At 42.8% G+C, this 113,539-nt stretch overlaps 11 protein-coding genes and 1 non-coding gene across 20 annotated transcripts in view; 9 read left to right on the top strand and 3 right to left on the bottom strand.

Annotated features, from left to right (window-relative positions):
• The first annotated feature begins 2,562 nt into the window (after nt 1–2,562).
• Nucleotides 2,563–15,938, top strand: castor2 (cytosolic arginine sensor for mTORC1 subunit 2). The gene is made up of 9 exons (XM_030792886.1): nt 2,563–2,723; nt 7,385–7,455; nt 8,534–8,727; nt 12,659–12,791; nt 13,922–14,045; nt 14,320–14,430; nt 15,052–15,134; nt 15,325–15,419; nt 15,771–15,938. The coding sequence occupies exons 1-9, from the start codon at nt 2,611–2,613 to the stop codon at nt 15,852–15,854; spliced, it is 1,008 nt and encodes a 335-aa protein (XP_030648746.1). The 5' UTR covers nt 2,563–2,610; the 3' UTR covers nt 15,855–15,938.
• Nucleotides 15,939–18,685: 2,747 nt separating this feature from the next.
• Nucleotides 18,686–25,304, bottom strand: rcc1l (RCC1 like). Its single transcript, XM_030792524.1, has 12 exons — nt 25,118–25,304; nt 24,311–24,604; nt 23,897–24,026; nt 23,359–23,487; nt 22,801–22,867; nt 21,748–21,799; nt 21,303–21,387; nt 20,813–20,994; nt 20,634–20,721; nt 19,985–20,158; nt 19,692–19,777; nt 18,686–19,475 (listed from the first exon to the last, which is right to left on the bottom strand). The coding sequence occupies exons 2-12, from the start codon at nt 24,590–24,592 to the stop codon at nt 19,398–19,400; spliced, it is 1,353 nt and encodes a 450-aa protein (XP_030648384.1). The 5' UTR covers nt 24,593–24,604; nt 25,118–25,304; the 3' UTR covers nt 18,686–19,397.
• Nucleotides 25,305–25,931: 627 nt separating this feature from the next.
• On the bottom strand, nt 25,932–31,608 carry ncf1 (neutrophil cytosolic factor 1). Of its 4 annotated transcripts, none has more exons than XM_030792528.1 (11): nt 31,524–31,608; nt 31,060–31,140; nt 30,724–30,799; nt 28,982–29,147; nt 28,797–28,855; nt 28,482–28,604; nt 28,109–28,216; nt 27,851–27,968; nt 27,512–27,622; nt 26,790–26,997; nt 25,932–26,161 (listed from the first exon to the last, which is right to left on the bottom strand). In XM_030792528.1, the coding sequence occupies exons 1-11, from the start codon at nt 31,593–31,595 to the stop codon at nt 26,057–26,059; spliced, it is 1,227 nt and encodes a 408-aa protein (XP_030648388.1). In that variant the 5' UTR covers nt 31,596–31,608; the 3' UTR covers nt 25,932–26,056. The 4 variants fall into 4 exon arrangements, with proteins under 4 accessions (XP_030648388.1, XP_030648385.1, XP_030648387.1 ...); XM_030792525.1 differs by having other exon boundaries at nt 25,932–26,211; nt 26,819–26,997; XM_030792527.1 differs by having other exon boundaries at nt 25,932–26,193; nt 26,819–26,997.
• trnag-gcc (transfer RNA glycine (anticodon GCC)) lies at nt 29,659–29,729 on the top strand. The gene has a single exon. It is a non-coding gene; the product is annotated as a tRNA-Gly (tRNA).
• A 3,552-nt stretch (nt 31,609–35,160) lies between the features above and the next one.
• On the top strand, nt 35,161–36,821 carry polr2j (RNA polymerase II subunit J). 2 transcript variants are annotated; one of them, XM_030792531.1, is made up of 4 exons: nt 35,161–35,257; nt 35,627–35,716; nt 35,846–36,020; nt 36,378–36,821. In XM_030792531.1, the coding sequence occupies exons 1-4, from the start codon at nt 35,205–35,207 to the stop codon at nt 36,411–36,413; spliced, it is 354 nt and encodes a 117-aa protein (XP_030648391.1). In that variant the 5' UTR covers nt 35,161–35,204; the 3' UTR covers nt 36,414–36,821. The 2 variants fall into 2 exon arrangements, with proteins under 2 accessions (XP_030648391.1, XP_030648392.1); XM_030792532.1 differs by lacking the exon at nt 35,627–35,716.
• A 220-nt stretch (nt 36,822–37,041) lies between these two features.
• Nucleotides 37,042–38,225, top strand: alkbh4 (alkB homolog 4, lysine demthylase). The gene is made up of 3 exons (XM_030792530.1): nt 37,042–37,158; nt 37,288–37,479; nt 37,707–38,225. Exons 1-3 carry the CDS (start codon nt 37,042–37,044, stop codon nt 38,223–38,225), a joined length of 828 nt encoding a protein of 275 aa, XP_030648390.1.
• Nucleotides 38,226–39,502: 1,277 nt separating this feature from the next.
• Nucleotides 39,503–46,777, top strand: lrwd1 (leucine-rich repeats and WD repeat domain containing 1). Its single transcript, XM_030792965.1, has 14 exons — nt 39,503–39,582; nt 40,254–40,488; nt 40,651–40,770; nt 41,303–41,398; nt 41,599–42,105; nt 42,469–42,586; nt 43,038–43,144; nt 43,540–43,747; nt 43,991–44,063; nt 44,234–44,374; nt 44,793–44,896; nt 45,459–45,617; nt 46,074–46,183; nt 46,628–46,777. Exons 1-14 carry the CDS (start codon nt 39,503–39,505, stop codon nt 46,775–46,777), a joined length of 2,208 nt encoding a protein of 735 aa, XP_030648825.1.
• Nucleotides 46,778–48,130: 1,353 nt separating this feature from the next.
• Nucleotides 48,131–63,829, top strand: bckdk (branched chain ketoacid dehydrogenase kinase). Of its 2 annotated transcripts, XM_030792757.1 has the most exons (11): nt 48,131–48,524; nt 50,365–50,433; nt 50,859–50,969; nt 53,516–53,563; nt 54,201–54,320; nt 54,624–54,722; nt 55,879–55,952; nt 57,759–57,887; nt 60,413–60,502; nt 61,503–61,658; nt 62,523–63,829. In XM_030792757.1, exons 1-11 carry the CDS (start codon nt 48,285–48,287, stop codon nt 62,665–62,667), a joined length of 1,281 nt encoding a protein of 426 aa, XP_030648617.1. In that variant the 5' UTR covers nt 48,131–48,284; the 3' UTR covers nt 62,668–63,829. The 2 variants fall into 2 exon arrangements, with proteins under 2 accessions (XP_030648617.1, XP_030648618.1); XM_030792758.1 differs by lacking the exons at nt 60,413–60,502; nt 62,523–63,829 and having other exon boundaries at nt 61,503–61,662.
• Nucleotides 63,830–65,356: 1,527 nt separating this feature from the next.
• Nucleotides 65,357–67,984, top strand: orai2 (ORAI calcium release-activated calcium modulator 2). Its single transcript, XM_030792777.1, has 4 exons — nt 65,357–65,438; nt 66,423–66,466; nt 66,739–66,974; nt 67,397–67,984. Exons 2-4 carry the CDS (start codon nt 66,430–66,432, stop codon nt 67,982–67,984), a joined length of 861 nt encoding a protein of 286 aa, XP_030648637.1. The 5' UTR covers nt 65,357–65,438; nt 66,423–66,429.
• Nucleotides 67,985–72,576: 4,592 nt separating this feature from the next.
• Nucleotides 72,577–74,545, bottom strand: pex12 (peroxisomal biogenesis factor 12). The gene is made up of 3 exons (XM_030792776.1): nt 74,262–74,545; nt 73,488–74,026; nt 72,577–73,142 (listed from the first exon to the last, which is right to left on the bottom strand). The coding sequence occupies exons 1-3, from the start codon at nt 74,382–74,384 to the stop codon at nt 72,752–72,754; spliced, it is 1,053 nt and encodes a 350-aa protein (XP_030648636.1). The 5' UTR covers nt 74,385–74,545; the 3' UTR covers nt 72,577–72,751.
• A 1,167-nt stretch (nt 74,546–75,712) lies between these two features.
• On the top strand, nt 75,713–106,173 carry ap2b1 (adaptor related protein complex 2 subunit beta 1). 4 transcript variants are annotated; one of them, XM_030792433.1, is made up of 21 exons: nt 75,713–75,749; nt 75,956–76,061; nt 76,523–76,658; nt 77,113–77,358; nt 77,532–77,722; nt 78,483–78,704; nt 79,080–79,200; nt 81,067–81,162; nt 81,408–81,523; nt 81,891–82,056; nt 83,133–83,231; nt 84,514–84,773; nt 85,532–85,724; nt 90,716–90,757; nt 91,466–91,612; nt 93,087–93,232; nt 93,517–93,646; nt 96,908–96,992; nt 97,157–97,243; nt 102,568–102,722; nt 106,078–106,173. In XM_030792433.1, the coding sequence occupies exons 1-21, from the start codon at nt 75,713–75,715 to the stop codon at nt 106,150–106,152; spliced, it is 2,856 nt and encodes a 951-aa protein (XP_030648293.1). In that variant the 3' UTR covers nt 106,153–106,173. The 4 variants fall into 4 exon arrangements, with proteins under 4 accessions (XP_030648293.1, XP_030648294.1, XP_030648296.1 ...); XM_030792434.1 differs by having other exon boundaries at nt 90,716–90,761; nt 91,494–91,612; XM_030792436.1 differs by lacking the exon at nt 90,716–90,757 and having other exon boundaries at nt 93,150–93,232.
• A 6,541-nt stretch (nt 106,174–112,714) lies between these two features.
• Nucleotides 112,715–113,539, top strand: part of rasl10b (RAS like family 10 member B) — a 6,206-nt gene continuing 5,381 nt past the window's right edge. Inside the window, exon 1 of the mRNA XM_030793109.1 lies at nt 112,715–113,002. Within this exon, the coding sequence (XP_030648969.1) occupies nt 112,715–113,002 (288 nt within the window). The remainder of the gene's footprint in view (nt 113,003–113,539) is intronic.

The following is a 113,539-nucleotide window of genomic DNA, read 5'->3' as shown; positions in this document are numbered from 1 at the left end:
TTTCTTATCTTTTCCTCATCTATTTGTGATCCATTGTGGCTTATCTATTAAGGGTTTTTTTTGTGTAAGGAGGGGTGATTTCCTCGCATAATGCCCAAATATTACTAATCATCCACCATCTGTGTTTCCTTTCTACACAAAACCGAGCACATTTCAAAGCTATCCTCGGTTCTTCGTGCTAAATGCACGAGAAAGGCTTTAGATGTAATCTCATTGGGAAAGGGTTGGGCTTTCTCAGCCGTCTGGTTCTTTGTATTCTCTCTTAAACTCACTGAATATGGTTACGAGAAATGCACGCATCATGCCCTCAGTGATGAAACAGTGGAAAGTTCAGTAGGATCTTTTTTTTTTTTTTTCTCAAACATTCTAGGAACTTGAGTGTCTGGATCCCGCTGTGGTGGGTTTACTGTCCTGTCCCAGATCATGTCTGGTCTCATGGCTATGGATTGATAAACATCATTGATTTTTACTCTCTATGTTAGCAGACCCACATAAATAATTCAAGGAAGTCAAGACTTTACCGCGACTGTCGGCTGTGTCTCTTTCAATTTTCTCTGTCCAAACAAATAATGATCAACATTTTTTTTTTTTTTTTTAGAGTTTAGACCAGAACGTACAAAATATCTGTACGCTATTTCATTCTATTGGTGTCATAATGGAGAAACATCACAAAGGCTGTTTTCTTCCAAACTCAGTGGACAAAAGTAGTGTCCTAAAGATCTGTCATAGCAGGCCGTAAACGCTCTTCGGTGGCCTGTTTACAGCTCCGTCGGGGGCGAAACCAAGAGGATTACTTGATGTTTGCCCACAATTTATATCGACATTAAATGAAGTCGCAGCGTTAGATAGTAATCTGACATGAGGGGAGGACCGGTGAGAATCAATCATCTCTGCCTTGCTTTATATCCTCTGATGAGTGCACCTAATCTAAGTTAACGCACGCCAGTTGCTCTGTCGATGAAGGAGATGAAAATGTAATCAGTCGGCCTGTTGAAGTAGGATTGTAAAAAGGGGGAGGGGGGAAAAACATCTGAAGATAACTGTCCTTTAAGGACACAACAATGCAGGATTCAGTCCCTTCAGACAGAGCTCCTGGGTTCTTATCACTGCTGCAGACAAAGAATGCTTGTTTTATGACAGCTTGAAGCATGGGCCCTGGTTACCACTTGACAATACTTGTGAATTATTAAACTGCCTTTTTTTATATGTATATATATATATTATTATTCTTCTTTAGGCAAAACTTGATGACCATGAATAGCTGACGCTGGGTGACAGCTTTGTGTAAGTTTATAATGTTGATAGTGTGAGATGGTATAGTTCGTTTTAGATTCGATTAGATTTTGGCCAATGTAAAAACAAAATGGTTTCTCATGGCTATAATTTGCAGATGCACTGTCTTATCTGTCCTGTAATGCCTTACCAAAAGGGCCATGTGGGCGTACAGAGATGTGCTGTCATTAAGGTAGGCATAACCGCAAGCTCGATTCTCAACGTTAGGGTGCGAACGCAAATCCTACCTGTGTTTACCGCTCTTTCAAAAGTCGTTGCATTTTGCGTGGTATCGGTTTGACATCAGTATTAACCGGTTTAAACATTACCTTGCACTAACAACGGGGGGGGGGGGGGGTCAACAAATAGCAAAGCTTAGGAAGTATCGACCATAATAGCTTTAAGCGTTGGCAATGCAATTGGACAGAGGACCGTTCATCGCGACCCCCTTTTTTTTGTTTCAAATAAAGTTCTTAGACATAAATACAGAAATTTTAGGGTGGGGCGGGTGTCTTACAGAGTAATTTTGGATGAAATTATAACTGTTTAGTTTGAGCCATTTCACTGTTTTCTGAGTTTTCAAACTGTAATCCGATTATGACAAAGACTGTGCAACACACTGAACAAATGCACCATCAGATATTGTGATGTCATTGTGGTATTTACAGTGATTGTGTCAGCAAATAGCCATTACTGTCAGTGCTGACATCGTCAACAGCCACTCATTATTTCTTCAGACTCAGCAGAGGATATTTTCCCTAGAATATGGGGGGGGGGGGGGGGGGGGGGGGGGTGGAAGAAAGAAAGAAAAACTTAAAAGCATTCTCCAATATCACATACGGGTGAAGTTTTATATTATTTTTATTCTGAGACATAATAAAGAGGTTCCTACCCCCTATTGCATTTTCACTGACCCTTCCGACTGTGAACTCAGAAGTCCCACATGAGACAGAACTGCAGTTCCCATCGTGCCATTCGCGCTGAATTAGACCCGCCCCCCTTTTTGAGTGGCAAGTTGTTTGTTTCACTGTTACCAGCTGCTGGACCATTCCAATCCCTGTCGGAGTGGAAACACGGGGGCCGACAGTCCTCTTTTTTCTCCCTTCCCGTTTACCTCGTTGTGCTTTCTTTTATTTCACCCCACTTCACTCTCTTTCTCTCTTTTTCCCCGTTGGATAACTTTTCCTTTTCTCTCCTCTCCACTCCGCTCCGTTTTAAGGTTTTAACAAGCTCTCAATAGATCTAGTTATTTATTTATTTATTTATTTATTGTTTTTTAAACAATCAGAATATACATTTATATGTTTTAGATGTATCACAAATGAGAAGACGCAAAAAATGGAGTTGCATATTTTAGAACACAGCTTGAAAGTAGCGAGTATAGCAAAAGAGGGTATCCAGATTTGCACTCACGGATTAATCAAACTAGCTTTCCTGCCCTCTAAAACAAGGTAAGTAGCTTTATGTACATGAACATTGCAAGTTTGCAGTCTCACAATAATGTAAAAATGGTCGTGGTGCATTCTTATGTTAAGATGTATTTAAAGTATTGCACGAATACACTGGCAACTAAATACGTGTTGTGTCAAGCAGTTCTGATTTGATCTAACTCAGCTCTCCGTTTCCTTTTCGTTTAAGGCAAATATTTTTTCATGATGCAAGTGAAAAGAGGTGTTTAACATCCACTGACATTTCTGATCATCAAGCGTCATATACACCTTTAATATTTTGTAGCTCATTCGACGGTTAAAAAAGGGGTGTGTGTACGTGTTTACAGCTCTGTCGAGTTGTTATTCCCTTGTACAACCGTGAAAATACGTGGTGGTGGTTGTATCTTTAAATTAAACTTGAACCGGCGGCGTGAAACGTTTTACGTAGCCCATGATGCTGAATAAACCTCACGATGTTGCAACCATCATAACCAACGTTTTTGACATGGCGAAGAGCAAGTTTTTACACTTCCCAAATGTAGGCTTCTTTATTGTCAAAATCCTGTCAACATTGTGACCTTTTTTGTGTTAATTTCAGAGAGTAGTGATGCTACATGAAAGCCTGACGTTTCTAGTACTGCAGCAAGTGGAATAGTACTGGGTAGATGACTCTAGCAGATGACTTCTCTGACAAAGGAGGGAGATCCATTTCTTTAAAAATATTTTGCATCAAACTGCAACATTCGCTTTTACATTTTTACCTAGTTTTAAACATTACTGTTGTACCGTCATAAGTATCTTGTCGGTAGGGTCGTCAGTTCACTGTGAATTCTCTTTCTCTGCAGGTTGTTAAGCAAAATGCATCAACCGTAGCAGGAGGTATATCCACCTGAATTAAATGTTACCTGTTCTTACTGACACTCGCTCCTGGGGGAATGACTAAAGGAGAGAGTTCTTTGAGGGTCCTTCGGTCTGTCCATTCGTTATGTTGTAACCCTCCTGTCATGTTTGCCCAGACTCGGTCCCATGGACCATCCTCTCTCTCGTGCTTTTATTGAGCTCGAGCTGGTGTGTAATGAACCCACGGCAAAGATTATAAAGTAAAGAAAGAACACAGATAAAAGTCATTTCTTGGAAATTTGCTCCACGTAACGCTAACTGGCTTGTGTACAACATGCCTTGGAATTATTATCATCATTATTATATTTTATTGCAGCTTTTGGACTCCGTTCCCCTTTTGTGTCCGATATAAGTCGGGTATTCTGCTTAGATTGCAATGCTAAATTATACATGCTTCATCATCCACAAGCAAACTATATAACATTCATGTAATATAACATTTATTATTATTAAGTGTCAGTTAACTTACTTGAGGTCTGTACAATGTCAAGAATAGTAACCGGGCAGAAATGTAATACTGTGCCTCTTGCTGGATTTATTCCAGATATTTCCTAGAACTATTTTTTTTTTAATCAAGGATGTGTCTGCTTGTGTTTTACCATCAGATATCTATAAAACATCTATAAAAGGTGACCTCATCTTTCCATACTGGGGAGAAAAACATATCAGATGAGAATCGTCAGGATGAATTTTGAATCCTGATCTCTGTGTGGGAAGCACTCTTAAGTACCGTTGTAATGGGAACAAGATGTCGCATCTTAATTTGTGATTTTAATGTTGTGTCTTGTAAGGAAAAATAAGCTCTTTAAACAAAGCTACCCACGGGGAAAGTCTTCTCTTTTTTTTTTTTTTACAGTCTTTTCTTTGGCTGAAAGTAACTTGTGGTTTGCAGCTCGCTGTGAACATTGCGTCTTCAGGCCATTCCATTGTGTGTTCGGCGACTTGCGCTCTTGCTCGCTGGACGAGAGAATCGGTTTTCAATGCTTCCTTTGGCTTCCAGCTCACTCACTGTGATGTGGAAATCTTACATTAGGCCCGTTGTCTGAGTTGGCCTCCGTACTGCTGCCGGTGCATTCGGCTAAGCACTGTGTTGTTTTGCTGAAGATCTTGGAGTGTATTTTTCACTGTATACCCCCCCCCCCCCCCCCACACACACACACACACTCACACACACTTACCTCCCACCCCCATATATTGGAAGTTGTTTTTTTTTTTCTGTGTTAATAACTTGGCTTACCTATTCAGCAGCGTTGTGTCAAGTGTCCCATGCTCATGTAGAATTTGAACAATGGTGGGAAGAAAAAAAAAAACACAAAACTTGTGAACAGAACATAGGGGGAGGTGTGGCCAAAGCTGCTTACTGTTTAAAATGTTGTTGACTGTCTTCTCTCTGGTTTTTGCTAGCTGACTGTTCAGCTTACACGGTGGAAGGAAAAGTCAGCTTTGTCACACAGACTCAAAACTCTGGCCCTAATTACAAGATACATGCACAGAGGCAGAGGAAATGTATCGTTAACATAGCATACATATACACACACACCACACACATACATATATGTACACAAATGTGAATGAAATAGATAGATAGATAGATAGATAGATAGATAGATAGATAGATACTGTATATATATATATATATATATATATATAGATAGATAGATAGATAGATAGATATGCTGTGAACTTAACCCCTTCATTTGTAACATTAATTCTTTATTATCTTATTTTAGCTTATTTTATCTTTGTGTTTAAAGGGAGTGTGTGTGGATGATCATACAATCAGTCTAGATTTTAGGAACAGTGGGCCTACAATAATGTTTGATCTAGTCCCTTTTCTCTCTCTCTCTCTCTCTCTCTCTCTCTCTCTCTCTCTCTCTTCTCCACAAAGGCAGCCTCAGGTGTGTCACTCTGTCCATGTCCTGCTCCCTTTCATGGTGATGTGAAGTGAAGAGTAGTCAAATCAGATTGCTTTGGGGGGGGGCAGTCCAGTCATGTTGTTTGCTGCTCATTTTCATCATGTGCTAGTCGCCCCAAGGTTGGTTTTTTAGGAGGGAAAGCTTCGACTGGGAGGATTAACTATCTGACAGTAAAATTTAAAAAAAACATGTAATGATTTTGCATCGATAGAGGATTTCATGTTTTATCGGTTTAGGCTCTTTTTTTTTTTCTTCTGTGAAGTCAATAAAGAAGCCGTTTAAAGAATTTTATCTTGCATGTTAAAATGTGATCAGCTGTCGTCTCTCCCCCGAGTGGTTTTAGTAGCGGCTGCTGGGAACACATTACTGTGCAGATTTGAAGCCATGGCTCAGGATGAGTCACTGCTGGTTAAAAAATCCAGTCTCTGGATTTGAGGCTCATATGCTCAAAACAATTCAATCAGCAAATCAGGATTGTTGGTTTCTTTCTTTCTTTTTCTATTTTTTTTTTCCCCCCCTCTCTCCTTTCTTCCCCTCCCGAATTCCCTCCGATGACCTCTGTATTTAAGAAAAGCTGTGTTGATACCTCTATACAAAAACTACTGGTGAGAATTTGACGTTTTCTCACAGTTGCTGGATTGAAGAAGGGATTTATGGGTAGTTGCGAAATGTCGCTGCACGAATAAGTTTTCAATTTTCTTCTTCTTTTCCTCTGTATTTTTTTTTTACTCTTCTTGCACGACTGTTGCTCTTTCGCACTCCTCTTAGAGAGATACCTTTCATCAGGGGTGTAAATTGTCAACAAGAGGTTCTCTTTGATCCCTCTTTGATTTTCGTCCAATGGCACAGACCCACAGCTTGCCCCAAACAGCTAGCTAAACATTTCAAGAGAATTCCCCCCCCCCGCGTCGTCAACGGAGACGTGACTTTCCCCGAAGTCGACGTGTAGCCTAGACTCCCCTCAGAAGTAAAGTGATAGGAGCATTGGGCAGGGGGATGCTGTAAATAAGAACTTCTCTCTTGGACCGAATCTTTGGGTGGGTTCACGTTTTACGAGCAGCATAAAACAACCCCCGACAGCAGCTGCCCTGCGTCTCATGGGCGGCAGATATGGGGGGGTGGAGGGGTGGGGTGGTATACATCTCAGACGGTTTGCATAGAGCATTGTATGAAATGAATATATTCCAAAGACCAGCCCCTCCAGTATTGCAGCCAGCCCCGGCGGCTGTTTGTATAACCGCTTTGTGTAACCAGTTGTCATCTGAGGCCAAGCTCATACAGTAGACAGGGAGCCCTAAAAGTGCCTGGTTCTCTGTGTGGATTCTCCCGGAGAGTTTTATTTCAGTCTTTGTCTTTTTTTTAATGTTCTCGTGATGACTAACGACACAGCCCAGTCAAATGGCAGAAATATTTTTCAGTTCTGGGCAGAGGCTAAAGATTTTTTGGGGGGACGAGGGGGTTGGGTGATTCTCTGACTCTCTCTCTCTATCCACCTGTGTGTGTGTGTGTGTGTGTGTGTAATCAGTATGTAGATGGTATTATACCTAGGGTGACATGTGTTCTCTGATCTGTGTGAGGGGAACAGCATGAAGTGATGAATACTGAACCCTCTCAGGTCCACTGGCTGTTCTCTCTCTCTCTCTCTCTATCTCACTCTCTCTCTCTCTCTCTCTCCCTCTCCCTCTTTCTCTCTCTCCCTCTCCCTCTCTCTCTCTCTTTCTCTTTCTCTCTGAAGCTGCAGCATCACAAGGTTGTACAGACCATGGTTGTCACTTATACATATACATTTTTTTCCAGCTGCAGATAAGTTGTGTCCTTGTCATTTCTACAAATATAACCCCCCCTCCCCCTTTCTCCTCTCTCCAGGTGTAAGTTCTTCAGTTTGACTGAAACCCCAGAGGACTACACAATCATTGTGGATGAGGATGGCTTTAAAGGTAAGTATTTGGTTACTCTTTTACAAAACTTTAAAATAGTTGCAGGTTACCCTAGCGAGGCGAGGTTAGGTCATGTAAAATATCACTGATTCTCTCTAATATCTTGTATCTTGACTTTCTGCCAATGTTTGACCACATATTGCTACATCAGGTCTCTCTTTTCCATTATGGGTTAACAGAGGGCAGGCTGTCAGTGGTTTGGTTTTGTGGTTGAGCGAGTGAATTCATATCATTACTCACTGGTTGCCAAGGTGACCCTCATTGGTCACCATGGATACTAGAAGCTCTGTGTTGCGAAACAGGCGGGGGTATTATTGGTTTACAAAAAAAAAAAAAAAAAGTTTTGATGTTTAAAATTGTCAGAGGCCTCTTTAGCGGTTGGAGTTTTCTATAGTTACATTTTTTTGTTGTTCTTGTTGTTGTTGTTGTTTTTTTATCAACCTTGGTCACTCTCCTGACTTTTTGTATTATTGTAGAAAGGGTTTCAGATTTGGGAACTCAGCTGTTTCATGTAAAACCATGTGATAATTACACATCCCTTTTTTTCTCCCCACCCCAAATTTAACATCTTGTCCTTGGATGTTAGCAAATCTACATGTGAAACCATAGCTGTAATGTAGCTGTCAGACTGTACCTCAGGTGTAACCTTTTGGTTTTTCTTCACTTGTACAGCCTGAAAGCAAAACGAAACAACAACAACAACAAAAAAAAACACTTCATGAAAAAAGTTTTCCCTCTGTCTTCTGTCTGTGACTAATGTTGAGAGAAAGACAGTCATCATCGTTGACATACTCTTTTTATGAAGTCAGTAAACCAGACAGGTTTGTATTGACCCTCCCTGGGAGATTAATGGCAGTTTTCAGCATACTGTCAACCCTATCAGCGGCTTTACAAATCAAACAGCTGGCAGAAAACGAAGGGAATTTTGGAACAAACTGTCCCGCGAATGATCTTATTGACTGTGCTGTGTGTTAGAACGCCTGACTTTTCCAAACTCAGTCACACCCCAATTGACATCCATCTCTCTTTACTCTTTAATCATTTTTTTCCTTCTCTTTCTTTCTCTCTCTCTCCTTAGAGCTGCCCAAGTCAGAATATCTCAGCGTTGCAGATGCCACCTGGTTGGCTCTCAACGTGGTGTCGGGGGGCGGAAGTGCCACCAGTTCTCAACCAATCGGAGTGACGAAAATCGCCAAATCTGTGATTGCCCCCTTGGCAGACCATAACATCTCCGTATTCATGCTGTCCACCTACCAAACCGACTTCATACTGGTGAGTCACAGCAGAACCACCCAGACTGGGTGTCGTGTTTGTCACATGCCTCCGAGGCGTTACCGGTAACTGTACTTGAGTCTAAGCCGTATGACAGCGAGGCTTCGACGCTCCACTGTTATCTCGATGGGTCACATGACCCAGACATCGCACAGTCGTAGTCAAGGTTCATCAGGTTCTTACACAGCGATCAGAAGCACCGATCATAAAGAGCAAAGCTTTTTTTTTTTTTTAGCATAGGTGCTGAACTTTTTTGACTTTTGAACCTTTTGTGTTTTGTTTTTGTTTCTACTTGTTGTTCTTGGTGGTGGTTTGTTTTCTTATCTATTCCACAGGGATGTTTTGACTGAATATGATAAATATGCATGGTCTTGATTAGCAATACGATTTGCACAATCAAAAAGGAACTTACTGTCCTCAGTATTCAAAACCGAAGCACTTTGTTGTTATATATTCATGAGGGATTTGATGGAAATATGACACAGACAGAGAGCTTGATGGATGTTTTTGTCTGTTGTGTGGAAAACTCTATTTAAAGAGCATGACTGCCTTTTTACTTAAAATACCAACCCAAACTTGATTTGCACCAGGGTTTTTTTTTTTCTTCTTCTTCTTTCCGCAGCCAACCCTTTGAAAAGAAAAGCTAAAACTGAATATGTTCTTTTTTTTTCTGTGCACGACGGGAGGCCCTCTCTGCAGGCACCTGCACTCAAATACATTTGTTTTTATTATCCTGATTAAGATTATGTGCAATGTCTGCACACACACAACTTTAAAACTATGATTGATCTCTAGTGCAATCAGAGTTACTGATTAACGATAGCAGAATATTTTTATCTTTTATTTTTTCGGGCCGCTCATATTCATAGTCATGCTTTGTACTTCACTGTATGATTAACTAGGAAAGGACGCGTGTCTAAAGGTACGAACGGTACAGTGTTGTTTTTTGAAGTGAAAGTTGCTCTTAGAGCACGTACCCCTTGAGCAGACCTGAGTATTATACGGCCCGCGGGCCGGAACCGGCCCTCGTAACGGTTCTGCCTGGCCCGGGAGGTCTGAGACAAACCACACCATTTTGCTTATGAAACTAAAAAAAAAAAAAAAAAAAAAAAAAAAACCAAACCAAATGACCTAAATTGGCTTTTATTTTGAAACGCTCGTGTGTCGTGCGTGTGCATGCCTCCTTCCTGTCCCAGCTGACATTGAGGTGAGTGATGTTTGAAACGGACTGGAAGTCACAGTGGCATCTGCCAAGGCACGTCAGGTTGTGTGAGCGTACAGGGATTCGCATTTCGTTAGCGCAACGCAGTCGACGGAGGTACGATATGAAGTCGCCCGCTACGCAAAAATGAGAGCTAAAAACGCGAAAGGGTGATGCTGAATGTAGTGTGTTTAATAAGTCATGGACTGCTAAGCATTTTTTCACTGAGGTTGGCAGTAAAGCTGTGTGGTTAGTTTGCAATGAACACGTGGCTATATTCAAAGATTACAACTTGAGCCGTCACTTCGAGACCAAACGTGTGGGGAAAAATACAGAAATCTATTATCAGAAGATGAGAGGGTGGGTTGTGTCCATTGAAAGCTGATTAGTGTAGTGTGTGGCTTTGTTCCACGGAACAGTAAATCAAACCATTTTAATAAGATGCTGTTTGGAGTGATTTTGTAACACACGTAACACATGCTGAAGAATAAGTGTACAGTGTGTTTCCTGCAGTTTAATCTAGTGATGAAATTAAGAGTTTACGGCACGGCAAAATGTGTTTGGCCCCCAGGCAACAATCTGGGTTTGTCATGTGCCCCCCTCCCCCCGGGAAAAACAATTGCCCACCCCTGCCCTTGAGGATAGGTAGGTTCGGAGGGTAAAAATGTGAGGCTAAGGACAAGAAAAGAGACAGGGTTATGTCATCTTGGGTGTTTTGCCCTCTCTCTCACTCCACTCACACAGTCTGCTCCTTTCTCATATTAATTTTTTAAAATGATGACTCTTAACTGTCTAGCCTTGTGCTCACACCGTCGCGTTTCTCCGGTCAGCGATGTAAGAATCTCACAGACAGGAACCTACACAGTCAGGCCCCCCCACCCACCGCCTGTTTATAAAAAAAAAAAAAAAATGTGAAGCCATGGGTAATCTGGGGGGGTTAGTTATGTAAAGAGGATCAGGCCTGGATCAACCTCTTGCTGGAATTTGTGGTAACATTTCACGACACCGTACATGTTCCAGACCAGCTGCACCAAACCATAGAGAAATCACAGGGCTCGAAAAGAAAGGGAGAAAACGACCAAGCCTCCGAAAGCTTAGCTCCCTGAGTCGGGCCACAGGAAGGGCAGACATGGATTTCACCCCTTTCTGTCTCTCTCTCTCTCTCTCTGTCTCTCATATCCTCATCTGCTTTGCACGAATACAAGGGCTTGGCACAAAATGCTGAATCCAAGGTGGTTTCAGAAGAGAGGCCTAAATAAACCTCTGTGTCTGACTCAAGCAGCCTAAAGGAGATTGCTGCCTGCTTTTCACTGGGTTTTTTTCTCCTTTTTTTTTTTTTTTTTGTCTCTAAAAAATCCTGCTCTGACGTATATTGAAAGCACACTGACACAAGATTGTGCTCAGGGAACAAGCTTGGTGAAGCACATAAATACCCTCCGCCCCAGACATGGTTGAGTCATGTATTGTTTGTGCGCTCTTTTGGTTGAGGTGGGTTTTTTGGGGGGGGGGGGGGGGGGTTTCAGATTGTTACATAGGGGTTTGTGTCATTCCGTGCTTTCTTACCCAAAAAAAGATGTAATAATTAGTTTACGTTAGTATTATAGTTAGATAAAGCCCCTGAGGGTACTGTTTTGCAATAAAGCTGGGGGTTTTTTTTTCTTTCTTTGCGTGTTCATTAAGTCTCTCACGGAGAAAGCACCTCGATATGGCTACCCTTGAGTTGGGTTTTGTTTTGATCAGGATGTGCCGTGAGTCAGGACTCTCTCTCTTTCTCTCTCTCTCTCTCTGGGCCCCTCCTTTTGAATTTCAATTGAATTGTTTGTTTAAGACGGCCTCATTATTTGTTTGCGTTATAATATATTCTGAAGTTGTTAGCAGTATTTTTGAAATGCAAATTTTCTCTTAGTTTCTGATGTGATTAAATCAGCCAGTTTCAGTTATTTGCATCCAGAGAGGAGCAGAGAGGCGTAGAGAGGGAATGTGGTTTAGTCACACCTCCTCCTGGCTCTCCTCAAACCCAGCTGCACCAAGAAGTTGTGCTGTCTCTTCAGGAGTTGACTGAAAATATGTCTAGAATACATAAACACTAAACGAGACCAGAAATGGTACCTAAATGTTCAGTAAAGAATGTGACGTGTTTGTGCGATGCAAACGGTAAATATTCTGTTGTCCCGCGTATATGGCTGGGTTCTCCCTGACTAGGAACGCTCATTAGTCTTTATGAGGCTGTGCATTTTAATGTCTTGATTTTGTTAAATGTAATAATTGTATGACAGCTATATCCAGTACTGTTTCAGTCCACATTTGTTCGTACTATTTATGTGTATATTTATGTTCATAAGGTTCTTTCACTGAGTAATGCCTTTATGTTGTCAAGCGCACATTTCCTCGCAATTTGATATGCCTCTGGTTCCTGGGTACAAATAAGAGCCAAACCTCACTTGTACACTGAATAACAAGTTCAAAGTACAGACTTAGTACAGTTTTTATGGGATTTTGATCATTGTCCAGTAACACACAGTCAACACAATTTTATTTATCTGCTGTTTAATCTACAAACAGTCGATTAGCTGGCAAATACATCAGTGCAGCATAAATTAATTAATTTCCGTTCTTGAGGAGCTCACCACGCTTCTTTCCTTCCTGTTGCTGCTAACACATTGTTTACAACCTCATTTTTGGCCGAAAAGGACGGTGATTCACGGTTAATCTGTGTTGCTCTGTGTTTAGGTTCGCGAGAGAGACCTGCCCATGGTCATGCACACCCTCTCCTCCGAGTTTACCCTACTGAGAGTGGTCAACGGCGAGGCGGTCGCTGCCAACACCACGGGGGTCACCAACGGCTTCATCAAACCAAAACTCGGTGTGCATTTCTCTGCCGCTCTATTGAATTACCGATCTATTCCCCTGAAAAGGCTTGTTTACTCGAATCAGGTTGTCATAAAAAAAAAAAAAAAAAAAACCCCAGCTGATTAATTTGAAGCATCTCGCCTTTCCCAGCTCGTATGTCCAACCGTTTTTTTTTTTTTACGGCTCTGGGGTAAAAGTTTGGCCGTTACGTTGAGCGATCAGTCTCCCCAGGCCGCTCGACATTGCGGATATTATTGGGAAAGGTCTCAAGGACGCGCGTTCATCCTCGTACGTCATCTCGTCACTTATGTTTAGACCGTCTCCCCCGAACATAATCTGAAACCTCGATTTGATATACCGCCAAGAAAAGATATGACTGTCATTCGTCTCTCCCATCATTTCGTAGAATCTCCGTTCCTGTTTACTAGAGCTGTAGCTTATGCGTGGTACTATAAAGGAATGTCCTGTTGATTGGCACCACACTTCTGTTTGTGGATTTGGTTTACACATAGAAAATCATTCTTATACCATTTTCAATCTGTTCCATGCTAATATTAGCAATAAAATAGACCATTTAAGGCGAACTAGAGCCGTACGACTGGACTGTGTTAACGCTTGGAATAGACCAGAGAGTTACATATGTACCTCTTCAACGTCAGACGGATGTAATAGCCATAATAAACAAAATCGCTGCAGCGTTTCCCAACTCTAGCCCCGAGGAGCTGTCTGGCAACATATATATATATATTTTTTTCATCCTATCTCAGCACTAACACACCTGATTCAACAAAGTGCATTAGTGCTGATTCAGCAAGTGGTTGGTGTCTAGCAACCAAGGTGAATCAGGTGTGTTGGTGCTTGGCTACTGCTAAAAAGAAAAAAAATTCCTGTTCACTGAGTCCTTGAAACTTAATCTTAAGGAACAGTGGGGTAAAAAGCAAAAACAAAAGGAAAAAAAAAAAGGTTGTTTAGAAATAGAAAAAAAATGTGCATTTATACCCTATTCATGAACATTTTTAAGGTTCTAAGGGACTAAAAAAAAGATGTATATTCATCTCTAAGAAGCTGATAATCATTCTTTTTGTTTTGTTTTTTTATTGTTTTTTTTTTGTTTTTGTTTTGTTTTTTTCTGGTACCCCTCAGTTCCCCGGCCCATCATTCACCCACTGTTTAGCCCCAGTAACATGTTCTGTGTGACGAGCCTGGATCCAGACACCCTCCCCTCTGTGGCCACTCTCCTTATGGATGTGATGTTCTACTCGGGCGGGTAAGAGTTCTTCCTCTCCTCGCCCCCTCCTTCTGTTTCACATATGGTCATCACCAATAGCCATCTGCTATCCCTATTAGTACACTGATAAGTGTTTCTGAGGTCATCTAGCGTAGGAGTGAATTAGAGACAGAGAGGAGACAGCATTATCACATTGCTCTGGTCTCGCTCTTTTATGACGTGTAGAACTGCCCAAGACTCTTTGCTGCAGACAGACAGACAAACCGTTTCGAGTGTTATGGTGATAACGAATCACGCCGGTTTTACGTTCCAGGGTGAAAGAGTCGGGGGCGTCGAGCGAAGATTCCGGTCACATCCGGTTCTTTTCGTTCTCTCTCATCGAAGGCTACATCTCTTTGGTAATGGATGAGCAAACAACTCGAAGGTGAGCTTTTACTAGCCTGTAGCAGGCCTACTAGCCTGTCCAAACCCAGTCATCCGTACCACTGTGTCATCAATAGTAGTGAATAGGAGGCCTTAGATATATGAAACATGCTGTATGTCTAAGATAGAATGGTGCTTGCTAACCAGTAGGATCAGTAGCAGTAATGACCGTTTCTTTACTCTATTAAAATATATTTTTACCAAATGTTATGGCCCCCCACCCCCCCCCCCCCCCCCCCCCCCCCCCCCCCCCCCCCCCATTACACTCTCACCTTAAAACATCTCCTCATTTGGTGAGGATTTCAAACATCCAATTTGCTGTAGTAGCTGTGTTTTAATGTAATAATTAGCATGTGCAGAGTAAATAGTTTGTTTAATTCAAACTTTGGCCTGATAACTGCAGTTGCTCCCAGCTGTTAGCATCTTAAACCCCGTCTACCACATTTCCACGGCTACCCGATTTAAAGTTAGACCACACTAATGAAAAAAAAAAAAATCATGACCCTGTCTTTGAGAGGTGAAATAATGGGATAGAAATAGATTTTGCAACTCTGGTGCTTTAAAAAAAAAAAAGCGATGATATTCATATATTCAGTGTTTGCTTTTGTTTGTTCTCCTGCAGGTTTCCCAACAATGTACTTTTCACCAGCGCATCAGGGGAGCTTTGGAAAATGGTCCGCATTGGAGGGCAGCCCTTAGGATTCGGTAAGTTTATTTTTAAATGTATATGTGTGTGTGTGTGTGTGTGTGTGTATAAGTGTCTAAAATGTCTATTTATACATGTGTCATAATATAAAAGTTGTCATTAGATGACATGGAGGGATCCAGCCCCAAATGCTGTTGCTTCAAGATTTGAAAGTGGAAACATTTATTCTTTTGTTCTGGTTTTTATCAGATGAATGTGGCATTGTGGCACAGATATCAGAACCTTTGGCAACTGCCGACATTCCCGCCTATTACATCAGCACCTTCAAGTTCGACCATGCTCTGGTGAGTACGCCTCCTACGGCAACCTCACACTGACCTCTCGAAACAAAGAAAAACCCGCACACGTCTGGAAGAAAGATCACGGCAGTAATGCCATCCTTTACAGCGAATCAAATTTTTAAACCGTATTCAACGATTCAGTCAAGAGTGTCATTCAACGTCAGTGACACCTACGTCAAGCACCAAGATGTTTAAAATTCACGTATGAACTGTGCTTCATACAGCAGCGTTTGACTGACTTCTTTGAAGCTTTAACTTGTGAAGCAACTGACGGAACTCAGCGCTGTTGTTGTCTTTTTTTTTTGTTTTGTTTTGTTTTTTTGTTTTGTTTTTTGTTTTTTTCCCCCTGCTCAGGTTCCTGAGGAGAACATACAGAGCGTGATTGGCGCCTTGAGGACCAATGAGGGCACAGGACAGCGAGAAGAAGAAGCCGTGTGACAGGGCAGGACTGGAGTGGCACGTCCTCGATAACATATTGATTTCACGTCAAACTCTTAAAAGTGCCAAGAGCTTAGCGGCGGACTGCTGTCGGTGGGGGCGGGTCGGGGCGGGGCGGGGCGGAGCGGGGTGGACCGGACTGGGGAAGGGGACGGTTACTGAAGAGGTGGGGGGGGGGAAAGAAAAATTGGGGTGAGCTGGGGGGAAGAAGAGGGGGCGGGGTGTGTGTGTGTTTTTTTTTGTGTGTGTGTGAGGGTGGGATTGGTGTGGAGTTGGGGGTTTTGGAGCGGGAGGGGGGGGGGGGGGGGGGGGCTGCTTCAGTTCCACACTCAGCAGTACCCCCCCACCCCCCACCCCCTTTGAAACGTCTACGTCAACACCCGCCTCCCCACTCACAACGTCCCACTCTTATACACAAGCACAGCCACCTCTACAGGGACCCTAAGCTTGTGTGACTGCAGTGTTTTTCCTTCTCCTCACTTGCTCCCTCTCTCGCTCTCTCTCTCTCTCTCTCTCTCTCTCTCTCTCTAGATCCACTCCCTCCCCCTCACACCATTTTACCATGGCAACCAGGCCTGCTAAGGCCTGCTCCTGGTTGTTTTGTTTTTTTTGACATCAGCTCCCGAGATGTTTCGAATAACCATTTATGTATTAAATGCAAAATTCTCCTTGTGGAGGGCAGAGAATGTACATCATGGCAAATTGTTTATCAAGACATTTATTTTGTTTTTTGTTTTTTTTTGTTTTTTTTTGTTTTATTTGCCTATCCCTTCCCTAGGTTAATTTTCTCTTTACGGTGCCAAGACACTTTAGACCTAAACAGACTCCTTGTCTAGAACTTAACTTGCTGTTTGCGGCTGAAGGTGATATTTCTGAAGTTGTTGGCATGGGGACTGTGAAGTTCAGTGACATGGTTTGGTCACAAATTCAAAGTTTATCAGAGACATTTTTAACGCGTGTGTAGGATGAAAATAATCTTCATTGTGTGTTGTTGTTGTTTTTGTTTGTTTGTTTTTTCCTCTCACTTTGCATTTGTTTGCATTTCACTGCCAAGCGGCTGAATTTTGATGCATAAGTAGTTGTTGATGTTGTTCTTGTTGTTGTTGTTTTCTGAAGTACAATCAACAGTTTCTGTATTTCGGGCTGAGTTGGCAATGAATTTTTGAGCAGACTGTCGACAGAATGGAATGCGAACTCTCACAGCTGACATAATACATAGTATTTTGATAGTGTTAAATTGCATCTCAATTCAAAAAACAAAAAAAAAAACAAAAAAATTCAGCGTTCACTCTTTCTCACACATACACACAAAATGGATTGTGCAATTTACTGTATTCTACGTGTTTCATGCACCTCCTGGTGAGTTCTCCATTTTGGTTTTTTTTTTCCCCCTCCTTTTATTTCACCAGTACATCTATGTCTAGTGTTTTGTAATCGAAGAAAGTGGTGCCACACTATGCTTAGCTTCTTACCAGTCCATTTACCACTACTTGCCACTTTTTTGAACGCGTTGAAAAGCTAGTTTTTCTAGCTTTCGGAAGAGGAGAAGAGGCAGGAGACAGTCGTGTGATTGAATGTTTAGTCGCGGTCAGGTGTATCAGACACTGGCGTTGATTTTAGGCCTCTCAGACCCCCTCTGCTCTGCACTTTACTAAAGATCTGTCCTGAGATCTGTCCTGATGTGAAAATGGGGAAATGTGTTTACCCCCCCCCCCCCTCCCCTCCTTACTTTCTCTCTTTCTTTCTTTGTCTCTTTCTTTCTTTCTTCCTTTTTTTTTTTTTTTTTGAGGAATCTCTTTAAAACGAGACTCTTTTTTTTTTTTTTTTTTGTTGGTCTTAAAAAAAAGCGTGGTTGGGTATTGCTTTCCACAAGTTTTCTTCTTCTGTTAGCTTTGATTAGCAGAAAAAAAAAACAACATGTATCAGTGTTAAAAAAAAAAAAAAAAGGGTGACATTTCTTGACGATTAAAAACGTTAAAAAGCTTTTTGGGTTTTTTTTTTTTTTTTCTCCAGCTTGTAGTGTGTTTGGCTGTAACAGTCCTGTGTTCTGTTCCTCACTGCTCCTGTTTTGTAACCAAATTTAATTTCCTTCGAGCATCGAAGGCCCCCGGAAATGAAAGGTCCGGGGGATTTTCACAAGAGGTCTGTGTAGATCAACACAACTTGTGTCGTTTTTAAATCATATCTGTATCTCACAGAAAAATGATCATGTTCTGAGATCTTTGTGCAGCCTCCAAATGTGAAAATGATCCGTTTCGGGGGTTGTTTTTTTTTTTTTTTTTTTTGTCTGCATAAAATTATGTGAACCGATTGTATTCGCTGCAAGAATCCGTTTTTGTTTTTTGTTTTTTTCTGAGTAGTTGAGAAGAAGGCAGTCTCTCGGAGGGATTATGTTTACCTTATGTTTTTCTCTTCATAATCTCTTTTTTGGATTTTGGCTATACATCTATTTAGAAAACATCTGCTTCTCTTTTTGCTCAAAAACCATGAAAAGATGTTTGTTGGTAAAACAGTCACGTGGAAAGAGCGTTCATGATCTTGGCAGGTTAGAAAAGCTTACACTTTCGTCTTTTGGGATCCCTCAACCCTTATTGCGTTTTGGGTTTTTTTTTTTTTCCTGGAAGAATGTATCTTGCTTTTTAAATGGTACGGTAATCTTATATAAGGTTCACAGAGAGACTTTGTTACAAATAAAGCATGCACTCTATTCTGATTAAAGTTGGAACTTAACTAACATCAAATACTATTTTTTGCATCAAACTATCCAGGTGTCCCGACACCTCACGTCGATCAAGTGACGCGCAAAACGCCTCTTTTTGGTTTTTAAAATCCTGTTGATGTTTTTAATAAGTAACCAGCATTTGTAACTCAGATAAATCTTCATATAGACTTTACAGCGCTTTCACAGGGAAAAAAAAAAAACGAAGGAAAACATCATGGGAATTTACATTGGGAAAGATGTCAAGTTTCCTTTGCTTATAGGCAGCGATACCACGTGTGTTTCAGTTTCTGTCAGCACCTACATCCCCTGAGTGGATAATAAACCCCTTGGCTGTGCGCTGCAGCAGCGGGGGGGAATCGGATGAGCGGTTTTCAGCCACGCTGCCAGAGAGAGCCGAGGTCAAAAAAGGTTAACTCGGTATCACATGCGTCGAATTCAGTGAGTTCTTTTCTTGCTTGTGCAAAAAAAAAAAAAAAAATTGATTGTCCTCATAAAACATGCAGGTCGTGAATAGGACATCCGTTTCACCTCGGAGAGCGTTTTGAGCCGAAATGGAGAGACAAAAGGGCAGACGAGGCGTCGCACGCAAACCCTGCGTCACATGGGCTGTGCCCTAGGCGTGCTTACTGTGTGTGTGTGTGTGTGTGTGTGTGGCTCCATCCAATAGGAAGCTGTCTAGGGTGTCCACAGACCCCAAACTACTGGAATACACAGAGTCCCAGGGACCTGGACCAGTGTAGGATCTGGAGTCACCGGGAGCAGTCGCTGACAGGTAAGGTTAGGACAGGAGAGTCGTTTTGGTTCTGGTTTTGATTGATGTTTTATATCAAGGACTTGACCAGCGCCACCATGTGGTCAACACCACAAGCCACATCCACCACGTGACCTGGCACCGTCACCTACAACACACACAAAAAAAAGAAAACGACTCAGCCTTAAAAAAAAAAAAAAAAAAAACAGTTTTAATTCTCCGTTTGCTATAAATGGTATTATTTTAACAATAGCAGTTTGACTGAACTTTAGCGGTGCTACTTTTCACGTTTAACTATCAGGGGGTTAAACAAAAAAAAGGTTCAACGTGTTTTAAAGCAATGAAAGATCGTTCGTTCACCCACCCGCCATGGAAAGTACTGGTCATCTCGTTTCCCGATGCCAAGACAACCTCTCACATTCTTTCCCCACACAAACAGCTCTCCCCGATCTGTAAAAGCCATAAGTAACATGTCGTCAGTTACCTCTAAAACCACAAAATACAACAGCCATTTTATCAGCGGTACATATCTAAAGTGTCCACGTGACATGTGATCAGATTCACCTGAAGTCATGGACTTAAGCTTGAAGAATAGTCCTCTTTACCTCGGACCATGGCCTCTAAACCAGGGAGTACCAAGCGTAATTCTTCATTTACCTGTAATGGCTGCAAAGTGGTTGAGTCCACAGTGGATGCGAGACACCTTCACCGTGGGGTTAAACTCTGACCTCCCGAACAGAGTGGCGGGGACCCTCTCAGGTCGCTCAGATTCGGACAAATTCGGACCTTTTCCAAGAATACCATAACCCCAAACAAAAACTTCTCCTCTGTCTACACAGGAAAAAAAAACCAAAAAAACACTTGTTTATTACGCTCTTCAGTTTATGTTGTTCCCCTGGAGTGTTGATATACTGAAGAATTTCTAGCGTAGAGATCAATGCAGGATAGCAGTCCAACTCACAACAATAGACCACAGAGAGCAATGAAATACGCATCCAACACTTTTGATATGCGTACAAACAGAATTAAGATCCACATATCGATTCATCCGCAAAGCTGGCAACAGCGTAACTTCACAAACTTATTGGATGAACACCCCTGACATTGTTTAAAGCTTTGAAGTAGTAACCATGACGACGGCATTGATTTTGATGTCTAGACAACTTTTAAAAAGTTGGCTCTGGCCGCGGTTTCAGAACGCGATTTGCAAACACAACGGACTATTCTCGCCATGGAAACCGAGTATGTAAATGAGAGTACATGGAGCTTATGGTGAGAGAGAAAACAAGGCCAAGTTTGGACTTACCGTTGAGGACGGCTACCTGCGTACCACCGCAAGCAGCCTGCGTCACCTTGCCTACCCCCTCCAGTGGGAGCTGACGTGGAGAGCTAATCTACAGAGCGGAGAGAACGAAAAGCTCAATTCAAATGTCACTTCCTCTCCCTTTTGATGTCATTTCCTCTGCCTTTCTTTTTCATACTTGCCTGTGTCGATTCCGTAACAGAAGCTAGCTGGAGGTATTCTGAGTTGCCCCAACCGAAAAGGTGGCCGTCACTGGACACGGCGAGGCTGCAGTCTCCGTACGTGGTCACCTGCTGCACTTTGACCCCTGCCAGGTCACCCCCGACCGCCATTGGGCAGGAGGCCATGTTATGGTGCCCGAGACCTGAGGGAAACACAGAGTTTCCCATAAAGCCACTGAGGGTCAAAGTTATTTGCTTGCTTATGTACAGTAACTAAAGATGTGAACTTGGCCTTAAGACAACTGGTCTTAAAAGCTTCCCTCTTTCTCTCTCCAGGCATAATGTTAGCCTGATTGTTTGGACAAGCACTGTGTACTTTATCTTCAAGAGCAAGAGAACTGACATGTGGGACACAGAGAGAGAGAGAGACAGAGAGCGAGAGAGACAGAGAGAGAGAGAGAGAGAGACAGAGAGAGAGAGACAAGAGACAGAAAGAGGTGACAGCACTAACCTGTCTGTCCATCTGCCCCCCACCCACAGGCATACACTGTGCCTGTCTCTGTGAGAAACAGACTGTGGTCCTGCCCACAGGCCACCTAGAGGACAGGAGTGGCATTACAGGAAATGAGACCCTCCGAACAGTACCGTTAACAGAGAGTAAGCAGGAACACACATAAAAGCATGGGCAAGGTTAACACAACATCAGCATCCCAAAGGTACTCTCACTGCTTCCAGTGACATTACAGACAATAATATCTACAAAAAAGGTTTGCCAATTTTCAAACCAATATACTTATGCAACATTGAATGCATGAATGAATACAGTAAATGCTATATTGCTCTATAAGATGCAATGTTCTGCAATTCTGCAATGTTCTGCAAGTCAGAGCCGCAGTACTGGTCTTAAACACAGCCGTCAATAACGCTCACATAGCGGTTGCCATGACGCCACCCACCTGAGTGACGCGGCTGTCAAACCCTTCGATCTTATGGATGATGTGGCTCCCGCTGCCAGGGAGAGACAAGCAGGGGACAGTTATCAGTCATCCATGAATGCATCTCTCCCCAACAGCCATTTCAAACTTCCACACATTGCAAGACAGAGCAGCATAACACAACAGCTCAAACACTAGAACAAGGCCAAACACTACAAACAGCCAATGAGAAGAGAGTATTTCGCCCAGAGAATTGAACATATTGTATCATGTCCTCTTCACGTTGACTGAAATACTGAAAATCTTAAGTTACAAATACACTGTATTTAAAGTTACAGATGCTGTAATTATGCATATAATTGCGTGTTCATTTTTGATTTTTTAAAAAGATAAGGTCACCAACCATCCCCTTTTTTTAAAGATTAGGACATGTTAATGATTGCAGAATTTCTACTGTGTAGTTAATAATTAAATCGTTATTTTGCAGAGGAATAAAAGAGGCTTTGATACACAACTGAAACATACCACAGAGCAAATTTACAACTTTCTTTGATTATGTAAGCATTGTTTATAGATCTAAAACATGATTCGTTTGCATTACCGATAGTGTCTGTGTTAGAGAAGCTTTGAAGAAAAAAGAAAAAAAAAGAAACATTGCACAAACTAATGACTACCATAAATCAAGCTCAACACATATTCAGATACAGATCTGGTCCCGCTTGTCACATCGGTGCTGCAATATCTGGGACAAGCAGAAGATACCATTTCACCGTAATCTGGAAACACTGACATTCCAACAGGATTACAGGTCATAACGAGATAAAGCATATTCCAAATGAAGCCGTTTCGATGACATACAGAAATATAGCTCTGCCTTGTAAGAGCTTTAACTAACGCCAGTCGACGCTGATTTTCCGTATGAGTCAAACGCATGACTCAGGTATTACTCAGGCAAGTGTAATTGTTCCAAAGAGGTCCCATTTTACTTTAGTTCAGTGAAGCTTATGTTAACCCAGAGACCATGTGTGCTGTCATGTACTGAAAGGGAATCAGTTTTAATGTAGATTAACATACCTGTAGATCTCATCCTCTATAATCTTCCTCCCACACTGACCATAAGAATTATTGCCCATACTGAACACTGGAGGATTAACAGAGAATGGAGACAATATAAACAGACAGGTTTCCATAGGAACACTGGATTTTAGCAGTCTGATAGTGTGACTGTAGCCCAATGGGACAAAATGACACTGTGAAGGTATATTCTAGTTTAAATATTTTGTTTTGATATCAAATTCAAAACTTCGGACCATATAAAATGAGAATGCGGTGAAAATGTTGCTGGCCAGTGACAATTCTAATATTATTTTTCTTGGCTCGATGTTCTAAGCATGAAAAGACAAAAAAAAGCTGATTAAGACAAAAACATTGCCAACATAGTGCAACAATACTGTTTGTACAATATCACCAACATACTGTACAAACAGTATTGTTGCACTATCACGTTAATTTATATATTGATTTATTTTGACAGATAAGCATAATTAACTTTGTAAAATACCCTTCATATCCGCAACACAGATTAGAGGCTTTATGTGAATTTGAAAGCTCTTCTCTGATAAGATTGGCTACCTCCTTCTGCGTCCGTGAGCACCAGCGAGTGAGCCCGACCACATGACACTTGGATTACCTGCGTCTCCTGGGGCTTAGCCAATGGGAGCGCCACAGGGGAAGGTTCCAGAACATAATCATAGCTCTTATCTGCATACACAGAAAACAGAACAGACAATGAGTCCATTTACCACTGTAGTCTGGTTATAGAATGAGATCAGCGCTTTTGGTAGGTCATCAGACAAGTGATCTGTACAAAGTGGTCAGAAAGTTGGTGCTTGGGTGTAAACAAACAAACAAACCAACAAACCAGAGGGTAAATGAGAAACCAGTTCAACTCATAAACGGGCTGTTTGAAAAGCTAACGCGCTTTCCCTGCAGTAACTGCTTTAGTGCGAAGTGGCTTCGCACGAGACGAAAGTCCACATTTGTCAACAAGATCAGTGTATCAGATCTTGGTTCCTTAATATTTTCTTTCTCTATGTTGTTGTTGTTGTTGTTGTTGACACACTGAACCAGCTAACAGACTCTCGCGAAGCGAACGAGGGAAGACGCTCACTGCGGTCATGCTGGGTGCGTTGAAAACCCAACTGGGAATCTTTATTGAGGCCCATTCCCCATACTTTAGTCAGGTCTCGTGTCTTAGAGGCCAGAAGTGTAAAGCCATACCCACACGCTGCTGAGGTTATCTGTCAAAAAAAAAAGAAAAAGAAGAAAAACAAGAGGAAGAGGAAGAAGAAAAGAGTGTGTGGAGAGAGAGAAAATGAATGCACTGTGCACAAACAACCTTTTCGTTTGATTTCCATAAAATGTTGATTCCGTCCGTGTACCAAAGAATAATCCCTGTCACAATTTCACCAAAGTTCCTTTATATGTTCAGAGATGCCTTAGCACTGATTATGACAAACATTAAACTGCAATAAGACCCTACTTATGTGTATCAGTCGCTTGTAAGCGAGGCTGTGGGTGTTACCTTCTGTTCAGTATCCAACCGATAGGGCGTGAGTTGGTATTTTCTCGGTTTTTTCCTACCGCTGTCAGGAACCACAAAGCTGGGGATCCCTAAGGCTCCAGTATAGCTGAAGCCCCAGACAAAGACTTTCTCAGTGGGCTTTTTATGTTGACCCACATACTGAAACACCGGGCCGTCTTCTTTTCGCTCTCTTTTCCTCGGCGCGCTGCTAGGTGTCGTGTATCCACGGCAACCCAAAAGGAATCTCTGTCGCCCACAGAGACGCAAACTGGCCAGTGCCATTGGATCGATCACCTGATTAGGAGAAATGACCACGTGAACTGAGGTTTAAAAATCTTTGATATTGGGAAGAGATGATGCATTTGATGAAACAAAAAGCCACAAGATCCACTGCACCAAATATCACACACATTTCTATTATATAATTTATATGAATGACACCAAGTGCTGACTGAGTTTGTATTCTGCTGAATTTGTAGCTGAAGCACTCGGAGTCGCGGCATCTCCACACTGCGTTCCTTTTAAATGTATTCCAAGTAGGCTATCTAACTTCTACTTTTAGCAAAGGGAGTTAAGTGTCCGGACTGTAATATGTCTCTATTCGTCCAACTTGCGTAGTTAAAGAAAACACCAGTGGTAAACATCACAATATATTCAAATATTTAGGAAGATATATAATCCATCCGGAAGCATAGCCGGTTACTATGTGCGATCGGTTTTCAAAAACAAGTACAAATAGCCCCTAACCTCGTACGAGACATCGAGGGGTAAACGCGTTGGTTGTCTTAATTATCTTTTGCTACTCACCTTTGGTGCTTCAACGTAACAGGTAAACGGTCATTCATAACCCGAGTTATGACATGTAATGCTTATCCCATGTAAACTATAATTCATTTCAGTTGTTCATTTCAGTTCATTTAAACCGTTACAGTCACATCGGACAAACCCACATTTGACAGAAACAGTGATCTCAAACATGTTCGTCATGGAGGCAGCCATGACAGTAACCCCTTTCTAACCTGTAACCTCTAACCTCTAATGTGAAAGAGCCAAAGTCCACCAGAGGGCGCTCGCACCTCACGTGTGATTCTTTTTTGTGGCTGAGATCCTAAATATCGTTGGGTCTGTGGTTTGATTATTTTAGATCTGGTATGTGTCATTTATATTTGAACTTCTGCTTCTGCTGCCTAAGCTTCTTCTTTCTACTATAAAAGTTGTTAAAGATATACAATGCAACATACCGGCGCCGCTATTTAAGCAAAGTTATTCATAAACACTTCTAATAGAGATGCAGCAAGTATCAGTAAACTGTTTATGTCTTATATCTTTATTTTCAAGAAAAATATGAGGATGGCTTGAAGTAGATTGAAAGAAAAAATAGCTTATCAGTACAACTCAGCAAATATTCTCCACATTGCCTTATCAGCATTAGTAGGTTAGGATAAAACACAGTGTATTGAAACTATGCTAGCAATACATTACATTAACGTTAAATGGGAGAAATACATACATGAAGAGGACAGATAGTTTCTACATTGCCCACACTTGTGTAACAACTTCAATGAAGCACGACTGTTAAGATTTGAGGTATATGTACCCAGGAGTTCCTCAATAAATGTTGTGCTCTCTGTGTACGATTCTATATTGTGACAGAGAGCACAACTTTAATACTGTTTCCATTGCAGTTTAAATGACACCAGCGTACAGCGTTAATGCCCGATATGGTCCGAGCGATGATCGTTCCATTCAGCTGGAGTTTCGGATGCTGATCTTCCTCCGCGTGTTCTCTGTGCAGCGTTCCATGATCAGTTCGGGGCTAGGTCGAGGGGGAATGATTGGTGTTGTCTCCTTCTTTTTGAGATCATCGTTGGGACTGGTTGGTTCTGGTTTTGGGGCATTTTCTACACATACGCACACACACACACACACACACACACACACACACACACACACACACACACACACACTAATTTAATAAAAGACAAATCTGGTCTGTCTATGAATGATCAGAGAGCTGTGTGTCACTGGTCTTTACAGATCATGTCACAGTTCTGTAGTGTACCATCTACATGTGCTTTGCTTCATTTTATATGAGGTTTAATGGACATACACTGCTAGGCTTACAGCTTCATCCAAAAAAGTACCCATCTATCTATCTATCCATCTATCTATCTATCTATCTATCTGTCTGTCTGTCTGTCTGTCTGTCTGTCTGTCTGTCTGTCTGTTGGTCGCACTAGTCCAATTCAGTTTTCTGTGCTCTGTTTCCTTTTGATCTTGATGTGTTTGCCACTAATCTTATTTTATGGGCTGAGGGGAAACAAAATCTAAGGATTTCAGATGATGTTTGACTGGTATTGTTTGAATGCATTCAATCGTATGAGAGTGAGGTTCTCAGAATTTTAGGTAAAAAAGGTTCAAAAGGTAAAGGAGCTGATTAAGAGTACCGAGTCACGCCCAGCCGTTCAAACTGTTTAACTGGATTTTCACTCTGGTCTGTCAACGTACCTCCGTTGGTCTTCCTCTCTCGCAGAGGGGACAAACCGGGCGTCCTGGAGTTTTTCTTTAGCTGAGAAACCGGTCTCCCTCGATCCTGCAAGAAACGGCGACTGTTCCTGCGATAGGTATCCTGACTGATTCTCTGACGGCCTTTGGCGTGGATGCTCTGGGCGTTACGTATGGTGCTTCTGTTAAAGAGAGGTTCCCAGCGTTGAAAAATGGACAGAACCTTATGACTGCTTTCCCTAACATCATGTTCAGTTTGCTTTAAAAATATTTTTGTTGTCTTTGTTTTTTTTTTGTATATCTTTATTGTCTGTTGATATTCCTGAGTGTGTTATCTATGAGGGAAGAGGTATGTTAGAGAAAAGTTCCTTTTTTTCAGGGCATAAAAAAAAAAACCCCGCTTGAAATATATGCCACAAGAGCTAAAAGAGGAAGCAACATTTGTTTTCATTTGCGTTTGTTACAGAAACTGTAAATACCTGAATTTCCAGCTTTGCTGTTACCGATAAATGAAATATTTTAAAAACTTATGGTAATGAGGAGCATTACGAGGAGCATTATTCCTACGTGTACGTGTTAAGGAACATATATTAATATGTTAATCTCACATTAATACATGAATCTTTCATTTCTAGGAAAAGGCTAGATATCCATTCTGTGAATGTGACATGTGTGCAGTGAAGGAGGCAGTCCCACCTCCTTGGTGGTGGAGTCTTCCTCCGCATGATGTTCTCCTCATCCACCTCCCTTTTCTCCCCTGTTTTATGGAGGAACATTGACGGGAAATAGCCAGTCTCCTCCCCTTTTCTGTCACGCAGAAACAACAGGCCTCTTATTTTAAATGGTACATTTTCCTAGTCTCATATTTTTTTAATTTTTCATTTTCATTTTCATATTTTCCGCTCATATTGACACCCGTTTGAAAAATAGATGCGACCTATTGCAGGACTTTTGCAATTTAAAATTTAAAGTCTGCATCTTACTTTAAAATGCTACAGAAGTTTAAACCGAAATGAAGAAATTGTAACGGCATACCTGACCACCCACCAACCGTCTAGGAGTTTATGAATGACTTCGATGGTTTCTCCTGCTTCAAGCGTCATCTCATCCTTCTCTACAGCTGTGTATGCTTTAATTGTTTTGTAGAGCTCTCCTGTAAGTCAGCAGAACCATCTTCAGTGAGAATGACTGGGTTAACATTAGCATCCTGTTGTTCAGCACTGACATACTGTACAGAAGTTCGGTGGTTCCCGGACTAACTGAACTCGGTAAGGAAAGGAAAGGAAAGCCAACCTGCATAGTTCGGCTCAGGTTCCTCGGCTTCATTGGGATCATCCAATGGTTCCAGGTATGCAGCTGGAGCCCAGCCTCTGTGGTTCTCACACTGACAGAACCACCATCCTAGGATGAGATTAAGACTGTTTTAACACACACAGCACACTCTCTCTCTACCTCTCTCTCTGTCTATTGCACACCCTCACACACACACACACAAAGAGTTAGCTAGCTGTCCTTCACCTGTCTCTGTGTAGAATAAGACTCCTAACAATATTCCCTTTCAGTAGGTGTGACATCGCTAGCTAAAGGCTGAATGGTTTCGGTAACTTTTCAGGATCCTTTCACACAACCTTGAAAGAACCTAAAAACCAGACCTAGCCGAACTCACCATTTTGGCTCTTCTCCACAATGTCCACCAAGTCTCCAGCTTTTAAATTGAGCTCGTATTTTGAGCTTTTGGTATAGTCAGCAATCGCTCTATAACTCTCCAGCATAATTGGACCAGTGATATCTGTGCGGAAAGAAAAAATGATTGAATGAGGGAAAACCCGGCTTAGATAGTTTAAAAAAACAGTTTGGAAAAAAAAAACAGAGGCAAAATGGATGGAGTGCACTTAAATTTCCAGATCACATATAGTAAAAGTAAAAGCGATCGCTTTTACTTTTACTATATGTGATCTGGAAATTTAACAATTTAACCTACCTGTTGTGATTCCTCTTGCCTTATCCTTAGACATAACGTAGGTTTCATTTCTTTTGAATCTGTAAAAACAAAAAATGTTGCACAAATGTCGATATACTCACAAGTCAGAGTAATTAATTCGAAGTAACAGAGTCCTGCGATAAATTCATTGTCACAAAGGCACAGCCTGAAATAATTTGACTCACGGATGAGGTGCGGGCGGATTCTCATCCTCGGGTCGGACTTTGAAGAAATTGCGGACCAGCAGGCAGCGGGAAATCTTTGTCGGCAGGTTCAGGAGGGAGCGGATGTACTCCGCGAGAGTACTTTGTCTGGTCTCTGTCGTTTTGTGGTTATCCAACCATTTTGGAGCTGGAAAGAATTTATCGGAAATAGGCAAGTCTTTTCAAAGATGTTCAGCTTCTTGTGAAGTGTTCCTAGTATTTATCTATTCGCGTTGTCATTATCAAGATACAGTTTCTACGTTGTTACAAAGGTTATATTGCTTTTGCACACTGCCGCATACAAAAACCAGTTGGTTACCTTTCATGCTTCTTTTTCACGTTAAATAGATTTTTTCATTCTACAGTGCGATTACCCTACGTTCGCCAAAAACTGCTTCATAGAGCGAACCCCTAATAACACAGAGGGCGTTGCAGTGTCCGTGTCAAGACTCAATCAGTGGTTAATAGTAAGCGCTCCTCTAGTGGCTTCCGTGAATGTATGCATAACTGTGCACACTGACTGCTGAGTTCCATAAACATTCACCAGGTTGATGCACATTAAGTGCAGATAGCATCAATATTTTTCAATTTTAGCCAACGTCAACAGTTACGGTTTGTATATACGTTTTTTTTTTTTTTTTCTGTACATTGTTATATAAGCATTGGTGGTTCAGTGGTAGAATTCTCGCCTGCCACGCGGGAGGCCCGGGTTCGATTCCCGGCCAATGCAAGTGTTTAAAGGTTAGAGAACTGGGCTTGTGGTTGGGTTGCCGGTTCAATTCTCTGGTCCAACATGGTTGTGCGCCTTTGAGCAAGACATTTAATCCCAATGCTCCCCGGGCACAAGGAATGCTGCTCCTGCATCTTGTGTGTGTGTTTGCTATTGGTGTGTTGAATGGGTTAAATGCAGAGGACAAATTTACAGTTCACAGCGTGTGTGTGTGTGCAATCAGGGAAACCTAAAACCCATATTGCACAGCTCGTGCCATGGTGCAGAGTTAACTTCTCTTATACGGTTGAACACCCGAACAATGGCTGAGAGTCAGTTTACGCTGAAAACTGGAAAGTCACGGAAAGTCCGTGAGTAAAAAAAAAATTGGTATGGGTTTTTGCTTGGGCAACTGCACCCAGACTTCAAATTTACATTTTCCCCATATCAGCGGGTTTTAGGGAAGTGAGAGCGGTTAAAAAATGCATTTGGAAATCCACAAACTACGAAACTGCACGTGGGCTATGTTCTGTGGTGTGTACAGTCCGAGCCTTGAGATGTCTGTTTGCTTTTATAGGTTCCTCTGCAGTGAAAGTCAAATGAAATATCAAAAGGCCTACAATATTTCTAAAAAAGAAAAAGAAAAAGAAAGAAATAAGGAAGTGCTTAAGTAGCGCTAGTGTACTTACCCTAATGGAAAGCATCTGTGTTTCGACAAAAAAAAAAAAAAAGTTCAAATTTGTCTCGCCTAATATGCACCAGGTGTTTCCTTAAGTGTCAAATTTAGATCTAAACTTTCTCGTTCTTGCTTTTACTTCAAGTCTGAAACACAGAATGGAGCGGGGTTTTTTTTTTTTTTTTTACTTAAATATGCTTATGCATGTGAGTGGTGTTTTGTTTGTTTAGTTTAGTTTAGTTTTGTCGTATTTATTTGTTCATCCAGACAGCGCCTAGAAATTTTAATGTTTGTTATCAGCGTAATCACAAGAAGTTCAAAACAGGAATTCTGTTGTACCTGGTAGAGAAGGAATGATTCTGTCTTTGGCGTCGATCTCCCCCGCCTCAATGGGAAACATCTCTTTCAAGGTTTTCTGCAACCAAAATATGGAACAAGTAAGTGACAGGGAACAATTTTGTTCCAAATATAAAATCAACAGTTGTGGGGAACAACAATCAATATAACAGAGCATTGTTCTTCCAATTATGTGTAATCTATTTCTTTTCTAACGTTTTAAGATATGTTCACAGCAAATGTAAACAGGTCCAGTGTATGACTTTAAGTGCGGGAAAGAAATAGTGAAGCTTTTGTTATAATTCAGCTGCATGCAGAGAGTAACAGCAAAGGATTTACATGGAAAGCGTGGATCTCAGGGTATTTCCTGTAGATCAGTTTCTCTGACTGGTCACTCCATTTCACTAGGAACATGTACACCTGTACACCCACACACACACACACACACAGAGAGAGAGAGAGAGAGAGAGAGAGAGAGAGAGTGTGCTTATTGTTGTGCACAACCTGACAATTTGCTATGTTACCAGTTAGTTCATGGTCATTTTTTTTAAATGTTTCAAGAATATAAACTGAAACCTTAGATTACATTCTCATGAACATGATTTAAATGCATCATCTGACAATTCATTACTATTCATTTACTGAGATTTGATCTGTTATGTATTGACATTTATCAACAGCATTTTCCTCCTTACATTTCAAGTAACCATTTCACATTTCATAAAATTATGATTGTAGCTATTTTTCTCCTGAAGAACACTGTTTATTCTGTGCATTATCCTACACAGGAATGTTATACTCACATAGTGCTGGCTTGGATAGAATCGTTTCTCAAATCCCAACAGTTCCACGTGTCGCACATAGATTTCAGTCATCCTGCCAAGTGGAAAGGTGCTCCAAAGCTGTGAGAATGTGTTCGAACAAGAGACACGAGAATTTTATATCATTCGTCTACTTTCAGGAAATGCGAGAGAAGGAGGAGGGGTTCAAGCCTGGAAACTTCTCCACTTCCACTATGGCAATAACATTACTAAAGTTCACTGTTTTTTCACGACTGAAACATAATGATAGATTATATACTAATGTGCACTAAATAACGTGAGGGGGGGGGGGGGGGGAGCATTTTCTGAATCTCTGCTGCCTTTTGGGCAGTATGCTCTGAGATTAGTTTGTGATGTTTGTCTGGGTGTGTGGATGGGTTTGTGAAATGACGCACTGTAATATTGTTAATACTATTTCTGGCTCTGTTCTGGTGTCTAACACCATTTTCATGCATGAACTAACTGCTAAAATAACCTAAGGCTAGTGCAACCTCTAAAGTTTAAAATATAAAAACAAAAACTTTTATCTGACAGATAAACAGTACTGAGAGAATATTCATCCTGAGACGGTTTGGAGATACGTCTAAACCAGCACGTCTCACTCTGTCTCAGTTCTTTGAGCACCGTTTCTTTACGGTAAAACAGAAGGAAGATGAAGCAAGTAGCATCGCAAATGATTACATATGCATCTGGCTGCGTAATCCATTTGCTTTTTTTTTTTTTTTTTTAGCCAAGGTGGCATATCCTAAACGATCTTGACTACTGCTAATTGTAGCGTAGCGGTGTTATTACAGAAATGTTACGTAAAGATGACGAACATTTATATGAGGAAAGCGATTCTGTTGTTGTTGTTGTTGTTGTGCTGTTTTTGCGTTTTGTTTTTTTGTTGTTGTTGTTGTTTCTTTTGGTATTATGACTAAAGTCTTACTGTAACACACAGCCTTCAGAATACAGAGAAAAGGGAGGGGTAGGCCTTTGCGATGGATCCAGATGACTATTAATATGACAGTCAGTAGTCACAGACAATAATACTGTCTTACGTAGTGTCTTGTACTGAGGGAAGTTAATTTATGACTCCAAGATTCTATGACAAATACCATGAAAGTTGCAGTGTAGGAGAAACTGACAGTCTACCTTTATAAATACTGATCCCTTTCCCAAGCACAGTGACACTGTGTTTGACACTGCTCTTGAATCATTATCTCTTAAATCATTATAACTCATAAACCAACATTATGAGTAAGGATCAGTAATCATTTTGTTACTGAGAATGTGTCTTTAAGGTTGCAACATTTGCCTTCTGGGAAAACAGAACTTCAGTTTAGAACAAATTAAAATCAAAGGCTTGAAAGAGCAGCAGCTTTGTAAAGGCTTTAACAAAATGAAAGAAAAACAAAAAACGAAAAAGAAAAAAAAAAAAAAAACCCACGGATGTGTCCAACGTTGTTTTACTGAATTACACTTTTGCTGAAGTCCCCCTTCTCCTTGAAGATAGTAATCATAACATTTTGACATGGGGTAAAAAAATTGGCATTATTCTAAGGGACAAAAACTTCCCTTGTTGTCATACTGTGACCTCTTCAGCTTTTTTTCCCCCTGAACCACAGAGGGGGGGCTTTCGCAATACCCATTTCAAAAGGGGTTGTGTCCTCAAATTAAGTTCTGCAATGTGCAAAGAGGAACACACACACACACACACACACACACAAGAGACACAAAACAACCTGACTGGATGATGTAGTGATAATGGAGTGAAATGCAGCGATATCTGCTGATTGATACTTGATTGTGTGATAAGTGATTGCTGGTACAGAACTTGATGAACGTTTTTCAAGAATAGCCAGAAATATGTGCCATTGCTCAAAAGCAAAAAAACGACTCATGTTATCAATTTCCTGCGCTTAAAAACTGATTTTGACGAGTATATAATGTCGTTTGCGACCACTGTAGAGTTACAGTTATAGTTACATAGTTATAAACAGTCAATCTTACTTATACAACTACTTATGTATGTATGTATGTATGTGTGTGTGTGTGTGTGTATACATATACACACACATATATACATACATACATATATATACACACACACACACACACACATATAGATATATTCGGGTGTTTAAGTGCATGTTTATTTTGATGAAGCCTTGTTCACACCCACAGTTTCGTCTGCTTGTCCTTATTGTGTCACTGTTTTTGTTTGACTCATATGAGTGAAACACTGTTAATCAAATGGAATCACATGAGCACAGGTCATTTGAGAAAGAATTTTAAAAGCAAAAACATTCGTAGGAATCTGGGGGGCTGGGTGTTGAGTCGTTTTGCCTCCCATAATGTTACGGGAGTTAACAAACATATTCACCGTTTTCACAATAAAAGCTTTTCTTGTAATGTATTTGAAATGGTTTGTACATTGTATTCTCATATTTCGTATCAAGAAACAAACTTATCCTACTCACAACATTGTCTAATAATCTATTTGCTTGAAAACATTCCCTTTAACATTGCCATCTTTATGAGTAAACAATGCTATTAGTTACCAAAAATAAACTGATCAAATCACGCTTTAAACTACCACCCCAACTTACACCATAGCATGCAGTATGTAAGGTGGAAAGTGTTGCCATGTTCCTACGGAAAAAACTAAGTTCACAAAACTGTGGTTCACATCGCGAAATCTGTCAGTACAGCGGGACGAGCGAGTGGGTAGGCGATAAGTGGGTAATGAGATTTCGCAAGAAGTCTGCCCTTATGATGTGGCGGACTTGGGACACCCACATGCTGAAAGAGAGCAGAACCGCTTCCTCAGTGCGAGGTCAAAAATTCACGCACACACTTAAAAGGCTTTATCAGCATTCAAAGCGATCGCTAGCAACTCTTTTCTATTTTGACAACTAGTAACGAAAGATTCATCACTGTCACATATTATTCTGATTAAGTTTCACGTTTGACAAGTTTAACACGATTGGTATGTGTGACACCACCCCAGCTGACAAGGTATTAGTGCGATAGGATGACACTGATACTTCTAACTCCTATTTTAAAATCATCATCATCATCATCATCATAGTAGTAATATTAATAAATCTTTCTGAGGACCAGTGCTGCTGGTGTAAGTTAAACAGGTTGAAACAGAATCTAACTGGTTTGCATTTAAACTAGAATTTGATTTGAATGGATAACACGATAAGCCTTAGTTATGTGTTTACTACATACACTTACTACTCCACTGACTACTAATTTGGAAGTGTTGCCCTGCATGGAAGAGTCTGAGACCACAGAACATCATCATCAGCAGAATCGTCATCATGTTCATTAAGTTGTTTGAAGGACGTTTTTCAAACCTGCGACATTCACAAGGAAGAGGGCGCTTGAAACTGTCAGTTTCGCATATCATCAGTTTCAATGAGGTTTGTCGTTTCATAAATTCACCATAAAGCGCCGCAGCGAAAACACGATTCCTCTTTGCCCCCACCCCCCACCCCCCATCCTCCTCCCTCCTCATCTCAGTGCTCATTAGTGACTCCTTGTGGCTTGTTGCTTACACTGACGTTTTACAACCATTTTGATACAAACGTCTGGCGTGCAGTGCGCAGTCTCGTAGCACTGGGAACTGGTCCGATAGACAGCAAACTGCTCGTGCTATAGCTAGTCGCAAAAATGAACGCGCCTCCAGCCTTTGAGTCGTTTTTGTTGTTCGAGGGAGAGAAAAAGTAAGTCTAATTATCTGTATATGCCATAAAGTGTGTAAGCTGGTGATTTTCTGTGATGACTGTAACTTGATTAGTACGTTTATTGCGCATGGTACGAAGTTTGCTAGTTAGCTAGCTAGCAGTTATCTTGCATGTAGTTTGTCTCAAACAGCTTCACAGATTCTTCACAGTTGGCTCACCAGCAGTCTTACCTTAAATTCGTTGGTATGCAAAAAATAGATATTTTGGCTACGTGTGCGGGTATACATCTGTTCTTAACTGCACACCATTAACCAAATTGTTGCATTTACGGGTCTCTCATTGAAGTTAACAAGGTAAACACCGGTTGGTACGTTAACTGTGAGTTGCTATGTCTCTTCGTTGTTTTAGAATCACAATTATAAAGGACACCAAGGTACCCAATGCCTGTTTATTTACGTTGAACAAGGAGGACCACACTCTGGGCAACATCATTAGATCGTGAGTACAGCCGTCTACATCTGGCTGGATATACTGATGGTTTACTTTACGTTTAGGACCACAAATGACCACACTTTAATCCTTGTACCTTAAACAGTTATGTTCTCTTCACTTTCTTTCTCTCTTTAGACAACTGCTTAAAGACCCGCAGGTGCTCTTTGCTGGCTACAAGGTTCCTCATCCGCTGGAACATAAAGTTGTCATTCGCGTCCAGACGACACCAGACTACAGTCCTCAGGAGGCTTTCACCAATGCCATCACTGATCTCATCAGTGAGCTCTCCTTATTGGAGGAAAGATTTAGGGTCAGTTAAAACAAACAAACAAAAAAAAAAAATTCTGTGCTATAAATACTCGGAAACCTGTTTTTATATACTTGTCTGTCCATCTGTTCATGCATGCCCCTATTATAATGTCTTATTAGTTGGTTAATTGGTTCATTTGTGTGTTCTTGTCACAGTGGAGAGGTTTCTGAAAATATAGAACAGGGTTCATTGTAATATACATACAGGCCACTGTCTTATTACTGACTGATTAACCCACAGAGTGTTTAACAGTTTAACAGACCACAGTGTCTGCTTTTGTAGACAGTAATAGCTGACAGTGATCCATGCTTTGTTGATTTATATGTTGCTAATAATAAGGTTATAATTTTGTTTCAGGTTGCAATCAAGGACAAGCAGGAAGGAATTGAGTGATGAAGTCAAAACTGTTGGCAGCCACTGGCACTCACAGAATCTCATAATGGACTCAGTAAATTTCACCTCTTTAATAGGACTCCTCTATGTGATATGTGAACAATATTGTTCCTCACTGAAGTGGTATTGTCATCATTCAAAACATCCCTGACCAACTGAACAGCGTCACTGTACTCAAACTTAAAGGACAGTAACTGAATAAGGTTTTCCTTTCTTCATCCTCTTAAGACATGAACATACTGTACATGGTGCATATTTGATACTATGTGAAATCGGGATTTTACTTCCAAACACAGTGTTCGGGACATATTTTGACCTAGCCCAAATCTGAAAAAGCGCAATGATTTTTTTTTATGGATTATTATTTCACTGAAATGTGATGGATATATTGCGTTATTGTTGTAAATGTATGTGTCAGGCCATGGTCTCAGGCATACCATTATTATTTGTTTGTCTTTAATTAATAAACTAAGCTGTTTTGTAAAATATGTGTCTCGAAGTTTTTTAGAGATTCCGCAAGAGCGGGCCAATGAACCAAACCATGCACGTTTATTTTTCACACAAGCGGAACCTGTTGGTATACTCGTTGTTTCTGAGGGGACTGCGTTGAGTGTAGAGCGCTATCTGGATGGCTGCTACTGAGGATAAAACTCCAGCAGTTTGTGGCTGTAAAGGAATCAGAACATGTCTGATCTGCGAGCAACAGAATGTTAAAAAGCAGTCAGTCATCGCAAACAACGAGCAGGTATGACTTCTTTGATTAAAACTTTATTGTCGCTTTGTTAACTTTGTCTTTCCTCATCCTTAACCGGTCTACTCGAGTCTCTCTGTGTTGCAGGCGTGAAGTTCAAAGATATTTTATATGTTTTTTCAGATTCAGTGCGATTTTACATACGACCCGTTGTCAAAACTAGCTGTCCGAAATAAACACGGTGTCCAAGAATATCTTCCCTTACCCGGAATACGTATATGGGAGAATTTTGTCACGGAAGATGAGGAGAAAGACTTGGTCACTGAGATGGACCGAAACATGTGGAGAGATTCCCAGTCGGGTAGACGGAAACAGGTATGTAACTAAGAGTCAAAAGAAGTTAAAAGTGCTAAGTAGGTCACTCAAATGAACTGACTGATTCTAGGGAGAGTTCTGAGTGCATGTCATTTCGGATCTTACTTGGTTCGATGTATAAGACGAGCAGATGGTTCTGCCTGCTGACAGGCGGAGACCAGTTTTCTGTTAAACCACCACCGAAGCCAATCCAATAAGAAAACATTAAGACCATTTTGTTATTTCAGGATTTTGGACCAAAGGTGAACTTCAAAAAGCGACGTGTTCGTCTAGGAGGCTTCAGTGGTCTTCCAGCCATCAGCCGTAAACTGGTGGAGAGAATGAAAGAAGAGCCGCTGTTAGCGGGATTTCAACCGGTAGAGCAGTGTAATCTGGACTACAGCCCAGAGAGAGGCTCAGCTATCGACCCCCACCTAGACGACAGCTGGCTATGGGGTGAACATTTAGTCACTGTGAACTTGTTATCTAGCACTGTCCTAACTATGAGTCTGGATGAGGGAACGGGAGAACCGGACAAGGAGGAGGTGAGAGTTGCCGTGCATTTGCCGCGCAGGTGTCTAGTCGTTCTCTATGGGGAGGCGCGTCATCGGTGGAAACACGCCATTCATAGAAAGGACATTCACAGCCGGAGAGTATGCAGTACCTTCAGAGAACTTTCCGCGGAATTTCTACCGGGCGGGGTGCAGGAAAAACTCGGTTCTGAGTTATTGGACATAGCCTTGAGCTTTAAAGGAGTTCCCTTATAAAAAAAAAATTCTGAGCAACTACATCTTCTACTTCGCATGAAATGCCCCCCCCCCCCCAAAGCCATCTCTGCCTACACATTGTCTATTTATGAAGAAAGTGATACGAGACAGAAGACACACGTGCATGTTTGTTTGTAAACAACCATAGAATGCATTATTTTTTAATTATCGTTGGTTTTTTCATGTTTCAGCATTGGAATACGAAGTCTTTGTTTATGTTCTAAATGTTCCATCTCTGTGTCAGTCGACATTTTATCAAATGGGTTTAAACCTGTAATTACAGAGACCCAAGAAGACATAGATATAATCTCCAACAACACGTTGACTGTGCATCTCACAGTAAACATCACTCAATAAACATCTTTGATTTTACCCTGTGTTCAGATTTATTTTCTTTTGAAAAATGAACAATAAGGCCCATTTGGACTCTTAAACGTCCGACCGTATTTGAAAAAGTTCTTTTTTTGCCCCACACAATATGGCGGAACGGAAATACCACAGTCTGCTGCTAAAGGTCAAAGGTTTATTCGTAATTTCCCGGGAAAAAATACATGCTTGAATTTTACATCAGTGTGAGTACTAATTAAATACTTTATCGTTTAAGGTTCCCATAGAATGTGTCCTTGTAAAATCGTTTATATTATCTGCTCACTAATGCGACCCTTCGAATATTTTACTCGATTTATGTGCTATCCATCTTAACTAACTTGTAGACGTGAATCGGTTTCGATGTCCTCGCTACTCGGGAGAAGTCAGTGTTAACTGTTGGAATGCTTTGCATTTATTCGAGTCAGAGGCAGGGCTGACCTTATGTTCTCTATTTTCGCATCTCTGTTTTCGCGAAAAGAAGCAGGTTTAAAATGCACTAGCTTTTTAAAGAATTTTTGCCTTAAACGTCAGATGTGAACTGCATGTCCACTACATCTATGATAGATGACTGCAGTTTTTACGTTGGTCGTACTGGTATAAGCACAAAGGCAATACATTTCTGATCTTCATATCAGCGGTCTGCCCCGTCAGTGCCTCTCAGATGGTGTTAATCGGTGCTGTTAACACCCGGCACATTTCCATGAAAACAACACCGCAGGGTTTCCTCTACCACACTACGAAGTGACGAAGATTTCTCGCTGAAACCACTTAATACAATGAGACAAAACCATAGTGACTGCATACAAGCTCACGAGCCATGCCCTTTTAGCACGCATATAAAATGATGGTTAAAAGCGGCTTTCCTCATTTTGCTGTTTCCCCTCCGCTCTTCCTCTCGCAGAGCCACGATGCAGAAAATAACACAGAAAGTCCTGTTCGAGAGAGGGACTCCTGAAACCAGTAAACTGGACCAGATCAAGACTCTGAAGTAAGTTTTAAGATAGCGATAGCAGTTCAGTGCTAATGACAGAGGCCTTTAATATCCTTGTTTTAACGCCATAATACTGATGAATTGCCCACCAAGTGTAACGTTTTGACCTTCAAAATGCTGAGGTTGGCGATACATTAATGATGCATATTATAATGTTAAAAGTCCTGTGTAAAAGCCCGTTTTCTGCATATCCTCAGACTGTGTTTATGGTTGGCTTGCTGGCGCTACGTATTGCCACTACCAAATTGTACACACCAGCGATTTCGTTATTCGCAGTGTTGACACTAAAAGTAGAGCTGGAATTAGGCAAGGTTTATCTCATAACGTGTGCAAATTTCAAATAACATTAGAGAAGGTCCCTTGAACAGTACATAAATGTGTCATATATATATATATATCTACGATATTACGATATATATGACACATTTATGTACTGTTCAAGGGAACTTATCTAATGTTATTTATACATATATATATATATGTGTGTGTGTGTGTGTGTGTATACATACATATATACTTTTGTCTTTCTCCTCACTCTTTATGAAAAAGAGTATATTGTGGATACAAATTCACTTCTGTATAAATGTACATTACCTCGTATTCATCCTTAATGAAATGTAGCATCAGATCCAGTGATTATGCCTAACACAGTACGCTCTCTGTGCAAGTCTCTCGCAGATGGAGCTGAAGAGCACGGATCTGCCCGTCTCCCTGCTGTCTCGGCTCTGCCGTCTGGAACGGCTGGACCTGTCTGGAAACAGGCTGCAGGAGCTCCCGCGGGGTTTGACCCTGCCCTGTCTCAGAGTGCTAGACTGCTCTAACAACGACATGGAGGATGTGACATCGCTCCAAGACCTGGGCAGCCTAGAGGAGCTACGGTTAGAGGACAACCTGTACCTTACAGTAAGATGCAGCCTTCACTAAAGCTCTGTGAATGTGCAAGCTCCACTGCAAACACTGTGTTGCTGAATAATCACTATTTGATAGGTTATGTGACTGGGCCTGTTGGCCCACTTATAGTCCACTCTCTAATTTTCCTTCCAATTTGGGTTTTTTTTTTTGCAGGTTAATGATGAACACAAGGCGATGTTTCTTCTGCCCAACCTGAGGATTTTTAACGGCAAAGATGTCAGCGCAACGGCTCGTCACATTCGCTATGTCAGCAGTGAGATTCTCCGGAAACGGGTAAGGAATCCGGTCTCCTCAAGGAATCTCTGTCGCCCCAACTCCTCTAAGGTTAACTGTGTTTAAATGAACCGTTTTTGTGTGTGCGTGCGTGCGTGTGTGTGTCTTTTTTTTTTTTTTAGGTGATTGGGTTGTGGGAGAAGGATTTCACTCTTCCTCAGCCTGTAACGGCAGAAAGCCTGGTGGCAGTTGAGAAAAAATTTGTGAGCACCGCTTGCTTTCAAGTCAAATATGGTCCTAGCTCTCTGAGTGACTACACAAAATGGAGGGTATGTGTGACTTCATTTAAATAACTTCATACATGTCCATTTGGTCCGTTCTGAGTTACAGAAATACGGCTGAAATACTTTTATTTTTGCTGAACCAAAAATCTGTCCTCAGTCTCATATGCGCCTCAGTCCAGTGTTGGATTTTTGTCTCGTCTGTTTTTATTGCCTGTAATTTATAGGATTTGATGTTTTTGTTTTTTGTTGTCGTTGTTTTTTTATTGGTTTGTTTGTTTATATATTTGTTTTTTGGGGGTGGGGATCAGGTGGAGATGATTGCGAAAGAACACCTCCGATCCTTGACTGGATCCGGTGAAAAACAGAGAGAAGCGGAAACCCTTGCTGGATCTAAAGAGAATGGGGTAAGACTGTTCGGCAGCGTTGAACCTGAATTATATCCGTCTAAAAAAAAGAGGAGAAAAAAAAAGGATAAGAAAACCCGGGGTTATCTGGTTAAAGAGAAGAGGGTAGACATATTTATATTCCATGTTCTTTGGCTTTCCTTTGTTTTTCATAATTCATCTGGAACTTTAGAGACCATTAAACATCTGTTTTGACTCAGGCGGAGAACACTCCTGCCAAGAGGAAGAGTTGTGATTTGGGAACTGACGGCAACGCGGGAGGTTCCGTGAAAAGAGCAAAAACGAACGGAGAAGCCGTAGCAGAAGCGAGCCCGCGAAAATCGAATCGCTTAGCTAATGCGGCCGTGCCGGAGGCTAGCCCCCGAAAATCCAGTCGCCTGCAGGGCACCCCTCAGAAGGTTTCCCAGACGACACCCAGCCCCCGAAAAGCACTTAGGATGAACGATGCACCTACTGCCGAGGACAGCCCACGGAAATCGAGCCGTCTTCAGGGTACGCCGCAGAAAAACGGACATGTTGCCGCTAGCCCTAGAAAGGTCCCCAAGAGTCAAAGCATTTCCAACGGGAAGCCAATAGCTGGAGAGGAGAGTCAGTCAAAAAAACCGAGAGATCACTCAACATCACAGCAGGGGAGGCAGACAAGGACCCCCACCAAGACAGGGACCTCTGCACATCAGGAGACTGATATCAAGTCTGATGTACCTAAGGTAATGTGATATATTTAGTGAAACACAGCTTAAATATAATTAAAACTGTGTAAAGAAAGTCCTTTAAATATGCTCTCTGAGGGTTGTTAATGAATCGTTACCAGATCGATTAACGTATATCAGATCGATTAAGAGTATATCAGAGAACAGTGACGGTCACTTACCATGGTAGCACAATTACCATGTTGTTCATCACAGTTACCATGGTTACTTAGGCACGTGAATATACATTAACTTCAACGCCACACCCAAAGAAAGAAAGACGGTTTCACTCCTCGCCCGGCGCTTTGCGAATTGCGACAATGGCTCGTCACAGAATCGTTGGCTCGTCGTTAACAGTATCATCCCTCCTCTGTCTCCCAGGAGCCAGCGTGTCTGCGACCAATCCACGTCCTGCAGTGCCACAGTAAAGACGACAGTCCAGAGGACTTCCGCACCCAGCTGTGGGCCTGTGCGTTTGAGCCTTCGCAGGACAATAGAGGTGAGTCCATCACCATGTCCCCGGATAATTATTAAAGAGACTGTACTGTATCTATCTTTACTGTATGTGCTGTACTGTATTTATCTTCATATATATATCATGTTTACTAAGATAGAGGAAGACAGGAGCTTACAAAACACGTTTAAGCGTTGACAAACCTTTCAGTTATTTGTTCCGCAACGTCTATTTTCATTGCATTTTGGTATCGCAAACCCATGGATTTCACTTGTCGTCACGTCTATATTCAAAAAACTGTCTCGTCGCTTGTAGTTCCAGCCGGGTGTTTCACCAGACTGTGATTTTTTTACATAACAAATACTGTTGCAAATTCTAACCCACATTTGCTGTTTCGTTTGAACTCTCATAGTGAAGGTAGCCATGGGGCTGAATGTGATTATTTGTGCATAACTATTGCTGTGACATACATGCTTTCTCTCCTTTTCTGTATTAGATGCCAGTGGCTGGACCCATACAGTAGCAACCTGTGGAGGTGATTCTGTGTGTGTGATAGACTGTGAAACAGGGCGTGTACTTAAGAAATACAAAGTCCCTGGTGAGGTAAGTACCTCTGCTCTCTGCTATTTACTACCATCTTCCTCCACCAGGGGGCAGCAAGGTGACATATTATGGCCAGTTACTGCCCTTGTTCTTGGCTGACTGAGGGCACTGATCAGTGCTCTGGGTCTTATCACAACCCTTTACTTTTGTTAAGTTATCATCAAAACTGAGCCAAGGACATATCATAAAGTCATTCAGAACACTTTTTATTAAAATGCACATAGTTCCAAGGGCAGTTCTCAATACCCTTACCTACCCTTACCTACCTACCTCAATACCCTTACCTCCCAGGCAAACTTCAGCACATAATCTGATATTGAGCCTGATTCTGATTAACCCTTTAAATCGTTTTTGTTTTTTGTTTATTGTTTTTTACCCTCTGTCCTGTCAAACAGGAGTTCTTCTCTGTGGCCTGGTCCACAGTGATGATGTCACGTGAGGTCGGGGGTCTTCGCCCCTGTAGCATTTTGGCAGCGGCGGGGAAGAGGGGCGTGGTGAAGCTAATCCACCCCAGGGCTAACCTGGCGTACGGAGAGTTCCGCGCCAGCCGGCGTGCAGTCTCCATCCTGCGCTTCAGCCCACGGCGGGCGAGCTTCCTCTTCAGTAAGTGTGTGTGAGAGAGAGAGAGTTCACTGTCCCAACAGTAACTACGAGACTGAAAAAAACACACCATTTGATTCTTTACACATAGCGAGTGTATAATATACATTGTTTATAAATATATCCAAACAGATTCAGGTCTTGCATTTTCAAATTACTTACGGCGCTTTGGTTAGTGGCTCCTGGTTATACAGGTTTAGCAGAGTTTCCTGTTTGAAGAGGATTAACCTGTATTTGTCCCCGTAGCTGGAGCCTATGATAATAAAGTGATTATGTGGGACATTGGTGGAGTGGACCGTGACTATAACTTCAAAGTGAGGTGAGTCATTGTTGTTATTTGCCTATTTATTTAATATTCTGTTTGTGCGTACAATTTTGAACATTTGTCTTCGGCATGTTGAACCAGACCTAAAAACTCAGTCACGAGCTGACTTGAGTTTGGCATCGTTATGAATAATAATATTGATTTTTTTTTTTTTCTGCTCTCAGTCAGCTGCTCGTCCTGGAGACGAGCTCCACTCCTCTACAGCTGTGTCTGCCTCCATCCTCTCCAGACACACACCTCATGACCGCCTGCGAAGACGGCCTGTACTGCTTCGACACTCAGCTAAGCAAAAACACACAGAAGAAGTGAGCAGTCTTTTTTATTCTCTCTCTCTTTTTCTCTCTCTTTTTTTTTCCTACATTTAACTGCTCGACCTCAGATGTCCTGTGTCTGTGGAAAAAGTCGTTGCGGTTAAAACATCGGCGCTTAAGGTTTTTTACTGCACATCAGCAGTGGAGAAGCTGGATTGGCAGATTTGTTCAGCTGCCTTCCTGTGCGGAGCCCAGTTTTTCCAGACTGTGTTTGGCCCTCTAATTGTCAGTCTGTTTCCTTTTCCTTGGCTACTGACAGACGCAAATAACTGACCGCTTACAAACGTCAGGCAGATTCGCATAAGAGTCGTCTCAATTAACATGCCTCGTTATAAAGAGTTCTTACCCCGAACGACAGCATGGAAGTAGAGAGGGTGAAAAAAAATATATGTTTTGTCATCTTGTTGCTAAGGGCCGAGAAGATGGAGATTGTATTTCCTGTTTACAAGAAGAAGGACAAGACCGGCGACTACCGCACTATAGATGGACTGGGTTTCCTGTCAGATGACATAGTGGGTAAGTTGTACGTCTGCCTTGTTCCGAGGAATAAACAAACTCTTATAGCCGCCTGCCTTATCTCAGTCTCTCATTGGTCAAGTTAAAGAAAAAAGTGACAACTGGTTTACTTTTGTGTCAGATAATGCTTTGTTATGGAAAAAACTGGTACTGGCCTTGTTTTAAATTCAGTCACAATTTAATAGCACTTTGACTGACTCAGGAACAGTGTCTCAGGAAATGAATTGAAGAGCCAACAGAAAGGTCATGATTTGTGTTTTTTTTTTTCGTGGCTGTCTACTTTCACTGTTTTGACAGTGTGTTATGTTTAGTGACCCCCTTAGGGTAGTTTCTCATTCGAATGTGTTTTAATGTAAGACTAAATATTTAGCTGTCTTTGTGCGTAGTGCGGGGAAGACACTGTCCTGAATGTAGATTATGACGTGCACTGGGACAGGCTGTTCCTTCTCTCTCTCTCTCTCTCTCTTAATGTACAACTTAACCTTTATTCTCCACCTCTTTTTTCCACCCTCTCTTTTCTTTCTTCATCTTTTCCATCCCTTCTCTTCCTTCATGTTCTCAGCATCTAAAAGTCACATGCAAGGATCCATCTACCTGTGGAGCTGGAATCGGACATGGGCATCGCGCCCGGGCAAGAAGAGGGAGGTGCCCGCTGTTATCTTGGCAGAACTGCAATGGGCCAGCACAGACATTCCCTACCTGTCTCTGAGCACCTGCCCAGGTGAGTCACATCCACTGTGACGGTTTAATTAGGAGCCTGTGCAAGAAAGGGTTTTTGTTGTGTCGATTGCAGGTTTTGGTTTGGTTCCAGTGCTTATGTCCTGAATAGTAACTTTGTTTATAATATCAGATTGTCTTTGAGTTTTTTGAGTACTCTTTGACTCCTTGAATTTTTTGCTGACGTGTAAACTGCATGTTCAACCTGTGAGAGTTAAGGATAGAGATAGAGGCAAATGACCCATTGACCAAATGGCAACTGTTTTTTTTAATAGTTTTTTTTTAAAGTTTTACTGAAACATACATATTAAAATGATTATCTTAACCCCATCCACTCTTTGTGCTCAGATGCTTATCAGGAATTGTTTGACGCCTCATGTCATTTTTTTAAGTAAACAAAAACATTGATCTGATTATGAACAGGCCGGTGCTGAACTGCGATTTCATCGTCCTTTTTCAGATTACGGTTATGTGGTATGTGGCGATGAGAAGGGGAGACTGTGGACATACCACATCACAGAGAGTATGAAGTCCAAATTTAAGAGTGGAAAAGTAATACCCGCTACTGAGGTACAGTAATGAACCTTGTCTGAGACTGTAGTGCCTACTGCTTTTTAAGAATTATTCCTCCTTATCATTTATGAATGTTAATCACTTATTACACCAGTCATGCCCAAAAGCGATAACATGGCCTTTGATTATAGTATTCCAGACAGCATGACCAAATCACAGGTTGTTTTACTGGTTAGCCCTGGTGAAAGCAGTTGCTTATCTCAGAGAGATAAGTGAATCAGACCTATTACTGAATGTATTTTAGCAATGTGCACTAAGAAATGGATAGGGAGTTATAATAATAGTTATACCGTTGAAGCTTTGCCAGAAGATGGCACCCTCTCTTTATGCGGCTTTTTAACCATGAAGGCTTAGCTAACGGCTAACAGGCATTCTTAAAATATCTTTTTTTTTTTTAAAATACTTCTACCATGTAATGTTATCTCATCTCTTCTTTTGCAGGTCTTGGAATGGCCATCCCCTGTTAGAACTGGAATGAGCCCAATAGAAGGGCCTTCCATCAACAACGTTGCCATGGATCCAGAACTCCGCTATCTGGTTGCCCTTAGTGACAAGAACATGGCTGTGATTTGGAGGAGAGAGGACGTCTAAGCAGCGATAGCCTCTGTTCTACACCTCATCTTGCGATGCAAGTGGTCTTAGTGTCTGTATCAGTTCTTCTCTAATACTACACCACAGAGCCTTTAAAGGGAGATGATGTCATTGCTGCACTGAGAACAGTTACCTCACATTACGTGGCTCACATAAATCATTTAAATGAGGCTAGATGTCTAACATTTGTTTAAAAGAAAAGAAAATCTCTCTCTCTCTGTTACTTTACAAATATGTACATTTTTTTTGTCCACGTATCATGTGGAGTGGCACAGGCGTTCCATTTTGAATATTATTTTCCTTTTTAGATATTCGTGTTCCAAGAAAAGGGACAGTAACAAAAATGTGTATTGGAAAATCAGTTGATTACTTTTGGAAATCCAGTTGGGAAATTTTTGTCCCAGCGGGAGATCAGGAGAACCCATACCATTGTGTCTTCATATTTCATGACTGCACGTATTAACATTTCGGCTTTTTGGCGAACTTTCACCTACTTTCAGCATTACAGTACAGAAATGAACTGCGAAAACAAGAGACATGGTTGATTGACATGCAAATGCTGAAACTTCAGTTGGATATGTGTGTTTTTATCAAAACAAAGAATATATTGTGTTTTGCCTGATGTGAAAATGTCAGCTCTTAAATGCTGAGAGCTCTTTGTTTTATTTTTGCTTTTTGTCCTTTTTCCCCTAAAAATCTACTGTTTTTATGGATTAATGTTGGCAATGTGAATTTGTAAAAAGCTTTCCAATTGTAAAACAAAAAAGTGATATTGTCTATGTTAGGGAAAGGCGCTAGTAAGTGACTACTAACGACGTTCTTTATAAATGCACGTGATGAATTAAAACATCTTTCGGGCATCAGTGTTCGTCTGTTTCGTTCGTCCCACATAGCACGCAGGTGGTGTCTGCAGACACAGTCGCGCAATCCATGTGAAGCCTTGAACCGCTGCATTTCTGCATGTAGAAGTGGAACGTGAGCGAGAAGGACAATGAACGCCACATACGTTGTATGAGAGGACAGATCTTTACATTACATATAGTAGAAGTTTCAGGAAGTTTCATAAAGACCGTCTCTGTCCATGTTCGAAGTACACGAACTAAAATTCAAAAGTCTATGGGAAGACGTGGTCAGAGTACACAATGTTCTATTTGTCACGTACTGTTTCATACATTGTTCACTGTATAAAAACGCTCTGTGACTCCACTATTGGTTGGAACAGTCTGATGAGAGGAGTGGTTACCGACTTGTCCCGCCTCTGTGGTTCGCCATTGGTTAATTCGTTAAGTCGTTTGATATAGAGCTTCTCGCAGTGGCTTTCTAACTATAAAGGCAGACCTTGTGTTTGTGTGCGTAGCTATGTGGTACTGCTAAGGTACGTGCCTTTGTGCACGAAGTAGCAGAAATTTAGATGGCGTTGTGGACAGAAATTTAACTTGAAAAGTGAAGAACTGGATTTCCGTTCGGTTAGTAACGTCAATAACGTTGATTCGACAGAACAACGAAAATGCGACGAAGAGTGACCAGCGGTGCCCTGGAGATGTTGGGTTGTGGTCCTAGGATGAGCAGGCTCTTGATGGCCCCCACTACGAAGATAGTGGGTCCCATGTCTGCCTTGGAAAATGGCACCAGCGAAAGGTTTCGGTCTACGTCCTCGATTTCAAGCTATTCCGAACTGGCTCGAGAGAGATCTAAAACCGTTACCTCGTTTTACAACCAGTCGGCAATTGATGCATCTGCCGAAAAGGTATTGTTGAGTATGAAGTGCCATTTCTCTGCTATACCGAATGATGAACAAAGCTGTTTTCGTCAGATTGCGGTAGTAAAAATCGTATCTCCTTATACATAAATGACAGTGAAGCAGCCAGTGAGATATAGTCCCATTTCATTTGGGATTTGTGGAAATGTGGACTTGCCAGCTCCTGAGTTAGCCAGTGCTGTCACGCTCTCTCATAGTAGTGCCCTTAGCTAGTGCCAGCTCGTTGCACAAATCCCCTTCGATAGTTCGATAGTGTAACCAGCAACACTAGCTTTGTCCTAAAGAGTGTTATGGCCAAATAGAGAAATAGCTCTTGATTTGGTTTTCATACTTAATGTGAAACACATTTCGCTTAGTAATAGGCTAAATGGTAACTACGTTGATGTTTTCATTAGCAAGCATTTATGGGGGGTCGCAGGTAAAGCCTCCACCTAATTCATTTTATATCGACCTATTTTCCTCTCACAGTAGTGTTTGTATAATGTGTCAACAATCTTCTGAGAGCAGAGGTTAAACACATGCTTGGGTCAAATCAAGGTCAGCTGAGTGCAGTATGCTTTATGTTGTAATGAAACATACATCAATGTGTTCTGTAATCAGTATAAAAATGATTGGTCGCGAAATTTATGACCAAATTATTTTACCCCACTCTCAGTTCCAGTTGCATTCGTAACGACTGCGTTTGCAGGTGGATTATTCTGTCAATTATCGCTGGATACTAGATTTTACGTTTTCCTGATTAGATAAAAGTCAAATGTGTGACAATAACCTGAGCTACGCTATATGGTTTAAGAGGTAGTAAACTGCTGCCCTGCATTTCTTGTGTCTCACCAACTGTGTGTGTCCTATCCTTATGTAACCTGGCCTACATTCAACGGCTTCCAGGATCTGAGGTACAAATGACCTCAGTTTGCTATTAGAGATCTGACGCTGGGTTTAGTAACCAATTTGGCTTCGTAACTGGACTACGACTGTTCTTTTTGTGAACTTCTGTGAAGAACTTTATCTCAGAATGTACCACAACGTCTCTCTGAACTAAAAGATATTACACCATTTTACCTTACTGGTTATAACAGTTGAGTGTGATCCTGGTGTGTACTGGTCCTGATCAATGTCCCTCCCGTAAGACATTATCCTGACTCAGTGGGAAGGCCCCTGTTGTTAGGAAAAACATCGTCTCTAAATTACCCGCAGCGACAGCTGGGTCAGTTAACATTTAAACAGATGTCTGTTTAGTTATCAGTAACGCATTTAACATATTTTACAGAGTTCGGTTTAAAACATCCTAATACACCACAACATTATTCCTCGTCATAACGGGGGGGGGGGGTATTTGAGAAAGCGGGTTTAGTGAAAACGCGGAGTTAATTAATTCAGAGAAAGTAGTAAACGTCCTTATAGAAGAGCCCCTCGGCTTCATTCTCCTAGCAAAACAAAGCCAAAGGGCTCTTCTACTAGGAGGTTTTCTACTTTCTCTGAATGAACTAACTCAGTTTTCACTAAACCCGCTTTCTCAAATAGCTCCCAATATTGGCTTCAGGGCAGGCTTGTGGCCTGCTTTAATTGTATTGACTTTTCTGTGTTTAGCCTTTTTGGCTTGGTTGTTGTCTGTCTGTCTAAAGATAAAGATCACTAGGGAAGATGCCCTTTGTCTAGATTAAGATTGTAGGAGGGTTATTAAGGTTTTAGCAGGTGGGGGAGGGAGAGGGGGCCAGGCAGCCATATTGGTCTTGCAGTAAAGAGTGGTAACAGCAAACTGTCCTATCATTAAGTCGGTAATTTAGAAACACGTAGAGACATGTCAGTAATACTCATGTTCTGTCCACAGGCGTCTGTCCGACTCACCCCAGCCACCATGCTGTACGCAGGGAAGTCTCCAGACGGTCAGCATATCCTGGTAATTATGTCCATTAATGGTTTTTACAGCAGATACACAAATATGCACGCACAGAAACTGCCTATGTCAGTCATCCATAATATCATGTCTGGCTTTCTGTTTACTCATTGTACAAGCTGTTAATCAGTCAACGGCTGACAGAAAAGCACTGTCGTTTTACTGTCCTCATGATAACAAATATACAAGTGTAGACAGTAGTTAATGCTCTGTCTCGTATCCGGTTACACAGTACAAGTGATAATTGGTATATGTTCCTGTTTTAACTTGATTCAGTTAGCTCTTTCTTTTTGTGCATGATTTAATCTTTAAGCTCATGTAGTTACTCATGTGTTCGTCGTTACCCACTGTTCTTCAGCACCATATTTTCCGCACTGTTCGAGCATAAGGTGAAATGTCTCTAATTTGGTTTATTTGTATAATCACAGAGTAGTGCCAAGTACCTACACAAAGAGCTGCCAGTGCGTATAGCCCACCGGATCAAGGGCTTCCGCAGTTTACCTTTCATCATCGGCTGCAACCCCACCATTCTGCAAGTGGTGAGTCGCGTCGCCTTTCACCATTATATCCTCAAACTCCCTCCTCATTCAGCTTCTCATGGCCTGGCTTAGTTTCCCACCCTTTGATAATCAAGGCTAGCTGTCTTGACTAGAATCTTCTGGCAAGTGCTAGAGAGTTCTAGAATCTCTGGCAGAGATTCCAAAAGGCCATTAGGACAACGACCTAGATGAGATCAACCTTTTCGATTAATCTCATTGTACGGGAAAGCAAATCCTTTGCGAACACTTTTAGCTTTTGTGTGTACGATTCTCTCTCCTTTTTTTCTTTTTCACCTGGAAAGGCGTTGGCAATCCTTAAAAGATCTGATGAACTCATGTCGTGAACTGGGTTTTAGTCACTGGGCGTTTCATACAGATGACTATACTTAATATGATTCTTAAGTATTAGAGATATCATGGTGGGACACGTAACACTGCTGTTACTTGCCTGGCACCTCAAGGGCTGTCACATGACCCTTCATTGAATTACACCAGCTGAGTTTAACAGGCTTCATATCAGTAAAAAAAAGAAGTTCTTAATAAAGACCCCACCAATACTCAGGCATGATTGACATCTGTATTCTGCCAAATGAAAGAAACATTTGGGTAATTGAGTGATGTGAATTATCTTGGGTGTAGGTGATTTCTCACCGGTGAGGTATGCTTCATGGGTTTATAGGCAATATAAAAAGTCCCATCATGCCTTGAGGCTCGTGTAAAAAAAAAAAAAAAATGCTGCTATAGCCCAGATCCTGTTGGTAATGTTGCTGTAGCTACAGGAAAAATGTCTCATTGATTTGATTGAATGTGTCACATTTGGCTGGAGCTGCAGTCCAAAACACTGCTCAGTGTGCTGTTGTACCATTTGGAAACATTAGTAAAGGTGATGTTGCCATATAAAGCTGTAGCCAACTGCCTGAAAACACAAACCCTTTGACCACAATGTCCATCATTAGTTTGTGAATGGAAGCAAAATAGACCTAATTGGTTGACTGTAAATATTAATCTAGGATATGATCAGGCAGTTTTTTCAAGAGCAGCCCATTGATGACTAGAGATTAATGCTGCAGTCAGCTTTCCATGCGTAAAAATTTCATTGTAGGTAAAAGCGCATGTTTCTTAGTACAGTGGTGCTAAGAACACAAACAATTCCTAATGATGGAACTTTTTTGTCAGGAATGATGTTGCAGCCATGTAATAACAATGTTCCAGACAGTTGTGGAATCAGTATCAAGCTCATCAAAATACCTTACTGTATTTTGTATACCACTAGCGCTGGCCAACAGATGGAATGGAAGAACTTTGAAAGGATTCTAGAATCCTCGTCTATAGGATCTTAGAGTACAAAGACTGCATTACAACATGCCCCAAGTATGCCTGTTTCAATACACATATGGTTTCTTTACACACACTCCAGCATTAAGTTTGCACAACTGCCATAAATTTCCAGCCTAAAGCATGAGGAGCTGCTCTTCTGTTTGGTTCTTGGTCTCAGACTGGAGTGTAATCCTGCCCTCATTTAGCACCCTGGCCATGTGATGATGTGGGCCCCCCCCGCCTCTCTACTTTGCTGAGGGCAGCTTTTGTGAAAATTGGTCCAAACTAGAGTTTTTGATCAGAGCAATTAAACGCGGGAATACTTCATTGAATCCACCACAATAAGAACCCACAAAAGAGCAGAATGAAGAGGGGCCATGGGAAACTTTAGACGAGGGTTTTTTTTTTATTGTTGTTGTTGGTGTTTTGTTTTGTCCACCCAGTTCTAATGTACAGTCAGAGGCAAGGTCTTGAGACTGAAGCTCCTCCCCCCTCCTTTGTCACACCCCTCCTCTGGTTCCATGATTCGTCCGTACCTCTTCCCTCCGTGTGAACTTTTACCTACATCTGCCCTCTGCGCTGGCTCCATGTGAAAGAGGATCTGGAACACAGCTCTGCTCTGTACTGTGTTTTTTTTGTGCTTTTTTTTCACTCCCTCTTTTGTCCATTCCAAGTAGAAGAGCAAGTGAACTCGACCGGTGCGGCCAGGCCAGCCAGTAGGGAGCCCCCCCCCGCTTACATTTTAGAAATGTTGTTTACAAGACTACATATCACCACATATGGGTTACTGAGATGATTGTGCAAAGTGACAGATTTCCACTTCTTCAAACTGTGGTGTTGTTGTTGTTGTTGTTGTTGTTGTTGTTATTAAAGGTATTATGACTTATTTGAATCTTAAAATACAGCATGCAGCATGAGCGAGTCGTTGGTCCTATATATGTAGTGTCAGGAAATTAAGTAGCACTGAAATCTCTAACGTGTTATTTTTGATGCCTTTCCTCTTTCCCCAGTTGTGAATTCCTGGAAACTCTAAAGAATAGTAACCATGAACAGAATGGTAGTTATTTAGGGGCCAGGAACAGGGGAACTCAGGGGGTAGGGAGTGTTTGGAGGTGGGGGTTCAAAACTTCTGGGTCCTTTAGCCTGACCTCTATTTACTGGAAGTCTTCCAACACGAATTCTAACCAGTATCCCATGCCCCCCCCCCCCCTTCTCTCTCTCTCCCACAGCACGAGCTGTATATACGGGCCTACCATATGCTGAGTGATTTCCCCGCGGTGAGTAAGACAAACCCAACTAAACAGGAACACGGGACCAGAGCTTAAGTCACACACGCTCACTTATCTGAAAGAGCTTCCATAATGCCAGGAATCAGTGACTGTCTCTCTGTAATGAGAGAGGCCCACACAGTACTGCTGTGTCAGACTTGACAGTGTGACAGGGCAGCCCTGGGCGTAGCCTCCCGGACTAGCCAGTTTCCTGTGTTGATCATACAAAATGTTGGCTCACAAAGGGAAGTGGGTTTTTTTTTATCTGACTCTGTGAAAGTTACTTACTGTCAACGCATGCGTTATTGAAACTAATAAAAAAAAAATACTGAGGGATTATGAAATGAGTTATTGTGAAGCAAACAGGGAAAATGGTGTCACGGTCAAATCTCGACCAAATCTGTTGCAATTTTTGAAAGACCACAGTATTAAGCTTTATGTAACTTCATATCAGGTTATAGTTAGTTGCATTTTCAATTCCATTGTAATCCAAACTTAAGACTACTGATTCTCTCAGTTATCTCCAGATTTCTAAATCACATTTGTACATGGCATTTGCTGAACACGCCAGCACTGATCTTCACTGATCTTCACTGATCTTCGTGGATGTTCGTTGTCTTTTGTCTCTCCTCTGTATTCTCCTCAGATCAAAGACCAGGAGACGGAGGCTCGGTACAGTAAGCTGATCCAGCAGCTCCTAGACGACCACAAAGACGTGGTGACCATGCTGGCCGAGGGCTTCAGAGAATGTCGCAAACATATTCAGGTAAAGTGTGCAAAGAATCACTGCAGTTTTTTCCTCTGTTGAACCGCCCTGCTGTTCCCCCACTAATACTTACCGGTAATTCTGAATAAGACAGGCGGTGTGTATCTGAAACTACAGCGATAAGCTGGGTAGTACATTTTGTTTTAATCTCTGTGTTATAAATCTGTGCTGAATAATCTTATTGACGGTGTTTTATTTGTTTATTTTTCCAGTACCGCTGCTTGTACTGTGTCTTTTGTGTTGGAATCTGTCGGCACTAATATTGCCTTTGTTTTTCTTTTGCTTGGGTTTTTTTTTTGGTAGGACGAAGGCCTAGTTCGTAACTTCTTGGACACGACGTTGACCTCGCGTTTGGGAATTCGTATGTTGGCCACGCACCACCTCGCCCTGCACGAAGAAAATGTACGAGTCTCTTACTCTCTTCGTGTTACCAAATTGGTGTTTGTTTTAGCTGTTCACACATCTAACATACCTTTTACTCTCTTATCCTAAATTACTGTAGTTCAGAAAGGAGAACTATGTAGACAGGGCAGCTCTTTGTCTTTGCGATGAAATATCGTGACACTCCTTTTGAAGATGACAGGGTTATCTCGACACGTTCTTCAATACAGAGCATGTGTAAATGGTCCTGTCGTTCATCTGAGGTCCAACACCAGTGCTCTCCACAGTTCATTGTACTATAAAACACATAAAGACAATTTTAGACCTATCCATAATGGGGAAACTGACACACGCCGGGTCTCTGTCTCCCTCTAAACATGTGGCCCACACTGGTTCTCCGCACTAGAACTGAGTGACGTAAGGAGCTGGAATGGAAGGCCAAGTGGGCCAGAGATGTTTAGTAATGACCCAGTTATATAGTCTAAATATACCCAGTCTGGGCAGACAGTGTTCCGAAGCATGACTCGGGGAGTTCGCCAGGACACACATAGACGTCGGTCTTCTCATATCACCATTGAACCGTTAGATGATTCACAAGTATGACCGTGCAAACCGCATCTCCCCTCGTATCTGGGGCCCACGGTTGAGTTTTTAACATAAATAAGCAAAAGACGTGGACTGGAAATTATTTGGGAGGTGGTTTTTGAAATGTTCAAAGGCAAGATTATCTCAGTTATTCCAGTGGTTATGCTAAGTTTCCATTGGAAAGCCCATGAATACTTTCGATGGGTTTCCAGTCAGTGGGTGGTTTGGCTTTGCTGAGGTGAATGAAACGTGCCAGACATAAGTGGCATCATGTCAACCTGCCAGTGACGACAGTGTCACTGGGCAAGAGAACCATTCTGTAACCAGTGAAATGACTCATGTTAATGATTCTCACTGGATTAAATAATCTGTTTCTGTCCCTGCTGTCTGAGTCTGAAGTCTGGTAGTATATTTACAACTGTTATGAGGAATTTAATACATACATGTTAGGAAAATATTTGGATTAGAGATCACTCACTATGGGCTTTGAATGTGTGTGCCTGCGTGTGTTCGTGTGAGAGGGTGAGTGACTGTGTATCAGTTACTGCTGCAAAATCTTGACTAATCTCTGAAATCCTTGGTTCTGTTGCAGCCTGACTTTGTGGGCATCATTTGTCGACGTCTTTCTCCAAAAAAGATCATTGAAAAATGGGTAGATTTTGCTCGGTGAGTGTCTGTCTCTGTCTCTCTCTCTCTCTTTCTCTTTCTCTCTCTCTGCTCTTTGTATATCTGCAAATAGAGAGACCTTATTTACCTGTAGAATGGACGGTCTGTTTACTCCTGTATTTCTGATCTAAGGTGTTTTCTTGCCGTTTCCATTGTGTCACATGAAACCTTTTTTTGTTCTCCCATCAGCTTGTTTGATCAGAATTAAAGAGGCGCGACATTACGTATGCACTCGGTGCTCAGATACCACACCACGTTCCCTGAGGCTTACGTTCCTGAAACGCACACACTCAAAAGACAGCAGTCGTAAAGAAATATGAGTGACAGCAGACATTCCCAAACACCTGACTCATCCAGTAGTGAAAGTGTTTACAAATGAGGGATTTAGTTTCTGACCAAAACGGTTGTGTGCTTGATGTGTTTTCATATTTTTACAACCACAAATCTCGGTATAGTTAGAAAAGTTTTCTCTCACCTGGGAGAGAATGACACGCAAACCATCTGAAAACATCAGATCTGACGTTTTACAAGTTTGAGTTTTTTTCTTTTTGTGATTTACAGACTTGTTTTTGTTTTTGACTTGACCCCTGAAACCTCTGGTGATTACGTTACAATCTGTACTGGAGCAGAGAACATAAACATGAAGAGGATGTACCTTTTTTTTTTTTTTTAATTCAATCTCTGAAAGCTGATTGACTAGTCAGGCTTCATAGTAACTCAGCCAGCCAATCAGAGCGCAGCATGTGAGCATATATTCAAATCAGCAAGAGACCAAAAAAAAAAAAAAAAGGGAAGAATTGCTGGGGTCTTAAGTCAGCTGATTTTGAACGGGGCTGTGTACTGCTGTAGTGTTTTATTTAACACAGTCATATTATCTAAAAAAAAAAAAAACCCAAAAAAACAACCCAAAACAATGGAAACAGATTCATTCACAGTCGTAGTCACAGGTTTAGTCATGTTCTTTGCTTACTTTTTGCAAAACGCAAAGAGGAAAAGTACAGTAATGTCGCAAGACTGTTGTGTTTGGATACAGCACAGACTTTCAGCACAAATGCACCCACTGCTTGCTTTTCTTGCTAAGGCTCTTAAGGAATGTGCAGCTGCCTGGTTCAAGTTTCCTCATCAGATACATAGAGAAAGAAAAGAGAGAGAGAGAGAGCATTGAGTTTTCCAGTTTTTCTTCTTGCCTCACTGAGTCTCAGAGTGGAGAGATGTGAATGCACTTGGAACAATAGCTCTGAAACAGGTCGTCTGTAAGATCCGTAGCGCTTGGTGTCTGAGTCAGCATCTGTCATTCATACACGTTCAGCAGTGTGATTAAAGTCCAAAGCCTGCCCCCTCCCTCGGTCTCTGCGGGGCCGGACCGCGGGAGCACGTTAGCTCCGGCTGAGTGGGTTCCTATTGATGAAATTTACAAGCACTTTAAAATATTTAGGCCGTTTTTGTGATGCTTTTTGGGAACCGTATGAGAGGAAGTCGTCAATTCCTGTTTTGAATTGTTTATTGCCCGGAGTCAATAAATCAGCAAACAATTGTGATAAAAGCACCACACACACACACACGGGTCACTTTGTGCTCTAAGATCTCTGTTTTAGGCTTAATATTTTCAGTGGAGAACTCATCTCTCATGTTAACGTACCAGTGATTATAGAGGACACTTCACTGTATAGCATATAGTAGGTCAGTGGGTCACATGGAGCCTTTTTATGTAAGACTTGGAGGCCGCCCTACAGGCATGGCATGCACACGCGTGTTTTTGTGTTCACACTTTTTTTTTTCTTCTCTCTCTCTGTCTGACCCTCTCAGGCGGCTCTGTGAGCACCAGTACGGCAACTCCCCGCGGGTTCGCATCAACGGCCACGTGGCCGCCCGATTTCCCTTCATCCCCCTACCTCTGGACTACATCCTGCCTGAGCTGCTGAAGAACGCCATGAGGTAAAACCACCAACATCATTCATCTGATGGGATACATCAACTGTTTTTATTACCTACCACTGAAACTCATCCCACTTGGTGTTTAAACTATGCGGTCATAAGTAATGTACTAGGTTTAAAAAGTTGTCACAAAGCTGCTTGCTGTGTCGGGATCACGAACATGACGTCTAGGCAAGGTTAAAAAAAAAAAAAAAGGTTCACTTGATCCACTTCAGACGAACTCTCACTTGGAAAGACTTTGAGTGCTCTTGGCTGGTATTAGCAACTGCTGTATTATTATTATTATAACTGATGTGTGCCCTCACACCCACATACCACCTCTGTGTAACATGACCCTGAATATCTCCGTGTCACGGGGAACTTGTCATCGTGCGCCGTGAAATTTTATTGCGTGCATCTCGGGGGTGAACATAATAGGCAGCAATGAAAGGCCGGGACAAAACGGTCATTAAGACGCCCTGCGCAAACACATTATGCAACAGGGCGAAAAGCTGGAGTTCGATTTTTGGCCCGCTCTGTGTTTTGCGACGATAGTTGGTAGGCCCTTTGGACGCGCATACGCTTTAATTGGCCCTTTAGTTAGCGAGAGGCGAGACAGAGAACATGAGTGTGAATTGGTTTCTGTGAAATAAATTGAACGCAACAGACACGGAGCTGCAACTATTATGAAATCTGCGTCCAGCGTGGCGTGAACAACGAAGCTTTGATTTTTATGTTGTTGTTGTTGTTGCATAACCTCGCGCCATATTCTCACGTAGTTCCAACGTGTTCAACTTGCGCCGGTCGCGTTTGGATAATAATATTTGGCTTTAACGAGTCGCCCTGCTCTGTCAAAGATTGCAGTCGGCCGTGTTCTTTGTTTGTAATTGCTGGATCCGTGCTCAGGTTATGAAAACAGAAAGAGAGACAGTTCACAGTGACCCCGTATATAGTGCCGCTCTGTGATTTTTTTTCTTTTCTTTTCTCCCCCCCCCCCCCTTAAAGTATTTAGCTCGGTCGGAATTGGGTCAAACGGCTGTTGCAGCTGAATCGTTCTGGCTTCCTGCCAAATGCTCTGGAGCCAGCACGTACAGCCAAGATATTGTGTATATGATCAACAGTCAAGCTGGCCTTACCAGTCTGTACCTGAACTTGCTATGACTATCAGTGAACCAAACTTAAATAACGCAAGTCACTGCAAGTTCAAATTTGGTCCTGTGATTTACTGAGCTGTATATGCAAAACTCTCCGTATTGTGTTTAATTTGAAATAAATTATGCAAAAAAAAAAAAAAGTAGTGCTTTGTCAGCAAGGTCAACTGTTGAGAGTCAGTTTGGAGATTTGTTCCCTGCGAGATCAAGTTTGAGTTGTGTTACTTCTGAGTCAGGGTTTTTTTTTTTTTTTTTTTCCTTTGTTTGTTTTTTTTTTAAACTGTAAGCCATTTCTACTGCTTGTGCCACTCCTTCTGTTTTTAAGACCAAATTGTTATTTCAGTCATTTAATCTGATTAGCAAACTGATGGTTGTGGTACAGAGAACTGAGGAGTCAGGTTCATGGATCCATCACTAGGAGGTGTAACTGCATAGCTGGAGGTTGAGGTTCCATTCATGGGTTTGTTCAGGTTGTGAACTGAGTCTAAGGAACCTCAAGATTAGCGTGTGACTCACACAGCTCAACTTGCTATTGTTAGTGTTGTTGTAGTTGATATTACCTCCAGCAAATTATGGTTACGGAAAAAAAAGTTTCATGTATTGAAGCAAGCTATTGGTACTAATTTTTTTTTTTTTTTTTAAATTCCTTCGATTCTGGTTACTCATCTGGGAGTCCTTGAGACGCCCTCTGTTCCTTGGTACTGACTCATCGTGGTCTGTGGTGGGTTTTGGCAGAGAGCGGCCTGACTCCCTCTCTTGTCTTTGTCTTGAGGCAGAACGGCGTGTTCTTGGCCAACGGCCACGGCTCATTATGGGATGCTTGGCCAGGCGTTCCTTCAGGGACTGAAGAGTTTGGGTGACTGTTATAAACGCAGTCGCTCCTCTCACTGACTCTCCAGCTCTGGCTCACAGCTCTGATACAAACTCCTCAGGCTGTCGGGAATATGGGAAAGTTCTGATTGGGCACCGTTAAGCCTTCCGGAACGTTCTCGGAAGTTCCTCGCGCTCATTTGAGAGAAAAATGCTCTTCCTTTATTCTATAAAAAAATAAAGTTTTTGATGTTGGGAGCACTGGCAAAGACTTGTTGAACATTCCCGTGTTTGAGCGTTTGTTCAGTCTGCATAGAGAACAGAGAGGTCACTCATGATCATTGTCTGTATTTAATGACAGGTGTAGTTTTATGTTTCTCACATTAGAAGTTTTGAATTGTTTTCCAACATCAGTGTCTGGACCACATGGGCCCAAATGTCATGTTGGCCTTCAACAGAACCTTCTGAATTTTGACATACTGAGTGTTAACTATACAAAACCCTTTCTTAATGTTAGTTTCAGGGTAAAAAGGGGGGGGGGGGGGTCAGTTCCTGGATCTAAAACACCACCTGTTTCTTCTCTAGGGCCACCATGGAGAGCCACCTGGACACGCCCTACAATGTGCCCGACGTGGTGGTCACCATCGCCAACAACGACACAGACTTCGTCATCAGGTGAGGGTGTTACTCCACCGGCGACAGAACTACAAATCACCATGGCAACCCTAAGGAACACACTTGAAGTATTAGAACATTTAGAGGTTGTGCTTAGGTCATTTTTTTTTTTTTTTGAGGAAATCCGGCTGTCTGTCGGTGTGGATGGGCAAGTAGGTTGGTTACCGTGGGAACAGGACCCAGTACTATCGACTCAGCAGGCTAAAACTATAAAAGGCTTGTTTGCACAAAGCAAATTTACACACACTCAAAATGTTTGCCCTTTTCTGAACAACTTCTCATATTAGCAGCGTTTGTACCCTGCAGGACACTGTATGTGTTTGCATTTTCAAAGGCATTTAGAAGGATTGGTAGGAGAACGTTCCAGATTAGAAACCTGGTTTGGACTCTTATCAGCCCAACAGTGAACTAAACCCTCCAGCTCTTTATGTCTTTGTTTCAGGGTTTTTGTTTTTTTTTACAGAACATTCAAATGAATTTTCACGAAAGGCTTGAAACATACGGCTAGTAGGTGACGTGGTCTTTGTTTAACTTGTCGTTTGGGAACGGAGAGTCCTACCAAAAATGGTAATCTTGCACAGTACAAGAGCTCTAGTATTAAAATGCATTTGGAGTATTAGAGGGTGACCCCTAATGACAAGCTGACACAGTACTTGCTGTGAAACATAGTCTTTGTTAAGAGACATTAAGTCAAACCCAACATGAAGCTCTATTGGAACTGAGTGGACTTGGGACAAAGTCTTTAGACCAAAAGCCATCATTTCTACGAGCCTTTCAGATAACTTTAATCTGAATTGATTCAGCACGTCAGCAACATGAACACAAAAGCTCACAGTCTTTACTCTTTCAAAGTCTGAAAGAGCAATTTACTGCAATACATGTTCTTTCGAATCTGCATGAGGTATTTCCAGTCTCACCTACTTCAGAATGACCTAGTTATATCACCATGGTAACGTATGGTGGATTTTTTTTTTTTTTTTTTTTTTTCTCCCCGCTTTAGGATCTCAGATCGTGGAGGAGGAATCCCTCACAGCATTCTGGAAAAGGTGATGGATTATCACTTCAGCACAGCCGAGGAGAGCGCCCAGAACCCTCGCATGAGTAACCTCTTCAACAACATTACCAACAGTGGCAATCAGTCTGGACCCATGCATGGGTGAGAGGAGCTTCACCAAGGTTTCATGTGACTACAAACCTGGAGAAATTAATATACCAAATATAAAAATGATTTTCCCAGCATCATGTCCATCACTGATACTGAATCAAAATTTAGTTCCTACTAAGTTCCCCAGAGTCATCAGAATCCTTCAAAACATTAATGATTGGAATACACATGAAGGGAATGCTACTTGTAGTGGTGGTACTAGTAAACTGTTAATAGTGTAAAAGTCTTTTTCATCTGGAATCAGCGTGGCTTCTTTTGTGTTCCGCTTTCGTTCATTCACCCCTTTTCCAGGGTTTTTTTTTTTTGCTGATCCTTCATTCTTTGCACAATGTTTGTTTGTTTGTTTGTTTGTTTTTTCACCCCAAACAGTTGTTTTGGGGTTTTTTTTACTGTCACTCGTCATATGCACTGTGTCCTTTCACTACGATTATTTAAAGCGGAGCAGTAGTCACATGATCAGACCACCATCTGGAATGCTGCAATCCACACTCTCTCCCCACTCAGTCAGCCAGTTTGACCAGTTCAATCTGGACATGGCGGGTTTGCACACTGGGACGCCACCTGCTCCCAAGCCTGCAGGCCTTCACAAATGACACCGAGATTAGAAAGTGCTGATTGTTATCTGGATGCAGTAATGTCATACAGTAATCTATATCCAGACTATGAATATAGTAATTTGGCATAATTGGACAGACTTTATCTGAGACAAACCTGCCAGAATCTAAACTTCACTCTGTACTTAAAAATAAAGAAAAAACCTCCTACACTGTGAGTTTCAGATGTTCTCTGCTAAGGCTCTGTTTTTTGTTTTTTTTTGTTTTTTTTTTTTGTTCATTCGGTCTCTTGGTTCCGCAGGTTCGGCTTCGGGTTGCCCACCTCACGGGCGTACGCCGAATACCTGGGCGGGTCTCTGTCCCTCCAGTCCATGCAGGGCATCGGCACGGACGTCTACCTGCGCCTGCGTCACATCGACGGCAAGGGAGAGAGCTTCAGAGTGTGACGGGGCACGCCTTTCCCCGCAGGCCTGATGGGTCCGTCGCCGCGCCGGCCTATCAGAGCGCAGAAAACGAAAGGGGGTCGAAGGTGAACGGAAGCCAGCGAGCTCCCAATTGCGCTTCTCATGTCTACCCGGCTCCCCATCTTTTCACACTGCCTCAGTTTATGATGATACAGCCCCCCCCGCCCCCCCTCCTCTTTTATACCCCGCTCCGAGCATTCATTTCGGCTGGCTCACGAAGGTGTCAATCAAACGTGCTATCTGAAAAACAAAGATGTTTCCTGGACAGTGTTTCATAGGTATAGCTAATGATGTTCACTGTGCTTAAAAAGAGAAAAAAAAAAAAGAACTTCAGCCTTAACAGGGATTGGATGATGCCGTCATCGATACGTGTTTAATAAAAACATCAGAGAACCTCAGAGACTGAAGATGTTACTGAAAGAGAAGATCTGCTCTTTACACTCCATTGGTCGTGGGAGAGAGGACGTTCTGGTGTTAGTCCAATCAGAGCTCTGCGTTTTCCTTCTCCAAAATGGCCTCTTCTCGGGTTGCCTTAGGATTATGAGCAGAATTGTTTGAACTCTTTTTTTTTTTTAAGGCTTGGAACCCTCGCTTAACTTCATGTTAACTACCGAACTGACTGAGTTGACCACTGGGCAGAGATCAGAGACCTTTTAAAAAGAACTGCTGATGCAGGTTGAGATGTTAGCTGCCTTATGAGAGGGGGAAAAAAAAACCACTGTTTCAGAAGATGGTCCTCTTCATTTATCTCTGTCCACTGGTCTGTTTTGACAGCTGACATGTTTATCACAGAAATCTGATTTCAAAAGAAATGACTTCTTTGCTTGGCAGTCTTTTCAGCTTCTCTCAATACACAATACCAAGTATTGTTTTGGTTTTTTTTCCTTTTTCTCTTCTGTATGTCGAGTCCTCATTTCTCCACAAAAAAAAAAAAGTGTTCAAGGTCAAATTAAAGTAACGTTAACCTTTTTAAATGGAAAGACCTGAGTAAATTGTTAGCAGTGGTGTTGGTTTTTGGTTTGGTTCACGTCACATTCCATTTAGATAAATGTCATGGAATTGCATTTGCAGACTCTGACAGAACCTCCTATGTGGAAATTCATTAATAATGTTCCTCCCACACCTTTGCCAGTCTTTTTTTTTTTTTTAAGTTTCAACTGCTGATTTGATTGAATTAGCAAGTAGTGGAAGCAGCTGGGCTCTGTCACACATTAATACAAATACATTAATGCATTGACAGGCAGACCAAGTAACAGACTTTGTAGTTGGTTTGTGTCAGTGAAGGTTTTTCTTTGTTTGTTTGTTTTTTTCTTTTTAATAATATAAAATTTGAAATATAATGCAGTGCAGAAGAGGTAGTGAAATGTTTTTTGTGTGTATGTGTGTGTGTTTTTGTTTTGCGTTGATGGCATCTACAGGAAGACCCAAGGACTGGAGATTTGTTACACAAGTTTGCCCCCTGCTGGTTAAATAAGAGTACTAAATTTTAATCTAGCAGAGATAAATATTTAAGAGATTTATGAAGTTATGACATTAGTAAAGTGGCACAACCGGTGTCTGTATGTTATGGAATGTTGGAGAAAGTTTGGTTTTAATGCAAGTTCCTTTGTTAATTTTTGGCCAAATAATGACATTACCTGTCCTGAATGATACTGTGCCTAGGATCATTTTTGTGGACTTCTGTTTGTTTTTCATTGGTGCCAAGACGTGCAAAGTTTCTTGGGCATTATAAAACTCTGGACGAGAGTCAATGTTATAACGGTGGTTTATTTATTACGAGGCGAACGATTTGGAGTTCTGCAAATAACATACTCTTCCACACAACAAGGCCATGTTAGGACTACGCCGTAAGTTGGATAAATCAACACTAAATGCACATCAGCCAAGACCAATTTTTACGGCAGTAAAAATGGTAGATAGTCAACATTGCGGTTTTAATGATGTTACTTAACAGGAATTTGATTTTCTAAGTGGAAGCCTTAACGAAATTAAACCCAGTGAGTCATCGATTTGGAAAAATTGGTATAGAATGGCCGTTAAGATTGGTTTTGAAGTTTTCTCAGTCAGTTTAGATTACCAGTACTCAGCATGTTACAAATGGTATATTACACTGCACAGAGGGAGGGTCCGTGTTACTCGAATATGTGGCGGATTTCCAAGCATCTTGACCCTTACATTTGAGAGCACAGACTTGCTCATGCTTATGGAGGGGAGAGACACGAGGTGGTGTATCAAACGCAGTCATCCAAGACAACATGCGCTACATGTCTGGAAAGAACACGAAAGAGGGAGAGAAGACAGCAACCTGCTAGCCAAAAGGGTACGTTTTCTCCTCTCCATACATCCCGTATCTGTGCTGTCAAAAGGCAGTTTTCTTGGCTGTCTCCCTCGAGAGTCGTACAATAATTTGTATGAAATGTAGACTGCGTGATGAAGAGTATAGTGGCGTTTGAGTGACATACAGTGGATCGCGTCTTGTGTCATCGCAAACGAAGGGCATACAAAGAGAAAGGAGAGCAGTATGGGCATTATCCTGCCACCTACGTAGCAATGAAAATCTTTAAACGCAGCTGTCACACCCTCGTCACGTGACCTACAGCGATCACTAAAGAGGAGGTGGGAAAGGAAACAAAATATTGCAGCCGATTCGAATGGTTGGATGTCTGCCTGTCGGGGCTAGAATAAATTTTGCTACAAAGCAGTTTGTGCTGTCACGTGTATGCAAACGCTCCTTGGACATCTTGTGTTGTGAGGTGAGTTACATTTAATGCACGAAAGTCTATACAGGTTCTGGAGACAATATTGGGACGAGGTATCCAAAATATGATGCCACCGATTAAGCTTAGCATATTAGCTGGGTTAACTAGTTACAGAACAAGAATACTACCGCGAAAACGCTTAAATCTTGCGGTCTCGGTATTTTCGCAGCCTTGTAAGCAAATTTCTCCCTAATGTGGCTTATCGAAGTTTTGGTGCAGTTTCAACTGGAGAGACAGCGAGATGAATAAGGCTAATGTTACATAGTCGTGGCTGAATGTCTTGATGGCTCAAGTGGACGTTATCTTATATCAGTCGGCTCTTTGCCGCGAGCTTGTGTCCGTTTGACGTGGCGCACGCATTCAGCGGGTTAAAATAGCCACAAGCCGTAGATCATATTTAGTATTTAATTTGTTCTCAGACAGAGTGTGTAACAGAGCTTCATTAAGCAGCTCCAAATCATCTTTGCAACGTCTCACGTAAACGTATAAAACGCGTTATTTTAACACTAGTGAGCTAGCTACTTATTTTTCTGACAATTCTGTTCCATATCAACATTATGTTACAGTCGCTGTGCTGCAGAGCTGAAATGACGAAAACAATAGAAAAGAAAATTAGTCATCTGACGACTGACTCTCCGGTTAGATATGTGTGGCCTATAAAGGCATCCCATCGATTGCCCTAAAAGTTGTAGCGTGTGTCTTTCTCTCATTAAACAATGTGATGTTAGCCTACTGTCAATATGAAGAGTCATTGCGGCCAGCTTGAGACACCCAAGCCTCGTCGGTGTCCTCTGACGAAGCATAAACCTGTTTAAGACTGAAACTGTTGAGCGGTGATCATTCTCATTTGGCTTTGCCTACAAGTGTAAATATCCCCAACCTCTGGGCATCACCAAGTCTGTCGAGAGAATAATTGCGAGCCAGTCTGATTAGTGTAATCGCAATCTCCGTGTTCATTTCTTCTTTGTTTCTCTTCAGATATGTGATGAAATCCACCCATAAAACAGGGGAAACACAGCCAAGTAAGTAATAAGGACATTTAAACTCAGTTGCCCTGTTGCTTCCTGCCCTGTTGAACCAATGTATCATAAGTTGTCAAGTGTTCTTCCCCTGTTATTTGGCACTAATCCATCTTGACCATTAAATTAAATTCTATTTTGTCATTGAAGAGTCACATGAAAAAGCCAGTCACTCACTTTTCACCATTTCACGGGCAGATTAGTTTTATCTGTGTCAAATCCCGCGTTATTGGTTTCACATTTCTGTCATTTCCCTTCTTGCTCCTTGGCGACAGTTGCCATGAGCAGCGAGCTGAACGTGCCGACGGGGTCGCCGGCTCCCGGGGGACCGGATCGGTTTCAGGACGGAGGAGGGATGGACTACCGGGACTGGGTCCGTCGCAGCTACCTGGAGCTCGTAACGTCTAACCACCACTCTGTTCAGGCTCTGTCCTGGAGGAAGCTGTACCTGAGCCGGGCTAAGCTCAAAGCCTCCAGCCGCACGTCTGCCTTGCTCTCCGGATTTGCCATGGTCAGTCTGATTGAAGCCGGAGTCACTGCAGCATTAGTTGCCGTGACGTCATTGGATTGGATGGGGTCACGTTTGTGCTACTCTTTGTGCCCTTGTTGTAAAAACACTACGTGTCCTTTAGAATATACTGGGCAGTGCTCTGTGCTAGGATTAAGACTGGACCCGTATGGCATTGAAATTTGACTGTGGTCATAGCTTAATCCTTGTTGGAGCAACACATTTTTTTTTTTTATGTTTTAGCTACAGTGCTGTCAAATATTGAAAAAAGGAAATTGTTGTCTCACTACTTGTTTTCGCACAGGTGTATTTTTTTTTTTTTTTTTTATGTCCAACTCAACCGTTGTGTTAAACTGAATAAAAGTTTGTTCGACTCGGGTTGCGTTTATAACCTAACCCAGGTGTTTTATTTGCGCTGTGCTTAGGTTGCCATGGTGGAGGTCCAGTTGGAGATGCAGTATAACTACCCTCGTTTCCTCCTCATCGCTTTCAGTGTTTGCACCACCGTGTTAGTGGCCGTTCACCTCTTCGCCCTACTGATCAGCACCTGCATCCTGCCCAACGTGGAGGCGGTCAGTAACATCCACAACCTGAACTCTGTCAGCGAATCTCCGCACGAGCGGATGCACCACTACATCGAGATGGCCTGGGGATTTTCCACGGCCCTGGGGATCCTCCTCTTCTTGGCGGAGGTCGTCTTGCTCTGCTGGATCAAGTTCCTCCCCGTGGACTCCGGGGCCTCCGCCGCTTCGGCGGCTGCGGCCTCCCTGAGGCGTAACTGTAGCACGGCGGAGGGCGCGGCCCCCCCCCAGCCCGGGCACAGCGGGTTCCAGGCGGCCCTGGGCTCCACTATCATCATGGTCCCCGTGGGCATCATCTTCGTGGTGTTTACCATCCATTTCTACCGTTCGCTGGTGCGCCATAAAACGGAGCGCCACCATCAGGAGATCGAGGAACTGCACAAGATTAAAGTCCAGCTGGACGGCCACGAGCGAGGCATGCAGGCCGTCTGAGCTTTTTTCCTTTTCTTTTGTTCTCTCCACCCCCCCCCCCTTTACTCTCCGTCACCGTTCTTCGCGCGTGTCCTGGTTTCTCATGACCACCAAAGCTCCGCTCCGCTCCGCTCCTGAGGAATTTACCTGCATCGACGGGAGACGAATAGGCCTCATTCTGTCCGTAATTCAACTGTTCATAAGAAACACATATGTTGGTCAGTCCATTGATGTTTGACATATAAGGTGTTCAGTGACGCTCAGTTAAGGAAAAAAAAATACATACAGCAGCCTGCTGGAGGTGTTTACAGAGCTTCATTGTAAGGGCTATTTTGCTTCCATTCAGGATTTATTTCTTCTATCCTTTTTTCAGCTGTGTACCACTGTTGTTTTGTTTTTTGTTTCTTTTTTTTTTTTTTTTTTATTCATGCTTCCAAACATGATACGAATACAAGTATGAATGTTGTTCAGCAGCTCACCTCAAAAAATCTCTAATTGTTTCACCAAGATTTGCGTTGGTGCATAGTCTTGTATTTATATAGTTGTCAGCTGAACAGCAATTCTAGCAGGAGCCTGTTCCTCTCAAAGGTCTGTTCCCTCCCATAGGGAAGTAAGAGGGGTGATATGAATGCGCGAATGAGTATGTACCCATGAACGATACCATTGCAACAATGGGTCTAGTAGGCAGATGTTTTCAGACTACATGGCGGTCTATATGAATTCAGCGACCAATGATGATCAGCGAATCTGCTGAGCTGATTCCTCTGGACAGATAATTGCTTACACGAACCGTTTGGAAACCGGGCTGAACAAGACCTGTTTTGTTTTTTTGTTTTTTTCGGTCGCCGTTAATGGAGGATCATGGGTTCAGACGCCTCGATAGGCGTCTGCCGTCAGCTCTCGCGCGATTCGGTATAAACTGACAGTAACTCATTCCAGACTGTGTGTGTGTAGCATGTAAAAGCCATTTATAAGAGCAGCAGCGACTGTCTCACCATAGCTATGTCGTGTAACCTCACTGATTTCACAGTCAGTTATAAACTATATCCCTACACCACCACCTCAGCTTTTCCACTTCATAAATGCCAGATTTTTTTTTTTTTTTAACACCAGGCGCACAAAGCACAGACAGACAGTCCGTCAGGGTACTCGTGAGTATTTTCGTGTGACCCACTGCATGGTCAGAGGTTTACATTAGGATTATTATTATTATTACAGAAAGTGGTGTTTACTGTAACCAGGGACAACGTTTCACGCGTTCTGCAGGATCTTCATGGAAAGAGGTGTTTCAACACCTTCAGATGGGTTCTTCTCCTTAATCACCTCAGGAACGCAAAAGAAAAGTGTTGAAAACTTAAAACAATGAGTCTGTTTGAGGGATTTAACCAAGAGTGAAAAATGAGAGCGTGGATTAACTAGTCTCCAGGTTCTGTTGATATTTATTTCATTGGAAAATGCGAGAAGGACATTCCAAAAAAAAAAAGTTTGACCAAGAACTGCTTGCCTTACTTATACAATGAAGTGTCAAGACACTTAAAGTGCACTTGTAATATAGGATGTGAAAACCTCGTCCGTCTGTGTGTCTACATCAGAATGTACGCAACCATTCATAACCAGATTATAATCCAGTATACCGTGTGTGCTTGTCTCGGTGCCTAGAACCATAAGCCAAAACCACTTTGTGCGGTCGTGCCCGGTCAGTGCTTAACAGTCCTACGGGAAAACCTGTGACCAAACGGAAAGCTAACGTGTCTGTTATTCTCTCTGAGGGAAAAAAAAAACAAAACAAACAAAAAAAAACAAAACAAAAAGAAATACTTTGGTACTTTGTGCCCTTTTTTAAATGAATGCTTTGATGTTAATGTCCGTTTCTTTGCACGTGGACAGCACCGCGCAAGAGCAAATGAATTTTGCTTTTGTATAAACCCATTCTAGCTGGGGTTTTTTTTTTCCCCAACATGTATCCAGCTGTCAACCTGATGTGTCTTGTGGGGCTGCATGTCTTTTCATAACTTGTCTGTATGTATATGTTAAATTATGTGCTCAAATAAACATGTCTCTTATTTTGTTAATTTCCAGGCATTTTATTTTTAGAACAACTACTACGTACTGAACTAACCTAAAATGGATTGATCACACCCACCACTGTTCATAGTTAGCAGAAGTCAGTCTTTCAGAACTCTTGCTCTTAAAAAAAAAATAATAACAGTTTATTACAGTTGCTTTTACAGTTGCCGTTTTGAGTTAAAAAAAAAAAAAAAAAAAAAAAGAAAGAGAGAAAGAAATAGAAAAACACCATTAGGCCAGTAATCCTTACATAATGCATTATTCATCACAATGTGCTGTGAGACATTAATTTAATTAATGTCCTGGTACACATCTTACATCCCTATCATCACTAAGCCCTGCTAATGCGACAGCTGAGTCTGGCATAGAGTGAGAGAGGCCGTTGGGTGACCTGAAAAGGCTGAGGCGCCATGGAGATCTCAAGAGCGCGTCTTATCAGCGTCTCCCCTTCGTAGTTCCTGCTGCTGTTGGAGAATTTTGTTTGTCAGAGATGAAAACTAACCCTTATCAGTTTACTTTAAACCATAATGTTTTTATATGAAGAAAGCAGAGAAAGATAGCCGGTAGAGAAAGACAACAACAAAAAAAAAACTAGCCACATTTTAGAGCTAGACTGCTGCCTTCGGCCAGAGTCGTCTGAAAAGGCCTGAACTCGTCCTAAATCAGCTTCGTGCTTGTCAAAATGCCTAACAGTGAACAGGGAATTATAATCAGACCGTTCTAGGATCAGTTTGTCGTGCTGGCGGAGGTTAACTTTTTGCTTTGCCACATTTGTTACAACTTCAATTATAGACTTACTCAAATTAGTACTTTGATTTCCATAATCCTTATCTCAGGCTCTTCACTGAGAGATTAATACTATGATTCTATATTAACTCAGAGCTAATGTGTAACAATACCTCAGTATGTAAGCCTGAGCGATAACAGGTGTAGAGAGCTCATCAGAACAACAGGATAAAAGAAGACACTGAGCTAAGGCTCCAATGTTCTGTCCGTCTCACTCTAGCGGCTACAATCACATTCACCACACCCTGCTCGTTTCATCTCTCTCTCTCTCTCTCTCTCTCTCTCTCTCTCTCTCTCTCTGTTATTTGCATTTACACAAATGGTAAGCATGCTTCAAGGCAGGAGTCATCTTGCATGTTACCTTAAGCCAATTAATCCTGATTCAATCCTAATATGCATTATACAGATTACCACTCGGATTAAACAGTCCTAATCATTTTGGTACGGTTGACCAAAGGGTGCTCAGAGAACAAGGTCTGCCTTGTGTGCCTACATCGAGAACCGTGACTCTGGCAGACTGCAGTTGCAATGCATGTGGCCATGTGTGGTCAGCCGGGGGGGGGTTTCTGGGGAAGAGGAACTGGAGCCTTTTTCTTTTTTTTTTCTTTTTTTAAACTCTATCTTCAGACTGGCTCTGATAACACACCTGCAGTTTGCTGATCCATGTCCCTCATATGCTTTCAATGAGTCAGCCGGATTTCTGGGTGGGAGACCGTGTACCCCCCCCCCCTCTTCGCGTCTCATGTGTCTCCCTCTCCCTAATCGAGCTGTAGTCATATGCCCTCGCTTAATTGACATATGGACTGTTGGCCTGTTTCTAAATTTACCGTCTTGCTGAGACGACTTAATGGAAAAGGCCTGACTGGCTCCTACATATATCATCAGTGATTTGTTTCAGAGTTATCCTGGGGTAACGTAAATGTTTTCTCTATTGGTGCGTTAATGAAGAGGGATTCAAACGTGTCATTCGGCTCCGGCCTGTTGTTGGTCTCTCGGCCTCTCTCAGTGGCTTTTGGTTTCCTTCTTCTCTCTCTCACCACAAATGAGAACAAAACCTCTTTACAGTCTATTTTATGAAGCACGCGTGCACACACACACACACACACACACACACACACACACACACACACACAGAGAGAGCATACTCTTCCACTGGTTCTTTTCCATCATTTTCTGTGATGCATATTTTCCATTTGATTCTGTCTTGAGATATATTTAAATGAATCTCCAGAGAGACTAAAGCCACGGGCTAAAAAAAGCAATCCTTACTTTTAGTTAAGAGCGAGTCAAAAAACTCTCAAAGGGACTATCACATTAAGGATGTCTCTCAAGTAGGGAAGGGCATTTATTAATGGGCTTATGCTTTTGGTACACGACGCTTCGTTATACTGTATGTTTAGACTGTCGCTATTCTCTAAAAAGGTTTGTGCCTGCACAAAATTATTTCCACTACTTCTTTCAAATGCCCATCCCCATCCTGAGCCAATGCTGAGGGTTTAGTGCTGTATTCAGTAACGTATAAATATTATCATAAATTATCCAGACAAATTATCCTTGGACAAACAGATTAAAGAATGAATTTAAAACTATACCCAAGTGAACCTGAATAACTCTTAACAGTTGTAATTAAGGGCCATTCTCTTGTTACTCAAAGTGTTGATACTACATTTAATAAATGTAAACACAACTTGTCAAGAGTTCCACTTTCAATGCCAAGAAGCAACAATTGTGTATTTGATTTAGAAAACGCTCCAGGAATGCAGTCTCCTGCAGTTATTTTGTTTGTTTGGGATTAAAGTCTTTCCTTTCTGAGCAGTACTAGCATTGAAATATTTAACTCTGTGTATATTATTGTGCCTTTTCGAACACACAAAACAGAGTTCAGTAAGGAATCGCCCGATGTCCCACAGTTCCAAAATGACAACTGAGGTCAGTCTATCCCTCTGACGAGTATATCTTAATCAGATGCTGCAGTCCTGAAGGATATCCGGTCAGGGGACATCGTTGATTGGCTTTAACGTAAATGTAAATGCATCGGTAACAGAAAACGTAACCGGAAGTAGCCAGGACGGTGTCATTGGTGCGTGTTTTTCGGCAGAGCGCGCACATTTTGCAGTGGGCGGGGGACGCGGCCTGGTCCTGAAGGTGGAGTGGGGGCGGGGGGGTCGGCAGGGAGGTCAGAGATTTCAGAGTGCTCTGGTTCTCTGAGGAGTACCACCATTCGAGGAACTGGAGGAAGAACACGCCCAGAGAAAGGCTCGTGGAGAGGGACACGGCCACGCCGCCGACCACTGTGGAGAACACTCGCCGCAGTTTCTCCGACACACTGAAAAGAGATTCACACATTCATAAAACAACAATTAGTGGTTTTTCTTTTTTATGATCTAGATTGCATTCAATTCGTCTTCAATTGAAGATCTGATGTGTTTGAAAATACACTGATGTCCAGGTGAAATGTTCATATTCATAAAATGAAGCTAGGAGAAGACACAGGGTGTAGAATTAAACACTGTGTCACCCATACAAACTTTACATCTATAGACCTCAAATGAACCCAGTGACATTTTGTTTGAGATAAGCATTTTAGGGTATCTTTACAGCCTTTTTAGAGAAAACCTGTTGCCTCCAAAAATGCTACGTGCCTCCAAACTCATTCATTTGTGTATCTCACCTTTGAGCAGAGCTTAATGCAGGTCCAGTGGGTTTGAGATCCAGTTTCAGGATGTCATGAGCAGTGAGATAGTCCAGTTTGACACCAGCAAACCACAGCAGAGGCGAATGGGTCCGTGCCTTACCAAAAACGTACAGAAGCTGCTGGCAAAAAACCCAGCCGTCCCAGGCCATGCACACGAACGGGTACGCAGCCAGGAACGCTCGGTACATCTTCTGTGCCACGGACTGTGGCAGTCGGATAGAAAAATCATCTTCGTCCCGTTGGCGAGCGAGAACTTTTTCCAGTTTGGTACGCAGGTACGGCAAAAGTGACAGCAGGATTAACGAACGCCAGTGCTGCTTACGGCGAAGCCCAAGATGCGCAGGCCGTTTGCTGTCGGAGGAAACCACGCGCTTTAGACCGTAAAAATTTTCAGAGAACGAGGCACTGGTGCGTGATAGGAAATGATGCTGAAGAAGCAAGTCGAGAATGGCATAGATCTCATCAAATCTTCTCCACAGGACCCCATAACGGGAAGGGTTAGACTCCGCAAGAACCTGCAACACATGGTTATTCGTTATCTTCTCATCTGCAATGTGATGAAAGGCTTTTGAGCACTAGAATTACTGTTTGCGATGGAGTAGCAAAGGTTTCATTATGTATTATGTATACAGTAATACATGAAATAAAGGACGGATTTTTTCAGTTTTGCATTTAAAAGAATAATTAGAATTATTTCATATATCAATGCATGCTTTTTGCAGTCGCCTAATAGTTCATAGATCCTCGTACCTTGACGGCGTGCTGCAAGGCTGGTTTGACAGCACTCATCAAAGATTCCTGGGCTAACACCTCAAATATTGACGGTTTGTCTTCAGCTGATGCTGTAGTCAAATGAGCTCCCCGTTCAGCCATAGCAAGAGCAATGAGCAAGGCAAGTAACGTTTGCCAAGCTAGCCACTAAGCGTTGACAGGAATTCAGAACCTGACTGTTTTATCCAAGCACTTCGAACTAACTAACATTAAGTGTCCTGTCCATATTCATTTTACAAAACTTTGTAAAAAGAGACGTGTCTTTCTTATGAAACAGGTCAGAGGGTAGACCCACATTGTACTTGCAGGCCTAAACAAATGCTCGAGTGTTCATGTCAATATAGTCCGTATTGTCTGTTCCTAAGTTCCGGTGTAACCACGATACAGTTCCTAATATCTCTGTGCTGTTCAACCTAGTTCCGTGCTTCATTTTCTTTTCCCGGGAGTACTCCACCGCTAACTCACAGCTGAGGCAGCAGCATCTTCAGTTCACCCGCTGTGAAGAGCTTCATTCTCCTCAACGCCGTCACTTGATATCGACATTTGCTGAAATAACGTTAGTAATTTATGTTTTTGGCTTGCTGACTGCGTCTTCGAGGCCTGGCTGTCCACTTGCTTTATATAAATAGTACATTTGTTGGTCCACCCTGTCATACATTGCAAAGCCATCGCTATCAACTGCTGGTTTAGCTAGTTATGGATAGCTGTCCTAGCTAACGTTAAGGGTCACACCCAATGGGTTAACGTCGTTATCAGCAGACGAAAATGTCGTAAATTACATGGAAACATGCCACTTCAATATATTCCATTTTTATTAGAAGCATCCTTTTGAAATACAAAGAAATGCCAAGCTAACAGTTGGTTAGGTCCTAATGCTAGGTGCGCTAAATTGGGTAGCTAGCTTAGCGGTAAATTGTGCACTGTTATGCTAACTTGCTAAGATTCTTAGCTGCTACCCGAATCTGGCGGTGTGCAGTCGGATATTTGGGCTAATTAGTGCACTTCTCTGTAAAAGTGAAGAGTGTGTTGCAGAATAATAATACGGTACCATTTTAAGTCAAATGACCTTGAATAATTGAACATTACAGTCGGCAGTATTGCTAGCTTGCCGGGAAAACTGTCTACGTGACTTGATTGATTGCATGTGACGGTCAGTGACGGGAATGAAACCTCTGTGCAACAGATCTATCGTAGGTGATGCTGTCATTCGATGAGGGTCTTTAGTGGTATAATGGTTATCACTGGAAACGTTGATTGCAAAAACATTTGCTTTGCCTCGTTTCCGAAGGCACTGTACAAATGTACTCCATGTGTACTTCAATTGAGATTTGGTGAAAAAACGTTCTTAAGAACAGAATTTGCAATGTTATTGTGCCACGACGGGCTTAATAACGTTCCTCTTTCAACTGTAGCCTTGAAGACTTAGGAGAATGACTGACTCGAAATATTTCACCACCAACAAAAAAGGTAAGTATATCGTTATTTGTTCAGTTACGTGACCTGCCGCATTTGCTTCCTCGCATATCCAAGAAATGTCATATCATGAGTATTAGAGTACCATGGCTTAAACAAATTGGTATCGTGGGTATATGCTATATAAACATCATCCTTTAAGCTCTCTGTCTCTTAGCTCGTCGACATGTCTCTCACGCTCTCCCTGTGATCTGATACAGGGGAGATCTTTGAGCTGAAGGCAGAGCTGAACAATGAGAAGAAGGAGAAGAGGAAGGAGGCTGTCAAGAAGGTCATTGCTGCCATGACCGTGGGCAAGGACGTCAGGTATGAGTACTAGACACAGAGCAAGATGATTATTAAAGGTTACCTTTTTTTTGCTGTTATACTGGATAGGGTGTGTAATTAACTCTGAAGTTTGTGAAGGGCTTGGGAATTTGCAGTAGGACAGGAATCCTGGAAGACTTCATCTGTCACCTTAACTCCCTACTTAACTAATTCGCTTTGCACCTGTTATTTAGAACATCTGAGCAAACTGTCAGTATCCTCTACTGTCATTTTACCAATATTCGGTTTTCTCTGAAATAAAAAGTCCATGCTTATGTAGTAGCCATTTTTATGTATCTCCCTGTTTCACAGTGACATTGCGAACCTGTATAAATTGATCTTGCATGTGTTGGAGATGAGTGATAATTTGAGTTTCGGGTGCCTCATTAACATCACATTGTGTGCTGATGACCCTCAGTGATTATGCGTTTGTAACGACTCTAATCCATCTGGCGCTCCAGCTCCTTGTTTCCGGACGTGGTGAACTGCATGCAGACTGATAACCTGGAACTGAAGAAACTGGTGTACCTTTACCTAATGAACTATGCCAAGAGTCAGCCCGACATGGCCATTATGGCTGTCAACAGCTTTGTCAAGGCAAGAGCGGCAGTGTTAATCGGTTGTGATAAGCTGTCAGTGTATCAACAGTCGTACAAGCCTTGTCAGATTCCATTTACTCTCCTGTCTATCTATGACACTCTGAGCGGTGAAGAGATTTAAAAAAATAATAATAATAATAATAAGATTAGTTTAACCTGGATTAGATAAATATTTTCTCTTGGGCAAGAATTATGTCAGATAATGTACTGTTAAAAAATATGACATCCTCAGATCTTTCAGACATTTTGTTTAGCTTTTAATATTTAGTCTCAGTCTTAGTCCTCAAACTGTCTTAATTTTTAACATTTTGCAAAAAATTCCAAAGTAGATAGTTGTAAAAGTCAAGTTACAAGCTACAGACTCTACTTCCGCTTTAACACTACACTAGTCCATCCACACGTCACTGTCACAGTATCTGTAACAAGTCCTCTCTCTCTCTCTCTCCCATCAGGACTGTGAGGATCCAAACCCGCTGATCCGTGCCCTGGCTGTCCGCACCATGGGCTGCATCCGCGTGGATAAGATCACAGAGTACCTGTGCGAGCCGCTCCGGAAGTGTCTGAAGGATGAAGATCCTTACGTGAGGAAGACCGCGGCCGTGTGCGTGGCCAAGCTCCACGACATTAACGCCCAGATGGTGGAGGACCAGGGCTTCCTGGACTCTCTGAGGGATCTGATCGCCGACTCCAATCCCATGGTGACTGCCTCACTGTGCCTGCCAGTTCTGCCTTCTTTGTTTTACCGGGCTCTGTTTTCTCCACAGTCTTCTCTTGACTTAGAGATTTTGTATGTATTAATTTGGCACACGCAGGCACTTTGCCTTGATCATTTATTTCTCTCCCCCTCCCCGCTCTCTCTCCTTGTCCTTAGGTTGTGGCCAATGCTGTTGCAGCTTTGTCTGAGATCAGTGAGTCTCACCCCAACAGTAACCTGCTGGATTTGAACCCCCAAAACATCAACAAGCTCCTGACCGCCCTGAACGAGTGTACGGAGTGGGGCCAGATCTTCATCCTGGACTGCCTGTCCAACTACAACCCCAAAGACGAGCGCGAAGCTCAAAGGTTAGACAGCGGCTCTTGTTTGTGTGTTTTTACGTTGATTTGTTTTTCAGAGGGAGAATGAGTTCAAGGCGGCTGTCTAATTCAGTTTTGACTCTGTTCAGGATTTGTGTGATTCTGTCTCAAACAGATCATATTATGCCCTCCCATGGGGAGCTGGACCCAGATGTTTGAAGCACAATCAGAACTAATATTAGCAAACCTGATGGGTTCCTGCATTTGGTCCTGTCTCTCTAGTCATTGGCTGTGCTGCGGGAGGTGCGGTCAAGAGAACGGAGTGGGAAAATCATTTCCCGATAACTATCTCCTGGGAAAAAGATGACTCGTCCCTAAACCAATTTTCCCAGTTTCATTACTTTGGCAGCTCTCCTCGGGGGAGAAGCTGTTTTTAGCCGCTTGAATTATGTTCGGTTTCTAAAGCTGGCCAATGTTATTTCCTTATGCCGGTGTCACAAAGGGTAAACAAGTGGATTATGTTTCAAATTGACTGAGACAGCAGGGGGCAGAGTTATGCTTCAGAACTGGCACAGACATCAGGGAAAAAACTCTTGTTGTTCTACTTTTAACTGAAACTTTTGCAGTTTGGACTCAGATAAACAACATAAAACATTCCCTTGTCATTGTGACTTATGTGGAATTTGATTGGGGACCTTCCCAAACTTTCCCCTCCTTACCCTAACATTTCTCCGTCCTGTCACCATATTTCTCTCTCTCTCTCTCTCCCTCTCCCTCCCCCCACTCACTTTCTGGATCCTTCTCTCAGCATCTGCGAGCGCGTGACCCCACGCCTGTCCCACGCGAACTCCGCCGTGGTGCTGTCGGCCGTGAAGGTCCTGATGAAGTTTCTGGAGCTTCTGCCCAAGGATTCTGACTACTACAACACCTTACTGAAGAAGCTGTCCCCTCCGCTGGTCACGCTGCTCTCCGGGGAGCCTGAGGTCCAATACGTGGCCCTCAGGAACATCAACCTTATCGTCCAGAAGCGGTTAGTGCCTCTCTTACACCCAGAATCGGCAGTCACTTTCCACGAAGCCCTGGTGTTGTCGTAACATGTATTGTGTCCATTCTGAATTTCCACGAACTGTGTGGTGAGATTCATGTGTTTCTGTCCACTTTAATAATTCACCCTTGTTTGTCCTTAGTGTGTAGGTACATTTGAATGTTAAGAGTTTGGACGCTTTTAATAACAGCCCTGTGTCCTGCCAGTAAGGGGCAGCATTGCCCCACGATGGACTTCTCTTAACGCCGGTGTCTAAACGTTCTTCATTTACTCACAGAAAATGTGAAAGCTGTCATGGCTCTCAGAAATTTATCTTTAAATCAAATTTTTTTTGCTCTTTTTTTCTACCTCTGTTTCTAGGCCAGAGATCCTGAAGCAGGAAATCAAAGTGTTTTTCGTCAAGTACAACGACCCCATCTATGTAAAGCTGGAGAAACTGGACATCATGATCCGTTTGGCCTCTCAGGCCAACATTGCCCAGGTACAGCTACACACACAACTTTTTCTAAATGTAAAGTCCAGTGTACTAGACCTCTGCAAGCAAAGACTATATTCCAGTGTAAACACATTCCAGCGTACACAGTCATGTATGTCATGGCGTTTGAACTGCCGCATGGGTGTGTGTTACATGACCGTTGTACTCAGACTGGGGTACATGTCTGGGGGTGGGGGGGGTCACCAAAAAAAAAAAAATCTATAGAGGTCCTAACCCATTGAACGTAACTGCCAGTTATCTCAATGCACCACATTTGGCCTGCTTAGCATTTACATAGCATCCTAACCTAGACATACACTACTCCTCTCAGAAACGACCGTGAGAGGTTTGACACCACCAAGTTTCCAGTCGAAATCCAATTCACGCAGCAATCAGCGTTGCAGGATTTCTGGCCAGCTGGTAGAGCAGTGTACCCAGACCTCACCCGCAAACCCCCCGAAAATGTTGTCTCCCCTCTCCACGACCTGTCGGCGCGATGCATCATTCTGTGCCGTGACAGCAATCAAATCAAGCGTCGGGCCAGGCCGAAAGTGGAAACATTACATGAATTTTTGCCTTTCGTCCATCACACCAAGATGAGATTGTCACTGTGGTGACAAGCAACCTCATTGCTCCCATAAAAAACAAAGCCCCCCCCCCCACTAAATGTACTGTCCCTGCCCCCCACATCCACAGCCTCACCCCAATGACTCAGCACATTACACATAAAATTGCCTACAGAAAAAAAAAATTACTTCCCAAATAGGGGTCTGTGACTTCAAAAAGTTTGAGAACTGCTGTCATATGGTTCTTAATAAGAATTAACAGTTGTCACCTGATATATAAACAAAAAGTATTGCACTGAAATGCCATTTCCTAGAGACTGTATCCGTGGTAACTGTTGGGATTAAGTCTAGAGGGGAAACACACATCAGCCTTGTCGTTATCTTCTGAGCTGTCGCAGTGTGTCCCCAGGCTTGGTTAATATCAATGTGTTTGACATGCTTAGACATGCCCCCCTCTGTCCCAGCTAAACCCGTCAGTCACACTTATTCAGTCTGCTAAAAAAAAAAAACAAAAAATAAAAACTCTTCACCGTGCTCCGTAAACTTCCCGCTCTGTCCTATCACATCACCCTTACAGTGAGTACACATGCTAACCTGTCAGTCTGAATGATTATCAACAAACGACGACTGCAGATCATTCTCTAGGCGCTGGAATGAAGAGCTGAGTATTAGCCAGGCTGTAACACTGCAGTAGGATGCACTTACAAACCACTTTAATGGAAACACCCACCTTGTTAGCGTACAGTCAGGAACCGCGGCCCATCTGTTGCCGTGCGCTGTTTGCGTTGTCCATCCCCTAGCCTTTCGTCAGCGTCAGTTTCTGACTGCAGGACCGCTGTTGGTCGGATATTTTTTCGGGAAGCGGACAAATCTCAACCCGGCAGTGACGATGACGTGAGTAAACGTGATTGATACACTCGTGCCAGTGCGACGTGCGCTACCCTGTCAGCGCCACCGCTGCGTTGAGAATCGCCCGGCGCGCAAATCGTATCATACCAGTCGACAGCGGCCCTGTGGTCAGGGACGGACCGCTGATAAATGGGACCGAGGGTGGCTGACAAACCGCATGGGAAAGAATCGGCTACAGTATGAAATGTACATTTATATAGTGTATCTGTGAGGTGGGTATACCTTCTCAAGTGGCCAGTGAGTGTAGGTCTGAGGTAGGTGTTGCTAATCAAGTGGACTGTGAGTGTGTTTATCCTGTTTCTTTAGTGTGTCATGGTGCAGTAGGAAGTTCCCTTACAGGCTCTCCGGGAGCTTTGCGGAGACCGGTGCTGAAAAGGTGTGTGTGTTTCATGCGCAGGTCCTGGCCGAGCTGAAAGAGTACGCCACGGAGGTGGACGTGGACTTCGTCCGTAAGGCGGTCAGAGCCATCGGCCGCTGTGCCATTAAAGTGGAGGTGAGACCGTTTTTCGTCCTGACCTGCTGACCGTTCTCTTCCAGGACCGCAACGGGTCATCACCAATCACACGACTTAATGTTAAAATCAGACATGCTCTCTCTCTCCCTCTCTCCTTTGCCGTTTAGCTTGTTAACACTGATTGAAGTGTTCCTAAACGTCTGAGAAGTGAATACTCTCTCTTTTTTTCCTCCACCTCTCTTCCTCCGGTCTGACCATCATTATTCCTGTCCTTCACTCATCAGCAATCAGCCGAGCGATGCGTCAGCACCCTGCTGGACCTCATCCAGACCAAAGTCAACTACGTGGTGCAGGAGGCCATCGTGGTCATCCGAGACATCTTCCGCAAGTACCCCAACAAGTCAGTACCACCAAAACCACCTACAGAACCACATACACTCCAAATGATTTGTATACAGTGAAACAAGCTCTGAGACTGAGCTCAGTAGCTCAAACCCAGGAAACTTGACATAATAATTGTGACTGGCTTGTATGCTCAGATACCAGTCTCGCTACTAATTTTATATATATATATATACACACACACACACATATATGTGTGTGTGTGTGTGTGTATGTATATATATGTATGTATATATATATATATATATATATATATATATATATATATATATATATATATATATATATATATATATATGTATATACATATTTATACATGTATGTGAATATTTATATACATGGTGTGTGATGTGTTACCTGTACAGGTATGAGAGCATTATTGCCACTCTGTGTGAGAACCTGGACTCTCTGGATGAGCCGGACGCTCGGGCCGCTATGATCTGGATCGTTGGCGAGTACGCGGAGAGGATCGACAACGCCGACGAACTCCTGGAGAGCTTCCTGGAGGGTTTCCATGACGAGAGCACACAGGTCGGTTCATCTAATTCAGGGTTGTTGTTTTTTTCCGTTTTTCAAACGAGAGAACGAATGGAGAGAAATGACAGAATGTGACAGAGACACGGTCTCTGGGTCTGCACGTCACACGTCAAATAACGTCATGCGCTTAAAAACAAAAGGCTTGCCATGTAACCGTTAGTAGTACAGATGTTACGTCACTGTGGCTAGAACGTGCATCGTCCCACGTATTACAGATTCACAAGCACTACAGAAACCTGAATTGTAAAATGGCGTTTTGGTATATTGGTCAGAAGTAGACAGTAGAAAATGTAACTGTGATTAATGCAACTGGTTTGTCCTCGACATGGACCGCTGGCACTTCAGAGTTCACAGCTCCTTAGGGCGATGTCACATCGCCGTGTCCCCGTTCACTCCCCATTCGCCACCGTTACGTCGACGTAAGGTGACGGATGCCTTCGATTAAGTCCGTACTTCTCGGAACCCGGGATGAAATGAAATGAAAAGCTGACGCGCTTCAGTTGCCCGTTTACGTAAACGCACGTACAGAATTAATGACCGATATGAACAAAGCAGGTTACCAGAAATGTAATCTACGCCGTGGGGACATCTCGAGTCGCTGGCTGAAAATGGAAACCCTGGAATTACATAGGATTTCTGTGCCTCTCCACCTCTTCCTCAAATACACAGAGGGTTTTAATGTAGGAGGGCAGAGTCTGAATGAATGACATATTCTCAAACACAGCGGTTACCAGCTTTCATATGCCTTTTGATCACTGTCTTTAATGACACCCTGTGATGTCAACTCTAAAGAGTGCAAGTCTCAGGTCTGTGAACTGTACATTTGTTAATCTAGCTGTGTGTTCAGGGGACATTTGATGTTTTGGTTTTTATAGAGCGCTTTTGTGTTTAGTTCATGTTTTTTTTTTTTTTTGTTTTTTTTTTTTGCATATTCCCTCAACTCTCTTATACATTTCTGTCATGATGATAATGATAATGATGATGGTGATGATGATGGTGATGATGATGGAAGCATTGTAACATCTGTACATTATTCATTATTACTGAGACTGTGATTGATGTGTTTGTAGGTCCAGCTCACCCTGTTGACGGCCATAGTGAAGCTGTTCCTGAAGAAACCCTCTGAGACCCAGGAACTGGTCCAGCAGGTCCTCAGCCTCGCCACCCAGGTCACATATTTATATACTGTCTGTGCACGCGCGCGCGCGCGTGTCTGTGTGTGTGTATGTCTCTAGACTGCGGTTATGTCTGCATCTTTACACCTATGTCTGTCCTACACAGTTCTGCAGCAGTACAATCTCCCAAAAGCTGAGTCATGAGTCGATGCTGTGTAGCAATGCAGAGATGTGCCCTTCAACTAGGATTCGGGGTTTGAGCCCCGGTGATGTCGTTTTTGCTCTAACTATGCACGGACATCCGGGCAATCCTATTGGATACACTCTCCTGGGTGACCAATCAGCCACTTTGAAATATGAGAAGATGAACCTGTTTGTAAATAATATAAAAAACAAACAAACAAAACGTAAAAAAAAAGCAGTGCTTCTGAATGGAGAAGCACACCGATAATATGAGCGATTCACTCTCATAATGTCATAGCACACATATAATTATCAGAGAGTGCTCATGCTTAGGTTAGTCATCAAGCGTTTTAAAATAATGATATTTACAAATACAATTACGCACACCGACAAGAGGCAGAGAGAGACAAAGGGCTTTGCGGATCCCACACGCTGAGTTCACACACACACACACCCCCACATGTGCTCTATCATTCCCACTCTGCAGACACTCTGCCCTCCCACCCACAAGCTGAAATGCATTATCCCCGACCATCAACCAAAATAAAAAACTGGGTTTTAAAACAGCTTCTCGTCACGCTGACTGACACTGATCATATCGTATCTATCTGTCTATCAAATCAGTTACACATCCTTATTGTAAAACATTCTTCTAAACCCATTATGTTTAAAAAACCCTTTAAATGTACATTTATTTGGTCTTTTTTTGTTTGTTTGTATGTTTTATTTTGGTCCCTCAGTTAAATCTAAATTAAATACAGAGCTAGTCTTCATTCTCCCAGACCTCTTTTGAGATTGGGTCATGATAAAATGTTGTTCAGCTTAGGAGAGGAACACAAATACAGGCGGGCAGAGGAGGGTGGGTGCCTCCCCCTGAGTCAGTATTCCTCTGAGAATGCTCTCTTTGTTAAGTGCCTCGGGGAGTTTTTTTCCCCTGCCGCGGTTGCCTCAGGCGTGCCCACTGGCGTTCTGCGAGAGCCGGCTTTTGTTTCGCTGCTTTTGTGACAGTGTCTGTTGCGAATACCACAGTACAAATAAACTCAGCTGAACTGAACCATTCCAAAATCTTTTTTTCTTTTTTTTTTTTAAACCGCGCACTCAGTCAACCTAACGCCGCCGCCGCCTCTCTTGCTTCAATCCTGTTTTCACACAGGACTCGGACAACCCTGACCTGCGCGACCGCGGCTACATCTACTGGCGTCTGCTCTCCACCGACCCCGTGACCGCCAAAGAGGTGGTGCTGTCGGAGAAGCCCCTGATCTCGGAGGAGACGGACCTGATCGAGCCCACCCTGCTGGACGAGCTCATATGTCACATTGGTTCCCTGGCCTCCGTGTACCACAAACCCCCCAACGCGTTTGTGGAGGGCAGTCACGGCATCCACCGCAAACACCTGCCCATCCAGCATGGCAGGTACAGAGAGAGAGAGAGAGGAAACTGGCCTGTGAACAGCTGGCTAACCAACTCACTTCATTTACAATACACATACCAGATTTTTTTTTTTTTTCCCACCGTAAAGAGAAAAAACATCGTCTCAGTTTTCCACTCACTTACGTAAGGCTGATTCAAATCCGGGGCCGATTCAAATTTAAATTGATTTATGTTATGCCAAAATCGAATATGGGTTAACAGAAACAGTGAGCGACCCTTCTCCCCTTTATATGATCAAGCAGTAGTGATGTTTTATGGTTTTATTTCACTTTGTTTGTTATGGTTGATGGTTTGGGCAGTCAGAGTGTCATTGATCAGAGAAAGCGGCGTCGTTCCTATCCGTGATGCGAGCCATGCCCAGTTACGATTAGCGGTGTTATCATTCCGGAACAATCTGTTTCTGCTGCTGTGGTTTCAGATCCTTTTACTGTTGTATTTATCTCAAATTTCTCAAACCAGCGCCCGTTTTCATACGGGCTTTGATTCATTTATCTAAATTGCGTCTCTTTATAAACCACTCGTTTGTTGATTAATTGCCTCTCAAAAGTAAACAAAAAAACCCCCCAGATGTAGCGCGTTCAAATAAGTGGACCGTATGAAACACAGCTAGCTCAGTGACAGCAATGACACGCAATGACTGATGTGTCTGTTTGTTTGTGTGTTTATTTATTTATTTACGTTTATTTCCATCCCGTTGCACCCACCTCCGCGTCGCACCCGTCCCCTCCCCGCCTCTGCAGCATTGACACCGGGGAGAGTCCCGTCAGCTCCGGGCCGGCCGCCCCAATCGAACAGCCGCAGGTCATCCCGTCTCAGGGCGACCTCTTGGGAGACCTGCTCAACCTGGACCTGGGCCCTCCCGTCAACGTTCCCCAGGTCTCAGCCATGCCCATCGGGGCAGTGGACCTCCTCGGAGGGGGTCTGGACAGTTTGGTGAGTGACTCGACTGGGATGACAACGATCTGAATCGGTGTTTCTTCGACCAAGTTTTAGGAGCCAGTGTATTTTCTATGTAATCCCACACTAGTCTGGCCGTACTGACTAAAGCCCAGGTAGTGATGAAAGAAACAGAATCAGACACGTTACTGTTTACGTAGGACGTGAAAATTCTGACCGCTGTGTTCAGAAACAGCAGTTGTTCTAAACCACTGTTAGGCATGTAATATATATTTGAAGTATTATTTGACGATCTAATACCAAACATTGGTTGAGAGGGAAAGGAAAAATGTTTTAAAAAAAAAAAAGTGTTTAAAAAAGGGCGCTTTGAGTGTGTAGTTAAAAGGTTAACAATTCAAAAAAAAAAAAAAGGCAGGAGATGAACAGGTCCTGCTGCATCCAATCAGAGAAGTGTTTCGGAGCCCAGTGTACTTGGCCCCATGGTTTTGTATGTGTGATGTGTAATGAGGGACACGGCATCGACCTGACTGCACCTGGACAGGGTTTTTTTTTTGTTTGTTTGTTTTTTGCACCTGGACTTTTAAAACGCGCGCAAGAGAGAGAGAGAGAGAGATTACCAACGCTCCGCCTGCACGTTGCCATGACCACAACCACAACAGACAACGTCCACTGAATATGAATGAACCCAAATTTGATCTCTCGCCCGAGAACAATGCAACGGGGCGATTCGTATCTTAACACTCGCGTTGCTTTCTCTGGAGAACTAAAAACAGTTTTTGGGTTTTTTTTAAAGGCATATTACACTGGTGTTGTGTTGTAATGAACGAGGATTCTGTTGTGTTACTGGACAACGTTACTGCCTTGGATACTCTATATTCATGAGGCTCTGTCACGGCCTAAAGCAGGGCTGGTGGTATAATGAGATTGAAGAGTGGACTGATGGGTAAAACATAAACTGCGGTGACGGCCGTGGGCTCGTTCTTCCGACAGCTCGGCTCCGACGGCTTATCGGGCTCCGAGGGGTACGCGCCCGTCACTTACGAGGAACGTTCCCGAAGCATTTTTTCGAGGCGCGTTCGCTCACAGCGTTGTCTCGATCTGGCCTGGTTCAAATTCATGCTTCCTGTAGGAGCCAGTGCACCACCACGGGGTTTTTTTTTTGGGTTTGGTTTAGTTTGGTTTGTTTGTTTTAATTGGGGTGGGGTTTTTTTTTTTTGCTGTTGTTTGTCTTTTTTTTCTGAAGAACAGCCAGGGTTTTGCGAATTTTTTTGGACTATTTTGTGAATTCTGTTCTGCTAAATGTGATGTGTCAGTCGGTAAGTGAACTCGCCGGAGGGGAGAGAGAATCGCTCTGTTCCAAGCCACGTCACACGCTGCGACAGTCTGGCTGCTCCAGAACTGAAACGCACCGAAGCCCGCCGCTCGTCAAAGTGAATTACGCCTAAAGATGGGAACACGGAGTCACTCATCAAGAATTCTCCGGAACGATGACGAGTGCTTAAGTCTCATTCAGAGAGACGTTAATCTCAGGCCAGTGTCCTTGGGCGTGGAGAGCGGCCAGATAAAAGTCAAGCCGAACTGCCCCTGTGTGACCTCATATTGTCTGGGGCTGACAGGAAGGATTATAGCTGCCACAGTGAATGGTTAATCAGAGATTCACAGGTCTCAAACGCCGCTGAGTATTGAATGAGGGATGGGTCTGTATGTAGGATAATTACTCAAGTTGAATGGTGTTTTCGCACAGCCACAGTCTATGGAAAGATCAGTGGATCTCTTAACAGTACCCTGAAGTTTAGGCGCAATTAATATAAAGTTTGACACGAGGCATAATACACACAATACGCGATTCATTTTAGTTTGAGCAACCGTTTTTATTTAGGGAGTGTTTTTTTATCCTTAGTTGCAAAAAAAGTTTCAAGTTGGCAGCCTAATTTGTTGACCATTAAGGAGTTTCCTCATGAAAAGTGTTTTAATGGTCTGCGCCCATAGCAAAGATGTAAAATTAAAATCAAACTCTTCAGATCATTCTTAATTTCCTAACTTATTTGCTTTCTAGCTGGTTTGTATAATATACATATGTGTGTGTGTGTGTGTGTGTGTGTGTGTAACTGTAACTCCATCGACCTTTCAGCGTGTGCTTGACAGTGAAACGGGCTCTCTGTTCCTTGCCTGGAATGTAACTGGATTTGTAAGAGCATTCTGGGGGGGAGGAGGGGATACAGAGTGTTTTATATCTGCCTAGCGCAGGTGCTCCAGCTCACATCCATTTGCCTGGGAAAAAAAAAAAAATTATCTGTCCCACAGTGAGTGCCCGCCGATAACACGCTCAGGGACTCAAAGGGGCCCAAGAACCATCTCCTCGTGGGTACACATCTGGGGTTTCTATGTTGGAGAGTCTGGATTGGAGTTTCGGTTCATTTATGCAGAGCACTGGGTGTGTTCTGCTGATACCTTGCTGAGCTGAGCTGTCTTAGATCAGCACTGCTGCATTAACCATGAAGTTTCAGACCCTGTTAAAGGTGGAATAATGGACATGGATTTGGCTTCAGATTAAATGTATGATGTGGAATGGATGTTTACCCGCAGTGAAACCAGTTGTGACTGATATTGGCCAGTGGTTTCCAGTTGGGTTTTGGAACTGTCTGAAGACACTTTTGATTGATACCCCGTACCTCAATATATAGCTTCATCTTCCTTTGTGAGTTTTCGCAGATTTGAGTTTTGGGTATTTAGAACTTGGTCCACTGAATATTTTAATAAGGGGATAACAGAAAGAAAAGGAGAGAAAAGAAAAAAACAAGGTTTGAATTTTCAGTCGTACTTTTCTAGTCTGTTAGTAAAGTTTGATAAAAAGTGGGTTTCAGCACAGCCAAGGAGTTGTTTAAAAAAAAAAAAAAAATGTCAAAATGTATTTCTTTTGCCCTCTCTCTCTCTCTCTCTCTCTCTCTCTCTCTCCCCCCCCCCTCTCCTCTCCACTGTGCCAAATCCAGCACTGTGTGTTTTACCAAAGACCTCAGTAATGAGAGAGAGAGCCCATCCATTCCCGCAAGGTCGGAGAAAAGATTCACAGAGTGCGGGGGGGGGGGGGGGGGGGGGGGGGGGGGGGTGGCGTGGCGTAGTCGGCAGCCAGAGGGCTGCATTTAAAAAAAAAACAAAAAAAAAAAAACCGACCTCCTTACACTGTCCACTGTTCATTCAGGCTGAACTTACCGCCTGCTGGCAGGCTAAACGCCGGCGCACACACCAGCACTGAAGGACCAGGTCACATCTCTGGATGTGTTTCTACACTAGAGTTCTCATTAAGGAGACCAGGGCTGCGTCGGTGCTCCATCTCTCGTGTTACTAAGAGCTAAAAAAAAAAAATAGAATAGTTCACTTAAAAATTGCACTGTTTTGACTTTTACCATTTTGTGTCTTTAAAAGCTTTTTTTTTTTTTTGCCTGTTTTTTTTTTTCTGGATTTGAGAGTAACTGGAGCTTTGTAAGTGAAAGCCGCTCTTTAGAGTTAAGCTTTATGCCTCGTAACATAATATGGCAAAGCAGGAGCAGACTGAACCCACACGCTTCAGTCTGTGAAGGGAAAAGATTTGACTGTCGATTTCCCCGGCGGTTTGTCGTTCCTCGCCCGAGGGCACCGCTTTCACCCCCATTTCAGCTGACCTGTACGTGCCCCTGGTCTGTGTCCAAAAGGTATAAAACTGTTTTATTCAGCTCATTTTTTTCACTGCCAGGGTCAAGATGACAAACTGCTGTGGAGTCCATTCAGTATCACATACAAGCCATACAGACAGGCGTTTGAGTCAGGTCATCACCTCACAGATGGAATATAGTCTTGTGATGCACTTCTTGTCAAACCGCACCTTGGTCATGAATTCAAGTTATTAGTTACAGAAGAATGTACCAGAGAAAAATCGATCTACGAATTTCTGGGGATAGCTAGAAATGTTTCTCTTACTTTGCAATGATAAAGAAATGAAGAAAACAAAGCAAAACCTTCACTGAAAACAACCAACATGAAATTTACGGTAGTTGTTTTTGGAGTTTAATGTGCATTGCATCAGATCAATACTAACTCACAAAAACCTCTTTTCTTCTTTTTTTTTTTTTCAAAAACACCACTAACAGGAAATGGCTGAAGCATATAAGCTCTTGCTTTTTTTTTAATTTTTGTATATATTTTTTTTCACGGCCTTTATGTTGAATGTCAAAGCACAGCTTCAGTTCTCACTTACCGTGGCCACTGTCGACTTAACAGCCATCAGGGCTCAGAGGTGTTTCCGGTTCCTTCTCTCATTCCCCTCTGTAAACCTCATCAAATCTTGCTATCAACGCTGTCGCATCTAAAGTAGAGTTAACAGCATTCAGTTCTATTCAATCAAGTTTTATTCAAAGTGGGTAAGAAAAAAAAACCTCCCTTGAGCTACCAAAAGGAAAGAAACCTGAAGTGAACCACAGCCTCCCAGAAGCGAGGGAGGCATTCCCCTCTTGCTTGCTTTAGGATGTCAATTGACTTCTTTGGATGAAGGAGACACATGGCGCTGGGGGGGGGGGGGGGGGGGGGGGGGGGGGGGGGGGGGGGGGGGGGGGGGGCTTTACACACAGTGTCAGAGGCACTTGCTGACATTTTGATGGCATTAACAGTTACTGTGGTGCTTAGAGGGTAGGGTTGGATAGGATAAAGTTTGACACAAACCCCTTGCTAAGGCCAGCGATAGTTCCTTTGCCTCTTGGCAGACACACAAGACAGGTTTTTACAGTGATTTGTCGCATTGCATTACCGACAGGCCTCTGGTATCACGTAGGCTTGTTAGAGTAATGAACATGTGCGTCTGTGCCTCAGTTTTGTGTTTTATTGTTTGAAATTCGAAAGATTGTTCTTTTTGGCGAATCACTGGGATTGCTGTTGATGGAGCCAGGATGCTAAGCTCTCTCTCTCTCTCTCTCTCTCTCTCTCTCTCTCTCTCTCTCTCTCTCTCTCTCTCCCTCTCTCTCTGGTTCTGGACATGGGTCTTCTCCTGTGTTCTATAGCTCGGAGGAGACCTGGGAGGAGGTGTTGGTGGAAGTCCTGCAGTAAGTGAGCCCTTCCCTACCGTTTGCTTGCTCTTGCTCTTGCTCTTCCGCCTGCGTTTGCACTTTTTCAGTTTGCACGCTTTCAGCTCAATGTTCAACCCACAGGTTCTGCAGTCAGCTCCTTAGATTAACACCTTCTTTTCTCTCTCTTTATTTTTTTTTTCTTTTTTTTGAGCTTTTCTGCATATGGGATTCTGTGCTTTGTCTTACCATGCATGACTTTCCTTTTAGATCAAGGTTGTCGTCATACCGTGTTGGCTTTGGAACACGCAAAGAAGGTTAACGTTAGCCATTTTCCAAGGCAAGCGGGATCTGCGGTGATCTTAGAGATTCATCGCCAGACTCAGAAATGTAGCTTTGGCCATCAGAGCTGTCACGTTTGTCTTTAGCTCTTGAATAACGACTCAAACAGATTGAGTTAAAAGCTAAAAGCTCATTCTCATTTTGTGTCTTTGTGTAATTTTATTTGCGTCGGTGATTCTCCACAGGCTTCCGCAGTAGCTCACTAGACGTAACCTCGTGTACTTTTGATGCATCTTCACAGTGATGCATCAAGAGAAAATATAGAGAAGAATAACCTGTGTGCATATATATATATATATATTTTTTTTTTTTTTTTTTTTTTTTTCCATTTTCCTTTCTGACTTTCATAGAGATGTGGAGGAGTTAAAACCCATGCCTGTGGTTCTGTGTGTTTGAAAAACGCAGGTTGGACAGAACTTCATTCCCTCGTCAGTGCCAAACACTTTTGCCCCATCCCCCACCCCAGCAGCCCTGAGCAGCGGGTTAAACGACCTGTTTGAACTGTCCACAGGCATGGCCATCAGCACGGGGGGACATGTCATGCCCAAAACGGTGAGGACCAATCATGACACACGCACACGCACACACACGCGCCTCTCATAGGTCAGGTAAGGGAGTAACGACACCAGAGGAATATTCTGTATCTGGAAAAAAAAAAGAGCTTTTTTCCAACCTCTTCCTCAGGCACTCTGAGCCGTTCAACTTGTTTGTTTGATCCTCAGATTAACCTTAAGCGTTTAGGGTTGGATCCTCAGATTAACATTAACTGTTTAGGGTTTGATTCTCACACTAACCGTAAGCGTTTAGGGTTTTGATGTTTTGTTGACTAATATGAGTCAGCTGTAATTATAGGTCTCGGTGAGTCATAAACAGGCTGCATGTACTTGTAGTAAAAATTGATCTAAAAAAAAAAAACAACAGAAACAATAACAAAAACACATTTATTTTTATGTTTTCCAACAAAAGCCCACCGCTGATAGTTTGGTATTTTGTGAGCATTGTGTTCATTTGATCCGGTCCTCGTTATTATGTTGATAGCTGGCTGTGACAGGCGCACACTGGGATTGGTGTGTGTACTTTTCGCATTAGATGTTCAGTGTGCACTCTCTTTTGTTTTTTTTTTTCCATTGCAAACCGATACTAAGGAAATGAAATTAATATGGTGCATTACATTTGAATGGTCACAGCTAATGTGACGCTGCATCTACTGATATTTATTTATGGCCCATCTGGTGCAGTTCGAATGAGCGTGACACTTTTGAAACGCACCCTTACGACGTCTTTTGAAATACCTCATTATTGACTGAACCCAGACATTTGCCTAGTTTGAGAACAAAACCGCACCGTGGCCACCATTACAAACAGATTCTCAATTTGTTCTCATAGTACCGCACTCACACCCCGTTAATGCAGAAACCTAAATTTGGCAACGACGAATGGACAGGCCCGTGAGAGAACAGACTTCCCGACAACCCTGTTAATAACACTCCCGTCAGTTACAGCCAGCGACTGCAGCTAAGAATTCTGGGTCGAAAAAAAAGTAAAGGCAGAACGCCACGAGCGTCTTAAGAGCCCTTTCAATGGGGCGTATTTCTGTCTCTCCCATGGCACCTCCCTGTATCTTATTTTATCTTTCTGTCTTTCTCTACCTACATTCATCCTTTTATCTGAGCCTCCGTCCTGTATCCAGCATCTCATCTGCGCTGGGACGTGGGATTCTTGCCAGCGGAATCATTTTTAGATTCGGTGGGGGGTGGGGGGAGCGTACCAGTCAGAGAGGGAACAATACCGGTCCGCGTTGTTGTTTTGCTCAGGCGGAATATTAGATATTAATATTGAGGGACTGGACTGGGAGACTCTCTGTCTTTGTACGGTTCTGTTTGCATAATTATGAGATGTAAACACTGATAAACCCAGAGCTAGTCACGTCTCCCCTTTAGCCCCTGTCTGACAAGCCGGAGAGGAGCGCGTGACGCGAGTTTTAGAAAACGCCGGAGCCGAGCTGACTTTTTGCCTGGCGTTTCAGGTGTGGTTGCCAGCCGTCAAAGCCAAAGGGTTGGAGATTTCCGGAACCTTTTCCCGTCGCCAGGGTCACATGTACATGGACATGAGCTTCACCAACAAAGCTCTGCAGCACATGACTGACTTCGCTATCCAGTTTAACAAGAACAGGTGAGTCAGGGTTTCTCTGGCCAGCGTCCCTGAGACCTGTTCAAACACACAAAGAACCATCTGGTTCACATTCAGCTCATACACACACACACACATGCAAAATAAATCACCATTACATTTTAGAGCCGTCAGTTATGATCAAATGAGAATACAAAAAAAACTGAACTCTGAAAAAGTAAGGGTTGAAAATGACAGTGCATGAGTAGTGAGTAATAACGATGGATGCTTTTATTTTGTTTTGTTTTGTTTTGTTTTTGTTTTTGTTTTTGTTTTCTGCTGTGAAGTTTCGGAGTGATCCCCACCACACCTTTACCCATCCACACTCCGCTGATGCCCAACCAGAGCATCGACATCTCCCTCCCACTCAACACCATTGGCCCCGTCATGAAGATGGACCCGCTCAATAACCTACAGGTATACACACACACACACTCCTCACATACACACTTACAGTCTCACACACACACACAGACTCTCTCTCACACACTCACACATACTCTCTCTCACACACTCACACATACACACACCTAAATACACTTATACGCACATGTATACACATACTCACACACACACTCTCATCCACACACTTACATGGTACACACTGACACACTGATTTCAGTGTCTGATCCACTTCTGCCCACTCCAACGCTTCACACACACACACACACTCATACACACACACATTTCCACTCTTGCCTGCCGAGCGGTTCACTTGAAAATCTCCATATATAGTACCTAGTGCTTCGAAAACATTGGAAAGCGTACTTGGCTGTGCTCAGGGTTCTACAGCTGCGACTGGAAAAATTTTCGGCTTTCAAACTTGAGAGAGGTTCCCCTCTCTTAAGATGATGGAGAGCGGTGCCTGGGGGGGGGGAGGGACGATCCGGCGTGTCGGCGGCAGGGAGTTCTTCCTACGGTCTCATTTTGTCATAATCGTTTTTCAACTCACGCTGAGCCAACAAGTGCCAGTCCATTAATCGCCCCTCTTCAGTCATGAACTAATAAATCATTCAAATTAGACCGAGTGTCTGTGTGTATGCGTGTGTGTGCGTGTCTGTGCATACGTGTGTGTGTGCGCGTGTGTGTATGTACGTGTGTGTGTGTGGGAGGCTGTGCCGCACATTCGGATACCCCCCCCCCCCCCATAAAACAGACTGACTGTGTGACATGCCAGCCAGTGTCTCTCTCTAGTGTGCTACTACAGCTCCTCCATTAGTCTCGCCACGACATCGTCAGAGTTTTGTCTTTTATTTAGTTTATTGACTCAGAAAATGAGGAAGCTTTTTCGCGAGGACGTCTGACTGGGAGAGAGCCCCAGACACGCTTCACACGCTGTGTGTCTGACTCAGGGTCTTTAGCCTCCAGCCCTGTAATGGTCCATCTTATTCTGTCCTTTCTCTCTCTCTCTCTCTCTCTGTCAGACTCTTATCTCTCCCCCTGCCTTTCTATCTATCTCTCTCTCTCTTCTTTTTTTTTCTCCTCTCAGATGCCCTCTGTTGCAGTCTCTCACTCTTGCTGTCTCTCTTTTTCTCTTTCACTGTCTCTCTCTTTTTTCTGTCTTCCAGACTTTCTCTTTTTCTCTCTCTCGCACTTTGTCTCTCTCTCGCTCTCTGTCTCTCTCTCCCTCTCTCTCTCTCTCTCTCTCTCTGTCTCTCTCTCTCTCTCTGTGTGAGGTGAGACAGTTTGAGTGATGCTAGCATCTGCCTGCTCTGAGCAGTAAACAGAACTCCAGCAGAGTGTGTTTATGACTTCCTGAGCTAAAGAGGCTGCAGAAGCACACAGGCCGCGGGCTGTCACCGCTCCGCCTCTCCTCTGACAGCAGCCCACACATAGCCCTCATTACCAAAGACGACCCACCGAAAAAAAACGCGTTTGTTTTTCTTTCTTTTTTTTTCTTACAGCTTAACAGCTGTAGCTCACTTAAGAAAGATGTCTCTGTGGGCTTGAAATGTTTGCCTAAGACTTTCCTAAGGAATGCAGAGACTTGTTCACTTTACCTCTCAAACAACAGGAACTCAAAAACAGGCTCAGAAAAAAAAAAAAAAAACCCAACAGTTTGGAGATTTAAGAGTTTGAAAGTGGATTTTACGGCCGTTTAAACAAGGGCATGGTTGGATGACTCGAGGGCAACGCCGGTCGTCCCCCCCCCACCCCCCCCCCCCCCCCCCCCCAAAAAACCGCTGCGTCTCTCTGCTGCCCTATTAGTCATCATGAGATTTCTCTTTCTGGACAAACTGGACCAGTCCTACAAATCAGACTGTGTATAGTGACAGAGAGCAGGTTTAATGAGAGACTTATTGAGCTGCTTTCCCAGACTGATCTGGTCCTGGATTGAGACTTTAAAAATCACCTCAGAGAGCGCTAGCACGGGACTAACTTTGCTCCCTGCGCGTGAAACGGTCGGGAACAGTTTAATGTGAAAACCGTGTCACGGCGTCGGAACGCTGTCAGACGTCCTGCCGTCGCGAACCCCACCGCCGTCCCTCGTCCCTCTGCTGTCTGCGTCTCGGGAGTTTCAGATACTGCCGAGTCTAATCAGACGCGCCGTGTTCACGAGTGCAAGCCTCACACACTGGGATGCTGAGTGCTCTAATCAGGATAATTCTCTCTGCGCACCAGACAAGCAACCCCACACGCGCCGCCATCAACCCTTTATTGTGCTCAGACAGCAACAGCATCCAGCGTGGCAGCACTCAGAGCCAAAATCCTCTTTTATGGACTTTTTCTCTGCATCACCCACTGCCGTTTGTTTGTTTTTTTTTTTATGTCTCGACTTAAGATTTGGTGTGGTTTTGAATACCCCCCACCCCTCACACACACACACACACACACACACACACACTCTCTGTCAGTCGTTCCAGTTAGTGACGGGGTGCACCTCAGTGGGGGAAAAAGAGAGTGAGAGAGTAAGTGAAGAAAGTTAAAGTAGAGAAGTAGGTCACGGAGCAGCTTACGCCTTGGGGTGAGACCAGCGTTTTCACAAGGAGCTTTGAGCCCCGTGCCCGCCCGCCCACCCGGCACATCGGTCGTAACATCCGCGTCCGCCGCACAGGGAGACGCGAGACATCCGAGAGGGTGCAGGCGACACGAGAGAACGGTCGAGTCAGAGCCACGGGGCGGAGGGGCTTAGGTTAACTCTGACTGACTGCTGTCAACCCAGCCCAGAGAGACGGTATAGAGCGGCGCTGAAAAGCAGCGAAGACCAGAACGGCTCTGAACCCCCCAAAACATCGGCCTGGATCCGCCGTCGGTCAAAAACGATGGGGTCGGTCTCTGCCCTCCCGTCGACCGTAACGCGCCGCTCTGCCTTTTCACCTTGAAAAGAAAAAAAAAAAGGGTCGAGAAACAGAAAGAACACCAGAGTTCTTGGAAATGAACATTTTCCAATGACAAGAAAATTGCGTAGACAAACGGCAGCGCAAGGCCAATCTCAAATTCGTCTATTTAGCTATTCCTTTTTTTTTTTTTTGTCTCCACACTTGTTTCTCTGTTTCTCTCTCTGTTTTGACTTGACCTTTAAGTCATTTCACGCAGACGGTCGTTCACAAAAGTGCAAGCCTTTGTAAATGCAGTCAGACACCAGGAGGCCTGTTGACGCAGAAATGTTATAGATGTTATAGCTGACATATCGCTGATTTACACACACACACACACACTGCTGTTTCTCCGCTACAGGTCGCCGTGAAAAACAACATCGACGTCTTCTACTTCAGCTGCCTCATTCCACTCAACGTCTTCTTCGTGGAGGACGGCAAAATGGGTAGGAGCCGCCCCCCCCCCCCCCCCCCCCCCCCCCCCCCCAAAAACCTTGACTGTCATATGTGGTAACCAAGGCCAGTACTCTCTTACCGTGGCCTTGTCCTCTGGCCATGTGACTTTAATCCTCTCCTTTTTTTGTTTGTTTGTTTTGTTTTACCTCCACAGAGCGTCAGGTCTTCCTCGCCACCTGGAAAGACATTCCCAATGAGAATGAGCTGCAGTACCAGATTAAGGAGTGCCACTTAAACGCAGGTAGGACTCTCACGCAGCCGCGCCGTCAAATGGGCACACACACACACAGAGCAGTGCATGGGCACACACACAGAGCAGTGCATGGGCACACACACACACACAGAGCAGTGCATGGGCCCAGGTGTGGGCATGTTGTTGTATGTTAGTCGTGTTATTTTAATGAAGAGACCTGTGGTGTCTCAGAGGACCTGCACAGCCGTATGTTATTACAGTCGGTCAAGTGAAGACGTGTTTTTAAGAGAAGCTTTGGGCTACACATGTGTCGCAGCCTTTGGTTGACTTTCAACCAAAAAAAACATTCTCTGTATTGTGTAAGTGTTGTGTTAGGGGAGTAAAGTAAACTTAAGCAAGCGTGCGTGCGTGTTGTGTGTGTTGCATGCGAGTATGTCTGGATGTGTTTGTGTGTGCGTGTGTGTGTGTGTGTGTGATCAGCCGAAGGCTGTTTGGCTTTTCATGGGGTCAGAGCCTTGAGTCGTGAGTCATTATTTTGTGACGTGTGTCATACACAAACTAAAATAAATGAAAGTCATCTGAATTTTTAAACAACTGAATGTAGTGTTGAAATGAATTTTGAATAGGCTCGGGAATGAATCAGAGACTTTTGTGCATGGGTTTATTCTCCATGACTGACGCTCTACAGTTTTATGGGAAGAATTTGTTTCTCAGAAATGTGACTTCATTTGTTTCACAGTCATTATTCAGCGTTAATTATTTAGTCCTTTTCTCTTTTTTTTTGTTGTTTTGCTTTTGCTTTTGGTTTTGAAGAAGACGTAGGGAATGTAATTTGATGTCGCTGAGATGCAAATGGAAAAGAGAACAGGTCCTACCACAGCCTCACAGTTTCCTCAGATAGACTCATCACAGTCCTGTTCTCTATTCATCCACCTACAGACAATTTACTGTAGAAGCGTGAGACAGAGAGAGAGAGAGAGAGAGAGGGAAGGTGGGGGGCAGGGGGTGGGGGGGGGGTGTCTGAGGAGAACGGGGAGGTAGAGGGTTTGACTCAGAGTCATCAGATGAATCAGGATGTCTCCTGTCTGTCTCTCCTCTGACACAGACACAGTCTGGTATTATGTATTTTAAGCTGTGAAACACACACACACACACACCCGCCCCCCTCACCCCCACACACATACACACCCCCCACATACACACCCCACACACACACACACAGCATGCACACACAGAACATACACGTGCATATACTCTTAGCATCACATCATAGAGGCAGAAACTATCTACCCCCACCCACGTAAACACACACACACACGCACGAACACGCACACACACACACACACACACACACACGGTAGTGATCCTCCGTATCTCTGTTTTCACATTTCTGAAATATCCGTTTCAGTCGAGGTTTATTTCTGAAATATCCGTTTCAGTCGAGGTTTATTTCTGAATTATCCGTTTCAGTCGAGGTTTATTTCTGAAATATCCGTTTCAGTCGAGGTTTATTTCTGAAATATCCGTTTCAGTCGAGGTTTATTTCTGAAATGTCCGTTTCAGTCGAGGTTTATTTCTGAATTATCCGTTTCAGTCGAGGTTTATTTCTGAAATATCCGTTTCAGTCGAGGTTTATTTCTGAAATATCCGTTTCAGTCGAGGTTTATTTCTGAAATGTCCGTTTCAGTCGAGGTTTATTTCTGAAATGTCCGTTTCAGTCGAGGTTTATTTCTGAAATGTCCGTTTCAGTCGAGGTTTATTTCTGAAATGTCCGTTTCAGTCGAGGTTTATTTCTGAAATGTCCGTTTCAGTCGAGGTTTATTTCTGAAATGCCCGTTTCAGTCGAGGTTTATTTCTGAAATGCCCGTTTCAGTCGAGGTTTATTTCTGAAATGCCCGTTTCAGTCGAGGTTTATTTCTGAAATGCCCGTTTCAGTCGAGGTTTATTTCTGAAATGTCCGTTTCAGTCGAGGTTTATTTCTGAAATGTCCGTTTCAGTCGAGGTTTATTTCTGAAATGTCCGTTTCAGTCGAGGTTTATTTCTGAAATGTCCGTTTCAGTCGAGGTTTATTTCTGAAATGTCCGTTTCAGTCGAGGTTTATTTCTGAAATGTCCGTTTCGGTCGAGGTTTATTTCTGAAATGTCCGTTTCGGTCGAGGTTTATTTGTGGCACAGGGAGAACAGAGTGAGTCTGGAGAGCTGTAGGCAGGAAATGCTCAGGGAAAGATAAGGGTATTGAAACAAGGAGTACTTTCATGGCAGGCCTGATCTTTGTGGTTGGTTACCTTGTAGTTCTTTTGACCCTGTGTGCGAGTGCATCCATGTGCATATGCCTTTCGTGTGTGTGTGTGTGTGTGTGTGTGTCCACGCTGAAAAAGTTGGCATGGCTTCAATGTCAGTGCAGAGAGCTTAGAAAAAGTCATGCAGGGGCAGATTTTTCACTGGCTTTGTTTTCATTTGTTCCACCTCATCATTTGCAAATCAGGATTCACTGAATTGTAAGACAGAATGTACTCTGTGTTAGGGGTTTTTTTTTATGCCGCTTTCATGTCTGACTTTGCCCTGTGTTAATGAGGAAAACGCTTCAAAACAGCTTTGGCTTTTGGAAAGGCGGGTGGGTTCCTGCATTTGTGAGGGAGTTTATTCTGGCCATCTCCAAATAAAATAGAAATACAAGTTCTCAGCCCCAATGACACTTTCACCTGTTCTCTCTTTTTTTTTTTTTTTTTTTTTTAATTCTCTGTTGTGTCTTGCTGCATACGGACATAAACATTATGATCACTGGTTAAAGGTTTTTTGTTTGTTTGTTTGTTGTTGGTTTTTTTTTTACGCTTTCACATTGTCTGCTTATCTTTCACATGGATCCTCCTCTTTTTTTCTTTATCGAAACTTTTTTTTTTTTTTTTTTTCCCAAACTCAGAATTGTTGGCCTGATTCTATATTTTCTCTGTTAACATCTACTACCCCTCCCCTCCCCTCCTGGCCTACCCCTAATTTATCATGATTTACCACAGTGTGGCATGTCTGTGCCCTCACAGCATTTACTGTAGAGGTGAATGAAGGTGACCAATCAGAGCGTTGCAGCCTCAGTGACCCCTCCCACAGACGAGCTGAGTGTACAGAGAGTCAGAGACTCTGTTCTTATCTGTTTCTCCATACACACACACACTCACAAGTACACACACACACTCACACTCGCATATGTACACACAAGCACAGACACACTCACACACACTCACTCTCTCACTATAGATTTTCACAGAGCTGCCTCACAGATGTGGTACCAGCAAGGGCTTGACTGCTCGAGAGCTCATGGGACCTGGAGATCCGTGTGTGTGTGTGTGTTGAAATGTGACAGAGACGAGCTTCAGATGACTGCTGCTATATTTTACTCTCCCTACACTTCACCCAAACCCCTACACTCTTCCACTGCCTGTCTCTGCTTCTGTTTCTTATCCATCTTTCTCTTTCTTTCTCTCTCTCACACTCTCTCCCTCACTCTCTCTCTCTCTCTCGCTCTCTCTCTCACTCTCTCTCTCTCTCACACTCTCACTTTCTCTTATACTCTCTCTCTTTTTCTCTCTCACTCTCTCTCACACTGTCTCTCTCTTTTACTCTCTCTCTCTCTCTCTCTCTCTCTCTCTCTCATATGCTCTTTCTTTCCTCCCCCCCTGAGACACACACACTTGTCATGTTGTTCTTTTTCTGCTTGCCCATCTCTTCATGTTTTTCTCTTTTTGTTTGCTCTCTCTCTCTCTGTTTACATGCTCTCTGAAGTGCTCTGTCCAGTCCTGTGTCACATAACACAGGCAGTCTGCAATCCTCTTTCTGCCACTTCACTACTAAGGATCATGGAACTGCCTCAGACAGTCTGAGGGCTCAGGGTTGGTGTAGCTCTAGGTAGACAAGTAGGGTGTGTGTGTGTGTGTGTGTGAGGTGAGAGAGAGAGACACAGTAACAGAAGTGGTAGCTGTATTAACACACCAACATAACCATAGAGCATATTCTTAATGTCGTGTTTCAGTGGGATAGAGCATATTCTTAATGTCGTGTTTCAGTGGGATAGAGCATATTCTTAGTGTCGTGTTTCAGTGGGATAGAGCATATTCTTAGTGTCGTGTTTCAGTGGGATAGAGCATATTCTTAGTGTCGTGTTTCAGTGGGATAGAGCATATTCTTAGTGTCGTGTTTCAGTGGGATAGAGCATATTCTTAGTGTCGTGTTTCAGTGGGATAGAGCATATTCTTAATGTCGTGTTTCAGTGGGATAGAGCATATTCTTAATGTCGTGTTTCAGTGGGATAGAGCATATTCTTAATGTCGTGTTTCAGTGGGATAGAGCATATTCTTAATGTCGTGTTTCAGTGGGATAGAGCATATTCTTAGTGTCGTGTTTCAGTGGGATAGAGCATATTCTTAGTGTCGTGTTTCAGTGGGATAGAGCATATTCTTAGTGTCGTGTTTCAGTGGGATAGAGCATATTCTTAGTGTCGTGTTTCAGTGGGATAGAGCATATTCTTAGTGTCGTGTTTCAGTGGGATAGAGCATATTCTTAATGTCGTGTTTCAGTGGGATAGAGCATATTCTTAGTGTCGTGTTTCAGTGGGATAGAGCATATTCTTAATGTCGTGTTTCAGTGGGATAGAGCATATTCTTAATGTCGTGTTTCAGTGGGATAGAGCATATTCTTAGTGTCGTGTTTCAGTGGGATAGAGCATATTCTTAGTGTCGTGTTTCAGTGGGATAGAGCATATTCTTAATGTCGTGTTTCAGTGGGATAGAGCATATTCTTAGTGTCGTGTTTCAGTGGGATAGAGCATATTCTTAGTGTCGTGTTTCAGTGGGGTCTTTTCCTCTGTTACACTTAGACCAAGTCTTTTTTTTTTTTTCTCCTTTGAAATTGAAGTGGAGGTTGAATGGTACTGTTTTTTCTTCAGTAAATCATTTTCATTTATGAATGATAGACTTACTATGCTGCAGGCAATGTTCTGTTCTCATTAAAACTTGCCATACTGATGAGAGAAGTAATGTTGACTTACATTTATTACAACTGTATGATTTTTTCCATTATGTCAAGAGTAATTGAGTCAAGAGTAACGGCTATCATCATCTAAAAAAAGCTTTCTTTCATTCTCAGCACTGTGGTAGAACGACCAAAGATTTTATGCACCAAATTCTTGGCCTGTTAAACTTAGTAAATTTATCAGATTAAAATGTTGCAGGTCACATGACCTGGTGTCAGACTTCCCTAACAGCAGCCCTGGTGTGTGTGGTCCGTGTGTGTGTGGTCCGTGTGTGTGTGGTGCGTGTGTGTGTGGTGCGTGTGTGTGTGGTGCGTGTGTGTGTATGTATGCACATTTCTCTGTCCTCGCAGACACGGTGTCAGGGAAACTGCAGAACAATAACATCTACACCATTGCCAAGAGGAACGTGGAGGGTCAGGACATGCTCTACCAGTCACTCAAACTCACCAACGGCATCTGGATACTGGCAGAGCTACGCATCCAACCTGGCAACCCCAACTACACGGTAACACACACACAGGACCACCACAAGACACACACACACACACATACACACGACCACCACAATATACACACACACACCCCCACCACCACTACCATCATCACACACACACACACACACACACACACACACATACACACTCTCTCTACCCTCAGAGATTACTCATTACAGCTGTATGTAAAAACTGTGTGTATGGCCATACCTGTTATTTACTCCTTCTGCAGTTAAAGTCTTTATAAGATTTTAGGCTACTGTTTAGTGAAAGGGGATCTGATTCATGTTGTAGTAGATGAAATACAGAGTGTTAATCAGGTATAAAATGCCAGTGTGTGTGTGATGCAGTATTGGGGGGGGGCGGTGCGGTGCTATTAAATTGTTAAATCTAGTCCTGTTTTTTTCTAGGCCACTGATTGAAAGGCAGGCCCTGTAGAGCTAAAATGCATGGTTAATCACAACATTCTCTCTGCCTCAGATTGTACAGCAGTGACTTTCACTTCACCACAAATCCCCTGTTTTTTATCACGCTCCACACATCTGGTGTCTGTGCAGAGTACTGAGACTGTATGGTCTATTTCTCTTCAAGGTCAAACCAGCTGTGAAAATACATATATATATATATATATATGTGTGTGTGTAAGGCACAGAGTTGGAACATACTGTTAAAGGAGTGTCTTTCAGGCTTCTAAGGTCACCCTTCCAAAGACGTACCAAGCATTCGTAAACACAACGTGACGTGTCTGTACACGACTGCAAAATTGACCCGATGTTTGTTTGTTTGTTTGTTTGTTTGTTTGTTTGGTTTTATGTTCACACGTGCCAAACCACTTCACTTTTCCCTTGCCACTGTGAAATACAGTGTGAACAGGGATTCGGTCAAATTCAGACTGGTGTCTGGATCAGGGTTTTTTTCCATTCGGTGATGGATCATAGTCGTTGAACTTAAGTGTTCTGCTGGATTTGCCGTGCCGTGTCCTCCGGAACGACTGAGAAGATTGAAAGGACCATAAACTAACTCAATAATACAGACGCAAACTAAACACAAAGCCATGATATTGATTTCCAGTCTTTTGTTTCTTATCCTCTCCCATCAAACAGGCTCTGATAGATGGTGCTGGGTCTTCTTAGCTCTTTCAAGCTTTAAACTCTTTGATTTTCATTCCGTCTTTCAAACTGTGTTTTTCTTTCTTTTTTTTTTTTGGTCTCTCTCCCTTCTCCCTCTCTTTCTCTATGTTCTTTCCTTTGGCTTTTAGAATTGCACTGCAGATGATCCTTTTTTTTGTTTTGGAGGTTTTTTTTTAAAATGTTTTTTTTTTATCCCTTTGGTTCGGTCTGATGGCGTGTTATGTAACGAGAGCTTTTGACGGGCCACAGACAGATCCGCAGATGGTACATCCTGGGTGCTGTGTTTTAAAAATGAGCTGAAGAGGTTTAAAACTTGAACTCTATGCAATATCGAGCTTTAAATAAATAAATAAATAAATGAACATAAATCCGTCCACAGTTTGAGCAGCTGACCGGCGAGGACGTGAAGTCGCCCCCTACCGTTAAGTGGCATTCACGAGGTCCTCGTCATTGTCACGGGGGTGAGGGGGGGGGGGGGGAGTTTAATTTAACACGGACAGCAAATTACCATAAAACAATTACCATGTCTTTTTCTCCCTCCACCGCCTGTGTGGCAGCTCGCTCTTCACATGTTGGCTTGAGCCCATCAGAAACCGTGAGGGTTGACAGTGAGAAATGCCATAACATTCAGTATTTAAAATGGCAGTGTTTTTTTTTTTCTCTCTCCTTTCGGTGAGGTGAACACAAAAGTGGTGAAAGACAGCCGAGTATCTGACATGGCCAGCAAAACAGCTCTGTGATGTTCTGTCATCCACTCACTGCTGCCGCCGCTGCTGCTGCTGCATCTCCACTGGAAAACAGGAGATGCACGTTACTGGGAAATAGGACAGGGAGTGTGTGTGTGGGGGGGTATTTGTGCATGTGTATGTGCCTGCATGCGTGTGTGTGTGAGTGAGGAAGAGACAGTGTATGCCTGTTTGTGTGTGTGTATATGTTCGTTTATGTGAGAGTGTGAGTGTGTGTGTTTGTATGAATGTGTGTGTTAGAGAGACAGAGAGAGAGTGCATGCCTGTGTGTGTGTTAGAGAGACAGAGAGAGAGTGCATGCCCGTGTGTGTGTGTGTGTGAGTGAGACAGAGAGAGTGCATGTCTGTGTGAGTGTGTGTGTGTGTGTGTACACACCCATCACTGAGTTGTTTGGTCTGTTAGCTCAGGAGCCTGACTAAAGGTATTAATCTGGCGATTAGCGCTGCCTTTTCTAAAACGATCCACACAGACAGGCCGTCCAGCCGCTGCGGCAGGGCTCCGTTACAGTCAGCCCCTGAAGAATCGGCCGCTCTGGCCCCACCACATGCCAGCACTTCCCTCATCGTTGATTTGAATGGGAATCCAGCCCTGCTGGTGGTGGCAGTAATAATGAAGGCTGTGCTTTGGACCCATCGTGGGCAGGCTCCACAGCAGGTGGGCTGGGTCCAGAGGCAAGAGAGGGAACAAAACAAGGAGCGCTCAGACCTGGCCCACTGCTAAGAGTCCTGGCACACCTGTTTCCCCGAGATTAATGGCCAACCAGAATAGCCCAGGTGACTCAAGAGTTCTGTCCCTCCGGACGTGAGAGAGTGCCTGGAAAAAAAACCTAAAACGCCGCCTGGCCGGCTCAGGGGCCCTAATCTAGCAACGCTTGTGTCCTGGCACGCAGAACACGTTTTAAATGGAAAACGTTGTGTTTGTGTGTTTGTTTGTTTGTTTGTTTAAGTAAAATGTGTTTGTTTAAAATACAGGCTTAAGTTTGTTCTATTTGAAAGTGAGAATGCACTGCAGGGACTCTTAGCCTGTTCTTCACTGACCTCCATTCATATCTCCAAGGACGAACTCTCTCTCTCTGTGTGTGTGTGTGTGTGTGTGTGCGCGCGTGTGTGTGTGTGCGCGCGGGTGTGTATGTGTGCGTGTGTGTGTGTGTGTATTACCATAACGTGTTGTGTTATGAACGGCCTTGTCTTTTGTTAGTCCTATGAGAAAAGACCAGAAACAGTGAAGAGATCCGTGGGAAGGCATCATTTAGACTTCCACTTTAAGACTTAAACACTCTCTCTCTCTGTGTCATCATGCACTATACATCCAAATGAACATATATGTGTATACATCCCATTTCATTCTGCGATCCTCCTGTGTGCTAAGGTACTTTTCTGAGTTGAAGGTTTTGCAGGAATAAGTTCAGATCTTCCTTTAGTCCAGACTGACTCATATTCTCTCTCTCTTTCTCCCTCTCTCTCTCTCTCCTTATTTTTTCTCCTTCACAGCTCTCTCTGAAGTGCCGGGCCCCAGAGGTGTCTCAGTACGTCTACCAGGTGTATGACGCCGTGCTGAAGAACTGAAACTCCCTCTGCCACTCTCTCTCAAGATACATCCACCACTCCTCTCTCTCTCTCTCTCTCTCTCTCTCTCAAGATACATCCACCACTCCTCTCTCTCTCTCTCTCTCTCTCTCTCTCTCTCTCTCTCTCAAGATACATCCACCACTCCTCTCTCTCTCCATCTCTCTCTCCACACACACATCCACCACTCCTCTCTCTCTTTCTCTCTCTCTCTCCACACACATCTACTCCTCTCTCTCTCTCTCCCGATACATTCCTCCCTCCCTCCTTTCTTGTCTTCTTTTCCTCATCTCCTTACTGTGCTGTGAGAGCAGAGGGCTGATACTAACATGTCTCTGCCTTTTTTTTTCTTTTCGTTTTTTCTTTTTTGTGGTGTACCCATTAATAGGTAGCAATTAACCATACAATTGTTGTTGGCTCTTTAATGCAAGACATGTATTCTGCCCATCAAAAGCAAGCTTCTTTATGTTGTCAGTGTGAGAGAAGTGTGCTTGGAAAATTAACTTTCTCTTGGGAAAAAAAAAAACCAAACAAACAAAAAAGGAAATGAAATGCTTTTCTATGTCCATGCATTCATTACCCATGATTCCTAGAAATGTATTGCTATTAATGTCTGTGTAATGAATATATTCTCATCACTTACCAGCACGCGCTCATGCCCTTGTCAACCTACTTGCCGTACCTGATCATTCCGAATCATTCCAGCAAAGGAGAATTTAAAGGTTTAAGAGATGTCTTTCCCAGAAACAGGTCTTAGTGTCAGTCTAGCCCAAGACAGTGGCTTAGTTTCACCGGCTCAGAGCTGATGTTCTGCTCTCTGACTGCAGGAAATGCACGTCTGAGCCAAAATGAAGGCAGATCAGAGGGCAAATAAACAAAATGCGGGAGGGTCGCGGGGGGGGGGGGGCACCTGAAGCGTCCGAGGACATAGTTTTACTCCAGTATTTCTTGTTATAAACACTCCAACGACACTGTAGTTGCAATTCTTAGACTGTGTACCTGTGACTTTAGAGCTGACTTCTATGTGTCGCCAGTTACATCATCCGTTCCCCCTTTATTCCATGTATTTCAGCTCTCTCCCCCATTTTATAAAGTTTATTACATTCCGCTTCAGGATCTTCACCTCTGTTCTCTCGTAAATGGATGAGTGACTGCTAATTTATGATTCATTCCAGTGTCTTTACAATGCTAAGCATTAAGATTTTTTTTATCTATATGTGTGCACTTTTTTTTTTTTTTTTGCGTAATTTTCACTCTTAAGCACATGATCTTGGATTTGTTCCTGAAGTGAAATGCAGCCAAGTGTGAAATATTGTAATGGTGAAGTGAAATGCAGCCAAGTGTGAAATATTGTAATGGTGAAAGTGAAGCAGAATTTGCTTCATTCCATGGTCTCCTAGCTCAGTGGTTTTGTGCAGTGATATGTAAGTGTGGTTTTGTTTTGGGGGTTTTTTTTAGACTGGCCCATTGAAACTATTATCTAAAAATAGTGTCCATCTGAGCTCTGTCCATCAACTCTTGTGTCTAAAATCATCAAATATTCACAGTTATTTAACTGTACAAATTTGGCCTTTTCTGAGTAATTCATGTCAACTGCACTTGTTTTATGGGGAGGGGGAAGAAATCTATGTTGTTGACATATGTTAGTATCAGTAGTGTATATAGGCTATATATGACCTCATTGTTTCTGTTGCCATATTTTCTGATTTGTGCCTGTGAACTGCCTGTTAAGCGGTGCCCATGGTTCACTGTTTTATCTCGATTTCCTTACGCGTTTCCATCAAAAAAAAAAAAAAAACCGCTTGGCCAAAAGGGGAAAGCGCAGATCTTTAACCCTCAATCGATTTCCCCATTCCGTGTGTTCACCGTAGCGGTACTCTCGCGCTGTGAAGCTGTGGTGATTACCATCCATTTTTAAGGTGGTTTAACTTTGCTTAAACGCCACGTGCGATTAGGTTTTGCTCATAGTGCCATTCGATTCACTCTGAAACTGCTTTTAAAGTGCGTAAATCCTCTCGATGATGCCGTGTTTTATTCCCCTTCTTTTGTAGGCAAATCATCAAGCTTTAGCTTTTCATCTGTAGATGCGAATCGTATAAAAAAAAGTAACAAAAGCAGAGATTATGCTCTTTGAGGGCCTCATCTTATTCGGCTACAGCGCCTCTTCCTCACCTGTTACCACTTGAAACACTCACTACAGTTCCTCTCTTCTCTACCATTCCTACCCTCTCTCCATGTGGCCAGTGTCTTTTTTTCATGTATTTTTCATTTTCAATAAAAACAGTTCTGTCCCTACCGCCTGTTTGTGGCGTTTTTTTTTTTTTTTTTGGCCTCTCCTCTCTTTGTCATGGACTATTTTTGTTTGGTATAAAGAGACAGACCTTGAGAGACTGTCCGGCGTCTAACGTCGAGAGCGTTGTGACGCAAGCGCAGCGTTAACGTCCACAGCGATGGCTTATAATGACACTCCTTCTGAATACCGAGCAGAGGTCTCGACAGCCAGCAGGCGAATGCGTCTTGAGTGTTGGCATGCGTAATTAGGTTTCAGCAGACCTGCTGGCGTATTTCGCAAGCTTAGCTTATAAAATGCAGTGTATAAGAGATGCTTATGGAGGTGGACGCTTGCGACGCGAATAATAACGCACGCACGCACACACACAGCATACCTAAGCATGATTGACGCAGTAGCGTGTTGATCACAGGAAGATGCACTTATGCGTATAGTAGTCCGTCAATGGAAGACTGATCTCCACTCAAAGTCATGACTACGGATGCCACCCTCACTACGTCTGACGCGCCTTGACAAATATGACAGACTTTTCAAATACAACAATATCTCTTTTCCTGACATTTCAGCATAGACATGTCATCTTAGTTGGTGTCTGTAATTTTTTCGCAAAGACCACTGAATTCAGTGATGTTAGATCATTTGTAGTTTCTGCCCGAATTCCAGTAGTACTAGGGGCAGCTATGATTCTTAAAGGTTAAAATGAAATGTGTTTTAGCATGTTGACAGCGATGCTTTAAAATAAAGCGTTTGTTGTAGGTAATTCTGTACTCTTTCCAGCAAAGGTAAGTGGGGTGCACGAGGGTACTGTAGTAGTGGTGTTTTTTCAGTCTGTGGGGTTGTGCGTGCAGCAGCAAAAACTGACGTTCTGGTTTTTTTTTTTGGAGGGGGGGGGTTGTCTCTCAGTTCGCTGAGGTAACCGTTACCCCAGGAAAACTGACGATATAGTTGAGCAGTTGTTATTCTGGTCCGTGTGTTTGTACGTTTAGATAAAGTAGTTTCCACGTAAATATGGATCAATGGATTTGAGCCCGTTACACCTGGATACATTTGTTTACAGAATGTGCAAGTGATGTGAAGTGGACAGGTACAAACTACGGGGTTACTTAGCAACAGAGGAAAAAGATAGGGTTGCTAAGAGACAGCCGTGGTACTGTTCGTTGTCTGATGCAGTGTGCACACAGGTCTTGTAGTGCAGTGAAGTAAAAAAGACTTAAGATATAATTGTTATCTGGAAAAAGAAAAGATGTCGCCACTAACATCCTCCAATGTGGTTTTAGCAATTGTGTTTATTTTTCACCAATGTCAATCATAATCGGATTACATATTCATATTAGACGAATGCAAATCACTGCGCATCGGATGGCCCTCAAAGCGCTAAAGAATGCGCAAAAATGACGGGGAAAGTAATCTGTGACAAAGAGTCAACTCAGACAAGAATATCTGTACGTTTGACTGAAAGCAAAATAAAACACATGCATATATGGCTTTATTTAGCTACAGTCCACATTTCATCCCATTATATATACAATAAAGAGGGGAAAAAAATAACTTCTGCACATATTTCCGCCAAAATATGAACTTCTCTGAGAGCGGTATTGGATACGAATACGATAAGATGGGATTCGAATGTACCCATTTCTCCGTGGAGAGCTGTCACGCAGGGGGGAATCCGTTCGTTATGGATTTGCAATGCTGTCTGTCTCGGGTGGTGCTCGACAAGACGGGTTGATTATTTCTACATACGCGAGTAAGAGACACTGACCCAGCGATACACAAGGTCACGGGAGAGCAGTTTGACGAAGGCGTGAGGATTTTTTTTTATAAACACGCACGTATTGATATTTGTATTGTGCGTTATCTGTCGGGCATTTTGACCGTGCGTTGTGGGAGGGCTTCTTCGTTTAAGAGAGGAGGATGTTCCTTCAGGACACTTGCTGCAACCACCTGAATAACTCCCGTACTCGGAGGCTTCGAATGAGTGAAAACTAGTGAAAAGTCGTGTTAACGGTTAGATCGATAGCGCAGGTGTTGGGAATTCTACGCATTGGGTAGATACGAACTTCTTACCTGAGCTCAAGGTAAGAGTACAGCCTTTTATGCTTTCTTTGACCGAATAATCTGCGAGTGCAGTCGTGATTAATCCAGATTTAACAATTTGGAAATAGACAATAATCAGGCGTTCTTAAATTTCAAACCACGGGTGGGGCACACGGGAGGATTCGATAGACCAAACATTAAGCCTGTTTGTCAGTATTTTTGGAGAGCATTAAGGCTCTTTATCTTTATCCTGTGTACACGAGTATTTTATATATTTAGTGGTCCTGTTCTACATCACTTGGAATTGTCTGTGGTTTTATTTTTGCGCTGTATATATTCGTAGATCAGTATTAATCACGTCTATCAATATTTTGTAAAGCCTATCTAATACTTTATTCTCTGAACAGTGCTTAAATTCTTTACTGATACTTGATGTTTTAATGGAACAGTGGTTCATTTGAGTGACACTGTCTATTAATGTCTGTGCTCTACTTAGTTCCTGTTGACCCCATTCAAGCAAATTAGTGAAACAACCTCGTTTTTGAAATCACAAAATGCAATGTGTACTTTTTCTTTTTCTAAGCTCTGATGCCTTAAAAGCAGCACATGTATTCAGACCCTGAAAAATGACTTATAACATTGTACAGTTCAGACTGCTCTGAGTCTAGACGCTGCTCCACATCCATTAATGTCTGGATGAGGTTTCTCTCACATTGGTATTTTCATGTTCTCGTATAATTGAACAAAACGTTAATAATTTTCAGTTAGCGAGAACAGGTTAGAATTGCTGAGTTGAAAAGCGTTGCTTTGATATCGAAAGGTTCTTCACGGCTTCTCTCCAGTAACTTTGTCACATTCTAATTCCCTCATTAATCCTTCTTTAATGAGTGGATCTGGATTAGCAGAGCAGGTCTTAAGTATAACAGAGTAAATTGTCTTTCCAGTAGAAACCGTCTGTGGAACATTTTCAGCAGGGCTATTACCATGTCTGTGCAGCTTGGGTTTTTTAAATAGCAGTGTTTCTTTTGTCAGTCTCTCATTTCCATATTTAGATGTGTTCTCAACGCACAATGCGCTATTTTTGGAATGCTTGATTTTTACATATAGCCTATACCTGTGATGTGCACCACGTTGTCAGATTTTTCGTTTTTTGAAGAAAACTCCGTGACAAAACAGTTTTGGTTTTTTTTTTGTTTGTTTGTTTTAAATTTATCACACTACATCTAACACCAAGCTTCTCCTCCTTTCAGATCATCAGTCTTAATTACCAGTCTTGTCATTCTCTGTTAAATTACGTTTGTAACCGAAAATGACTTAAGCTAATTGCAGTTTGCAGTTTATGGTATCTTGAAGCATGATGAGAATTGCTATGAGAAGAATAGCTCATTTCCATCATTTCAGTATGTGTTCCCTGCCCGTATTTGCAAATGGATATGAGCTATATCTTAAGTGCACTTGAATGAAAAATTCCCCCTCCTAATTGGCTGTACACTTATGAGAAGTGGAGCCTGTGTTAAGGTAGTTGTTTTCTCTCAGATAAGTGTCTAAAAAACAACCATTTAATTTTATTTGAGTCAGTAATAAAAGGTGCTAGCAAGCCTCTGTTGCCAAGCAGCCAAGTTTCCGTCATGCATTTATTCATCAAGTGGAACGATAGAATCTTTGAAAAGGCTTTTCAGCACTTTTGAAAATTTCACGTTAGACCCCAAAAAAAGGAAGATCCTTTGCGTTTGTCCTTTATTTGAGAGCAAGTGATGAACCCCAGCATTAGTTACTGTGCCTGTACTCTTTCTTTCTTTTTCTTTTTCTTTTTTTTCTTTTCTTTTTGGGGGGGGGGGGTCTCATCCTCTTACTAACCCCTGCAGAACAAAAACCTAACGGCTCAATGCTGTTTTAACTGTTTTATGTATGTTCAGCACCATTAGGTAGCCGTTTTTTTTTTACGGAGAACCTTTTCCCTCCTCTTCCCAAAAAAAAAAAAAAAGACAGACAAAAATGAATAGACTGCTCCCCTGCAATCAGACATACAATACCCTGACAGGCAAAAGAGGAAGCTTGAAAGGGAAGTCTTTGACTTGTCATATTGACTAGGTATTGAAAAGCTCCCTCAGTGGCTCTGTGTGCTTCCCTCAGTGTCCCGGGGGCAGCTGTCCTATGAATGGGACCACGCCGTGCCCGTGCCAGCTCTCTCTGTCCTCGTTGGGACTATGCGGTGCCCGGGTGTCAACACACTGAATGCACTGGTCAGCGGTTTGCGAGAACAGGGAGGGTGGAGCGGGCGGCCGAGGAAGAGGTGGAAGCGGAGGGATGCTGCCCCCGTTCAGGATCGCCGTGCTGGGGGCACAGGGAGTGGGAAAGACAGCCATCGTGAAACGCTTCCTCCACGATGACTACAGCGACGTGCCCGCGCCGAGCCGGGCACGCAGGGTTCACCTGTCCGCCGCCGTGCTCAACGGGCACGTTCATGACCTGCAGATCACGGATTACCCGGCCATTAGCAGCTTCCCCGTCAGCTCTCTGCAGGTAGGAAGCCACACGGGAAACTTTTTAACAGGGTTTGGTTTCTGCTGAGTGCTGTTAAAAACTCGGCTTGTCTTAAAACGTGTGTTTTTCGTCTAATAATGGATGATATCTCTACGCACAAACGCGCATAATATTTCAATACTACATGCTATGCAGTTTCCTGCCATAGGTCTATACTGGAATAGACTGATTGAATGAAAGGATGGATGGAATGATGGAATATACTGAGTAGAATGATTGAATGGATGGAATGATGGGGTACACTGAATAGAATGATTGAATGACATGATGAATGGAATGATGGGGTATCCTGGATGGAATGATGGAATATACTGAATGGAATGATTGCTAATGGTTCATAAGTATTGTGTAATTTGTTATTATGATTTATGATTGGAATATGGGGTTCAGCTACATCCATAACGTGACACATGCATAAAGGGGAACAGGGAAGACACAGTTTTGAGACCCAGGGTGAGTAGCGTTACCTCCCTAAATAACTGGGAGAAATTATAAAAAGAACTGAGACAAATGACT

This window comes from Chanos chanos, chromosome 15 (genome assembly GCF_902362185.1).
Source record: "Chanos chanos chromosome 15, fChaCha1.1, whole genome shotgun sequence".
Lineage (NCBI taxonomy): Eukaryota > Metazoa > Chordata > Actinopteri > Gonorynchiformes > Chanidae > Chanos > Chanos chanos.
Note: the sequence above shows the minus strand (reverse complement) of the source record. Positions and strands in the feature narration are given on the sequence as shown.

Coding starts and splice junctions, on each gene's coding strand:
- lrwd1 (XM_030792965.1), top strand. CDS start 39,503: ATGCAGAAAATAACACAGAAAGTCCTGTTCGAGAGAGGGACTCCTGAA. Junction 40,489..40,650: donor AGGACAACCTGTACCTTACA/GTAAGATGCAGC, acceptor TTTTTTTTGCAG/GTTAATGATGAACACAAGGC. Junction 41,399..41,598: donor CTGGATCTAAAGAGAATGGG/GTAAGACTGTTC, acceptor GTTTTGACTCAG/GCGGAGAACACTCCTGCCAA.
- polr2j (XM_030792531.1), top strand. CDS start 35,205: ATGAACGCGCCTCCAGCCTTTGAGTCGTTTTTGTTGTTCGAGGGAGAG. Junction 35,258..35,626: donor TTGTTCGAGGGAGAGAAAAA/GTAAGTCTAATT, acceptor TCGTTGTTTTAG/AATCACAATTATAAAGGACA. Junction 36,021..36,377: donor TATTGGAGGAAAGATTTAGG/GTCAGTTAAAAC, acceptor ATTTTGTTTCAG/GTTGCAATCAAGGACAAGCA.
- ap2b1 (XM_030792433.1), top strand. CDS start 75,713: ATGACTGACTCGAAATATTTCACCACCAACAAAAAAG. Junction 81,524..81,890: donor TTCCGCAAGTACCCCAACAA/GTCAGTACCACC, acceptor TTACCTGTACAG/GTATGAGAGCATTATTGCCA. Junction 93,233..93,516: donor ATCCAGTTTAACAAGAACAG/GTGAGTCAGGGT, acceptor TCTGCTGTGAAG/TTTCGGAGTGATCCCCACCA.
- ncf1 (XM_030792525.1), bottom strand. CDS start 31,595: ATGACTGAAATCTATGTGCGACACGTGGAACTGTTGGGATTTGAGAAA. Junction 31,141..31,523: donor TCTATCCAAGCCAGCACTAT/GTGAGTATAACA, acceptor GTGGGTGTACAG/GTGTACATGTTCCTAGTGAA. Junction 26,998..27,511: donor AAGACTCCACCACCAAGGAG/GTGGGACTGCCT, acceptor TCTCTTTAACAG/AAGCACCATACGTAACGCCC.
- castor2 (XM_030792886.1), top strand. CDS start 2,611: ATGGAGTTGCATATTTTAGAACACAGCTTGAAAGTAGCGAGTATAGCA. Junction 12,792..13,921: donor CTTCATCAAACCAAAACTCG/GTGTGCATTTCT, acceptor GGTACCCCTCAG/TTCCCCGGCCCATCATTCAC. Junction 15,135..15,324: donor AGGGCAGCCCTTAGGATTCG/GTAAGTTTATTT, acceptor GGTTTTTATCAG/ATGAATGTGGCATTGTGGCA.
- rcc1l (XM_030792524.1), bottom strand. CDS start 24,592: ATGGCACTGGCCAGTTTGCGTCTCTGTGGGCGACAGAGATTCCTTTTG. Junction 21,800..22,800: donor ATAGAGGATGAGATCTACAG/GTATGTTAATCT, acceptor TCTCCCTGGCAG/CGGGAGCCACATCATCCATA. Junction 20,722..20,812: donor CTGTTACGGAATCGACACAG/GCAAGTATGAAA, acceptor TCCGCTCTGTAG/ATTAGCTCTCCACGTCAGCT.
- alkbh4 (XM_030792530.1), top strand. CDS start 37,042: ATGGCTGCTACTGAGGATAAAACTCCAGCAGTTTGTGGCTGTAAAGGA. Junction 37,159..37,287: donor TCATCGCAAACAACGAGCAG/GTATGACTTCTT, acceptor ATGTTTTTTCAG/ATTCAGTGCGATTTTACATA. Junction 37,480..37,706: donor AGTCGGGTAGACGGAAACAG/GTATGTAACTAA, acceptor TTGTTATTTCAG/GATTTTGGACCAAAGGTGAA.
- orai2 (XM_030792777.1), top strand. CDS start 66,430: ATGAAATCCACCCATAAAACAGGGGAAACACAGCCAA. Junction 66,467..66,738: donor AACAGGGGAAACACAGCCAA/GTAAGTAATAAG, acceptor CCTTGGCGACAG/TTGCCATGAGCAGCGAGCTG. Junction 66,975..67,396: donor TGCTCTCCGGATTTGCCATG/GTCAGTCTGATT, acceptor CGCTGTGCTTAG/GTTGCCATGGTGGAGGTCCA.
- pex12 (XM_030792776.1), bottom strand. CDS start 74,384: ATGGCTGAACGGGGAGCTCATTTGACTACAGCATCAGCTGAAGACAAA. Junction 74,027..74,261: donor CCTTGCAGCACGCCGTCAAG/GTACGAGGATCT, acceptor CATGTGTTGCAG/GTTCTTGCGGAGTCTAACCC. Junction 73,143..73,487: donor GCATTAAGCTCTGCTCAAAG/GTGAGATACACA, acceptor ATCTCTTTTCAG/TGTGTCGGAGAAACTGCGGC.
- bckdk (XM_030792757.1), top strand. CDS start 48,285: ATGCGACGAAGAGTGACCAGCGGTGCCCTGGAGATGTTGGGTTGTGGT. Junction 50,970..53,515: donor ACCCCACCATTCTGCAAGTG/GTGAGTCGCGTC, acceptor TCTCTCCCACAG/CACGAGCTGTATATACGGGC. Junction 57,888..60,412: donor CTGCTGAAGAACGCCATGAG/GTAAAACCACCA, acceptor TTTCTTCTCTAG/GGCCACCATGGAGAGCCACC.